This window comes from Canis lupus, chromosome 14 (genome assembly GCF_003254725.2).
Source record: "Canis lupus dingo isolate Sandy chromosome 14, ASM325472v2, whole genome shotgun sequence".
Lineage (NCBI taxonomy): Eukaryota > Metazoa > Chordata > Mammalia > Carnivora > Canidae > Canis > Canis lupus.
In genome coordinates, this window is record NC_064256.1 from 31,091,265 (window position 1) to 31,235,443 (window position 144,179).

General features: G+C 37.7%; 2 protein-coding genes and 1 long non-coding RNA gene across 5 annotated transcripts; 1 reads left to right on the forward strand and 2 right to left on the reverse strand.

Annotated features, from left to right (window-relative positions):
* The first annotated feature begins 711 nt into the window (after positions 1-711).
* Positions 712-32,723, forward strand: TSPAN13 (tetraspanin 13). The gene is made up of 6 exons (XM_025464269.3): positions 712-967; positions 24,174-24,341; positions 25,374-25,454; positions 26,284-26,397; positions 27,652-27,765; positions 31,591-32,723. The coding sequence occupies exons 1-6, from the start codon at positions 905-907 to the stop codon at positions 31,663-31,665; spliced, it is 615 nt and encodes a 204-aa protein (XP_025320054.1). The 5' UTR covers positions 712-904; the 3' UTR covers positions 31,666-32,723.
* Positions 32,724-43,810: 11,087 nt separating this feature from the next.
* Positions 43,811-56,765, reverse strand: AGR2 (anterior gradient 2, protein disulphide isomerase family member). 3 transcript variants are annotated; one of them, XM_025464271.3, is made up of 8 exons: positions 56,661-56,765; positions 53,762-53,907; positions 53,451-53,514; positions 53,280-53,332; positions 51,617-51,690; positions 49,469-49,532; positions 47,086-47,169; positions 43,811-45,878 (listed from the first exon to the last, which is right to left on the reverse strand). In XM_025464271.3, the coding sequence occupies exons 2-8, from the start codon at positions 53,898-53,900 to the stop codon at positions 45,829-45,831; spliced, it is 528 nt and encodes a 175-aa protein (XP_025320056.1). In that variant the 5' UTR covers positions 53,901-53,907; positions 56,661-56,765; the 3' UTR covers positions 43,811-45,828. The 3 variants fall into 3 exon arrangements, with proteins under 3 accessions (XP_025320056.1, XP_025320055.1, XP_025320057.1); XM_025464270.3 differs by having other exon boundaries at positions 56,644-56,755; XM_025464272.3 differs by lacking the exon at positions 56,661-56,765 and adding an exon at positions 56,420-56,577.
* Positions 56,766-99,521: 42,756 nt separating this feature from the next.
* LOC112670860 (uncharacterized) lies at positions 99,522-111,704 on the reverse strand. Its single transcript, XR_003143251.3, has 5 exons — positions 111,578-111,704; positions 109,470-109,500; positions 108,213-108,360; positions 104,099-104,160; positions 99,522-99,579 (listed from the first exon to the last, which is right to left on the reverse strand). It is a non-coding gene; the product is annotated as an uncharacterized LOC112670860 (long non-coding RNA).
* Between the last annotated feature and the right edge of the window lie 32,475 nt (positions 111,705-144,179).

Consider the following 144,179-nt stretch of genomic DNA (forward strand, 5'->3'; position numbering starts at 1 on the left):
CTCTAGCATTTAAAAACGTCTCGCAATCTTTACTTGTGAGAAAAGAAACGCTCATGGCAATTCAAGATTGAAAGACAAAAACGATCCCTCCTGATTTTCTCTTGAATGCACATATTCACCGCTATTGGGCAGTTTGCAAATCCCCTTGGAATTAATGTGACCCGGGCTGGAGTCCCATGCATAGGCCACGTACTTGATGCATTTTCTGAGACAAGCAGAGATTTCATTCTCTCCTTTAATTCTTTGACTTATTTACCTCCTTTCACGCCCTTCCCCCTTCTTTTAAATCCTTCCCCTTCCTTCATTTATTTTCCCACTATTGCAGCCAAACAAGGCCAGGTGCTTAATTTTAAAACCTCATTCAAAATGGTGCCACGTCATCCCCGTGGCCAAGAACGGAGAGGTGCTGTCACAGCTCTCCCTGCCAGCGTGGACCTCCGGCCAGCCCCGCCCTCTCCTCACCTGCTCCCCGGGAGGCCGCAGCGCGGTGGCTGTCACACGGCCCGGCCCGGCCCGGAGCGAGGTCCCCAGGCCTCCGCCCCCCCCCCCCCGCGCCCCGCGCCCCGCGCCCCGCCCCTCCCCGCTGCCGGCCGGCGGAGCGCATTTATTTGCATATTTTACCTTTGTTCCCAGCCGGCGGCCAATCAGCGCGCGGGGCGAGGCGGGGGGCTGGGCGGGGCTCGGGCTCGGGCTCGGGCTCGGGCTCGGGCTCCAGCTGCGGCGGCCGCAGGGTCCAGAGCGGGTTCGAGCCGCGGCGGGCGCGCAGCGCACTGCAGCCCCAGCCCAGGGCCCCCCCACCCCGGCCTCGGCCCGGCCCCAGAGGCGAGGACAAAGAGGCCGCCCCGGAGGCCCCGCCCGGGCCACGTTTACCTGCGGCCGAGGGCAGGCAGCTCGGGCTGCAGAGATGGTTTGCGGGGGCTTCGCGTGTTCCAAGAACTGCCTGTGCGCGCTCAACCTGCTGTACACGGTGAGTACCCTGCGGCCGCCCCTCTGCTCCGGGGGGCTCTGCACCTGCTCGGCGGCCCTGCCCGGCCGCCCACGCTGCGCGCCCCCGCCTCACCAGCCGTCCCCGCGGGGCCCGCGAGCCGCCGCCTGTCGCAGTCCCTTCCTTTGCTCCATTGTGAAGCCGCGTCCCTCTGGCCCACCGGCCGCCTCTCTGCCCCGCCCCCTCACCCACCGCCTTGTTTTTCAGTCCTGCGACCAGACCTTCCCGCTTTCCCATCCCCATCCCTTCTGATAACTAACCCCTCCGGGGGGGGGGGGCGGGGGGCGGGAGAGCCGCCTCGGGGTTTTGGGGACAGTTCTGCAAAAATAGCGTGATCCGAAACCGACAACGCGGCATATGGGCAGTGTGCATCTCGGTGAGCTCTACGTGCTCTTGTGGTTTGAACTGAGGTCACCGAGTAGGTTCACAGGATATCCGCAGCTTCCGAAGTTTGTTTCGTGCTTACATAAAGGGTTGTCTTTATTTATTTAATTTTTGTTTTTTTTTTTTGGGGGGGGGGTGGTCCGTTTGCTCACACTGGATGCTTTTTCCCATGTGGTCTCCCGTCTTATTAATGTCCTAACTCCATTTTAAGCCAAATCCTCCAGTAAATAAGCAAGCCTCCTCCACCCAAGCCATTTCTTTCTCTGCTAACAAGCTTGGGGCTTTTAGATTTAAGGTACAGTCTATCTCTGTGATTTTTGAGGCTCAGCTCTGGGCAAACAGAGGGATGGGGGAGCAGGTTGCTGCTTATTGATTGCCTGTCACATCCCCGGGTTTGCATTCATGATTTCATTCCTCATTCTGACAGCCGTCCGAGGCGAGGGGGTATTGTCTACATTGGATACGTAAGATAACAGACCCAAAAGGGGTTTAATAAGTTTACATGGCTGGTGATTGGCGAGTCGGGAATAGGACCTAGGCTGTGGGGATCCAGATCCTTCCACAGGCTTCTCTCTCAGGTGGAAGAAACTTCCTCTTCTATCATCATCCCTCCATCCTAGTCTTGCTCCCTTCTATAAATACACCTGGAGGTTTGCAGCACCCACCCTGAAAACAAACCCAGCTCCCCCTGCATTAGCAGAGAGCTAGGCCATCTGTGCAAGCTTAGGTTACATCTTTGGAGTGGAGAGGCTGCCTTGTGGTCACCAACAGGAGAGAGAGGCTGGATCGTTTTACCATTACTGTTCTTTTGTATATGAACATGCTGGCAAAGCTTTGAAGGCAAGACAGTGGAATAAAGTATGTTTTTCTGGCTAGTTCTAGGAATCTAATCACATGGTCACCGATAGTAGACATGGGGGAGGGGAATTGTAAAACACCTGGTGATTCAGGGCCTTGTAATTGGAGACTCATGTCAAGTTTCAGATCGGTATCCACATTTGTCTCACCTGAAGCATATATATCATATTGATTATTAAGTGCTGACCAATTATCCAGGTATTTTCTTTTATTAGCACTATTAGCCAGCTTAGAACTTCAAGTTCACCATTTTGTGCCCTGAATTTTGCCCCCACCCCATGATTTAGTCATCTGTTCACCAGACATTTACCCCATAATGTCTGCTTGCATGCTTACTTGACTGAGAGAGGTCTATATAAATTAACGTGCATTAGATATGATACAGATTAATGTGCTATATATATTAAAGGCAGGTTATTTTTAAGTCTAGCTGTTTTCAAGGTATGTCATTTCTAGTTGTATTTACTGTGTATCAGGAAAGCAAGGAGAAAGGAGATTCTTTTTTTTTTTTTTAAGATTTTATTTATTTATTCACAAGAGACAGAGAGAGAGAGGCAGAGACAGAGACAGAGGCAGAGGGAGAAGCAGGCTCCATGCGGGGAGCCCGACGTGGGACTCGATTCCAGGATCACGCCTGGGCCAAAGACAGGCTCTAAACTGCTGAGCCACCCAGGGATCCCGAGAAAGGAGATTCTGAAGGAACATTTTGAATTTTATATCTAATCCAACTTGACCTTCAAAGTGTATTCTATTGATCTTAATAGCTATGCAGTAAACCTTAATTAATTAGAAATTCACAAGGCTGTAAAATGGTTAGCATCCTTCTAAATCCTCGACTTTTTAGATAAGAAAGATATTTTAAGAAATGAATTACTGTCTACTTATACATTGTGAAAAAGCTTAACTAAGGCCGGCAGTTTATTTTGTTTTTTGTTTTTTTAATATTTTATTTATTTATGACAGATACAGAGAGAGAGAGAGGCAGAGACACAGGCAGAGGGAGAAGCAGGCTCCATGCACCGGGAGCCCGATGTGGGACTCGATCCCGGGTCTCCAGGATCACGCCCTGGGCCAAAGGCAGGCGCCAAACCGCTGCGCCACCCAGGGATCCCAAGGCCGGCAGTTTAAATTGGAGCTAAGTGGAAGGTAAAAGTTGGACCAGGTCTTAAACAGATGCTGAAACTGAGCCGCTGTTACTAAGATTCCATATCTTCCCTGGTCTCTCCCTCAACATTTTTAAGATGAGAAATGTGAAATATTTGGGGGTAGGGTTGAAGTTGAAGACCTAGGAGACATTTCTTTCTAAGGTACAAATAGGTGGACCTTTCACAAGTTCCAATCCCACCAGGGTAACTGCCTTTGAAATATGCACAGCATTTCAGGACTGAGTCTGAGGTCATTTCTAAAACTGTTAGTGAAACCACGATTGCATATGGGAGTGGCAGGTGTAAAGGCCATGGCCTGCTCTGGTGTTGAAGAATTTTCTTGAGGAACTTAGGACTCTCCAAACCAGACTGTCCACATGCTCAGGTGGCCTGCTGATGAACCTAAGATGAGAGCAGAATTCATGATCAGGCTAGAAAGCATGTCACTAAGATGGCTTGGAAGGAACATCCCCCAAACTTGTCGTGGACTTCTGGTCACTAACCAAAGAGGCAGCTGATTCTTGTTATTTATGGTTTGGCTTTTTAGTCAATAGGATCCCTAGTACCGAATAACTTTAAATTAGTGTAGTGAATATAAACTATTTATAGATAGGGTAGGAAGAGGAGTAGAATTCTCTTCCTTGCACCTTCACGGTATTATAAGAAAGAGAAAGACTGGCTTCAGAACTTCTGCATATTTAAAGAAACTGAACATTTCTTTACTCAATAAATCTTTATTTACGACAGGCATTGTTCTCAGTTTAGGAAGACAGCAGTGAACCAAACTGGGCTTTGAAATCAATACGGCTTTATGAAGCCTTTAAAAAAAAATTTTTTTTTTTTTTTAATTTACTGTCTTTTCTCCATATGACCTCAGGAGCTTTATTCAGTCAATAAATATTTGCCTAATGGGTATACTCTGCTAAGAACTGTGGGGAGTAATAAACACATACAAAGGCAAATACCTCCCTGCTTGGTGAAAACAGGATCTAGTTTGCATACATGGAGTGGGACAATTAAATGTGATTTGAGGGAATGACTGATTGTAGGTAGCATACAGTTTAGGACTAGGGGGCAGCTTTGTGGCTTAGAGAAGTTGGAGTGAAAAAGGTATAATGAAATTGGGGAAAATGTAGAAATAGCGGGACTCTTTTTCATATTGCTTAGGATATAAACGCAAATGAAAACTACTTTGGGAAAATGGTCTGTTTTATGTTTAATAATTTATCTTAGAATACTTTTTTTTTTTTTTTATCTTAGAATACTTTTAATTGAAAATGTTTTGACAGTGACAAACAACTTTTTAAAAATACTTTTGTGGGGAATCTTAAGAATATGAAATAAATGTTATTTTAAAATGTGTTAACATTTAGAAGATTGATAATTTATGTCCATGTCCTTTCTGAGCAGAGGAGAAGAGACTTTTAGGAGTTGCACTGCTGATTTTTAACATAGGTATTAAATATTATATATAATACTTATTCATATATATGCATAGTTTTAATTGAGAATATAAAGAACATGAATAACTGTGATCTTAAAATAAGGATCATTTCAGAAGTTTGTTTCTTTTTCTGTATTCTAAATCCTTTCCAAGTTTGTTTTAATGATTTTTTTTTTTTTTTTGCAATTTTTTTCCTATACCTTTGCTTTTTTTTTTTTTTTTTTAATTTCTTGCTTTGGGAGAAATCTCCATACAGACTCAAAAGTTATACTAATTTACATCCATTCTAAGACCTAGATTTATAATTTACATTTGAATATCTGAAACTGGATAGTCTTAAAACAGATAAACTATACCATATGTAAAGGTAAAAAAAAAAAAAAATCTCTACAGTGAACAGAGAAATAATTGAGTTCAGAAGAAAACCTAACTTTGAATACCAACTCTACAACTTACTTGGAATTTAACCTTGGGCAAACAGCTTACTTTATTCGAGCTTCAGTTTTTCCATTTATAAGCTGGTGATGATATTTTTCATTCTTGCCTCATGAGTTTTAGGATAAGATGGAAAAATGGATAAATGCTTGGGTACACTACAGAGAAAAAAATAGTTACAACTTCAAGAAGAAAAGTTTATTTTAAATTTCTTAATTACAAACCTGCATATGATAAGGAACACAAGCTATTGGGATTTCTAGCACTTAATGTTAGTTGGTGTTTGTTTACTCAGGCGGGCCCTACGGAGGCAGGAGTTCATGCCCTCAAAGTAGTAATATTAATCTTTTAGTTGTAAGAAAAAATTACTGAGGTATATAGTAAGTATAAATATGGAATGATTAACCTGTACATTTATTTGAGTCCCATTCTGGTCATTAGAGTGTTGGAAAACTTTAATTTTGTTTAGTCTTAACTTGAAAATAAAAAAAACACTAGTACTTCAGCCAAAGAAAAAAAATCTACTTATTGCTGTTACTTTCAAATGATTGCATTGATGTCATTTTTCAAAAATCTGATCATAATTTTTCAAATTACTCTTGTTTAATATTTTCATGTGTGGTTAGGTTTATGTTATTTCTGTGTTCTCGTTCAGAGTCTGAATGAATTTAAAATATTTAACTGGTTGCTAATTATTTTCTTGCATTTTGATTTAAAAATGATTCACTGTTTACAGAACCTGAGAGTTTTCATGTGATGCTGTTGGGCTGATATTTATAGGCTGCCTTCGTGCCAAACATGTTTGTAATATTTCCCAACTTTTGATTTAAAAACAGAAACAAAAATGTGCTATTTAGGCCATTTCTCACTTGAAGTGAGGTTATTGACTTTTCATAAAATTTAACAACATATGAGGCATTGCAAAGAATGAAACAATTCATTTTGGGAAAAATTGTATATCAGCCCATATTTGAGAAGTGAGATTTGTGTATTTCAGTGGCTTGATGTACATACAGTTTAAAGTGGTTTAAAAATGGGCCATTATCACTTCAAACACGTTTGAAGGACTGGTGAAGGTAGGTTAGGTTTAGATCCTCCTTGTTCATGTCACATTTCACCTGAATTTATACTCCAATGTTTTTTTTTTTTTTTTTACCATTGTAAAATGAGTGATCCAAACCCATTTGTGATAACAGATGAAAACTCTTAGAGAATCAACCCAAATTCTTGAGGATGCCTTTCAAGATCTTTCACCATCTGCCCCTCTCATTTGCAGCCCTTTACATATTTTAGCCACAGAGAATTCTCCACACAAAATGCTCTTTGTTGTCTTTCTGTTTTTGCTGATCCCCTGCCCTCAACCTAGAACACCTTGCTCCATCTTTGTGAAGTTCCTCAAATACAGCCCCTTACTTCCTTAGTCAGAAGGCATTGTTTCCTTAAATTTTTACTTGGGAAACTTGATACTTGAGTACCACTCCAGACTAAGTCAGTCAATTCCAGGGAGAAAGGGAAGGCATGTGATTATATTTTTTTAAATCTTTTTCAAACTTCCTACCTAATTGTAAATTACAGCAAGGGCTGAGAGTCCCAACTGTAAGATTTTGTTTTACTTTGTCTTTGCCTTTGACCATACCGATTCTCCATATTGTAGATAGCTTTGTGTTTGCTTTTTACTCTAGCTAAAACATTACCCCCCCCCCTTTTTTTTTTGTTATTGTTGACAGAAGTTATAGCTTTCTCCTTGTTGGATCCTTCAGTGTGTAGCATTTCCTTTTTTTTTTTTTTTAAATGGAGGCTAGGGGCAGCCCAGGTGGCTCAGCGGTTTAGTGCTGCTTTCAGCTCAGGGCCTGATCCTGAAGCTCCGGGATCGAGTCCCGCGTCAGGTTCCCTGCTTGGAGCCTGCTTCTCCCTCTGCCTGTGTTTCTGCCTCTCTCTTTCTCTCTCTCTCGTGAATAAATAAATAAAATCTTTTTTTTTTTTTTAAAGAGGCTATACTTGAAATACTCCTTGAATTTGTAGAATTGGTTGCCCCCTTTTCACCAGGGGCAAAACATACCTAATGAAAACTTCATAAAAATTATAAAATAATTATATTTAATCATAAAAGGATTATGGTGCCTAAGTGGCTCAACCAGCTGAACATCTGACTTTTGATTCCAGCTCAGGTCATGATCTCAGGATTGTGAGACTGGGCCCCGCATCAGGCTCAACACTCAGTGTGGAGTCTGGGATTCTCTCTCCTCCTTTTCCCTCTGCTCATCCCCCTGCCCTCATGCTTGCTCTCTCTAAATAAAAAAAAAATGAAAAAAATATTTAAAAAAAAAAAGATAATTTATTCAAAATTAAATCTAGAAGGCAGCCAAGTATTTTAAAACTTGAAAGTCAGCGTTGGGTTAGAAAATAATAATAAGTAGGCATTACTTTTATATATCCCTGGTAGGATCTGATATGTTTCTTGAAATACACTTTTATCGTCTGTTAGCCAATCTTTCATATACTTCTCAGGTTTTCTTTTTTTTAAATTTTTATTTATTTATGATAGTCACAGAGAGAGAGAGAGAGAGAGAGAGAGAGAGGCAGAGACATAGGCAGAGGGAGAAGCAGGCTCCATGCACCAGGAGCCCGAGGTGGGATTCGATCCCGGGTCTCCAGGATCGCGCCCTGGGCCGAAGGCAGGTGCTAAACTGCTGTGCCACCCAGGGATCCCTACTTCTCAGGTTTTCAAATAATGTTTCCTATAAACAAATCCACTTCCTATAAAATTGTACTCTACATCCTAGTTGGCTAGGGTTTTTTACATTATTAGTCTACTATGTAATTATTAGTCCAAAATAAATATGAGATGAACCTAAATAATTTTATTTCTTGGGGATCCCTGGGTGGCGCAGCGGTTTGGCGCCTGCCTTTGGCCCAGGGCGCGATCCTGGAGACCCGGGATCGAATCCCACGTCGGGCTCCCGGTGCATGGAGCCTGCTTCTCCCTCTGCCTATGTCTCTGCCTCTCTCTCTTTCTCTGTCTGTGACTATCATAAATAAATAAAAATTAAAAAAAAATAATTTTATTTCTTTTCTTCATTCCTATAATAAATATTAATTGAGCATCAAGAGCAGTAAACAAAACCAGAACGTGCTGCCTTCATGGGTCATACATGTATGGAATGAGTAGACGATAAGCGAATAAGTAAATTACACATCAGATGAGAAGGTAAGAAAGTGCTGTGGAGAAAAATAGAGCAAGAAGAATGAAAAATAGGCTGTGGGTGGGTAGGGAGGATAAGTGTGTATTTAGTATATCGTCAGGATTAACCTGCTTGGGACGACAACCCTGGGACAAGGATTTGAAGGCGATGAAAGACCAATATCTAGGAGGAGTGTTCCAGAGAGATGGAGCTGTGAAAAGATCAAGGAAGAGGAGTATTCCTGGTTTATGCAAGGGACAGAAATAAGTCCATTGTGACTGAGACTGGATTAGGGGGTGGAATGGTGTAGGATATGAGTCGGAGAAAGTGTAAGATGCAGATGATGAAGGGCCTTGAGACCACTGGACAGATTAGAATTTCTATACGGAGTGAAATGGGTAGCTATTGGTAGCTTTGGGTCTGATTTTTCACTTAGAGATTGTCTAGCTTCTGAATTGAGAATGGGTTATAATAGACAACAGGGGAAGTAGATCACATATAAGACTACTGCAGTAATTAAGCAAGAGATGTGGAGGATGTGGACCAGTGTGATATCAATGTAAGAGAAATAGTCCGATTTGAGGTGTATTTTGAAAGTAGGGCCAACTTATTTTCTGATGGATTGGAACAGGGCATGAGAAAAAGAGAGGAAGCACGGATTACTCATGATTTATGGCCTAAGCAACTGGCAGGATGGATCTTCTATTAATAGGAAGATTGTGGGTGGAGAAGGCTTTGGGAGGAAGAGGAGGGGTTCAGTATTAGATGTGATGCCAATCACATACTCAAATGGAGATGTCATAAAGCAGTTAGACTAACAACAATGGGGTTCAGGGGAAAGGAGTAGCTGGATGTTTAAATCCTGGGAGCTGTTAACATAGACAGTGGTATTTAGAATTAGTACTGGATGAAATCCACAGGGTAGTGAGGATAGATGGAGAAGTGCAGTCATCTGTGGAATGAACCAAGGGCCCTTTTATAGTAAGAGCTTCAGGAGACAAGAAGGAACCAGGAAAGGAGCCTGAGAAGGTAAGAGGAAAGCCTGTAGAAGCTGGTACCCTAGAAGCCAAGCGCAAGTCATTTTATGGAGACCGATTTGAACATCTGTCTCCAATGCTGCTAAGTAAGATGAGGACTAAGACTTGGTCCTTGAATTGGTCAGTGAAGTCATTGGGAAGAGCAGCTAACCTGCTTTTCATGTGACAAGTGCTCTGCCCCTCAATAATAATATGGGGTCCTAATTACTTTTCCTCTGCTGAGTGCCCAATACAGCCCTGGCATATGGTTGATGTTGAATTAACTGAATGAAAGAATCAGTGCGGGGCTATTGTGCCCATAACTCCACTTCTCATATCCCAGAACTCCACAGCAGGAAGGGGTAGGGTGCCTTTTGAACTTGGTTGGCAGCTGTGAGTGCCACCTCAAACTGGTATCTTTGGAACACGACAAGTCAAGATCCCTTACTTTTAATTCCTGTTATATAATTTCTTCTTAGCAGATGTTATGTAATATGTATATGTATTTCGTGCCCGATGAAATATCAAATCTGCTTGGCACCATGGAAAACATAAGGAAGAAAAATATGTGGCAAAGTCATTTCAGGCTTCCTTGTTTCATTTTCATTCTTCAAATGAAACAAGGAACTGAGGTCCTGGCGTCAACACTAAATGTCTGGACATTTAGCAATATCTAGATTATTTATAGAATTTTCAAATTTCTACCCAGATATTTGGCATCATAGAAACACATGCTTGATCATCACTGAGTTCTGCAGTTTTTCACGTTAGGTAAAAGTTCAGAGGGATAGTTTAGCATTCAAATGTAATTGCTCATGATGAATATTAAAGCATATACAGGGAAGATAGTCTGGGGCCTTTGCTTTCTTTATGTGTCTGTGGATGCTTGTGTACATTTTGGTGGTATAGTCCCTCTAAACCTGATTCCCATTTAAAATTTCTTACCCTCCACTACTATCACAACTTCTCTCTCCTATTTTTGTCCTGACAAAACATTTTTAAATAATTTAATACAAAATTGAATCCAGTTTTTTCAAATGTTCTATATTCCTCTTTTGTCCTCAAAGCAATTCACTTTGGTACAATTCAGATGCTAAAAAAAATGTAGAAGTAATTAGAACTATTTTAGGGATAATTCAAGTTTCTCTTTGCATCTTATTTTGAAATGTGGATTTTCATGAAAGAATGTAAATCTTTTTTATTGGTTATATATAAAGAGATAATCTGAAACGTTAGGCTGAATTTCTTTCCCTCAAATATTAAATCGATTAGGGAATAAGCATTTATCTGTCTTTAAAGAGTAATGAGCAATATCATGAGCTCTTTCATTCAGCAGTGTATTTTGATTACCTCTCCTCTACCAGACACTTTGCCGGATGCTAGGAATATTAGAAAAACATGTGCCTTGCTTATATGGCACCTAAAGTATAGAAGGCTCATTAGAAGACTTTGTAATATGGCTGGAGGTGGGGAATAGTGGTTAATGAATTACCTCCAGCAGTGATCCAGGCTCTTCACATCCTTGGATGTGTTAGCTTGGGATTTGGACTTTATTCTAAGATTAGAAACAACAGATCCCCAGCCTAGGAATGAGCAGATCTTACTGGCTTTAAAAAAAGAAAAAAAAAAGAGAGACCAAAGACCACCATGTTAGGAATAGAGTCCAGCTCTAGGTAATAGAAACCCAGCTACTGCTGCTTAAAATAATCTTTATTATTTGCATGTAGGTAGATGTCCGGAAGTAGGTAGCCCAGAGCAGGGGCATAATTGAAGGATCTTATCAAGGTCTCAGTTGTCATTGTTTACCTGCTCTACTGTATGTAACTTTCTTCCTTTTCACCAAATTGCATTGGCAACTCTAGGCATTTTAATTTGTTCCGTTCCAGAAGAAGGATGATACTGTAAAATGCTTTTCCTTGGAAAGGTGTGTCTTGTTGAAACGGTTTTATTGAGATTGTTTACATACCATAAGCTAAACGTATTTACAGTATAAATTTAGTGAGTTTATATATATATACCTCTGAGCCCCATTACCACATTCAAGACCTTGAACATATCTATTACCCCCCCACAGTTTGCTTATTCTCCTTTGTAATCCCTCTCTTCTGCACAACCCCTGCTCCTACTGCAAGCAACCACTGACCTGCTTTGTGGTACATTTTAGTCTGGAGTTAAATTTGGTAAGTCTAGGAGGATGTTTGCAGACAGAAGATGGTGTAGGGCATTTCCCTGGGTCATTGATTTCCCTTCTTGTTTGTCCTTAGAGATAAGTTTCTGGGAGGTCTTTTCACCTAAAAGGTAGTGCACATATTTTTAAAAGCCTATATTTAAGGTGAAGGACTTAACAGTCTATGGGGAAAAAAAAAGTCTATGTAGGGAAGGTGGTCTCAATTCTACAGGTAGATAAAATCTCTGCAAGTTTGAAGATACTAAAAAAATTATGATAAACACATTGGAAGATGAAGCTTGTATTTATCAGAATTCTTTATGGGTCATAGATGAGCTAAAAAGAACGTGTTGACAAAAGAGCACAAACTTTTGAAAGCATACGTAGAATTGGGACATCCAAATAGTTGGATTGTCAAGTATGGCTGGATCAGGGGTCTCAGAAAAGATCAGAACTCTTGCTTCTTTTATATACTAGCTCAACTTGATGCTGCTTAGATTCTTTTTAAAGATACCTCTTTCCATGTGCCAAGATAGCCACTGATAGACTCAATTTTAATTGTCCTTATAGCTTGCTATGCCAGAGGAACCCATTTACTTTTCTTTCAATATTATTGTATTATGGAATGGAACATACTAATTGACACCATTGGTTTATGGACCTTCCATGGACCAATCACTGTGAATAGGAGGATGAGCAACCATGATTGATAGGCCTGTGTTGTGTGTGTCTGCTGTTAGTAATGGTCTTATGAGGCCTGTGAAACACTGTGATTGAGGTTTACAAGAGATGAGTATTCTGGGTTATCAAGACAACACATGTCAATTACAGAGGCCATTCTTCTTTTGGACAGTAATTTGGTTCTTTTGTTCCTAATTCTAGAATAGTCTAGCAACGTCATCATTTTAAAAGTTTAGTGTAGTCGCCTAATATTCCAACACACTCCTAAGCTAGATTATAAAGATCATTATGCACAGCGTATGTTTTTCTTTGTTCTCTCATGGCGTTGCATGTATCCATAAGTGTACAAACACGTGTTTATTAGTTTTTAAAAAAGGTTATGTGCAAGAGTGATGCTAAACACTTTAAATTCTTGCTCCCTTACTCTGGGCCGTGCACTGTGCCCTTTTGTGTGAATGTAGGTGTATGTGACAACATTTCTAGGTTGGGTAAAAGGAAAATAAAAGGCACAAAATAAATAAGCTAGCGTTTGGTAGTTAACTGATAGAAAAGTCCTATGAGTAGAAGACTTCACTGTTCTTTTCTAAGTGGCTATCCAGCGAGGTTTCCTAGGGAGTAAGTTAAAGAGATGCTATGCAAACCCACAAGAATCTGGCTACAAAGGAAGAGCTACATTTTATGCATTATAATGTTGTTGTTAGTATTATATCTCAGTGTTAACAATTACTTAAATATAATGCTATGCACTATGATAGGGCTCTACAGGGAGAAAAAAAAAATGCACCAGGCAGAAAGTTTGCCACAGTTCTGGCCTCTGTCATTGGGCATGTAATTTTGCTACTCAGATTTATCATCTGTAAAATGGAAGAGAACAGATCACTGGCCAGATAGCTTTGTGTCTTGGTGTTCTATGAGTTTGTGCTGTTATGTGAGCCCTGGTTGGCAATTGCTGTGTCCCTTCTACAAGAATCTTACTCAGAATCCATCCCTGTGTGAACTGTTGCTTCTGCCACCACTTTCTCCTCTCAGGACTTGCTTGGGAAAGTAAAGCCAGTCATAGATACTTTTCTAAGTGTGCTTTTTCCATTAGAGCTCTTAGAATCTCTCATTTTAGAAGTTCTTTCTATATGATACACTTCTCTTTGTTTTAAAGCAAAAACAAGAAAGGTTGGTGCTTCCTGCTCATAAAAACATTGCTATCAACGAGTTAACAGATCCATAATCTGTTTTTATCAGTATTCTGTCTCCCAAAGGAAGGAAACTATTTGTCATAGGTCTAAATTTACTTTCTATTACAATTGGTCTCATAGGAAACTGTTGTTATTATTGAACAAAGGATTCTTGCAGTTCCTTTGTCTACCAAGTCTAGTAACAAACTTAGGCTTTTGAATTATACAGTTAGAATTAATCTAATTGGCATTAATAATTTTCAGATCACTAGTTTGGAAGACTTCATATAGCCCTATTCTCTTCAAAATTACAAACCAACCATAACATATAATTACCACTACTCAGAAATAGTTTCATTACTATCTTTAAAGGGCTTCTTTTCAGTAAAAGTTAAAGAAACTCTGATAAGCAAATTTAATTAAAGATATATCAGAAAACTTTGGGTGCTCTTTCTAATTTTAAAAACTAATTTTGAATACTTGAGGGCTTTGTGTTGCAATGTATTAGAAACATTAGCCACACAGAACATAACATTTATTTTTTTTTTCAATTATTTTGTTAAAAAACTAACAAATTTGGGGATTTTTGGAAAATGGACTAACTCAAATAAGTTTATGTTTGGATAGTTTTATCGTTGTGGTCATAACTGCAAAATTTATTTGGGATTGGACAGTTAACTCTGTGTTCTCTTCCACCTTACAAAGAGAATGTGTATTTGTGTGTTTGTCAACATGCCTGTGCTTGGGAGTTGGGTACAAGAAAGAGAGACAGGGTGGTGTTTTTTTCCCACGTGAGACCATCCAAGTATGATCGATCCAGAGCTTTGCTTTCTGTTATAAGTGAGTAGAGCTATTACAGTTATTGGCTACTGCCTTCAAGTGTATACCACCTTCGTCTGAAAGCCTTCCTTTTTCCTAAATGGGAGCACATCATAGGAGAGAACGTACAGTCTTTGAAAAAGCAGAGATGAAAATTAATATGAAATATTTGAGAGATGAATGAGAATATCTTGATTTATGTGGTTGTGTTTGAGAAATAAGGGAAACAAAGGCTGGATGAGGAAAGTTGGATCAATTTACAGAGGAAAGCAAAGCAGGAGAATTTAGAGTTGGTGCCGTGGTGAGAAAGGAGCTTTTCAAGATTGGCTTTATTTGAGAACTATTTCATGTGCAGGGAAAATATTATGTGGACTCCTGTGAACCCAACAGGCTGATTCCTCAGATGCCAGTGTTTTGCCACATATCCCTTTTTTTTTTTTTTTTTTTTTTTTGGAAGTTAGGTGATCTAACACAGTTCAAGGCCTGTGCCATCCCCTTTCCCATTTTTCCCCTTCTCAAAAGTTGTCACTGTCCTAAAATCAACATCTGTTGTTTCCATGCACATTTATATATTTCGGACAATCTGACCTATTAGTCAACTACAAAGAATATAAGGTGACTTTTCTGGGATGCCTAGGTAACTCTTGATTTCAGCTCAGGTCATAATCTGAGATTCATGAGATGGAGCCTGGTGTCTGGCTCTGCACAGGGTGTGGAGCCTGCTTAAGATGCTTTCTCTCTCTCCTCCCCTCTCTCCCCACCTTAAAAGACCTAAATAAGGTGACTTTTTGTGCGTTTAAAAATTAAGTGGTATGTCTTACCGTATTTATGTAATTTACTTCATTTGTTTGAAATTTATTGATTTAATAGAAAGATCAAAATCATTTGTATTCTGTGTGATCATGTTAGAGTTTACAAATGTCAAAGTTATGGTTTCTGAGGTTGTTGAACATTTTTTGCTGCGACACACAAGGCTGCAGCAAAATCCTGATGTATGATGTCTAGTTGGGGACATGGGTATTTCTTTTGGGTATTATTCTAGAAGCAGAATTGCTGGCTTAGTATGGGATACATATTTTTAATTTTCCTAGCTGCTGCCAGCTTGTTCCATGAAGTGGCTATAAAAATTTATGCTTGTATTTCAATGAGTTCTAAATTCTCCACATCCTTGGTATCATCAGGCTTAATTTTTCCATTCTGGTGCATATGAGATGATTTCCCATTGTTCTGATTTTTGTTTTTCTGTTATATAATGAGATTTAACATCTTTCAGGTATTGATTGTCTTTAGGATGATTCTTTGGTGAATTGTCTCTTATTACCTTTGGCTACTTTATTGTGTGCATTTTGTCCTTTTAAATGGATTTGTCCTTTTAAATGGATATATATATATGTGTGTGTGTGTGTATATATATATATATATATATGCTGGAAATAACCTCTAGTTCTAGGCTTTCCTACATTTGTCTGATGATTTTTATTATATAGAATTTGAAAATTTTAATGTGGTGTATAGTGTGATAGGTAGAACACAGGATCTGCAGCCATACAGCCTGGGATCATATCCCAATTCTAACCCTTCCTTACTATGTACTTTTGGCCAAGTTACTTAACATCTCTGTGCATCATGTTCCCTATCTGGAAAATGGAGGCAGTAGTATTGCCTACCTCTTAGGGTTATTGTGAAGATGATATTGGTTATTGAATGTAAAGCACTTAGAATACCTCCTTGCATGTAGTAAACACTACATTAGTATGATACTTGATTTGGGGGGTTTTGTGTAAGAAGTTTTTCTTTAACTACAAAGTCAAAACATTTTTCTGTTTTGTCCGAAAAGTTTAAGTTTTGCTTTTATATTTGGGGTTTAAATCAATGGTGTGAGGTAGGGACTACTATTCTTTTCAAAATGCTTAGGTTATTGTCACAAGGCTATTTTTTTTTCTTTTAGATTATTTATTTGAGATACAGAGGATGAGAGAGAAAGAGAGAGAGAGAGAGAGAGAGAGAGAGAGAGAGAGAGGCAGAGACACAGGCAGAGGGAGAAGCGGGCTCCATGTAGGGAGCCCGATGTGGGACTCGACCCCGGGTCTCCAGGATCACACCCTGGGCCAAAGGCGGCGCTAAACTGCTAAGCCACTGGGGCTGCCAACAAGGCTATTAATTAAAGCCACCTCTTTCCCTACTGATTTGGAATTCTGTCACCTTCAAAGCCTACACTGTTGGCTTATTTAGATCTGTGTCAACTACTTGATTTTGATTATTGAACATTTGTAATAAATTGTGATATTTGGATTTTTAACTTATTAGTTTTTTAGTTTTATTTCTAGGTTTAATTTTATTAATTAAAAAAAATTAGGGGCACCTGGGTGACTCAGTCAGTTAGGAGGCTGCCTTCTGCTCAGGTCATGATCACAGGGTCCTGAGATCAAACCCCACATCAGGCTCTCTCTTCATGGGGAATCTGTTTTACCCTCTCCCTCTGCCCTTCCTGCTGTTCTCACACTCTCTCAAATAAATAAATACAATCTTAAAATATAAAATGAAATAACCTGTCCAAAAGATGTAGAGCCAGGTAGGCCCAGGTTTTGCAGAGCATGGTGAAAGCAACAACAGAGAGAGCCCAGGATGGTTGCTTGTAAGCACTGACAAAGGTTTATTTGCTACTAAGAGCATTTCTTATGCATGTTGCTGGTGACACTGCAGCTGGGCTAAGAAAGAGTGGAGAAGACACAGTCTTTCTTTCTTTCTTTCTTTCTTTCTTTCTTTCTTTCTTTCTTTCTTTCTTTCTTTCTTTCTCTATTTATTTCAGCCTATTTAGTCTTAAAAATGTTCTTAGCCCTTTGGTGACAGGTAACATTTATTCTTTCATGAAAATTAATAGATTATTGTATCAAGTTCCACCCAAAAATATCTTAGAGACTGACTAGCAATACATTGAATTTGTAGGCTAAATTGGAGGTGAATTGATGCTTTATTATAATGTTTCCACTCATGAACATGTTATATCTCTTTATTTAATGCAGTTTTTTGGAGTGTTTTTAGATTTTATTTATTCATGAGGGACACATAGAGTTAGAGACATAGGCACAGGAAGAAGCAGGCTATCCACTGGGAGCCTGATGCAAGACTCAATCCCAGGATCACAACCTGAGCTGAAGGCAGATGCTCAACCTCTGAGCCACCCTGGTGTCCCTAATGCAGGTTTTGATGTTCTTCAATTAACTTCACAATTTTCCCCATGAAGGTCTTCTAATACTTTTCTTAGATTTACTTATATGTACCTGAGATTTACAGGGCCTATTATGAATCACATTGTTAAAAAAAAAATTAGAAAGTCTTGGGGGGGTGCATTAGCATGTTATTGACATTTGTATAGTGTTCCTATTTATAGTAACTTTTCTCATTCTTACCAGTTTTAATATTTACAGCCTCTTGGATTTCCCATGTGGATACTCCTATTAATATGAATAATGACAGCTGTGTTTCCTCCTCATCTTTAATTTTCACTCTTACTCAGTTGTCTAAGATCTCCACTGCAACACTGAAGAGAAAGCGTGATAGCACCCTGGTCTTACTCCTGAAATTTGAAGGAAATGTTTCTCACGTTTTATCATTGAGTATGATTTTTTGCTTTGGGTTTTTGATAGCTATTCTTCATCAGTTAAGGACATTTTGGGGACTTATGTTCTTTTTCTTAAAAAAGTAATTTTGTGGGATCCCTGGGTGGCACAATGGTTTGGCGCCTGCCTTTGGTCCAGGGCACGATCCTGGAGACCCGGGATCGAATCCCACATCGGGCTCCCGGTGCATGGAGCCTGCTTCTCCCTCTGCCTATGTCTCTGCCTCTCTCTCTCTCTCTCTCTGTGACTATCATAAATAAATAAAAATTAAAAAAAAAAAAGTAATTTTGTCAAAGGCCTATTATATTTTTCTTTTTTTTTTAAAGGAAGCTTGATTTATCTTTCCTATAATATCTTTCTCTTCTTTCTACTTTCTTTGGCTTTGCTCTGTTTGGCTCTTTTTCAAGTGTCTCTCTCTTTTTAAAAAGATTTTTATTTATTTATTTGAGAGAGAGAGCAGAACAGGGCATGAGCAGAGAGGAGAGGGAGAAGCAGGCTCCATGCTGAGTAGGGAGCCTGATGCAGGGCTCGATCCCAGGACCCTGGGATCATGACCTGAGCCGAAGACAGACGCTTAGCTGACTGAGCCACCCAGGTGCCATTCAAGTCTCATTTTTAAATATAGTTTTGTTTTGTCTATATTGTTTATTTTTTGTCTTTTTAGTCAGTTTAAACATAATTTTAGTCTCATTTGGTTAATTCTATTACCTCAACATCTTGAGGGCTCTAACTCTTTTGCTGTGTCTGTTGTATCCCTCTACTGGAAAATTTCTTTTTTCTTACGTGTTTTGTGATTTTTGATAGAAAAATTTTTACTTTTTTCTTTGGGAATGGTGTGAGGGCTAGGATTTGCAAATGTCCCTCCTGAATCATTTTGGATTTGCTTCTGTGAGTTTTCCTTCTCTAAATCCCATCACTGCCTTTGATTAGCTTTTATCTAACTTGCTTGGCTTGAAGCTTCCTGCATGCCTGGCTAGTGACATTAAGACTCCAGACATTTAGACTCCAGACTTTCAAAGCTTAGAGTTACTCTTTGTTGCAAAAAGCTTTTAGAAGGCACTTGGAAATCTTTGTTATCATCCTGGGGGTGGTGGTGTAGTTTTTGTATAATACTGAAAATACAGCTTTCTAGAAAAGCTCGTTATGTAAGGGTCTTAGTTCTCCTTCCCAGTCCTGCCTGGTTTGAAACTCAAGTCCCTCCTCTTCAAGGACTGTTCTGATTGACAGATTCCTTTCTACCCTTGCCATCCAGAACTATTGCTCTCCTGCCCGCCCCTCCCCACCCTACCCCACCTCACCAGTTGTATGCTTACAGTCCTGACTTTGCATTTCCCCTTCCTTTCTGGCCTATAGGACTTTCCTATAGTTTCTTGGTGCTCAGGTATATATTTAAATAAAATATTATAATCTTTTTCAATATTTTAAAGTATTTGCAGCAAGGAAGATTCGATGGTAGCTCAGTTGCCCATGACCCTAGGACCTTCTAAGGTAGGCTGAATAATATCCCTTTGCCCCCAAAGAGGCACATCCTAATCTTTGGATATGGATTGTTATGTTACATAGCAAAAGGAACTTTGAAATGTGATTAGGCATTTGGAGATGGGACTATTAATCTGGACTATCTGGGAAAGCCCTATGTAATCACAAAGGTCCTTATAAGAGGGATGCAGGAGGGCTCTACTCAAAGAAAGAGATGTGCTTAGGGAAACGGGTTGTACACTAGGATTTGAATATACTATGCTGCTGGCTTTGAAGATGGAAGAAGTGGTTGCAGGCAATGGAATGCAAGTGTCTTCCAGAAGGTGGAAAAAGCAAAGAAAGGGATTGGCCCAAGAGCTTCCAGAAGGAATGCAGCCTTATTGACATTGTGATTTAGCTTAGTAAGACCCATGTTGGACTTCTGACCTCTAGAATTGCAGCAGAATAAATTTGTGTTGTTTAAGCCATTGCACTGGTGGTAATTTGCTAAAGTGACAATAGGAAACTGATATACTTTCTTCAGTGTTTTTACAGGAGTGCTTGGTATTAGTGATAAGGATAGACTGACAACAATGGTAGAGTTAGTGGAGTGAACTTGGTGAAAAATACTTCTAACAGAGAGGTCTATTGATGGGAGTATCCTCTTTTTTCTCTTACTTAAAAAAATAATCAGGGACACCTGGATGGCTCAGCAGTTAAGCGTCTGCCTTTGGCTTAGGGCATGAACCTGGGGATCCGGGATCGAGTCCCACATCAGGCTCCCTGCATGGAGCATGCTTCTCCCTCTGCCTGTGCCTCTGCTTCTCTCTCTCTCTGTCTCTCATGAGTAAATAAATAAAATCTTAAAAAAAAAAAAATCAGAGCAGAGAAACTTGTGTATGCTTTAGATAATGTTTTCAATAATAGCATAATGCCTAATCTGAGACCTGGAATTTCTTATTGATATGATAAAGTATCCCTTTCTTTCAGCTGTAGATCTTGTTTTTCAAAAGGGAAAAGATTTTCATTTTTAAGGAGGCTATAAGTTGGTAACAGAGCAGAAGACAATTTTCTCATTTTGCTGAGATGTTGTTGAGATGTAAATAAAGGATTTGGTCTTGTAGGAGGGTGCTGATAGGGATACCTGAATACTTCAGCTGCATGGTAGGATTCTCTTAGTGGTAAAATATAGGACAGCTTTCTGTAACAGAGGTTCCTGATTTGTCCAGTGCTCACTGTGTGAATTGTTCTGTATTAGTTTCCTAGGGTTTCTTTGACAGATTACCACAAACGTGGTGGCTTAAACACAATAGAAATTTATTCCTGCAGTTGAGGAGACCAGAAGTCCAAAATGAAAGTACCATCAGGGTTGCACTCTCTCTGAGAGCCCTGGGGGAGAAGCTGTTCCTTGCCTCTTCTATCTTCCGGCTGCTGTTGGCATTCCTTGGCTTGGAGCCATACCACCCTCTGCCTATGTTGTTACATGGCTGTCTCCTCCCTGAGTGTCTTCCTCTCCTTCTCTCTTACAAGGATACTTGTGATGACGTTTAGAGTCTACCTGATAATTCAGGATAAGCTCCTCCTTTTAAGATTATTAATTTAGTCACCTCTTTCGCTATATAAAATAATATTTACAAAATATATTCTTTCATTATATATATTTATTATAAATAATAGTTATATTCTCTTGTTCTATAAGGTAATATTCACAGTATGGTCATTTTTTTCAGCCTACTACCTGTGCCTTTACTATTCCTACGCAGTCTTTGGCCTATTCTGTTTATCTGGACTTTTTGGATTATTCTGTCCTCCAACCCATCTTGTAAAAATACTGGTAAAGCAGTTTTTTGTCCCATTATAATTTTTTATTCTCTCCTACACTGACTTCTAGAGCAAGGGTCAACAAACTGGCTGATGGGCCACATCCATTCCACTGCCTGTTATTGTATACCTGCCAACTAAGAATGGTTTTATATTTTTAAATGATTAAAAAAATCAAAGGAAGAATAGTATTTTGTGATTAAAATCACATGAATTTAAATTTCAGTATCTGTCAATAAAGTGTTATTGGAACACAGCCCTGCTCATTCGTTTGCTGTTGCTTTTGTGTTACAATAGCAGAGTTGAACAGTTGTGGTAGAGGCCTCTTGTATGATCCACAAGGGTAAATGATAAATATCTGACCTTTTACAGAGGAAAGTTGCCAACCTTTTTTCTAGTAGGGATATTTTGTCTCTGGCTTTTAGTGTGTAGTGGGCACCAGTCATTTGCTGTTGAATATTTGACTTGTAAGAATTTCGTTAATATAGTAAGGATTTGGTATGATTCCTAAAAGGATTTTTTTAAACTATGAGGTTAGAAGAATTGTAACTACTGTATTATTCATCCTTCTGATCTTTTTTGGCTCTAAGACTCAGAGTGATAATCCTGCTTCCAAATTTAATTGAATTAGGAAATAAGCATCAGACTCAGGAATTAAGGTTGGCAAGTGTGCTGGTTAATTTCGTGTGTCTATTTGGCTAGGCTGTGGTGCCCAGATGTTTGGTTGAATGCTAGTGTAGCTATTGATTTGAAGGTATTTTTTAGACTGAACATTTACACTCAATTGACTTTAGTTAAGCAGATTACTCCCATTGTGGTATGCCTCATCCAATCAGTTGAAAACCTTAAGAACAAAAACTGAGGTTTCCTAAGGAAGACAGAATTGTGCTTCAAGACTGGATCATGGAAGACCTGCCTGAATTATCAATCTGCTGTCCTCCTACAAATTTTGGACATGCTGGTCCCGCAATTGCATGACCCGATTCCTTAAAATAAATCTCTATTTCTAAGTACATATCCTGTTCTTTTTCTGTGGAGAACCCTGACTGATACAGCCAGTTACTCTGATGTGTTGAAAATATGGAACACCTTCAGCATTTGGTGCTGTGGTGCAGTGCGGATGCTGAGGTGAAGGCCTGTCCTCGCATCCTCTTACCTTCTTTCACTTGTGGAAGGAAACATGCTATATTTGGATAACACAGAGTCAGGAATAAGCTTGCTGGTGGTGCAGAGGACTTTTTCTCAACCCAGGATAGCTGGAAGTCATGAGAAGATGGAGAGTGAAGCAATAGAAACAAGACAGAAGCAAATGGACCTGCTGATAAAAGGAGCATGTAAGAAAATGAGAGGGACCAAACAATTTCTGGGTGGCAGTTTCTGAGAATTCCTTGCCTTCTCCCACTGAGAACAAAAGTTTCTGGTTATACTAACTGCAGTGGAGAACACCAAGTCCATGTAACTTCCTAACTTGGTTCTGTCATGCTACAGACAGTTTCTTTCCTTCTCAAGATCTGCTTTATAATCAATGGATAAAAATAGAAATAGATGGAGTTGTCTGGTGGCTCAGTTGGTTGAGCATCTGCCTTCGGCTCAGGTCATGATCCCAACGTCCTGGGATTGAGCCCCAGAGCCCTATGTCGGGCTTCCTCCTCAGCGGGGAGCCTCCTTCTCCCTCCCTCTGCCCTTCCCTCTGCTTCTGTTTCTGCTTTCTCCCATGCATGCTTTCTTTCTCTCAAATAAAATCTTAAAAAAAATACCAATAGTTCTATTTGTCAATATTTCAGTTTTACTTGTATCTGTACACATGTAAGAAGTTGGAGATACTAAAATATTTAAAATTTGTGTTCCTACACTATGATTACATATATAAAAACTTAGATATTTGAGTAAAAATCCATTTGAGTGAATGGTGATTTATATTTTGAAACAACGTTTATTGGGTCTTGAAATGGTGCTAGAAACTATATTTTAGGTATTTTGATGCTGTGTATGGTACTGTCATCCACTCACTCCAGGAAATGGTTGACTCTCAGTTGAAGATATTGCTTGGTTCCTGTCCCACAGCCTCACCCCCAGCCCTCCCACATACCTGTTTCAGCTTTATCTTCTATCACTTCATCATAATCTTTACATGGCATGCTCTTTATTTGCTATTCTAAAGAAATAATCATAACTTTGTTTTACAGGTAATGACTGACTTTGAGGCATGCATCCTGCCTCTTGGTTTTATTTTACCAGTATATAAATATATGGAGTATAAAATAGTTTTGTCTTGCTCAGAATACCACTGTACTCAAAATAGCTAAACTGTTTCACATTGTCCTACAAGTTTTAATAATCTCTGAATTCTAAAAGATGCATGGTGACACCGAAAGCAATTGTTTTCAACACTTTGAGAAATTTTTGACTGCAAGGCACGGGTTCCATGATAGGTCCTGGGGATACAGACAGGCGAGAAATGGGGCCTTCCTCCCAAAGTTCTCCCAGTCTCCTAGGAGAGACAGGCTTGGCAACAGAAGGAGAGTGTGATGAGGGGAACAATGGAACTATCTTTGAAGAACCGTTTACAGGGGATGAGGAAGGCATCACAGAGGTTACAGTCTGCCTGCGTTTGAAGGAAACACAAGTGATTTCCATGTGAAGTAATCAGTAAGTTGGACTGAGATATTGGCATCTAGGAGTTTTACATATGCCATGATTTCAAAAGCTTAGGTAGAAATTATTTAGGCTTAGTAAACCAGATGACCTCTGAGGCTTCATAATAATTTCATAGATGATTATTAGTTTTTTTTTTAAAGCGTGACTGAGGATTAATTTGTTAATACAGTACAATACTATCTACTAAGATCTTGTGTGTACTCTAGTATTGAGTATGAGTAGTCATTTGTAAGATACTGAGAAGTATTCTTGATGTTATATAAATTGATATTTTCTTTCCCTCTTTCTCTTCCCCCTGCCCCATCCCTGGCCCATTTGGTTGTTTTTTCAGTTGGTTAGTCTGTTGCTAATTGGAATCGCAGCATGGGGCATTGGTTTTGGGCTGATTTCGAGCCTCCGAGTGGTTGGTGTGGTCATTGCAGTGGGCATCTTCCTGTTCCTGATTGCATTGGTGGGGCTGATTGGAGCGGTAAAACACCATCAAGTGTTGCTTTTTTTTGTATCCTTTTTTAAAAGAGAATTTTTACTCCAATTGAGTTTGTTCTTAACGTTTATTGATTATTCTTTTGATAATTACAACTGATTTGGAATTATCATTAGGAAATTGTCAGGGAGGGGACCTGGGTGGCTCAGTGGTTGAGCGCCTGCCTTCAGCCCAGGGCGTGATCCTGGAGTCCCACATCGGGCTTCCTGTGTGGAGCCTGCTTCTCCCTCTGCCTGTGTCTCTGCTGGTCTCTCTCTGTCTCTCATGAATAAATAATAAAAATCTTAAAAAAAAAAATTGTCAGGGAGTAACTCTTAGCATGCCCTATGTGTATTTGTTTAACATTAGGAATGTTTCTTAGGGTGAAATTATTATTATTATTTTAATTTATTTTTTAAAGATTTTATTTATATATTCATGAGAGACACAGTCAGAGAGAAGCAGAGACATAAGCAGAGGGAGAAGCAGGCTCCATGCAGGGAGCCTGATGTGGGACTCCATCCCAGATCACACCCTGAGCCAAAGGCAGTCGCTCAACCACTGAGCCACCCAGGCATCCCAGGTGAAATTACTGTATATGTTCCCACTTTATCCTTTGCACATCATGAAGAATGTATTCTGCAAATTCAGTATAATCCTATTTATATATTGCAAATTTGGAGTTAAATTGAATTGATTCAGTGACCTCTAGATCCTTTCCAGAAGGTTAATATGTGGTTGAGAATTTCAATGATTTGTTTTTAGATTTTAATATTAAGAAACCTTAAATACATTTATCTATATTTATTTCTTGTTTTATATATGTAAGAATTTTTATCTTAATCTAAATGAAATTCTAACAGATCAGCTTTTAGTTAAATATTAGTATTTTTTATTATGAAATATCTGCAGTGTATTAATGAAAATAATAATTGTGTTCTCAGTGAACTTTCTCCAGGTGCCATTTGTTCTGTTTTCTGGTTGAATTCCTTCTAGTACATTCTGAAGTTGTCAGTACCTCTATTTTATGTTAAGAGTATTGAGAAATGCCTTAACTTGAATTCTCAGTACATGATTATTCTCTTACTTGTATTTATCGTCCAGTTTTCTGTATCATGTGCTTGCTTAGCCCTGAACGAGGAGCAACAGGTAAGCAAATATTTTTTTTTCTTTTACTTTATTATGCCTTATAGTATGTGTAGGAAAAATGGGGGAGAAAAGATTGGGATATAAGATAATTCCTCCTTGCTCAGAATGGCATTTCACTGTTCACACCTAAAATCTGTTGTTACTGGTTGCATTAGTGGGACTGATTGGAGCCCTGAAACATCATCAGGTGTTGCTATTTTTTTTTGCATCCTTGAAGTGAAATTTTCTCTTCACTGGGTAAAAAGTGCTACTAGTAAAAGATGTTCACCCAGTCTTTTCCCACCACTATACAATGAAATGGTTGAGATTCCATTCTAGCAATGACACTTTCCAAACTCTTAATCTGTAAAAGAATATGCATCTCGGTTTATGGCAGTGGAAAATGTGTCTTGTTTCAGTCTGACAATCTTTTGAACTAAGTGCTTCTTCTTTTTTTTTTTTTAAGATTTTATTTATTTATTCATGAGAGAGGCAGAGACACAGGCAGAGGGAGAAGCAGGTTCCATGCAGGGAGCCTGACGTGGGACTCGATCCTGGATCCCCAGGATCACACCCTGGGCTGAAGGCGGCGCTAAACTGCTGAGCCACCCGGGCTGCCCCTAAGTGCTTCTTTTTAAATGCATGTAAAAATTAAGACTTTTCATTCTTGAGATAGAAATGGTGCTTTCCTTTTTGTTACAAATTTAGGTATTACCCTTTGAAAACTTTTAATCATCTTACAAAGAGTATTTATTAAGGTACATTAGTTATTAAAAGTTGCAGGCTCTAGTTTCATACATTTTGTGCAGGGGTAACACATTTTAATGTATATATTAAATACATTTTCTAGGGTCAGCTTCTGGAAGTTGGTTGGAACAATACAGCAAGTGCTCGAAATGACATCCAGAGAAATTTAAACTGCTGTGGGTTTCGAAGTTTTAACCCAAACGACACCTGTCTGGCTGTAAGTACAAAATGTAAAATACTTTTTGGAGATGTATTACATACAACAAATAATGATTAACATGAAAGGAATGGAATTTCTGATGCTGAGTTGTATTTTTACAATGCTTTGCATATACCTATATTATATTCCGTGTATACTATTGTATCATTTGTCTATTCTCAAGTATCTTCTCGTGAGAGTACTAAATATTCCAGAGAGGCCAGACACAGATGCTTGTGGTACTTTACCCCTAATTCCTTTCCCATTCAATTCCTCCAGGAACAAGTTGTGAAAGAAAAATAAGCAGATTAGCTAGCCTTAGAGGTACAGAAGAGCTGTGTAAATAACTTGGTTTTGAAGCAGGGTAGTAGGAGAGTAGTCTATTCAAATCTTTGGGCTCCAGTTAAACATCCCCAGCAGGGAGGATACATGGGACCTAACTCCCTCCCTTCTTCCCCATGACAACTTCCTGCTCTTTCTGTGTGGGAGTTGAGCTAGCGATGGACAAGTTGGAGCCACCCAGGCCAGACCCCTATATGAGACTAGACTCGCAGTGTGACCCTACTAGGAAGTTCACACGTGTTTATATTCCGGGGAAACTCCTATCACTGTCTCTGAGACCGGAGCTGGATTTTTCCCTCGATGAGGCCTCTTTTGTGGGATTATTAGCTTTTTAGTGCTATGTGACACATGTGTTGTCTCAGTTTCTATGAATCAGGAACAGGAGAATGGTTTAGTTGGGTCCTCCACTTAAGGTCTCACCTGGGTGAAATCAAGGTGTTGGCCAGGCCTGCAATCTCATCTGAGGCTTGGGGTACTCTGCCAACCTCAGTGGGTGTTGGCAGAATTCAGTTCCTGGTGGTCGTAGTGCTGAAGTCCCATTTTCTTACTGGGTGTTCCTTAGTTCCTAGAGGCTGCTCTCAGGTTCTAACTATACAGCCATCTTATAATATGGCAGCATCAAAGTCAGTATGATAATCTCTCCATTCTGTTAAGATGATGTCTGTGTAACCACCCTGTGAACATTGCAGTGACTGTATCGTTTTCACAAAACCCATCCACACTCAAGGTGGGGTGATTACTTGGGGAGTGTAAGCTGGGGTTGGGAATCTTTGGAGCCATCTAAGAATTTAGGATAATACTAAACAGCCAAGGTCCCAATCGGGTATAATACTCTACTCACTCATTTTTAGGTGTGTTCAGTGTTTATCTGCTGTCTGTAATTGTACTTTGAAATAAAAGTCCTTTTTTTTTTTCTTTTAATTGATACAGAGCTGTGCCAAAAGCAGCCACCCATGCTCACTGTGTGCTCCAATAATAGGAAAATATGCTGGAGAGGTTTTGAGGTTTGTTGGTGGCATTGGCCTCTTCTTCAGCTTTACAGAGGTGGGTGCAAATAACTCACTATCTTTCCACTTTTGTCATAGGGATTTCTGTTTTTTATTTTTTTTTTAATTTTTATTTATTTATGATAGTCACAGAGAGAGAGAGAGAGAGAGGCAGAGACATAGGCAGAGGGAGAAGCAGGCTCCATGCACCGGGAGCCCGACATGGGATTCGATCCCGGGTCTCCAGGATTGCGCCCTGGGCCAAAGGCAGGCGCTAAACCGCTGCGCCACCCAGGGATCCCAGGGATTTCTGTTTTATATGGCAAGAGGGCATGGCATTTTGCCTTAGCATGGCCCTTAACTTTCGGAATGTATCAATGAATATTCTCATGGAGAACTAGGATTATAATCAGAGGAGCCCTGGCTTGAAAACAGAAGACCTCACGGATCTAGGTTTAATTTTATACAGGGCAAGATGCTTGACTATTAAATTATGTAAAATGTAATGAACAAATGAAATGAGTTTAGACCGAGTTATTTCTAGAGTCTTCTGTTTGTAGAGTTTTATGATAAATTAAAATTTTAGATTTCATTTTGGAATAGGTAAGACATTCAGACTATTAAATATAAATATTATAGAACACACACATACATATAAAGATATGCTTTAAAAATTGCCTTCCAAGCCCATCCCTCATTATTCCTAGCTTTCCAAAACTTAGATAAACAGTATTAATTTCTTATTTATAGTAACTTGATATTTATATAATACTAATATATTATCATATTGATATTTATATAATATGTATATCATATTAATACATTGATATGTAATATATATGTCTGTAAGCAAAACCACACTCATATTGTTGGATAGTTTTGGAGGAATGCTAATTCCTTTTGCAGTGTTTTTATGAGGCTCTTGATATCTTTGGATGTTTTTTGATATAGCTGAGTTGACAATGTGTATCAAAATTAATTTTTGAAAAATTCATACATTCTACTTACAGTGCTTTATTTCTTGGAGATAATCCTATAGCTATGTAAAATGAATAGACAGGAATGTTTATTGCTGTAATAGCAAACCCGTGGACCAGTTTGTGGTCTTCAGTAATGAGCTGGTTAAATTAGAGTGCTGGGGAAGGAACAGTTTCTCTGCCCTTCAAGTTCCTTCTATCTAGGCTAAGACGTGAGAAATGACTGACAGGAGAAAATAAAATTTAGGGGATGCCTGCGTGGCTCAGTATTTCAATGTCTGCCTTCAGTTCAGGGCATGATCCCAAAGTCCTGGGATCAAGTCATGAATTAGGTTCCCCACAGGGAGCCTGCTTCTCCCTCTTTGTATGTCTCTGTGTCTCTCATGAATAAATAAAATCTTAAAAAAAATTAATATTCTATATATAATGCATATACTGCATTTGCATATCTAATTTATATAACATGTATATGATATATGGTCAGTATATAGCACATTATATATACATATATGTGGATATATTATATTCTATTCAGTTTCCTTTTCTTCCCTTGAGAATGAAAAATTCACACTTGGCTGTATTAACAAAGTCGAGATAAAGACCAAAGTTAATATTCATTTTTTAAAAGAAGTCTCCCCTGACATCTCTCTATTCTGAGCAGTTTTTTCATTTCATGTTTTCTCAGAAAAGAGCTGTCTTACTTGTGGGTTGGTTATGACATTGATTCAAGAAAATTGATATACTGTTTAAAAACAATTCTGTGCATTATTCTTTTGTTTCTTGTTAAAAGTAGGATCTTTTTCCATGAAAATTTAAAAATATCGATAGGAGAAAAACTGGGATGAACCATCTCCATATCCCCCATTAGCCAGATCTTGCCATGTGGTTTCCTTTTTATATTTGGAATTTATTTTGTGAATTTAATTCTTTTGAGCAGCTCCATTTTCTCTTCATCAAGTTACACTATCTTCAGTTGTGCTTATTTTTTTTTTAAGGAATTTATTTTTCTTAAGAGCAGTTGTAGGTCCATAGCAAAATTAAGAGAAAAGTACAGTAAATGTATATGTAAACTTCCCACATATTCCTTGTCTTTACACAGGCATAGTCCCTCCTGTTATTGCCATTACTCACCAGAGTGGGACATTTGTTACAGTTGATGAACCTACATTGACGTATCATAATCACTCGAGGTCCATAGTTTACAATTAGTGTTTACTTTTGTACATTTTATGGATTTGGATAATTGTGTAATGACATGTATCTATCATTATAATATCCTAAGGAATATTTTCACTGCCCTGGAAATCTTCGCTGTTCTGTCTATTCACTCTCCCCCTACTGTTTTTTAAAAATATTAATTCTCTTAAGAATATAAACTCATGAAGGGCACCCAGGTGGTGCAGTTGGTTGAGCGTCTGACTCTTGGTTTTGGCTCAAGTCATGATTTCATGGGTCATGGGATCGAGCCCCATGTCAGGCTCGGTGCTCAGCACGAGGAGTCGCTTGAAGGTTCTCTCCCTCTCACACCTCTCCTCACTCACACACTCTGGCTTGCTCTTTCTCTAAAATAAATAAATCTATTTATTTATTTATTTAAAGACTATAAACTCATGAGTCTTCGGTGTCTTAAGAGCTAAGAAGACTTAGTGATCTTTCATGGAATCCTGGTCTATCTTTTATATACCATGTCCTTTGAATCCTGGCTAGGGATTTTAATAATAATTTATCCAACAGTGAATGGTACAGTAACACAGAGATTGTTACTGTGGTGATGGAGAACATTTTGGATCATAATTCTCTAGAAGTAGTTTAAAGGACTAATGAGTAGTTATGAAGTCAAACAAAATTTAGATAAAAAGCTGGCACAGATCTAACATGGAAAATATAATGTGAAATTCATTTTGTTCCATTAAAATTTTGTCATTTTCGGTCTAAAAATTTTTGGTTATTTTAAGTAAATCAACTTTGAGGTAGCAGAAATAGAATGGACACTTCCCTATTTAAAAAAAAAAATATATTAACACTTCAGTGAACCTGGCTTGGCAAATGGCATGTTAACAACTTAGTACTTTCCTAAAAGTATAGATCCCCATGAGGTAGGAATTAAAATATTTTTTAAATATCTGTGTTGGCAAAATTTGTTATTGTGGGGGGTTTTGTTATTGCTGAATTTTCCTCAACCCAGTGTTTCTGAATTATCAAAATAATGTGATATTTTAGTTATCCAGACAATTCAGTGTTTGTATTAAGTTCCTCTTGCTGCACTAACAAATAATCATAAATAGAGTTGCTTAAAGCAACACACATTTATTACCTTATACTGCTAGAGGTCAGAAGCTTAAAATGCAGGTTCCCCTGGGAGGCTTTCTGGGAGAACATGTCACCTTGCCCTTTGCAGCTTCTAGAGGCTTCCTGTGCTCTATGGCTCATGGCCTTGTCCTCCACCTTCTAGGCAGCTATGCAGCACCTTCTCTCTGACTCTGCTTCCTGCTGCTTCTGACATCCTGTGGACTTTCTCTGTCCACAGGATGTGGACATTGTTTTTTTCCTGCCTCTTTTTTTATAAGGACCCTTGTGATTACATCAATGAGCCCACCCGTATAAACTCTCTGTCACAAGATCTTTAACCCAGTCATGCCTGCAAAGTCCCTGTTACCGCATAAGGTAACTTTGTCCCAGGTCCTGGGATTTGAGGATGCAGAAATCTCTGGAGGGCCAGTATTCATGTTAATTGTTTTCAGAGCATCTAAATTAAGACAATTACTACATTTGAAAGGGAAAAAGAAATATCTTCCTCTTTGAACAAATGATGCCAACACTTGAGGGGTTCCAGATATTTATTGGTGCACTGAAGAGGTAGGTAAAACTTTTACTTTCTCTTCTTTTTTTTTTGTCTTCTGTTCCAGATCCTGGGTGTTTGGCTGACCTACAGATACAGGAACCAGAAAGATCCTCGTGCTAATCCTAGTGCATTCCTTTGATGAGAAAACAAGGAATATCTTTCATATTTGGATCTTGTTCACTTTCTCTAACTTAAAGTTCAGCTAATTGCCTGTTTAAGGAAGCAGTATCTGAAAAGTTACATTATTATTGACAGTGGAATTATATATTTTTACTCTTATGTTTCTCTAAATGTTTTTCTTTTCCCATTGCTGAAAAAATTAGAAACTTGTGGTCCCCTCTAAACCTCAGTGGTACCTGGAATCTACTGTCCTCACAGTGTCTGGCACTGTCCACTGTGGCCTTTCTTAGCATTTTTACCTGCAGAAGAACTTTGTATGGCACTATTGTGTTGATCCTATTGTAAATCTAAATATACATCTCACTGGAATAATTAATTGTATGTAGCACTGTGCTGTGTAGATAGTTCCTATTGGAAAAAATGAGTTGAAGTTTATGAAAGCCAGAAGGTATGAGATTCTATTATGTTAAATTCAGTAAGGGAAATCCAAAATCCCTCGTTTTATTCTGTCTTTTTAGGAAAGCTGTATTGTGGTGAAAATTGTTAACATAAAAGTGATTATTTAGTTCTAGTAGTCTTTTATGATTACACTAATGTAGCCTAGAAATAGCTATGTCCTTAGGAAAGTGTGGTTTAGTTTTTGATTTTTTACAGGTAAGTACAGAGGAGAAAGGATCTCACGAATGTTCTGATGTGTAATATTTGCCTTCAGCTTTTGAAATGGAATGGGTCTGAGAAATTCAGAAAGTATAGCTATATATTCTTCATATTCTTTTATAATAATTTGAGGTCCAAAAAGACTGCATTTTTAAACAAGTTACTATTAATGCATTGGCCCACGTAGCAAAAAGATATTTGATTATCTTATAAATTGTTAAGTACCTTTTTCATGACTTTTCTCAGTATTGTAACAGCAACTTGTCAAATCCAAGCATATTTGAATGTGAGCTCCCATAATTTGAAATTGAAATAGTACTGTGGTTCTGTATATTATGTTAAAATATTAAATAATGGAAACCTTTCGTCATGTGTGAATGTTTTGATTAAAAGAAAGTAATGGTAGAATTGCTAAACTAATTAAGTGAAGTGGAATTCTTTATTGCTTTGTTGGGTTTTTTTTTTGTGTGTGTGTATTTTTTATCGGAGTTCAATTTGCCAACATATAGCATATCCCCCAGTGCTCATCCCGTCAAGTGCCCCCCTCAGTGCCCGTCACCCAGTCACCCCAACACCCCCTGCCCACCTCCCCTTCCACTACCCCTCGTTCGTTTCTCAGAGTTAGGAGTCTCTCATGTTCTGTCTCCCTCACTGATATTTCCCACTCATTTTCTCTCCTTTCCCCTATGATCCCTTTCACTATTTTTTATATTCTCCATATGAGTGAAACCATATGTTTGTCCTTCTCCAATTGACTTACTTCACTCAGCATAATACCCTCCAGTTCTATCCACCTCAAAGCACATGATGGGTATTTGTCGTTTCTAATGGCTGAGTAATATTCCATTGTATACATAGACCACATCTTCTTTATCCATTCATCTTTCATTGGACACCGAGGCTCCTTCCACAGTTTGGCTATTGTGGACATTGCTGCTATAAATTTTGGGGTGCAGGTGTCTTGCTGTTTCACTGCATCTCTATCTTTGGGGTAAATCCCCAGCAGTGCAATTGCCCGGTCATAGGGTAGCTCTATTTTTAACTCTTTGAGGAACCTCCACACAGTTTTCCAGAGTGGCTGCACCAGTTCATATTCCCACCAACAGTGTAAGAGGGTTCCCTTTTCTCCGCATCCTCTCCAACATTTGTTGTTTCCTGCCTTGTTAATTTTCCCCATTCTCACTGGTGTGAGGTGGTATCTCATTGTGGTTTTGATTTGTATTTCCCCTGGTGGCAAGTGATGCGGAGCATTTTCTCGTGCTTTTGGCCATGTGTGTGTCTTTGGTGAAATTTCTGTTCATGTCTTCTGCCCATTTCATGATTGGGTTGTTTGTTTCTTGGGTGTTGAGTTTAATAAGTTCTTTATAGATCTTGGATACTAGCCCTTTATCAGATGTGTCATTTGCAAATATCTTCTCCCATTCTGTAGGTTGTCTTAGTTTTGTTGACTGTTTCTTTTGCTGTGCAGAAGCTTTTTGTCTTAAGTCCTAATAGTTTATTTTAGCTTGTTTCCCTTGCCTTCATAGATGTATCTTGTAAGAAGTTACTGTGGCCAAGTTCAAAAAGGGTGTTGCTTGTGTTCTCCTCTAGGATTTTGATGGATTCTTGTCTCACATTTAGATCTTTCATCCATTTTGAGTTTATCTTTGTGTATGGTGCAAGAGAGTGGTCTAGTTTCATTCTTCTGCACGTGGCTGTCCAATTTTCCCAGCACCATTTATTGAAGATACTGTCCTTTTTCCAGTGGATAGTTTTTCCTGCTTTGTCGAATATTTGTTGACCATAGAGTTGAGGGCCCATTTCTGGGTTCTCTCTTCTGTTCCATTGATCTATGTGTCTGTTTCTGTGCCAATATCACACTGTCTTGATGATCACAGCTTTCTAGTACAACTTGAAATCCATCATTGTGATGTCCCCGGCTCTGGTTTTCTTTTTCAATATCCCCCTGGCTATTCGAGGTCTTTTATGATTCCACACAAATCTTAAGATGATTTGTTCCAACTCTCTGAAGAAACTCCATGGTATTTTGATAGGGATTGCTTTAAATGTGTAAATGGCCCTGGGTAGCATTGACATTTTCACAACATTAATTCTTCCAATCCATGAGCATGGAATATTTTTCCATCTCTTTGTGTCTTCCTCAATTTCTTTCAGAAGTGTTCTGTAGTTTTTAGGGAATAGATCCTTTACTTCTTTGGTAGATTTATTCCGAGGTATCTTATACTTTTGGGTGCAATTGTAAATGGGATTGATTCCTTAATCTTTCTTTCTTCAGTTTCATTGTTAGTGTATAGAAATGCCACTGATGTCTGGGCATTGATTTTTGTATCCTGCCACGTTACTGAATTGCTGTATGAGTTCTAGCAATCTTGGGGTGGAGTCTTTTGGGTTTTCTATGTACAGTATCATGTCATCAGCAAAGAGGGAGAATTTGATTTCTTTGCCCATTTGAATGCCTTTTATTTCTTTTTGTTGTCTGATTGCTGAGACTAGGACTTCTAGTACTATGTTGAATAGTAGTAGTGAGAGTGGACATCCCTGTTGTGTTCCTGATCTTAGGGGAAAGGCTCCCAGTGTTTCCCCATTGACAATGATATTGGATGTGGGCTTTTCACAGATGACTTTTAAGATGCTGAGGAATGTTCCCTCTATCTTTACACTCTGAAGGGTTTTGATCAGGAATAGATGCTGTACTTTGTCAAATGCTTTCTCTGCATCTATTGAGAGGATCTTATGGTTCTTGTTTTTTCTCTTGTTGTTATGATCTATCACGTGATTGCTTTACAAGTGTTGAACCAGCCTTGCATCCTGGGGATAAATCCCACATGGTCATAGTGAATAATCTTCTTAATGTACTGTTGGATCCTATTGGCTAGTATCTTATTGATAATTTTTTCTTCTGTGTTCATAAGGGATATTGGTCTGTAATTCTCCTTCTTGGTGGGGTCTTTGGTTTTGGAATTAAGGTGATACTGGCCTCATAAAATGAGTTTGGAAGTATTCCATCCCTTTCTATCTTTCCCAACAGCTTTAGTAGAATGGGGATTGTTTCTTCTTTAAACGTTTGATAGAATTCCCCCTGGGAAGCCATCTGGCCCTGGACTTTTGTGTCTTGGGAGGTTTTTGATGACTGCTTCAATTTCCTCCCTGGTTATTGGCCTGTTCAGGTTTTCTATTTCTTCCTGTTCCAGTTTTGGTGGTTTGTGGTTTTCCAGAAATACATCCATTTCTTCTAGATTGCCTAATTTATTGATGTATAGCTGTTCATAATATGTTTTTAAAATCGTTTGTATTTCCTTGGTGTTTATTGGTTGTGATCTCTCCCTTTTCATTCGTGATTTTATTTTATTTATATTTTATTTATTTTTAAAAGATTTTATTTATTCATAGAGACAGAAAGAGAGAGACAGAGGCAGAGGCACAGTCAGAGGGAGAAGCAGGCTCCATGCGGGGAGCCTGATGTGGGACTCAATCCTGGGTCTCCAGGATCACGCCTTGGCTGCAGGCGGTGCTAAACCACTGTGCCACTGGGGCTGCCCCGTGATTTTATTAATTAGAGTCTTTTCTCTTTTGCTTTTAATAAGGCTGGCTAATGGTTTATCTATCCTAATAATTCTTTCAAAGAACCAACTCCTGGTTTTATTGATCTGTTCTACAGTTCTTCTGGTCTCAATTTCATTGAGTTCTGCTCAAATCTTTATTAACTCCCTTCTTCTGCTTGGTGTAGGTTTTATTTGCTGTTCTTTCTCCAGTTCCTTTAGGTGCAAGGTTAGCATGTGTATTTGAGTTTTTTTTCCAATTTTTTGAGGGAGGCTTGTATTGTGATGTATTTCCCTCTTAGGACTGCTTTTGCTATATCCCAAAGATTTTGAATGATTTTATCTTCATTTTCATTAGTTTCCATGCATCTTTTTAATTCTTCTCTAATTTCCTGGTTGACCCTTTCGTCTTTTAGCAGGATGCTCTTTAACCTCCACGTTTGAGTTTCTTCCAAATTTCTTCTTGTGATTGAGTTCCAGTTTCAAGCATTATGATCTGAAAATATGCAGGGGACAATCCTAATCTTTTGGTATCAGTTGAGACCTGATTTGTGACCTAGTATGTGGTCTATTCTGGAGAAAGTTCCATGTGCACTTGAGAAGAATGTGTATTCAATTGCGTTCAGATGTAAATTTCTGTAAATATCTGTGAAATTCGTCTGGTCCAGTGTATCATTTAAAGCTCTTGTTTCTTTGGAGATGTTGTGCTTAGAATATCTGTCATTTGCAGAAAGTGTCATGTTGAAGTCTCCCAGTATTAGTGTATTATTATCTAAGTATGTCTTTACCTTGTTTATTAATTGATTGGTATACTTGGCAGCTCACACATTAGGGGCGTAAATATTCATGATTGTTAGGTCCTCTTATTGGATAGATCCTTTAAGTATGATATAGTGTCCCTTTTCATCTCTTACTACAGTCTTAGGGATAAACTTTATCTGATATGAGGATTGCTACCCCAGCTTTCTTTTGAGGACCATTTGAATGGTAAATGGTTCTCCCACCTTTCATTTTCAGGCTGTAGCTGTCCTTAGGTCTAAAATGAGTCTCTTGTAGACAGCAAATAGATGGGTCTTGCTTTTTTATCTGGTCTGAAACCCTGTGCCTTTTGATGGGATCATTTAGCCCATTCACATTCAGAGTTACTATTGAAAGATAGGAAATTAGTGTCATCATAATACCTATTCAGTCCTTGTTTTGTGGATTATTTCTTTGGGCTGCTTCTTTCTTTTACAGAGTCCCCCTTAATATTTCTTGCAGAGATGGTTTGGTGGTCACATATTCTTTCAGTTTCTGCCTATCTTGGAAGCTCTTTATCTCTCCTTCTATTCTGAATGAGAGCCTTGCTGGATAAAGTATTCTTGGCTGCATGTTCTTCTCATTTAGGACCCTGAATATATCCTGCCAGCCCTTTCTGGCCTGCCAGGTCTCGGTGGAGAGGTCTGCTGTTAATCTAATATTTCTCCCCATATAAGTTAGGGATCTCTTGTCTTTTGCTTCTTTAAGAATCTTCTCTTTATCTTTGAAATTTGCAAGTTTCACTATTAAATGTTGAGGTGTTGAATGGTCTTTTATTGATTTTAGGGGGAGACTTCTCTATCTCTTGGATCTGAATGCCTGTTTCCCTCCCCAAATTAGGGAAGTTCTCAGCTATGATTTGTTCAAATATGCTTTCTGTCCCTCTGTCCCTCTTGGCATCCTCTGGAACCTCAATTATACATAGATTTTTCCTTCTGAGGCTGTCATTTATTTCCCTTAACCTTTCCTATGGTCTTTTAATTGTTTTTTTTTTTTTTTCTTTTTTCCTCAGCTTTCTTCCTTGCCATCAACTTGTCTTCTATGTCACTCACTCTTCTACCTAATTAACCCTTGTTGTTAGGACCTCCAGTTTGGATTGCATTTAATTGATTTTTAATTTCGGTCTGATTAGATGTAAATTCTGCAGTCATGAAGTCTCTTCAATCCTTTATGCTTTCTTCCAGAGCCACCAGTAGCTTTATAATTGTGCTTCTGAATTGGCTTTCTGACATCGAATTGTAATCCAAATTCTGTAACTCTGGCAGAGAGTACTGTTTCTGATTCTTTTGTGGTGAGTTCTTTCTAGTCATTTTGCTCAGTGCAGAGTGGCTGTATGAGTGGGCTCATACAGAATATCAACCATGACTTAAGTAAATTTCTCCCTAGATGATTCTGCTGAGGTGTCAGAGACCAGAAATTGAAAGCAAAGATCAGAATGAAATAAAACAAAAGACCACTAAAGTAAAAAACAAACTTTAAAACAAAGTAGTAAAAAAGAAAAGGCCAAGAATCCTAAAGAAGAAGAGAAAAAAAGAAAAAAAAGGGGGGGGGACTGGGAGATGGTGGGGTGATGAAGTTGTAGTGGAGGGGGGAATATAGTCTACCTGAGGGATTCTAGAGGGTGATCCTCTTGTTTCTATTAAGTTATGTTAGAAGATGCTCAGTCCCAAATTTAAACCAGTAATACTTGTAGTGGGCCCCAACATTGACAACCAAAACACAAATGAGATAAAAGAGGGGGGCAGAATAGGAATGAGGAATCTCACAGAATGAACCAGCACAGTATACCACTTGGTTCTAGGTGTATACTGGTCATGTTTTAGAAGGTATTAACTTCTGCCATTGTAGAACAAAATGAGGCAGAGAAAACAAAAAACACAAAACAAAACAAACACATATTGTATATATCCCAAAATTAAGTTGAGTATGTTGAAGGGAATCTAGAAGTGGAAAATATATCTAGGACCTGTAATTGTTAGAAATATGAAAGTCAAAAAGGAAGAATCTTAAAAATGAAGAGGTGGTAAAATATTGTAGTTAAGGTGGGAAAAGAGAAAAATACTGGAAATTTTTAGTCTGATATAAAGAAGAGTTGTAATGGGAAAAGGAAAACAAATAAAGGGGGGGGACCCTCTAGTTCTGTATACTATATTCTCTCAATTTTCCCTTGGTCCTGGAGCTTTCCAGCAGCTGTTGGGTCAGGAACTTGCTCTTCCCCTGTCCTTCCAGCTGGTCTTCTGCGGGAGGGGCTGCTGTGCTGATTCTCAGGTGTGTGCACCTGGGGGAGCTGCCCCGTCCCCTACCGGGTGCATGGCTCCATGGGAGCTGCTGACCCCGTGAGGCCCCTGTTTTCCGGAGGCCCCACTCCGTCCCAGGCACAGAATGACACCAGGAGGAACAACACCACTGGCAGCGTCCAGGTCCCCAGCCCTGGAGTCAGCTCCCCCAGTAACCACCACAGTCTCCCAGTCCTCACCGGCCTGGCAGGAGCATCCTGGTTGTCCTGTGCCCTCTCCACCTCTGCCTGTCCCGGGGGCGGGGGTGGGGTGGGAGGTGGAGCGCAGGATCCTGGGCTGTGTCCCCCGGCGCTCTGGGCTCCGGGGCCTGCGCTGCTGGAATCGCCTTCCCCGGAGCCCCCTCCCCGGAGCCGCCACCTGAGCTGCTCCCGGGCCCGCCGCTGCCCCAGCCCTTTACCCGCTCGGCCCGTGGGGTGCGGGGCGCTCTCCCCGGGGCGCACCTCCTCTGTTCGCGACCCCGGGAGCCTGGGCTCCACTGCCCCTCCTGCGATCCTGCCTGGTTTCCCCGTGAGCGCCTTTCCCTCCGGGAAGAATCCAATGCGGATTGTTCAAGTTCCAGCTTCTCCGGGGCTGGGCCTTCCTGTCCTGGAGGCTCCCGCTGCCCCCTTAGCCGGCTCCTCGCGGGGGCCCCTCTCCCACTGGATTCTTATTTATTTTATTTTTCCTCCTTCCTACTTTGTTAGAAGCGAAAACCCTTCTCTCTGTAGTGTTCCAGCTGTTCTCTCTTTAAATCTCAGGTTGAATTCATAGGTGTCCAGGAGGATTTGAAAGTAACCTAGGTAAGTTGGTGGGGCCGGGGGAGGGGAGGACCCTGCTCCTCCACTCATGCCTGCTCTCTCTTTGTTTTCTCTGACCTAGAGCCGAGTGCTGGTGTTTTAGTGTATAATCCAGCCACAGAAATGAACTTCCAGCACTAATGCCTCCTGCCAGCCCACCCCAAATTCTTTCTTGAAATGTTACAGTATTTAATATTTTCTCTATAGTGAGAATTGTTTTTTTTTGTTTTGTTTTGTTTGTTTTTAGAAGAGAAGTCATTCATATTTATTTGGGGGAAAATATGTAAGTTCTTTCATGTTACTAACAATTAAGTTATTGTATCCTATGTAGCATATACTATTTTATTGGTAATTGTCATGCTGATGGGTTTTAGGCCAAGAAAGAGGACAAATGGTTTATCTATAGAATTTTAGAGCATTCTGTGGTTGTGTCACCTCCATGACTGTGGAAGACTGCTTTATCTTTTAAGAAAACCAAATTATGCAATTCCCATCATACCTTAAAGGAGGAAAAATAATTTTCCCTTTTTTGAGTTCTTGTCTTTGACTCAGTCTAATACGACTCAGATTAACAAGAGAAAAACATGTTTATTAACATCCATAATATTTATTAACCTGTATGCATATCTATATATAGCTAAGATATTACCCCAAACTGAGTAATTCTCCAAGATGGCACAAGACACCATCTTAGATACTATCTTAACTAAAGACCAAAGAAAGCAAGGTGTGTGTATATTTGGATGTGGGAATTGGAAGGAAAGACAGCTATGAGGGTTACCAGAAAAAGCACTATAAATAAAGGTAAGGCTTGTCATATAGATTTAAATCAGTGACTTCTGCAGTGCTAAATTTCTTGTGATTTGGAGTTATCCTTCTCTTCCTGGTACAGAGAAGGAAACCCTTTTCCGTATAGAGATTTCCTTTATAAGCATAAATTTCCCTTAAAGAAGGGTTAACTTCTACTCTGTTTACAAAGCTACTCCTGTGTCTGCTTTAATTTTTTCAGAAATAATGAGCTCAAAACAATCTTAATGCCAGGGAGTGGCACATTCTGTTCTTCTTCGATGGCATATTCAGCTCTGGGCAACCCTAACAATGTTCCTACTTAGGCCATAAGATGTGATTATAAGTGACACACGAAGTAAGTGCGATTTTTGAATAATGTCTTTAAGGCCTTTTGTATTTTCTTTGTTTGCTTTGTTACATTTTGAAGTTCCCATGAGATTCTCATGTCTTGTAATACTTTTCTTGGTACAAGGATTATATTGGAAAGAGCTCTTCCACAGCCGGGTTTCTGCTCTAATTGCAGTGGCCTTATTTGGGTCAACCCAATTACAAAGCGGGGCCTGGGAAGCATGAACCTTTAGAGCTTCTAAACTATAGGATTCTAAGAATGGGTGGTAACGAATGGCTAACCACTCAAGAAATAATACATTTTCAAGTACCAAGAGTAGCCTTGTTAGATTAATTCAGGCTTTCTGTTACCTCAGGCAGATCTGAAGGTGAGACATTGCCCTGCCGTGTCTGGGAGGTCTCCTGTGATCTTTGTGTCTGCGTGCAGAGATACAGCTCACATTGCACAGTTTATTATAAACCCACTGGAATGGCCTATTCTGAATCCCAAGTGGCTGCTAATGAGGCTGCAGAAGTCAGTCTGATCCCAGGATTATAAGAGGGCCACTGTCTATGTGCTTAGAACTGTTGCCTGTAAACACACAGGGTCCAAGGAGGGTGTTTCAGATCAGGGTCTGTCTTTGAATTGCAACAAATGTCTGTAATGCATACTCCAGACCCTGGAGCTCCTCTCTCTTCACTTCGCATTGATTTAAAAAAGAAGCTCTACTTATTTTTTAAATGTCTCTTATTCCCTATTTACAAATTCCATTTAGAGGAATATTTCTTAGAACATTTGCCCAATCAGACTTGATGTTAAGGGTGGAACTTCAGTTAATATAATGCTAATGCAAAGGAAAAATGTTAGGCTGCAAATCAGAGTTCATGTGGCATAAATTCATCTCAGATTCTCTGATGGAAACAAGTTTGGTATGAAAACCAGTTCTGCATGTTCGACCTCAGTGATATGCTGCTGAGTACAACCTTGCAGAGAGGGAAAAGAATCCAGAAGTGGGGTTTCAAGTTCTTAGTTTCCTTAAGGCAAAAACCTCCTCCTACAATTTTTTTTTAAATATTTGTTTGACCCTGTTTAAGTTTATTCATCCTTTTGAAAATGCACTAAGTAAATATATGAAACAATTTCATTTTATAGCTTTATAGCTGGTACTGAACAAATTAGAATCACATTTTTATTTCATAGTATTTCATAGGAAAAGTTTTAGACATCATAATTGTACAAATAGGATCATTCACATGTCAATTGTTTTGTTAGAATTGACAAAGTTAAAGACCAAGTTTTTCAGGTTTCTGGAAATGTGAGGGGTTTGTGTAAAGTTGCTATGCACTTCTTATTTGGGGGGTTGGCAAGTTAATTTTTACACCTGGTTATCTATGCCAAATGCAATTATAGTATGTGTTGTTGGTCAGTGTTTTCTAAATAGTTTTAAGGGAACAACCTAATAATGCCCTTTACCCTGTTCCTCCACTCAACCCCAGAGAGAGAGAGAACAAAGGTCTTCTTGTTCGTCACAATCACAACTGAGTAATTGTAGTCATTGACCTACCTCCTGAGAAAGTGGGCAGGGGGGAGAAAATCAGACTCTTCTACCATATGCCAGGCTACTTCTCATCCACTCTCCTCTGGAAAATCAGCTTTTGGCATTCATTTTCCAATGAGGGCGGGAGGGAGTTCTGAGTTAAAATATACGGTAAACAATAGACTGTGGTATCACTTGGAGGGTGAAACCACCATCGCTTACTTTCAGCATCTGGCTTTTTACCGTTTATGAGGTCATAACTTGACAAATGGCTTTTTAAAAAGTCAGGCTCACTTTACTTAGACTTTGAAGCCTGCCTTATTGGTGAGCAAACTGAAGGGGGTTCTGTTCCTGCCTTAGAGCTTTTTTTTTTTTTTAAATCCTACCCCAGCTCCTGTGCTCACCAGTGACTGTTAAATATAAGGACCTTAGAAGCTACTTAGGATTACTGAATGCCTGAAACACACAAAAACCCATAGTAGTAAAAAAACAAAAAACAAAAAACAAAAAACCATAGCAGAGCTAAACAGTTGTAGATGTTCGTTTGAAGACTGCAGTCCTCAAGCAGGTGAAAATGGTATAACCGGGCATGTTGGTCATCCATGTAAATGACTCACAGGTGATTTATATTACCAGCTTTTTTCTAAATTACTTTCTCTTTCCCCCCCTAAGCCTTGGGACCTCTGATAAAACTGATAAAATATTCTTTTTCTTTTTGGTGTGGTAAAATACACAGAGCATAAGATGTGTCATAATATCAAAATATCATTTTAACTATTTTTAAGTGTGTAATTCAGTGTCATTAAGTACATTCACATTGTGGCCCAACCATCATCCCCACTAGGTTTTTCATCTTCCAGAGCTGACAGTGTGTACCTGGTAAAAAGTAACGCTCCCTCTCCTTCCCCCAGCCCTAGCCCCACCCCCTTCCCCTCTACTGTTAGCTCTCACAACTACCACTCTGACTATTCCAGATACCTCCTGTGAGTGGAAAGCAAGTATTTGCCTTATGTGACTGGTTTATTCAATCACTTAGCATAATGTTTTCAAAAGGTTTGTCCATGTTGCAGCATGTGTCAGAATTTCCTTCCTTTTCAAAGCTGAATAATGTTCCATTGGTTGCATATGCTGCATTTTGTTTATCCACTCATCCACTGATGGACATTTAGGTTGCTTCCCCCTCCTGGCTATTGTGAATAATGCTGCTATGAACAGGAGTGCCCCGTAGCCTTTTCCTGCTTTCAAATGCTTGGGGTACATACTCAGAATCGTATGGCAATTCTCTGCTTAATTTGTTGAGGAACAGTCATATATTTTTTTCACAGTGGCTTCACAGAATTATTAGATTTCCACTGTGTTACATTTTTCTTCAATTGTTTGAAATAACTCTTTAGACTTACAGCATTCTTCTAGTTCTCTGTAGCTAGAGAAATAGTCAAGATATGCTTTTATTTCAATTTATTTGAACACAAAGATTGTGAGATGTCAAGAACAGGCTTTGCCAATAATTCCATAAGCTTCCAGCAGTTCTTCCCTTTGCATCTTCACTTCTCATTCTAACTGCTGGGTACACACACTTCCTGGAGTTAAAAGCACAGCAAGGAAATATCTTTCATTTTGTTTCTTCACAATGTTTATGTGTAGAGATGACAACATAGTGTGCTTTGTCTTAATAAACTATGTAATCATTTTATTTGGTGGTTGCCTTTTTTTAAAGTATGTTTAAATAATGTTGCCATGAGCATCTTCACAGAACTCTATATTTTTCTTGAATGATTTTCTGATCTGCATTAGGACAAATTTTCAGAAGTAGAGAAGACCGTGGCTCTGCTTAACACTTTTCTAAGGGAGATTCAACTTCCTTGTAACCTTAACATTTGACTTCCCAGAGATTGATTTATGACTTAAAAATTATATGTGTTGTTAAAATAACACTTTGTTATTCAATAAATTTTAAGAACTTAATCTTAGCCAAATTAAAAAAAACAGATTTTTGATTTTTATTTTAATGTATGCTAGAGGAAACCTGAATATCTTAGAAGTTGTCATTCAAAATATTTGTTTATATAAATGCATACTAGTTTTCCCTTCATTAGCTCTCAGAGAACTTTCTAAATATATTTAACATTTTTAAACATGTGTACCTACTTATAAGAAGAGAGATGAATCTCTCTGCTGATATTTTTACTGAGGATCTGTATATCATTAAATCAACCATATGTACACAGAACCTATTAGTATATAGCTCTTTGGTAGTACTATGAAAGAGAATTTAAAATATATACTCTGCCCTGGAAAAGATAATAATGCCAAAGGATCTATTCAGAATGGTTCTAAAAAAAAGTTTGTCAAGACAAGCAATAGATAATCAATGTATCAATATTCAAAACATTGTACGGACCACCACAGCCATTTACAGGCCAAAGAGGTCAGTGGGGTCTGAGTGATAAAGAAATTCCATGTGACAGTGAAAGTGAGATTAAATAGGTAGTGAAGAAATTAATACACAGTTCTAATTTTTGTCATTCAGAATAAAGAATTGAAAGTAGCTAGAGCTGCTCCCCTATTTGATGCCACTACCTCTCTCAACTTCTCCAGAGGTAAGTAGTGATCTCTGATCTCTGTTGCATAGACATGATGTCTGTGCCCTTTGCTGTTCTCCATCTTTTGGTGAAGATGGGAACAACTCAACTAAATTTACTCCAGGGCAGTACTCTAAAATCTTGAGAGGGCAAATGTATTACAAGACTAATTCTTAGGATTTTTTGAGGGTATGTTCATAGGTACAAATGCTTTTTGAATGACCTTTTCACAAAATCAGTGCACTGATGGAGAAAGCTGTCAGAGATTTTCTCTGAGAGAGTTCAATTGTGCAGAATCTAACTAAAACTGAATTCTTGAAGGTAAGCGTGTATTTAGGAGGCTGGCTAGAGTCAAGGAGGTGGGGGGTGGGGAATTCTTCAGTTAGTTACCTAATTTTTTGGGACACCTTTTTACATATTCTTTTACAGTCACACAAATTCTGTTTTGATACTTCTGTTGAATTAGCTCATGTCTACTTTTAGTCACTGAGTGAGCGAATAGTGAAGTGAGATGAGAACTTTTTCTGGTCTTCACTAATTCTGTTGAGTTTGTCTTGTCTCTTCTTTGAGTACTTCATGTGTCCAAAATAATAGCTTTTCTCTGAAGGACAAAGTTGGGGGGGGGGGAATAACAGTTTGAACACCCCCAAAAGGATTTATTTATTTTAAAAAAGCATGACTTCCTATGGTAGTATGCAGTATTATTTTCATGCATGTACAGTTGAAACAAGATTTTTAAAAAATAGCTGTTGTAACAATAACCATAATCTAATTAGCATGTCCATCACTGTTCCTACATTTTCCAAAGTCTTCTAGGATCTCTTCTGGTTCCAAGTCTCAGGGCTGGACACAGAAAAAACTTTGCAGACTTTTTTTTCTCTACAATTCAGTCTTTAGCAACTTCAGAGCTTTCTTCATGTTGTCGAGCACTAATGGGAAAAAGGTTGCCACAGTTAACAAAGATGTCACCAGAAATTATACTGATAGCTTTAGTAACCCCTAAACGTAGATATTTATTCGTTGTTGAATGGGGTGCTGTTTCATGATAGGGTGAACAATTGGTAAATTTGTTATAAATTTTTTTCTAAAAGTAGGTGAATTAGCTTTTATTACACAAGCCAATTGTCTTCCAATATTTATTACATGTCTTTTCTACAAAGCACTGTAATATCACCTGTGCAGGATACCTGCCTTTAAGGAATTCAAAGTCTTATTAAGAAATATATCTTGAGAATGGCCAGTATGTGAAATGTGCTTCCTTGGTCCTCCCTGCACCCTCTGGAGGCATCGCTAATGGACTAGGATAATCTTGGCTGCTGCCCAGATGCAGCCTCAAGTCTTCCCCGGCATAATGTTCTAGGTCAGTGCCGCTCAATAGATATATTTGTGATAATGAAAAATATTTAGTGCCTGTGCATTGAGTCCTTAAACTGGTTACTATGCCTAAGGAACTGAATTTTAAATTTTAATTAATGTAATATTAAAGAGTTATGTGTAGCTCATGGCTTCCATGTTGGGCAGTACAGTGCTAGGCAGCCTCTAGTCATTGTGCAGAATTGGTTCTTAGGACAAAACCCAATTTTCTTCCCAGAAGGACTAATTAGATGCCACAACTAGGTACAGTCTCCCATTGAGGTGCTTTGTCCTGAGTCTTTCAACATTTTTTTTCTTTCCATTTTATGGCAACTCCAGGGAAAGTGAGTATCTTACCAACTATTGGGAAAAATCTTTACTTCTGATCTTTAAAATTGAACCTAAACTCAACATCAACAAACTGGACTACATTATTTCACTTTCATTATTCGGAGAAAGTGTTTAAGGCATGCAGATTTCTGTTATAATAGTACAGTTACTCTTGTACTTGATTCTATGGTAGAAGGAGTTTGTGTGATCGGGTGCCTAAGGAAAAGCAGGAAATAGGATCATAGAATCCTCCTAGAGGAAAAGATACCCAATCTAAAGAATCTTTCACTGAGATTTAAATAAATGAGACCAAGGTGAATATGATTTGCCAGAGAGCACAAGGCTAGTTAAGGCCAAACATCCTGTGTGTCTGAGCAGAGCTTTCTCCTTCCTCATCATGGACTCCACTCCTAGCACAACAGCAAAGAGCCATGTCAAGGAGAGGACACTTACGTAGAGCTATATCTGAAGGTTCATAAGCGTAGAGACGATTTGAGTATCTTCCAGTGATGTCAGCTCTAACTGTCAGGGATGGGTCTACAAAGAAAAAACAAACAGGAATGGAGTTTCTGTTCCCGAGTAAGCTCTGTTGCATGAGGAAGCCCAGGTACTTATCCACGGCCAATGTAAAGAACACAGCGTGTGATCTGCCTTGTGGAGCTCTAGTCTATCTACTCTGCAACCCGGCCTGGCTGCCAGTACCCAAAGCAAGGCCTGGAGCACTTGACAGCTGTGCAATGCTATTTGTGGGAAAGGTTATGAACCCTGCTGTCTATCTATAGCAACCTGAAAACAGAATTATCCATACTGGCAGGGAGGTGTTGGGTACCTTGGTGAAAACACTGGCTTTCTCTGCTAAAGAATTAATTTAAACTTTTGAAATGATTATGTCGTAATTGCAGCATGTTACCAAGAACAACCTAGATAATTAGAAACCCACATCCAATGCTAGTTTTCAAAACCAAGGGTGGTTTTTAATGAATAGAAGAATGCAAACCCTTAAGAACATCAAAGGTCAAACAAGCCTGTAGGGCCCCTCTCTTTTCATTATATTGTTATCTAGCTGCATTTAAAAAAGATTTAGGAGTCTTTCCCTTTGTAAACATATGTCCCTAGAGGTTTAAATCCTTTTTTCCAGGTTTTATATTTAATTTGAAGCTATCAACTAATGAGAAAAGAAGGCATTTTAAACATAAGGTGTATCAAAAAGGGAGGTACTAGGATCTACACAGGTCTAGAAACCTTGGCTCGTGAGAGAGGATTGAAGGGGCCTAAGGTGCATGTCCTGAAAACTAGATGTAGGCACGGGAGAACCAGCTGCTTGTATGCAAATTCTGCCACTGGTACTTAAGTGGACAATCTGTCATTTCAGAATGTTGGAATGGGCCCAATTGACATTAATTACAAAAAGCAGACAGTTATTTGTTCAACAAAGACTTAAAACCTATTATACTTCTGCTACGTGCAGAGGATATAAACACGGGGTCTAGTCTTTGTAATAAATTAACATAAGAAAAGCTTTTTAACTGCCCAATCTTTGGCTCACAACACCACAGGCAGCACAGTGGAACTACCTAGAAAGCTTTAAGAAAGACATCCAGCCTCCCACCCTGCAAGATTTGAATATAATTGGTTTTAGGTGTGGCCTGGGCTGCTTGATTTTTAAAATCTTCTGGGTGATTCTAACATGTAGCCAGTGTCTACATTCCTGAGCTGAGTTGGTTCTTTTGGAAGGAATTGAATGTGGGTTAAAATGCCCTGAGACAGGAATAATGCTATGAAAAGAACTGCACACAGTGTAACTGGATGACCTATAAAGTCCCAATTTAAGTGTTCTAGATTTTCTAAATCCTAACAAAACTGAATCTATAAAATTAGCTCGAGGTCAGCCTTCCTCATTTTTATCCTTCACTTGTTTCTTTCCTCTGTTATGTGCATTTAGTGTGAACTTGGATGGATTGTATAGGTGAACCAGTTGATGAGTGTGAGCTCCACCATGTGATAGATTTATTTCTACATTGTCCTTGAATCACTATAACTTGGCTCAAAGCCAATCTCAATTCATGTGTCTAATCATTTAACAAGTATTTATTGCCAGCCTACCATAGGGTCATGATGAAACTATGATGGTCAGAAGAAATAGACACAGGCCCAGCCACAAAGAGCTGTAGTCCTATGGGGAAAATAGATACTGAACAATCACCTGATAAATACAAAATTATAACTGAGGAGAGAGTGCCTACTGAGAGGAGCATGGTGCCACAAGAGCACATAGTGCGGATTGTGTCCAGTCAGTGAATGACAGTGATGACTGGGGAGTTAATTAGGCAATGGCAAGGTGTATGAGGTAAGCAGGAAAAGCTTGCCAGTAGAGGGAACAGCATATGAAAAGTACCAGTGGCTGGAAGGAGCATGGCTCTTCTGATTTCTTCCAGCCATATTCCTAATGTGCCCCCCCAAAAAAATTATCAAAAAATGTCAGAAAAAAATCCAACATACAAGTTGAAAGTTTGCCTGATGAAAAATATGAATTTACAGACCTGATGATGTATTCAGGAAAATGAGTAATACATTTAAACAGTTAGTAGAGTGCTTTCTTCTCAGATGTATTTGTGACAGGGCACGGTACATTTACGTTAGCAGATGAGAAACAAACGTGGAAATAGGTATACGTTTGAATTTTCTAATGATGAAATGTTGAGAAATGTAAAGGAATGTTAGACCCCTGGCTAAGGTGTGACAATGGCCATGGCCAAAATGGAGTGGCAGGAGAGAGAGGGGGCGCAGCACTTGGGCAATTATCACTGTGCTTGATCTCATTGCCATCTTTACTTACCTACGAATATGATCCTGGGGACATACTGGCCATCAGGAGAAAGGTGTTTGTCAGTTGTTTCATACTAAAATTAAAAGAAAAGACAGCTTTTAGTTTGTCTATTCTTTAGTTATTTTCAAACTCATTAATACAGAAATGTGGCCATTACTGGGATGGGCTTCTTGAGATGCTGTAAGGCACATCTCTTCCACCGGGAGTTTATGACCCAGATGGGAGGCAAGCTATACACATGAAGTTGCTCTAAAGCTAGAGCAAACTAATGCAGAACTTGAGGTAGAGAGCGAGTGAATGAATATGATGAAGAGCAAAAAAAGTTCAAGAAGGGAGACTATAGAGCGAGTTACAGCATTTGGGAAGTTACATCTTGGATGAGATAGGAGGAAATAGAACAATGAAAACCAGTCATTTTCAGAGAAATTACAGAAACAAACAGGCTTATCTTATGGCACTTATCTTTAAGGAATGCATGTCACTTGAGAGATACAGTAGGAAAATGAATATTGAGGATCCAGTTGGTGCGGTGTTATGAAGGAAGACCAGTAGGTGCAGCGGGCAGGTTAGATGACCAGAGCAGGGCATCTAACCTTGTATGCAAATTTCACTAAGACTCTCTGAAGTGGGTAAGGAGGAATCTTAAAAAATGAATAGGAGTCAGATATGTGAAAAATTAGGTTACTCCAGGCAGTGGTAGAGATGGCACAAAGGTAAAGGAAAGGCATAGCACTTTCTGGTATGACCATGAGTTTGGGAAGGATTGAAATATAGGGGATGTATGATGCAGTGGAGAAAGAAAATGCTGGAGAGCTGCTTCCAGGGCCGGCTCATGAGAGGTCTTGCACACCATGCCAGTGTTTGCTCGTGTTCAGAAATAGATCAAAACCACTGGAGGGATTTAGAAGTACCATAATCCCAGTTTGGTTTTTAGAATCATTACTCTGAAGGCTATGTGGGATTAGCTGGGATTTATTTTGTAGGCAGCGAGCCATTTAGTAATATTGTAGTAAATCAGGCAAAGAGAAATTCTTACACTAAATAGTGGGCCTCACTTTATATGGAAGTGACCGATAGCAAGAATATTGAGACATTAGAACCACATCGTTTTTTGACTACTGGAGGCCTGGAGGAGAACACAGTCTTGAATGAAACTTTCAGTGAAACACGTAATAAAATTGAGCTATTTGCAAATCTTGCACCAAGCTGATAAATTCATTGTTGGACATGTTGAGATTAAGCTAATAATGCAATATCTGGACCACAGTGGCACACACAAGTGGGAAATTGTTGCCTGTTTGAGTTAGATGTGGGAATTAACCATGCATGGGCATTGATTAAAGGCAGCTGTGGATGAAATTGTTCATAGAGAATATAAAATATTAAAAAGAATATAAAATATTAAGGAGTCAAGTAGAGATTCACCAAGTCACTAATATTAAAAGGTAGGAAGAGGAAGAGAAGCCTATGGAAAGAGATACTGATGTGAATGCTCTTTGAAGAAGTCAACCTTTGTCAACTTGTGAAGAGGTAGAGAAAGAGAGAAAGAGGGTGGTGAAGGGGAAGGAAGGGAAGGAGGGAGAAGACATAGGGTTAGGTCATCTTGTGAGTTGTTTACTGTTTGCTTGTTTCCTTTTGGAAGGAAAGTGGAACCTGTTTGTATCTGAGTAGAAAGAACATGCAGGCAGAAATGTCAGCCATCAGGAAGGGTGTTGATGATGAGGTAAGGTGGGAATGCATGAGGCTAAAGCCCACGTGCAGTGATGTGCTTTAGACAGCCGGGAAACTGTCACTCCCAGGGAGAGAGGGGACAAGGCCTAAGAAGGGGTGTAGAACATCAATACTGTAGGGGAAGGGGCCTGGGAAGAGATTTGTAAAGATAAAAACCTTCCCATTAGTATAGCAACAGAGAAAGCCCTGACCACAGGAGCCTATTTTTCAGATAGCCTAAAATGATTAATTACTAAATAAAAGCATAGCTGTGCAAAATAGATTATGAATAAAATATCTTTTTTTTTTCTTTGTAATCTGTGAGATGTGATCCTTGGGATAGACCCCAGTCAGTGCAGTGGGACTAATATGCACAGGAAAAATGAATCATCCATTTCAAATAATGAGCCATGGAGAAAGGTCAGTGATGATGAAAAGTGAACTTACGACTAGATTGAGGAGGACAAACTGCTCTGCCAATTTCTGGATTTCTTTATTTTCAGCAAACACTTTCTTTAAAGCTAGAAAATACAAAAGAATCATGAAGTATCCATCTCATTGCTGGTTGAAACCATTGTTCTCTGTTATATTTTATGCTGAACTGTATATTTAATATACTAACTTTGCCTTTTGAGGAAACAATTAGTGAAGTAGTATCTAGGCCAGTGACTACCTTTGCTGCTTGCCATTCACTCATTCATTCATCCACCCATTTTTTTCCAACCCATATTTATTGAGAGATTCCTATGTGGTGCACCCTGTTCTATGCACTTGGTAATATAGCAGTGAAAAAACAAAAAGAAAGGTAATGTGTTGTCTTCCTAGAGCTCAAATGCTTATGTGTGACAAAGACCATAAACAAGTAAATACATAATCTAATAACTTCAGATGGAGATATGTACTTTGAAAAAAAATGAAGAAAGGCAAGAGGTTTAGGAGCCATAGAATGGTCAGGGTAGACCTATCAGAGAAGGTAACGTTAAAGGAGAAAAGAATCCGTTCTAAGATTTATGGGGTATGCCATACTAGATGAAAGAGGCAGCAAGAGCAATAGCCCTGAGGCAGAATGCATTTAGGTCCTGGAAGAAAAGCACAAAGGCCAGGCTAGATGGAGTGGAGAAAAACCAAAGGAAGAATGGTAAGAAAGCAAAGATAGCCAGGGGCTGGATTATGTCCAGCCTTGTAGACCATGATCCAGAATTTAGATTTAATTTACTTTTTTTTCTCTCTCTTTTTTAAGATTTTTATTTATTTATTCCTCATGAGACACAGAGAAAGAGAGAGAGGCAGAGACACAGGCAGAGGGAGAAGCAGGCTCCATGCTGGGAGCCTGCTGTGGGACTCAATCCCGGGTCTTCAGGATCAGGCCCTGGGCTGAAGCCGGTGCTAAACTGCTGAGCCACTGGGCTGCCCTAGATTTAATTTACTTGTGATAAGAAGCCACATGAGTGGCTTGAGCACATGAGTGAAAGGATCTGATTTATGTTTAACAGCCTCCTTCTGACTTTGGATGGAGAACTCACTGAAGGTGACCAGTTAGGTGGCTTCACAGTATCCTAGACAAGATGCGACCGTGGTTTGGATCAGGGCAGTAGAAATGACAATAGGAAGTGGTTGGATTTGGGCGAGACCTACATAATATATGGAGCCCAGGAAAAACAGAATTATGGAGCCTCTTCTTCAAAAATGATTATGTATTTTAAGACAGCACCAACCAGAGACTTAAATCTAGCAGAGGAACCTTCCAGGCACTGGGCCTTGGATGCCTGCACAGCTTGCAAGTCCATGAAGCTGGGGCTGGCTTTGGATATATTTGGAAGGTAAAGCAGTGGTATTTGCTGATGGAGTAGACATGGGATATAAGAGAAAGCAAGAAGTCAAGGATGAATCTTAAAGTTTGTTTTTGTTTTTTTAAATGTGCACCAGCAGTTAACACAAAGTATGGAAATATTTAAGTTAAACTATGTTTTTACTATATATTCTGTTTTATTTTTAGATATTCTGTTTTATTTAACTGTGCCAGGCACTCAGGCTAAAAAGAGAGAGACCCGAATCTTGGCCCTATAGCTACAAGCCTATAAGGAAAAGTATAGTTAAAAAAATAGATTACCTTGACTGTGTGGGCATTCATCCAGGTGATGGATAATCATTAAGGGTTTGTTGCTGTAAGAGACAAAAGAGAAATTGGGTAATTTTAATGAGTAAGATTTCGTGTATAGCTACTTATCACTAGATGGTGCTCTTGTGAGCTGTGAGAGAACTCTGTAGCCCTCGTCTTTACCTTGTCTTGGATTTGTATAAAGCTTCTTCATAGGTCTGAGTCCAGATGAGCTGATCACCCCAACCTAGGACAAAATGAACCAGTATATTTAAAGCTATTACAATTTCAGGCTAAAGCTGTTGAAAAGCAGTTGTAAAGACTGGGATAAATATATACTGGATACTAATTGAATGCAAAACCCTCTAGAGAAAGTAGAAGCAATTATAAACTTTGATAAATTTAGAAGAAACACATTAAAAAATATTTTTGGCACACAAGTCTCAGCGTCTCAATGAGGCAGTGTTGGAAGCCAACTGGAGGCTGACTCCTACCTCTGGAGAGGGTCTGGGGCAGTTTGGGGGCTGAGTCCTTGGTATCTTTCTTTGCTCCTGATTTAACTGTGATATCTTTGGCCAGAGTGTAAGAGAGGGCGACGAGGAGCAAAAATGCTGACACCGAGATCTTCTCCATGGCAAATCTGATATGGAAAACAAACAGGCAAAATGTCAGTAACACAAAAGGGAATTAGTGGCCATTAGAACCCTCAGACTACATCACAACCCTGACATATAAAGAACTTGAGGCTTAGTATGAAAACCTTCCTTCCACACAATTTTCCTAAGACTGCATAGTATAAGTATCTATCAACTTTTGCATCTATCAGTAAACCCATGTAGATGTAAATATACTGATATAGCTCTCCATAGAAGCCTACAGTATAGAAATAGGTATATAGATAGCGAGAGAGGCAGAGACATAGGCAGAGGGAGAAGCAGGCTCCGTGCAGGGAGCCCGATGTGGGACTTGATCTGGGGACTCTGGGACCACTCCCTGAGCCGAAGGCTGATGCCCAATCGCTGAGCCACACAAGCATCCCAAAATTTTAAATTTCTAACATTTTAGTACTGGAAGGTGCCTTAGGTGTTACCACCTCCATTTCTACTCCCCATGCCTCATTTTATAGATGGAGAATATGAAATTCAGGGAGATGAGGGCTTGAGAGATGGGTACAGAACTGAGTCCTCTGGATCTTGTCATTTTGCAGTGCTGGCTCCCATTTTCCCATCCTGAAACAATTACTCTAAACGTACATATTTCTTTCACCTTCTATTAAAATGGAGATATTGCCCTTAGAGAATTAGATCTAAGTAAAATTAATCCTTATTTAAATTAAAACCTGCCATCTTTGTCACTTAACTGAAAATTTGTATCCATATAACTCTCTCCCTTGTGTGACATTTACTCAAATTCCATTTATTACTTCTGAATTGACTAAAATATGTCTATGCAAGTTCAGTCTCCTGAAACAATTCTTTGACTCTGTCCATGGGCCTGGATAGTTAGGTGACTGTGGGTATATATTTTAGTGCACAAAAACCATTCTGTGGGGCTCATAACACAGAAATCAACTCTGTGTGTGTCTCTTTGTTAATTTTTTTCCCTTCCAGTTAGCTGAGACAGAAAACATGCAGCTGGTATGAAAACCTTCCTTCCACAGAATTTTCCTAAGACTGCATAGTATGACCAGACTGAAGTTAATTCCTTAGGAAAGTTATACTAATACAAAGCAGATGCCTATAAACAGGAAAGTGAACATTATAGGTAAGATCCAGGAGTGAGCAAGGGAGGGAGCTAATTAGTAAACAGAGTTGCACTAGCAAATCACTATGGTTATCCATCACATGTAGAATTGGAGATTCCAGTAAAGACAAAGATTGAAATTGCTTAACACCTCACTGATACTGGTGTAGGTCTCAATAAACTGCAAAGGAAGCAGGATGGACTATTAATACTTAATATTTTTTAAGGGGGGGAAAGTTTCTCATGTTCTGATGGCTTGAGTGGGAATCTTTACTAAGCATTAGCTGTTTTTCTTAAAAAAAGCATTTTAAGTTATAAATCCAGGCGATGCCTTGGCTTAAACTAACCAATTATTATCTATCCAAATCATGGTGTGTAGCCACAAAATGTCTGCTTCAAAAAACACAAACAAAAAGCAAGTATATACTTTCTTCATTTTCTACTCAGATAAGAATATCTACATAGGTCAACAGTTCCCAGCCTTGTTAGTACAAAGACTTTTTTTTAACATAGAAAAGAAAAAAAAAAAGAACTTTGATATGAGAATAATTGTACTTTTAAAATATCAGTTGATTCAGAAACATATCTTGGCAACTACTTGGAATATATCAATAAACATTCGATTTTGTCTTTTATTTATAGCAATAGCCTCTATGTTAGAAAAAAATGTGAATCGGTGGTAGAGCATTTTTATCTATCTGGTTCATTGATGGTTCTTGTTGCATGACCCCTTGTCATAGCTCTGCAGAATACCAGCTGGAACAATTGACATAATGTATGTATTTTATGGCAGGATGACTCACTGAAGCCTAATGTCACTCCTGCTGTATAGATATACTACTGCGGGCTCACGTTCTGAGATTCATTCTATCAACTTTTCATAATAAGTAGCTTCTGCTTTGCAACGGTCCTGCATAAACCACCTCAAAACAGAATGCTAATCATGGGAGATAGTGAGAATTTGGACACACGCACAACCTGTTTGAAACCAGTACTTTTTACTGGTCACTGTATGTCTAATCTTATCTTTAGCAGGGAATGAACTTGCAGGAAGTTTCCCTGCCCCTGTTGAAATGCTTCAGGAAAGCAGCCAGATCTCTCCTCTTACAGCCCAGCCCATGAATTTCAAGACTGAAGATGCAAAAAGAATATCTTTACAAGGGTTGGAGAAAGAGAATTATTTTTCTGATTTGCAGTAATATTGTGAATTGCAGTTCCTAGTGGGCAGTCTGATCTGAGATTTGCCAGTCCTGTGGGTCTGGGCTCTAGCCAGTGGGTGAGAAGCAGAGCTTTAAATGGTGAGCAGTACACAGTAATAGAAGACACTGGGTCCTGTCCTAGGCCTGAGCACCCTTAATTAGAATTCACCCACCCTTAAACCACTTATTTCTAGAGAGAGAACGTATTACCTTGAAACAGCTCAGGAACACAACCCTCTTCCAGGTCTGGCCAAAGAAAGGCCCTAATAAGCTGTTGATGGAAATTCCATTATTCATTCTCCAAATCCCATTTCGTTGTCCTGGGAACTACCTGGCCCTTCTCTCTCTGTTGATTCCTGCAACTTTACACAGTAATCTGAGCCCAAAACTCACTCTAGCAAGTGCCTTGTAAACAGTCTTGTTAGGAGTCTTACCTGCTTTCCCCACCCACCTGTCGGTATGAGCCAGCCGGCCTCAAAGCGGTCCAAGCCTCCTAGTGTGCTAGCTCAACCCAAGCCTCTATTTATGCACGGAGCACACCTCAATCCCACCCACTAATCCCGTATTTACATGTTGCAAACTCAGAAAGGAACTTTCCTTTTCCCCAGGAACGATCTTCCCTGGGCCAAGAGTTCTTTGTTTTTAAAAATGACATTGTACAGGGTATGCTTTTCAGTATGCATGTTTTTGACTGTTTGTGAAAATATATTGTGAAGAGACTTGGAAAAAGATGGGCAGAGTGCCAAATCCAGGTAAGCTTTAAATGAAGATATTTGATTCGTCTGAAGGCTGATTTGTCTTTACATGATTGGATGGAGCGTGTGGTTTATAGATTTTTTTCCCCTCCCCTTTGGGCAGATTGCCTTTATTTAGTTGAGAACACACAAGAGATGATTCACAATTCTAACTTCTCCAGCCATTTGACCTGCCACCCTCCATTGTAGTACAAATTATTTTTTACCATTCACTTCCTCTTCCTGGCAAACAAAATGTACACTCACAATGGCTACGAAGAGATTACAAGTCAGGCATTCACGGAGTATTTCAAAGCTGAGGAAGTTATTGAAAAAAGACACCTAATAATGTGAGTTTCTGTTAAATACACTGTAGTTGAATATATACAGCAACTTCCCTTGAAAAAGTTCATAAGGAATTCACAGATACTCTCATTTAACAGCAAACTTTTCTGCAAGGCATGCAGGAAGCCATTCACCTCATTTTTCAGACTGCGAAACAGGTCTGCAACTTGTTTTTTCACTCAAAATCATGCAATCATTCACTAAAGATTTTAGGACTGAACTCTGATTTTCTGTAAAAAATTTCTATCTTGAGTTTTGTTCATGAAGCTATATGCAATCCTTAAAAGCTTGAATGGATAAATCTTTAGCCACAGAAAATTAACTAATTGTATACAAACCCTACTTTTTAAAATGAGTTAAGGGATCCCTGGGTGGTGCAGCGGTTTAGCGCCTGCCTTTGGCCCAGGGCGCGATCCTGGAGACCCGGGATAGAATCCCACGTCGGGCTCCCAGTGCATGGAGCCTGCTTCTCCCTCTGCCTATGTCTCTGCCTCTCTCTTTCTTTCTCTGTGTGTGTGACTATCAAATATAAATAAAAAAATAAAATGAGTTAAGATTATACTATTTCAAAACATTTTTAAGTATACATATTTTTTGATAAAGCCAAAATTCCAATGGGCAAAGTAGTGGTTCCCAAAATACTGAATTTTCATTCCCTTACTAAAGGAGTTTACAGAGGTAATTTCTTTAGAAGTTCAAATGAAAACTGGTTGGCTCAGTAGATTGATCTTCTGACTCTTGATTTCTACTCAGGTCATGATCTCAGGGTCATGGGATCTCAATAAATAAATCTTAAAAAAAATGTTTGAAGACAATGATTTGAGATAAACATTAAAACTGGAAAGGCTTTTATATAAACCCTTAGTCTATTCACCCCTTAGAATATTCAACTCAATCCTCTCAGCTGTGCAGATGAAGAAACAAATATGTTAAAAAGTTAATGATGCTGAAGGTCTGACAATTCCTTTAGGGCATTGCTGGGACCAAAGCTCAGGTGTCCTCTAGTCCATCACCTGCTCAGAGTGGAAAGTGGGCAGTATTTGGGGTCACAAGATTTCAGTCTGAGTCCTGCATCCTGGTGCATGCTCATTGGACAAGCAGAGATGCCATTTACTTCTTTGAAAACTTTGATTTCCTTTTCTATAAAACAAGGGCGCTATTACCATATATGACTGTTCTGAAGCCTCTCCTTGGCTTCTTGAAGCTGTCTTCTCCCTACATCTTCACATGGCCTTCCTCTGTACCTATGTCCTAATTTCCTCTTATAAGGACACCAGTTATCTTGGATTAGGGCCCATTGTAATGATTTATTTTACCTTAATTTCCTTCCTAAAGACCCTATCTCCAAATATAGTCATATTCTGAAGTACTGGGGATTATGATTTAAACATCTGAAGTTTGAGAGAATACTTCAGTCCATACATTTGGTAATTAAAAATGTCTCAGGTTTGTTATAATTAATTACAATGGTATTGTAATTGTTCAACTTTATTCCTATGCCTGATCTTGTGTCAATAAATAGCCAGTACTTGTGCTAAGGTATGACAGGGAGGAAGTAATTATTAGAATATACCCTATACACATCATGATGATGATGAAAACTATGATTGGCATGCATAGCTTTCTTGGTGTGGAACAATGAGGGTTTTGTAAATGGTACAAGTTTCTTATATGTTATTAAATGTCATTACTTTTAACAGTGATGTCATGTAATCAGTGTTTTAGATTTGGTGAAAATATGTTGTTAGTAAATTGTTTTAGTTTTTTAAATAGGCTCCACACAGCATGGAGTCCAGCTTGGGGCTTGAACTCATAACTCTGAGATTAAGACCTGAGCTGAGATCAAAAGTCAGACTCAACCAACTGAACCACCCAGGAGCCCCAATAAATAACCATTTTGATTCCCCAAGTAAGATTTCATAATGTGTTATATAAGATAATGTTTGTCAACAATGTTTGACAATGTATGTCAAACTACACATAGTACCAATAACCCTAGAGATAGTTTAATTAAGGGTACTCTATACCTTTGTGTTTTATACATTTATGTCATCATACTTTCAGAGGCTTTTATTCATGCAGATTTCAAAGTAGATTATTTTATATTTTTCAGCAGAATTTGGAGACTTATAACAATAACTAGCAATTATTGAATCTCCAGTAGGCACTGGGAACTTGACTATATTATTTCATTTATTTGCACGTTCTTTTATTTCTTCACCAAATAGTCATTGAATGTACTTGTGTAGCAAATAGTATGCCAGGCATTAAAGATAAAAAGGTGAAAAGGAAATGGTCAGTTATTGAGGTTGCCAGACATATACATAGACAATTGTCATTCAGAGCGTTAAGCCATGTCATGGAAAAACTCAAAGAAGTTGAAGACATTGCCCCTGTCCTAAGGTTACTTATGATCTGATTGAAAAATGAAGATAAAAACTCACTAAATATCATGCAGTAAGGGACAAGTAATCAGCTGTTGTTATTTTAAAGAGAAGGTAGAGATTGATATCCACTATAATGTTTACATTGATAGTGGAAAGCAAGATTTCCAGATGGAGGAAAGGTTAAAGAATTTGCAAAATATGTTTGTTGGATATTTTTTGTTTGTTCGTTTATTTGTTGGATGTTTAACGTTAATTTGTTGGATATATTGATCTACTAAAGTGAGATCTATCCCGGTAACTCATGGACAATAGGTTCAGAAAGGTGTTTTGAGGCTAAATACCTGTGTCCTTGGATGTCATTATAAGGAGTTTAGATTTCACCCTTGGAAGGAAATGTCCTGTGGTGGTAAAGAGGGCCAGTTGTAGATTCAGATTGGTTTAAGTTCAAATCCAGCTTTATGATTATTGCATTCTCTACTAACCAACCCCTGCAAATTATTTAAACTTTCTGTGTTTTAGTTGTCTTGCTTGTAAAATGGAGATAGATAGCAAGACTTGCTTTCTACTTTCTGTGGAAGATAATATGAAACAATTGAGGTAGAGTGCTTCGAATGCTACATAGCGTGTAGTAAGGGTTCCGAAATATCAGTTATTATTATAGAATGTATTACTTGCTTCTCTGCATTACAATCAGTTAGGTCTCAGCCCATTAACTCCATTATGTAATGTTAAGTCTGTGAATTCCATGACAGCAGAATCTTTGATTCTTCTTTGATTATAGCCTATCACAGGGCTTAGACTTTCAAGACGTACTATTGGAAAAATGAATTTGTCATCATAACAACCTCGTCAGACATGATTCTTTTAGAAATAATGAAAGTAAATTCAGATGTATGGTTGCAATTGACTCAACGACTCAAAACTGATGAATGGAGGGATGACAGAAAGCCTCCATAATTGCTGATGGTTAATCCAATATTCCTTTCAGTCTACCAAGCTGCCTTCTGATGTCAGAAAGTAAAGAGAGAAAACTGTAAGCAAATGTTAACCTCCCCAAACAGAGTAATAATGAGCTTTATGTGGAGGAAAATGAGAATAGCTTCTTGTCCTCAAGGACTTTGCCTCTAACAGAAGCTTTTCAGAATATTTATCTAACTGCAGATCAGATTGCTGAATGAAGAAGCTTTCCCTAAACTCTAGCTTAGAGAAATAGACACATAGCATTAGTGTTTTGACTTATAGGATGAGTTGATTGCCATTTTAGTTTATCTTGATGTTTGATGGGGGCTTTTGTGTACAAAAATAATTATTTTCTGGGACACCTGGGTGGCTCAGTGATTGAGTTCCTGCCTTCAGCTCAGGGCATGATCCGGGGGTCCTCTGCCCATGTCTCTGCCTCTCTCTCTGTGTTTCTCATGAATAAATAAATAAAGTCTTAAAAAACTTTTTTCCCACTTTTGGGGTTTAATTGCTATTCAGTGTGTTAAAGGTAAAAATTTAAGGCTCACTTTCCCTAAATCAGGTTTAAGAATTAATTTCAGTAGGTTAAATTTACCAGATTAGATTTAACCTATGGACTTCAATAGACTCCATTAAAGATCACAAATTGATTCTTTTGTTTCAACAGATTTAAACTCAGTTGATCAATAACCTCTTTTACAAACTTTGTTAATAGAACTCTCTCAAATACTTTTAACTATGATTTACAAATTTAAAACCAGTACCTCTAATTCTCTTAAACTTTTAAAATGACCAACGGGGCAGATGTGCAGACATAATTAGCAAAACCTTTTTAAGCACTTTACCAATTCTTATAAAATCATGAACAGAAATTATTGAATATTAATTTCATTTCTATTAACCATTTAATGTTACAAATAGTCAAATATATTTTCAATTAAGATTCTAATTCTAGCTTATTTTTAATTGTTCATAGACTAATATTCAGATTCTTTAAAATATTAGCTTTTCTTATATCTTACAAACACCTAAATAGCAAACACATAAAAGTTATCTCAATAACTCAAAACTTATTCTTCAACTTCACACTTAGAAATCTTAATCCTGATCTGAGGAATATTGAGATCTGAGGAACTTCAACAATTTTATTCCTATTTCCATTCTTTCTTGGGGCCAGCAAAGAGGAAGCAGATTAACCTCTTACATGGACAAAGGTTCCTGGGTCTAAAGTTTGGGACTATGATATGCATCAAAAGCTGCAAAGTAGTTATTGACATATTAATTTAAAGTTGTACCGTTAGATGTATTTCTCAAGGGAAAGTCTAGAGCAGAAGGCTCTACGCTGAGCCTTATAGGGAGGTGAGGAAAAAAAGTGCTTGTAGGGCAAAAAAAGAAGCAGACAGAAAAGAGTATGAGGACATCCAAGACAGTGCTATGTCCCGAATCCAAGTGTAGCAGGACCTATGAGCATGAGTCAACAACCTGCATGTAATGCAGGTGAGATAGTTTAGGGCTGGAGAAAGGTACCCACCGCTTTAAAGCATTTGAATGGTTTCCAGAGCTGTCTGACTTGTAGCCAGACACTTGGAGAAGACATCTGATTGGGTCAAATTAGTTGTTTTAAGTCAAAATTCATGAGTAGCATGGGTTGAAATATTGAAAAGCCATATTCTCTGATGTAGAAGTGTGTTATCTTCTTGGGTCATGAATAAGTGATTATATGTCCCACTTTGTCCAGAAACGTCTCATTTTAGGCCTGTTGCTGAGTATAATAATTAAAAATATCCCCTTTTACTCTCTGAAGTAGTATAATTTGGGTAATAATCATATTGTCTAGATGATGAAATCTATCAATGTGCTCTGTAGGAAAAATGCTCACACATGTTTCTCCTTTGAGGAATCCATAAACCCCAGCTTAAACACTCTTGCTCGAGTGTTCATATGTGTATTAGCCATCTCAAGGAGCCCACAGCTTTAGAATTTTTGCATTTAGCTCTCTGTACTTGTTTTATAGCAGAGTCTAACATTTCTTCCTGGTTATCAGGAATTTTATACTTTGTACTAAACTGGAAGGAATCCTTAGTATTCTAGGCATTAAAGTCTCTTGTTTTACCTGAATAAAGATCCACATTCCAAAATCCTTTTAGATCATGGTAGAGATGTGCTTTATAGGGAAGAAGACATAAAAAGTAATTTAAAATGTATACAGCGTGGGTGAATGCTTTCCCTATGAATTCTAATCTTTTTGAAATTGAGTATGTATAAAGGAAACACTAGTATCATCCTATTATGTTGAATTGAAGTTCATTGCCAGTCGATATGAATAATCTCATAAATAGACTCTCCTGTGGAAGTGATATGCTACTGATGAGTTTGAATAGGGTGGAAACAGGAGTAATTTAAAAATATGTATTTGGTTCTAGTAACTTCTTTAGCCATATATGAAAGGAGTTCAACTTCATTAAGGAGACGTGTCCTTAGCAGTTGGAGTCTGACCCTAGAGTCAATATTGTTACATGACAAATACACTTCTGCGGGTGGAGTCCTGAACAAGCAGAGATGCCGTCCGAAGCTGTCATTCCTCCTTATGCAAGTGATTTTTTAAAAGCCTAATCCTGCCTTCTGAGATAGCATTACCCTGACTTCAGTTCTAGGATATTTCTTTTGGTAATTTTTTAAACTTTTCTCCTTCAAAAACTATTTACCATTATTTTTCCTATCCAGAGTGAACAGACACATTGTCTGTGGTCATGACTTGAGTTTTCTATCTTATGATCTGGCTGTCTGTGCATTGATGTGGCATGTGTTTTGTAAGGGACAGTGGCAAATGAATAGAAGTGTAATATGGAAACAACAAAATATTACGTATCAATATTTGCTTGGTATACTCTAGCCTATGATATAATGCTTCAAAGTTAGTGAAGTTTTCTTTAGTGAGTAAAAAACCTGTAAATTTTAGTATTTTCACCTACAGCAGAAAACACTCTACTATTAAACAAGTGGGATCAAAAAGAAAGTCCTATTATGTTTATAATTTTCTCAACTGTCAAATACTAATAAGTAATTTCCCAAAACTTCAACTTTGTGGTGCATATAAATGAATATATAAGTGGGCATAAAATTGAACTTTCTTGGCATCTTTTTGTGATCTATGATTCCAAATTTGCCTTGAGTGTGCTTGTGTGTGTCTTTTATATACCAATTAATTCTGTTATATTGTTTCTCCAAATGGAATAATTGGTTTCAAAATCTGAGTTTGGATAATTTTGAGGTTTTCAAGAAAAAACAACCCTTCACTAATGATGATTTAAAGAAATATAATCACTTACTGCTTTCACAAATTGATCTTTTTGGGACACATCGCGCTGATTTTTTATGTTTTATCCTTAAAGTACCAATGAAAGAGTAACACGTACTTACATTCTCAGTCTTCTGTTTGCCTGTGTTTCCAGGTGACTCATTCTGTAATAACTTTATTCTCCTAGTCCTCAGCAGTAAGTCAGCCCTGAAAGCAAACAGAGAACATTTACTTTCTTCCAGATTTCTTTAAACCTCGTCATCATTTTAAGACTAGATTTTGTGGTGTTTGTCGCGTTGCATTTTTCCTAATCTGTGCTTATAGGAAAATACCACATTTGTTCATTATTTCTATTCTTTTCAACTGGGCACAATGGGAAAAAATGGGTTCTAATTCAGTGAATATTGAAGATGTAATTTTAGAAGTGTGTCTTAATTACAGTTAAACCAGTTTTCTATTATTCTTATTTTATGTTGGTATGCCAAATGAAAATCTCTAAGTATAAGAAATCCTATCAACTAATTACTGTAAATGTTCAGCCATTTGATAAATTTGGTCGATTTCCTGAGGTTGTAAGTATAGTTTAAGGGATTTTGAGTGTCTCCAGGGCACGAAATGCAGATATCCTATAAAGAGGTTTTCATATGGAATCATTCAGGTCTTTTGTTTAAAATACCAGAATTAGTATTATGATAGTTTTTGTTTTATAAGCACCAAACTATGGATAGGGAATTTTTAAAAATGCAGATGACTACATGGACATCTTATTTACGACTTAAAGATGAGTCTTATCGGATTCATTTCACTAGTCCTATTCAGGCTCACCTTATACTGCTCTTAAATGAAAATCTTCATTTCTTCACAGTGATTGCAGAAAGACTTTTATGTAACATGACCAAAATTTGTATCATCTACAGCTCAGATTAGTTTAGGAAACTGGGATTAATGGCCTTCTGAAGACGGGGAAAGGGAATAAAGCAAAAAAAAAAAAAAATCTGTGAAAATAATTACAACTTCTGAAATCATACATTTTAGTGTATGTCTTAAATTATTATTAATAACCATAGCAGTGATTTCTGAAGTTTTAAGGTGCTGACACAAGCACAATTTCCTCAAAATGTAATTGGCCATTCATCCTATGTTGAATATTCTCTTGATTCTTGGTAGTAAATTGGGTGCTGTGGTTAGAACATTTCCCCCTTGTGGCTTCATTTGTCAATGTTTATCATAAGCTTCTCCTGCATAATTTCCCTATTGGAGTCATCTGATAGTTTAGTACTACTGGACTATGGAAAAGTGGATAAAAGGGCGTAAAATGGTTGCTCTGTGACTACTAAACTAACACATGAATTTTAATAAAGAGTTTTTTTTCTGCAAAATTACTCCCATAGGTAGAATTAAATTTTTATTTTTATTGGTTTGGGGTGTTATTTTTGCAACCATTTCAAACAGTATACCTTGCTGAATTTTGGCAAAATTGCCTCTCTTTGTTGATTAACTACATGTTCTGAGCTAGATTAAACCAGAGATCTAGTATGAAGTAATAAAATATTTATTTTGGCATGTGATGCAAGAAAGACTAAACTTGAACCCATAAATGGGCACTCAACTCTGTGGTCAACTAATATTCACAAGCAAGAAAGAATATCTATTCGAAAAAGGATAGTCCAGGGATGCCTGGGTGGCTCAGTGGTTGAGTGCCTGCCTTTGGCCCAGGGTGTGATCCTGGGGTCGCGGGATCTAGTCCCACTTTGGGCTCCCTGCATGGAGCCTGCTTCTCTCTCTGCCTGTCTCTACCTCTCTCTCTCTCTCTGTGTCTCTCATGAATAAATAAATAAAATCTGAAAAAAAAGACAGTTTATTCAATAAATGGTGTTGGGAAAATTGGACAGCCACGTGCAGAAGAATGAAACTAGACCATTCTCTTACACCATACACAAAGATAAGCTCAAAATGGTTGAAAGATCTAAATGTGAGACAAGGGATCCCTGGGTGGCGCAGCGGTTTGGCGCCTGCCTTTGGCCCAGGGCGCGGTCCTGGAGACCCGGGATCGAATCCCACGTCGGGCTCCCGGTGCATGGAGCCTGCTTCTCCCTCTGCCTGTGTCTCTGCCTCTCTCTCTCTCTCACTGTGTGCCTATCATAAATAAATAAAAGTTTAAAAAAAAATAAATGTGAGACAAGAATCTATCAAAATCCTAGAGAAGAACACAGGCAACACCCTTTTTGGACTTGGCCACAGTAACTTCTTGCAAGATACATCTATGAAGGCAAAGGAAACAAAAGCAAAAATGAACTATTGGAACTTAATCAGGATAAAAAGCTTTTGCACAGCAAAAAAAACAGTCAACAAAACTAAAAGACAACCTACAGAATGGGAGAAGATATTTGCAAATGACCTATCAGATAAAGGACTAGTATCCAAGATCTATAAAGAACTTATTAAACTCAACACCCAAGAAACAAACAACCCAATCATGAAATGGGCAAAAGACATGAACAGAAATTTCACCAATGAAGACATACACATGGCCAACAAGCACGTGAGAAAATGCTCCGCATCACTTTTCATGAGGGAAATACAAATCAAAACCACAATGAGATACCACCTCACACCAGTGAGAATGGAGTAAATTAACAAGACAGGAAACAACAAATGTTGGAGAGGATGTGGAGAAAGGGGGAACCCCCTTACACTGTCGGTGGAATGTGAACTGGTACAGCCACTCTGGAAAACTGTGTGAATGTTCCTCAAAGAGTTAAAAATGGAACTACCCTATGACCCAGCAATTGCACTACCCCAAAGATACAGGTGTAGTGAAATGCTGGGACCTGCACCCCAATGTTTATAACAGCAATGTCTACAATAGCCAAACTGTGGAAGGAGCCATGATGTCCTTTGACAGATGAATGGATAAAGAAGATGTGGTCTATGTATACAATGGGATATTACTCAGCCACTAGAAAGGATGAATAACCACCATTTGCTTCAAGGTGGATGGAACTGGAGGGTATTATGCTGAGTGAAGTAAGTCAGTCGGAGAAGGACAATCTTTATATGGTTTCACTCATATAGGGAATATAAGAAAAGTGAAAGGGATTATAAGGGAAAGGAGGGGAACTGAGTGAGAAAAATTAGAGACGGAGACACTGGGTGTTATACTATATGTTGGCAAATCAAACTTCAATAAAAACAAAAACAAATTGAAAAAAAAAAAAGACTAAACTTAAAAAAAAGAATCCCCAAAGCATATCATACTGGAAACAATGGTATATCCTCTGAAATCCTGTCACTAGGAAGCAGAGCTACAGATTGAACTAGCTCATAATCTTTTAAAAAAATGACAGCTTTCACAGGGAGCTTTGCACATCATTCTGAGTTTCTGATTTTGTGACCATTTTCCCTTTTGCAAGCCATTCTGAAGGAACATCTCAGGTTAAAAGATAATGCAATAGAGGTGTTTTATGCTCAGAAGGAGGATGTTCCCAATGCAAAAGTGGTGCCCAGGGGACAACTTTATGCTAGCTATTGCCAGGCGCTGGTTAAATATAAAGAGTTTAATAGTTTCTTTCCAATCACAGGTCAGCATCGAAGATATGGCTACAAATTCCATTGTTTAGGCTGTGTTATTATCTAAAGTCCAAGAAAAAAGTAATTCCAGGGTCATATCTGTACTCAGTGCTTATTGCAAAAGGAGGAGAAATAAGACAATGCTTCTTCCACCCACCAGTAAAACCCAAAAAATCCCTGGGCCTTCTTTGTACCGTCAGCATCTGTCTCAGCAGCTAAACCTGCTGTCCTCAAAACTCCTCTTCCAAGGAGTTCACTAGACAGAGTACTATGTTACAACAAGTAGTTGTGTAAACTCAGAGCTGAGTCAGGATCTCCTATGCCATTCCTGTCAGTATCATGCCACTGGAGCTCTGAAGAGAAGTATCATACTTTCTTATTGCTAGAATTGGGGCAGAGTGCTGCCCTGTGACATCTTGACATTTTTTAAAAATAGAATGCATATGGACTCACATCAGGTTTTCCTGGAGAGCACCAGGATGATATTCCACTTGTACCACCCCAGGTCATGGATATGGTATGGTCTGATTATTTTTAAATGATGTTATCTCTCATTTCTAGAAGTTTAATTGAGTTCTTTATCAATCCATCTGTTTATAGCATTATATCATTACTGTTTCTTTCCTTTTAAATATTTCTTTAACAATTTTAAACTGACTTATTTGAACTGGCAGTGCTAAACAGACCTCTTATTTGTGTTCCTTGTTGACTTTCTCTTGTGGGACCATTCCTTGAAGGAGACTGTATTCTTTACTTGTGAACTCATCTTCCATTGGGATTATCTTTCCACATGAATCCAATGGCTGGGTTGTAGATAAGTTTCTTTCTTTCTTTCTTTCTTTCTTTCTTTCTTTCTTTCTTTCTTTCTCTCTCTCTCTCTCTTTCTTTCTTTCTGATTTTATTTATTTATTCATGAGAGTCACACACACACACACACACACACACACATAGAGAGAAAGAGAGAGAGAGAGGCAGAGACACAGGTAGAGGGGGAAGCAGGCCCATGCAGAGAGCCAGACATGGGACTCGATCCCAGGTCTCCAGGATCACACCTCGGGCTGAAGGTGGAGCTAAACCACTGAGCCACCCGGACTACCCTGTAGATAAGTTTCTATAGAGGAGCTTTGAGTTTATGTGTGGCAGGTGCCTGAGTAGTATCTTTGGTGAAGGTAATTTTTGTGTTATTCTCCTTTAGAAGATTGCACCACAATGGGGATAGTGTAAACTTCATTACCACACCCACACCTCAGACAGGCCAAGAACTTTGCTTTTTTCTCAAGACTACATTTTATTTTGACTTCCTTTACCAGGTCTCTGCAAAGACCATTATTTTCCTGTGTTTCTTGGCCACGGGTGGTCTTTTCTAGTCCTTTTTCCCCAGGGTCCTAGTTTCAGCTGAGCTCTGTTCTAGCTCTCTATCTTGAATCAAAATCACTTTTCCCGAACTACTTGGCACTGTCTGGAACTGTCATTTGGATATGAGCAGGGTGTAAAACCAACCTGGTATCCTGCTATATCCAGGTCTGAATTGATTTATGCTCATGCAAGCTCTTGTGATTACTTTTTACTCAGTATTTGCTTGATGGAAAAGAGGATCCAGTGGGACAGTATGGAGAGTATTGTCTAAGGAGTGATTATTGCCATGGTGATGAGGGAGTGTCTTTATTTAAGGTCCAGCCCTAGGCTTTACTCATTGATTGATGAGAGGGAGACTAAGGAAGGGAAGCAGGTGAGGAGGGCTGCTGGCAGCAAGCCTGGGATGAGCCAGGTGGTAATTACAAATGTACTGCACAGCAGATGGGTACCCAGTTAGAGGCCTTATTTGGGGTGGGTAAAATGACAATACTATCTAATTCTTTCTGGTAGAGTAGAAGAAGGTTTCCTGCTTTTATATATTTATTCTCAGAATGAGAAGTGATAACATCCAGGATATGTGTGCCCCAGTGTAAACATCTAAGAAAGAAAGCTAATGGAACATAGAGTGAGTTAGAACATTTCCTGGGATGTGTATCTTTATTCCAATAACACTCAATGTTTAATACTACCACGTTTTTAATATATCTAATATACTATCCAGGAGTACACATGTAGTGTATATATATCTACATACATACATATATATATACACACATATTCATGTGTGTATGACTCTGTTTATATATGTACATATCAAGTACATAAGTATTTTTGGTGGTAATGAATCATTAATAAAAGTGATGGAAACTTTATTCAATCAAAAAGTAATTGTGATGTGCTACCATTCCCAGGTACTTTTATAAGCATAGGAATTCAGTAGTGATTAGAACAGCAACATTCTTGCTCTCATGAATTTCTAGTGCAGAAAGGCAGGTAATAAATAAAATAAGTTAGCCAAACATATAGTGTGTTAGATGGAGGTAAATAGGAAAGAGAAAAATAAAACAAGGAAAGGGACATGGAGCATTAGTGGGCATCTGCAATTTTAAATCAGGTGTTTAGGGAAGACTTCCCAGAATAAAAAGTAAGGGTATTGGCAGAGGCAAGAGCCAGGACAAAAGTGCTGAGGAAGGAGTGTCCATGGAGTGGAGGAGGCCATCTGGGTGGAGCTGAGTGCGCTAGGAAAGGAGAGTAGGAGACAAAGCCAGAGGTACACCAAGGGGCTGTCGAAATTTCCTGTTGCAGCAGAAGGCACTACATCCTGTCTCCATGGAACTGAGAACACTGGGCAAAAGCACTGTAACGTTTGTGTGAACTAATTCTTTAGATTAAAGGGTGGAGGAGAATTCTGGGTGGCTGTTGGAGAGAGTGTGTTGTGTTGTTCCCAGGGTTAGTCCTAGGAATGGTAGAGCCTGTCAAGTTCTCCCTGAAAGTCACGTCACTCCCCACTTCAGCAGGCCCAGCCTGTCTTGTATCCCTGCAGCACTGCCTCAGGATCCTTGCTCTGCAGTGATCAGAGTCATCTGATAAGCCTGTCCCTGACTAGGCTGATATTAATTTCAGGTTGTCACCCTCTATGCCTCTTTAGGATGCTTGAGAATAAACTTCCGTTAAGACTCAAAGAGCGTTTAATTTGAGCCTTTGCACATAGAAATTGACTTTTGTATTTAATTGCATGTGTGGCATTGTGCTAGGTTGCTCAGGGAGGTACAGAGAAGAAGGAGACACAAGACCTACTCCCAGGGAATTTACTGTATAAGACAGGGATGCGGGAGGAAAGAGACGTGTACAAACAACCACAGATTTTAATGATAGAATTTCAGGGATGCTTACCAACAGTATGCAAGATATACTGTGGGAGTGAAAATTTACTGGTAATTTTTAAAACATAAAAATATAAGTAACTGTAAAAACTTCTCTATTTTGAACTGTGATCGTCAGTGCCCTGCATCAGCCTGGATGGAGTGCAGTCCTACAGGAGAGTGTGATGCCATGTTAAGAGCATGGGACACAGGAGTTTGAATCCTTGTTATTAACTGAAGGACCATGGGTAAGTTACTGATCTTTCCGTAGTTCAGTTTCCTCATGGTAAACTAGGGATAAAATAGCAGCTACTGTACAGAGTGTTTTAGAAGGGAAAAATGAGATTACATCTCTAATGTACAGCCCCTGGAACACAGCAGGGCCTTTGCAAATGTTTCATATTATCCCAAGCAACAGACTCCCTCCTCCTTACCCTTTTAAAACCATTACCTTTCTCTAGTTACACTATCTTTATTGACAACATTTATTGCATAGATAAATAACATTAGGAATAATCTGAAAGCTTTGAGAGAGAAATATATGGAGAGATCCTATAAACTTTGGGGAAAAAAGTTCTCAATTCCCCAACTGTTAAGCATGACAGAAATTCTGGAAAACTTAGCTTCTAGAATTTAACTTTTTTTTTTTAAGTGGACTTTTTTTTTTTTTTAAGTGGACTTCATGCCCAGTATGGAGCCCAACATGGAGTTTAAACTCCTAACTCTGAGATCAATACCTGAGCTGAGATTAAGCGTTGGACACTTAATTGACTGAGCCACCCAGATGTCCCTAGAATTTAATTTTTATGGATGTTACATATAGTGTGTCTGAGGGGTGGTGGGAAATAAAGACTGGAAACAGCCATAGGGAAGCAGTGGAGGTACTTAGTGGAAGGGTTTTCCTTGCCAAGGAGTGGACTTCTTTTGCAGCAGGAAGAAATGTGGGGAAGGAGAGGGTAGCTAATGAAACTTGATGTGATTTATTTTGTCTCCTTTCAAATAAGGGGTGTTTTTTTCTGCCTACTTGAAGTTGGGAACTGGATAAGGAAAAGATTCATTTATCATAAATGACAAAAATCCACTCAGCCCAAATCAAGGTAACTTGCACAATCTCTGTGTTGGGGATGAAGTACAAGTTGTGAATGGGGTAAGACACAATTAGAATGTATAAAACAAGGGCAGAGGGCAGAGCTGGGGGCAGAGCTTGACTTATAAATGCTCCCAGACAGCTAACCAATCTTTCTTCCAAAGAAAAGATTGTTTTTGAATGAGACAAATCACACAGCAGAGGCACTTGCAATTCACTCTTAGTGACTTTGCCTATGTGTTTTTAACATAAGTTTTTTGTTTCCTGGGGTTTTATTTCTCTCTCTCTCTCTTTTTCTCCACAATTTCACACTAGTATGAGATAAGCTGAGAGCATATTTCATGGATAATTTAGCAGATAGCTGGAGCAAGGGGAAAAGGGTATTGAAAATAGGGAAAGAAGAATTTCTTTTATATTAAATAACACAACCATTTTTTTTTAAATTGTATGGCACTAGATTCATATTCTATCTGAGCTTTTTTTTCCCTGGTAGGATTAAATCTTCTTTGCCTAGTCATTAATACTTTGGGGATAAAAATTTTTAAAAAGCTAAAAATGTCCTACTTGATGCTTCCTTCTCACTTGACTGATAGGGTAAGGATAACATTGATGGTTATGCTTGACCAATTGTGTAGGCCATGAGGCCCAGCTTCTTCATTTCTAAGAAGAATATGATAGTAGTGAACTAATTTGGGTTGCTAGGAGGAAGATAAACAGTAAGATTGTAAAGGGTTGGCTAAATATTAAATACTATACAAATACCTTTGGTGCTGCTATTCAGGAAGAACTCCTGACCTTTAGATAAAGTTTATTAAATTTCTGAGGGAAGAAAATGAATGAACAACAAAGCAGGCATTTACAGTTGGAAATCAGTTCCCTGGTACTTTACTGATAACTAGACTGGTTTTCAGTTATACTTTTCCTTTTGAGGAAACACACACACTTTAGTAACATGAGCCTATGAATAGTCCTACTCTCATGAAACAAGAGGCCATTTTTACAAAGAAGGAGGCTGGAGCAAAGAATATAAGTGACTTGATAAGTATCAGCAATATGGTAGGCGAGAGGGAAAATTCACATGACCATCTGTTTCTCTATGTAATGAGTCACTTACTCCATGATTCAACTACAGTTGTACCAAGCATAGCTCCTGGTACCTAGTAGATGTTCAATAAAGTATTTATGGCTTGAGTGAATATTGTTTCCAACATGTCCTATGGTACAACCAGCAGTGTGTTACAGTGTGAAATACACTCATAAAAGGATTTGTTCATGACTATGGGTTTCGTATGTGTTTTAGTATCCTAATCCTGAGGTCATATCCCACAAATGGAATAAACAGTGGCCTAAGTAGAGCAAAAAGCAGTCTCTTCCCTAAGTGTTACATGTTATCATTTCCAGAACACTTCTACATTCATTTTCTCTGTCGACTCTATGAGGTAAGAAGTGTGGGTATTTGTTCCATTTTTCTGGAGAGGAAATTGAAACAAGATACATCCCTGCCTAACGTTTTATGACTAGTACTTTGCGAGAAATTAGTTTTTTTTTTTTAAGATTTTATTTATTTATTCATGAGACACACAGAGAGAGGGAGAAAGAGAGAGAGAGGGAGGCAGAGACACAGGCAGAGGGAGAAGTAGGCTCCGTGCAGGGAGCCTGATGTGGGACTCGATCCCGGGACTCCAGGATCACACCCTGGGCTGAAGGCAGGTGCTAAACCACTGAGCCACCCAGGGATCCCTGCGAGAAATTAGTTTGACTAGAAAAGAAGTCTCCTGATTCATACCCCCATGTTCTTTTTCCTTCTTAAAAAAGATCCTCTGGTAAAAACAAATGAACATATCAATACAATTTGAGGATTGTCCTTTAGTAAAAGGATTAAAGTACCAAGAGCCTCTGTTAAGTAAAAATAAATTGCCTAGAGGAGGTCTATCATTAGTACTCATGGGATTTTTATGTTGTATTGGTTGGGACAACAGAACTAGGAAATACTATGTGTCAGTCTCAAAGTGCTTTACAAATATTCACTATTTCAATCATCACAATGACTCTATGAAGTAGGTACCACAAATACTCCTAGCTATCAAATTTACTTAGCGTTTGAGTAGCAAAGTTGGATAACAAGGGATATCATATCATGGAAATGAATTTGGTTCCTGATTTTCAGACAGCAGTAGTGAGAGTTTGGATAGGAAAGGATTTATTCAAATGTATTCATTTTCTAAATTTGAATAGTAAGGATACCTATTTTATTCTACTTACTTGGAGGAAATTGAGGCCAGGGAAAGTGAAATAACTTGCCTAAGGCCACCAAGTTGTATATTGTGAGTGCTGAACCTAGGACTCAAATCCAGAGTCTTGTGAGTTCATATTTACTGTGACATGCTGTCTTTCACTAGGATGCTCAGTTGTGTCCCAGAAAATTTAGGATCTTAAATGTTGAATAGATAAGCAAAAGAACTAGAACAGGAGATCATAGAATATGGGTTCAGGGTTGGGAGAAAAGGGAGAGCAACTCTGTGATGTGAGTAGATAGATTTTGACTAAAAGACATAAGCTTATCTATGTTTTTACTTTAAAACCTAGGGGGAAAAAAAAGGGCTTGTCTCTAAAATATCTGCTGCCCAGAAGCTGTGTTTAGCTTAATGTTATTAGAAAAGTGATTAACCAGCTGGAATCAGCATTAGCTACTCTGGCTTCTTCCTGTGTGTCTGATGTTTGGAATTCCAGCTGCAAGGCACATGCTGAATCGGTTCTGCTTCACTCAGCAAGTTGCAGCAAACCCCCTAATTTTTATTAGGGCTCTGTTTCCTAATGATACTCAGTGGACATTATTGTCAAGAGATGTTCCCTAGGAAAACGATTTTGTAGTGAAATAAGCTTAGAAGTCACTGCATTATACAGTACCCTAGGCGTGTTGCACATTTGCATATTAAAGGCATTATGAAGTTCCATGGGAAAGAGGTCTTTTAACTTCGCCCAAACCAAACATTTTTCCAAACTATCTGATCAAATAAAATTTGCAAGGGGTTTTATTGTTGTTATTATTTGCATAATATCTATTAAATTCCATGCAACAAGCTTTAGGAAGTCTTGCACTAGTGTAGCAACATGTTTTATCATGTTTTATATATTATATATAAATATTTTATAGAATGGTATTTTATAGAATGAGACTACCACTTAGTTAATAGGATAATATGAAACCTATTCCTAGAAAGGTAGGGCTACTTACACATTTCCAGTATGCTTCTGTGTGCATAAAGTTCTTTTATGTACATCCTACCATGTGACTCTTAAAATCATTGTTTGAGAAAGTAGGACAGCTATCTTTACCTCACTTGACGTCAGGAAAATTATAGCTCAAAAGGGTGGTGTCACTCTATCTCTTCAGATATCCAGAGCTATGTTGATGGCTGTGACTTTGTTTCACAAATGTGTTGAATTACTGCTGGGGGGACTTGTCATTGAGTTATATTTTTCATCATGGTGATTGGTTTGCATTGATCTGTCAACATCCTTTGTGGTGGTTCCCATTAATAGTGGGAGACATTTATGACATCTGATTTGGAAAGAGCAGTTTATGACCATGAAGCTGAAAATAGAAAAATAAATATTCTGTGAGAAAACAGTGGTGTTAATGTATGTTCTATACAGTTGAAATAACTTGACACCACTAACACACTAAAATTTTACAAAAATTGGTCATTATGAAGTGTTACCTTTCAGAAAAAATACTAGACATTGAGTAATAACCCAGAAGCCAACAGGATGGTAGTGGCTATTAGTGGAGCCCACTGATTATAGACCCATGTGTTAGAATCAATAATCACAGTAGAGGGAGGTTGAAGTTGGGGAACAGCTTTGTACTGATGAACAACATAACTAAGCCACTAGCAATTTTTACCCAACTAAACAGAATAAGATTTTTTTCCCTCTGTCTTCCTGTAGGTTACTTAAACATTTAAAAATTTTTATTTCAATTTTTTATTTCAGTTCTAGTTAACATATATGGTAAAATTGGTTTAAGTGTAGAATTTAATGATTCATCACTTTAACATATAATAGCCAATGCTCATCACAAATGTGCCCTCCTTAATGCCCATCACCTACATAGCCCATCCCCCATCCACCTCCATCCATCAACCCTCACTTTGTTCTCTATAATTAAGAGTCTCTTATGGTTGCTTTCATTTCTCTCTCTTTTTTTCACTTTTCCCTATGTTCATCTGTTTTTTCTTAAATTCCACATATGAGTGAAATCATATGGTCTTTCTCTCACTAACTTATTTCTGTTTGTACAATATACTCTAGCTCTATCCACATAGTTGCAAGATGGCAAGATTTCATTCTTTCTGATGGCTAAATAATATTCCATATATACTACATCTTCTTTATCCATTCATCAGTTGATGGACATTTGGTTGCTCTCCATAGTTTGACTATTGCTAATAATGCTGCTTTAAATATGGGGGTGCATGTATCCCTTCAGATCAGTATTTTTGTATCCTTTGGGTAAATACCTAGTAGTACAACTGCTGGATTATAGGGTAGTTCTTTTTTTTTTTTTTTAAGATTTTATTTATTTATTAATGACAGAGAGAGAGAGAGAGAGAGAGAGAGGCAGGGACACAGGCAGAGGGAGAAGCAGGCTCCATGCAGGGAGCCTGATGGGACTTGATCCTGGGTCTCCAGGATCACACCTCGGGCTGAAGGCTGCGCTAAACTGCTGGGCCACCATGGCTGCCCTGGGTAGTTCTATTTTTAGCTACTTAAACATTTTTAGAATTCCATTTTGAGATATCTGTAGTATTTCTGAGTGTATCTGTTTAAATTTTCTAGTTGTAGCTCTAGGCATTAAGTTATCTATGCATAACAGTTTACTACGATTAGTATTTCACCAATTTGAGTAAAGGGTACAAATTTTACATCCCTTTATCTTTTTTTTTAAATATAATAGTCTTAACATATTTCCTCTACATATCTTGAGCACCACATGATATATTATAATTTTTTTCTTTGAGCATTAAACGTAATTGGGAAAGCTCAAGAGAAGAAAGCACATCCCTTGCATTTATCCATATTCTTACTCTTTATATTCTTCCTTCCTTTTGAAGTTCCTAGATTCACTCTTTTAACATTTGCATTGTTTCAATGGTTTTCTTTAGCCATTCTTTTAGAGTAGGTACTGGCAAAAAATTCTCAAGTTTCCTTTACTGGAGAATATCTTGACTTCCGTTTAATTCCTGAAGACTATCTCATGGAATACAGGATTCCTGGTTCATAATTTTTCCTTTCAACATTTAAAAAATGTCCCCTTCCTCTGGCTTCCAGGATTTCTGATAAAATCTGCTGTCATTTCAATTGTTTTACTTCTACATATAGACACAATAATGTGCCATTTCTCTGTTGTCAAGACTTTGTCTTTAGTTTTCACAAGTTTCATTATCATTTGTCTTGGTATGGATATCTTTGGGTTTACCTGTTTGGGTTCTGTAGGTTTATGTCTATTGCCAAATTGAAATTTGTCATCTATTATTTTTTCAAAGACTTTCAGTCCCAAAAGTCTTTTTCCTTGCCTTTCCTTTCAAGATCTTGGTGACATGAATGTTAAATTTTTGCTATGATCCCACAGGTCCCTGAGACTGTGTTCATTTATTTTTTTCAGCATATCAGCATATTTATTCTCTGTTGTTTAGGTTAAGTGATTTTTTTTACCCTTCTTTCTTCAAGTTTACTGATTTTCCTGTTTCTCTCTATTCTGCTATTGAGTCCATCCACTTTTTTTTAGAATTCAATTGCATTTTTCCATTTAAAAATCTCTTCACGTCTGTTTCTTTGCTGAGACTTACCAATTTTTTTCATTTATTTCAAGTATCTTTTCATTTATTGAAGTATCTTTATGATGATTGTTTTAAACTCCTTGTCTGATAATTCCAACATTAGTGTCATTGTACTATTGACATCTATTGATTGTCTTTTTTTTCCCCATTCAAGTTGAGATTTTCTTGGTTCTTGCTATGATGAGTATTTTTATTTTTCTAATGGATCTTGGATATTTTTGACATTATGCTATGAGATTCTGGGTCTTATTTAAATCTGTTTTATTAGTGACACATCTGATACCATATGGATGAGGGAATTGGGGAACCATCTCCTTACTGCTCAGTGGTGATAGAAATCCACATTTTCTGCTTAACCTCTGTTAACACAACCTCTGGGTTTGAGTACCTTGTTATGGCTGCTAGGAGTGGGACTTCTGACTTCCCACTGGGCCTCCAATGACAATATCCTGCATGGGAAAGGAAAGAGTGCCTCATTATTCTTCCCTACATAGCCTTTACTGACAACCCAAGGGTGGAGAGATGGGAAGATGGGTGAAAGTCCTCACTTCCCACTTGGTCTTCTTGACACCATCACATCTGGGAGAGACATCACATTATCACCAAATAGTGGTGGAAGTTTTGGCTTTCTGCTTAGCCTTTGCTGACATTGGTAATAGGGAAGCTACAAATTTTCCCATACTGTTTGGTTAAAGAAGAGTGGTTATTGTCTAAAAGTTTGCTGTCTTGCTAGGTTGTACCTTTCCTGGTCTTTTGACTAGAAGAGCAGGTTTTTCTTGGAGTTTGTTTTGTGTGCATTCATTAGTTGTTTCAGGTTGCCAACTTCTTCAATCCCAAGTTTAGGGTGTTTGAAGCAAAAAGGAAACCCAGGGAGCCCAATTCAGTGCCATTCCTTGGGTCCTGAGGAAAATATCTGTTTTGCTTTCTTCTTTCTGTCTTTAGAGTCTTGGTCTCTGTTTCTCTTGGTCTCTCTCTGTCTCTCTCAGTCTCTTTCTCTTTTTAAAATATAACATCCATAGTTTTTAGCTATACTTAGGAAGAGAAAGAAGAGAAGCACATACACTTTATTCTATCCCAAACTGGGAGTTCAGAATGAGATCTTTATCTTTGCAAAGACTGAAATAGCTCAGCTTAGGATTTAAGCTTAGAATTAGGCAGAAATAACACAAAGAACTGTAACGATATTATTCCATCCATTGAGAGTCAACTCTGTGCCAGGAACATACAATTATTTGTTTCCAATCCTCACAATACTGTTATAAGGCAATTATTATTCCAATTTTATAGATGAGGTGAATAAGTTCTTAGAAGTCAGTAATTTGCCTAAGATTTCATATCTAGTAAATGTTGGAGCAATGGATCAAACCTTTGTCTGATTCTAAAGGCTGAGTTTTTGTTTATATACCAAAATATATAGGGCAGGGGGCAGGGAAGGAGGCTGAACCTGCACATAGAAAATGAGGGCCCCTAGCTTCAAACAATTATTAAATGACACAAATGTGAAAGTGTAAATATTCTATGAATCCCTCATATGTAGACAGTGTGTGCTGGAGTACATGGACAGGCTGGCAGAAAATACACCTACTATTGGTAGGTGAGTACAATATTCCCCCTTTTTACACTGGATTGTTGGAGTAAAGAGCTCTAAATATATAAATATTAGGTTGGGATTCAGTTCCATTTGAATGACTCATGATTCTTTGTAGATTATAAATGGTAGCATTGGTAATATTGGATAAACATTTATTGAATAAATAATCATCCTAATCAAACACTTGTTAGGCTCTGAGCTAGGTGCTTTACTATTACCGTTTCTCTCCCTTGCAGCAATATGTCAGGTGGGTATTATTATTTCTTACATAAAGAAGCAAAAGCCTTGAGACAAATTAGATGACTTATCTAAACTAATCTAGGTTTAAAAAACAACAAAAAACCCTAACATAGGTTAAAAAATCGCTGAACTAGGATTTGAGTCCAGCACCACTCAAAATATGGGTGCTTGACTATAGCACACATTGCCAAGAATTGCTGAAAAAAGCCAAAGGTGTGACCATAAAAAAAGCAGTGAGGGAACATTCCTGTAAATTGTCCTTTATTTAAGCCAAGATTCAGATTTTTAAAAAATATTTTATTTATTTATTTGAGACAGAGAGAGAGAGAGAGAGAGAGAAAAAACACTCGAGCACGGGGAGGGGCAGAGGGAATGGGAGAGTGGGAATCTCAGGCAGATTGCACTGTGTGTGGAGCCCGATGTGGAGCTTGACCCCAGGACCCCAAGATCATGACCTGAAATCAAGAGTTGGACACTTAGCCAATTGAGCCACCCAGGTGCCCCAAGCCAAGAATCAGATTATGTTGTTAATTAACACCTGGCAGTGGAGCCACTTAGGCAGGCACTTCAAATTTGACCTTTTAAGGAGGGTTGTAGTTTGCCTTGATGTTAAGACCCAATGACATTTGTCCCAAGTTTATTTTAGTCTGTGAGTTATTTCTGGAAAGCTCTAGAGTAGCTTCATGACTCCCAAGGTGAGAGCATCATTTTTACATACCATTGTTTGTCTCTGGTCCATTTTTGTTTTTTCAATCCAACTCTTGGCCATTGATGAATCTGAACTTTTACTTACAGTAGAAGGAAAAGAAGGTTAACTTTGAGTTGAACACTTTCTGTAATGCAACTGTATAAATGGTAAATACCACTTTGGAACAGTGCCTTTGTTTTGCTGTGAAGTCACACTGTCAATTATCATTAACTTGGACTTCATCATAATAAATATCTGGCTAGTTTGACATTAAACTTTGATATGTTTTTGGAAAAGTGAGTCTATGCCAAAAAATGGTGTAAATAAGATTTCAAGTGGGAACATTAACCTATTTAAGACAACAAAGTAGGGGTGCCTGAGTGGCTCAGCCAGTTAAACGTCTGCCTTCAGCTCGAGTCATGATCTCAGGACTCTGGATCGAGCCCTGCATCAGGCTCCCTGCTCAGCAGGGGGGTCTGCTTCTCCCTCTCTCTGTCCCTTGCCCCTGCTTGTGCCTTCTCTCACTCTCTGTCTCTCAAATAAATAAATTTTTTTTTTTTTTTAAAGACAACTTGGGCAGCCTGGGTGGCTCAGCAGTTTAGTGCTGCCTTCAGCCCAGGGTGTGATCCTGGAGATCTGAGATCAAGTCCCACATCAGGTTCCCTGCATGAAGCCTGCTTCTGTCTCTGCCTCTCTCTCTCTGTCTCTCATGAATAAATATTAAAAAAAAAAAAAGCTTAAAAAAAAGACAAAATACTAATTAAAAACTTGAGCAGTTTAACATAAAACTTAGTAGGTTGAGATAAATGCTTCTTATATAGTTTATCTCATAAATTAAAAACAGACCATTTTTATCCATTCTCTATCCATTTCATAGCAGGATCCAATTATCTAATCTTGAAAATAAACTACTTTCTTTTTAACTAGTCTATTTCATGTTGTACTGTATGAATGAGGCATTCACTGAGAATCTGAGAAGAGTTCCAGGTCTTTTAACCAATTTAACAGTCTTGATCAGTCTACTAACTATTGAGGCTCTGAGAGCTCTGAAGGCAGAAAACAAAATCAACAAAAAAGTATTTGTAGGTTTTGGATTGGGAAGCCTGGCACTATTTCTAATCCAAGGGGATTTTCCATATCTTTATGTATACATAGTAGTTCCTTGTAAAAAAATTTTTTCTAATAGTTCTTGGGCTTCTCTGAAGCTGTGCTCAGCATATGAGGATAGGCTTCTGCTAACTAACTAGTTAACCTTCCCCTTGAGTCCCAGTTATAGTTCCAAATCAAAGCTTGAAAAAATGGCTCAAAGTATACCCTTCTTAATAATGGATTTGATTTTAAATCCTTGGGTGCAAATGAATAATGACGTTAATTTTCCAAAGAGAACATGTTTCCTATTTTTGAAGGTACGTTGAAAATGGTCAAGTGTGGCCCTTTGACTAGCCATCATTTATAGGAGGGTGAACCTTCATCAAGTATCAAGATCTAAAATTATCTCTCTTTGTAGGCACTAGGTTATAGTAGCCAGAGCACTTACATAAACCAGGAGGCAGTGGATTGGCCTCTGGTGGTTTTTTCCGGTCCATCCATCCTGGGTCAGATGAACCAGAGTGAAATGACAAAGACAGATCTGGTGACCTCTTGCTGGCTGCAGCAATATTTTAAATGCTGTTCCCCGCCCTCTCCAAATGATAGCATTATGGTAAAGTGGTAAAACAAACAAACACATTCTCTTTAAAAAGATTTTATTTATTTATTTATTTGAGAGAGAGAGAGAGAGAGAGAGAGAGAGAGAGAGAGAGAGAATGAGCAGGGGGAGGGGCAGAGGGAGAAGCAGGCTCCTCATTGAAGTGGAACTGGATCCCAGGACTCTGGGATCATGAGGTGAGCCTAAGGCAGACACTTAACCAACTGAGCCACTCATGCGCCCCAAATACATTCTTAATTGGTTATTCTAGAGCTTAAAAAATCATGTAACCAATATAGAAGCTTCTGAATAGGATTTAAATCACCAGTAGCTAACTTTAGGTAATATATAAAGATGCTTGAAAGAGAGAAGAAGAGGGCCTCCTGGGTGGCTCAGTTAAGCAGTCTGCCTTGGGCTGAGGTCATGATCCCAGGGTCCTGGGATGGAGCCCTGAATTGGGTTCCTGCTCAACAGGGAGTCTGCTGCTCCCTCTCCCGCTGCCCCTGCTGCCCCTGCTTCCCCTCATGTGCACCGTGTGCCATGTGCATGTGCTCTCTCAAAATCTAAAAGAGAAAGAGAGCACCCTCTTGTTTCTCTACTTTGTGTGTGTGTGTGTGCGTGCATGCTCGTGCAGCATAAAATTACTTTCATGTAAAGATTTCTAAATCTGTGCAATTAATAGCTTAGGTAAATCTGGCATTTTGTTATACAATGGTATTATGTAAACTGTTACTGAGAGAGGCTTCAACAAATGGCTTTCCTCCCTTAAATACTCAGAACTGGATTATTTGTGGGAAGAATGTAGCTTAATCTCTCAATTTGCTTTTACATTTTCTGCTATGGACCGTCCCTGTGAGTTGTTTGCATTTTGTAACGTAAGAATGAAAAATTTCCCCAAATTTCTTGAGTAAGATGTTAGATAGTAGCCAACACTGTAGGAGAGCTTAATGCACTACTTAGATGGGAGTATCAGGATTAGATTTTTTTTTTTTAACGTTCAGTTCTATCATTTGTTTTGTGCTGTGACACGTGTTTTTAAAAAACACCCAAGATTCCTTCCAGTTTAAGTGGTAAACCACAAAATAATACCTTTATTGCGTTGTCTGGAAAGAGACCTTTCTCCATAAAAGAAGTTTCACTAGCTCAATAAAATAATTTATTATCTGACAGAAATCTGGAAGGACACGTCAATCAGACTGTGAGAAAATGCAAAGCTAGCTATCTCTCTAAGGAGGGTTCAGGTTACAGTTTAAGAAGTTAAAAAATAAAGAAAAAAGTGGGCCTCTTAAAAAGAGTCTGCCATGTTAAAACTTTTGAAATATTTACTGTCACTGTTGATTTTTAAATGGCACTGAGAAACTTCAGAGGCATTCAACATCTTTACTTATTTTTCTAGCTAATTAGCACAGTCAGGTTCAGATTTATATTTCTTTTATTCATTTGTCCCTAATGATTTCTGAAGCTATCTATGAATATTTATGTTTTTTTGTTCAAAAATTAATGTTTTGTCATCTTATGATGTCTCCCTGAAGATGTCTGTTTTCTGTTTGTTTGGAGTTCATCACATTCCTCTCTTGGTTCACACTCCTCACAAAAATCCTTTCAGTCTGGTTAGGCTTTGTGTGATGGGTCCCTTTCAAATCATGTTCCTCCAAAGGCCCATTGAGCTGCTTGTTGACTGGGACATTCGATACCCTCTTTTGAAAGTTTTGGCATGTTAAAAATATAAAGCTTTCTACAATACTTTGAATTCTATTTCCCTGTTTCAAACTCTGCTCAGAAGTGTCTATTTGGTACTTTAAATGTCCTCTACAAGATAAGTCAAGTCAAAAGCATTGTGTAGTAAGGGAAAGTGCATAGAATTAGGGATCAGCCTCTCAAGGCTCAGCTTTCTTACCTATAAAATGCGAACAATTATACAAATCTCATAATGTCTCAAAGATAAGATATGTAAAAGTAAATAGTCTACTAGAGCATCTTGCTTATAAATGCACAAGAAAAGTCACTTTTTAAATCATATAGGTTCTTTTTTTTTTTTAAGATTTTATTTAGGGATCCCTGGGTGGTGCAGCGGTTTGGCGCCTGCCTTTGGCCCAGGGCGCGATCCTGGAGACCCGGGATCGAATCCCACGTCAGGCTCCCGGTGCATGGAGCCTGCTTCTCCCTCTGCCTGTGTCTCTGCCTCTCTCTCTCTCTGTGACTATCATAAGTAAATAAATAAATAAATAAATAAATAAATAAATAAATAAATAAAAAATTTAAGATTTTATTTATTCATGAGAGAGAGAGAGAGGCAGAGACACAGGCAGAGGGAGAAGCAGGCTCCATGCAGGCAGCCCAACGTGGGACTCGATCCTGGGTCTCCAGGATCATGCCCTGGGTTGAACGCGGCACTAAACCGCTGAGCCACCGGGGCCGCCCAATCATATAGATTCTTTAATCTTTAAAACAAAAAAATCAGAACCCTTATGACCAGAGGTGTTTTAGCTTGCTTTTCTAGGCACACATTAGCTCTATTGAATTTCTCTCCTTACCTAGTTTATGATAGGCCCTGAATATCTATAGATCTCAAAACAACTTTACTTCTTAGCTTTGCTAGGCTTAGTTTGAAAAGCAACTTTGAAAATTTTGTTAGCATCTGTTCTCTTTCCAAGTATATGAATGTAATAATCTTTTGACAGTTCTGAGTGAGATTCTGTACCAGGGCAGTGGTTGCTTGACACTTCCAAATGTCATTAGGTGGCTCTCCCAGATGTGCACGGCTGTGCCATAAGAAGTATTTGTCTTTCAGGTTGTCTTAATGTTTGTCTCTGTCTCTCTTACTTTGTTTCACTCTCTCTGGCAGACAGTATTTTCCAAACAGCTTGTGACAACAGCTCCCATTTCACTTGTTCTTCTTTCAATGTGACTTTACATTCCTCCCATTAAAATGTGGGCTCTGTGTTTGTGCTTCGTAAATCTGGTGGTGCTCTGTGACTTTATGTGACTTCCAAAGAAAGATCATGAAAGCAATGCAATTGTTGCCTGATTCTCTTGGGGTGCTTGCTCTGGGAACCCAGCCACTATATGTGAGAATACCCCAACTAGTGCACAGTGGCAGACCACAAGGAGAATATACATACACTTTTCTGGCTGACAGAGCAGCTGAGGTCCCAGGTGGAACTAGCATCAGATGCCAGACATATGAGTAAAGATACCTTAAGATGGTTAAGACGCCTGGGGCACCTGGATAGCTTGAAATGGGAATGCTTTTTACAATTGATCATGTGTTATAGTTGGATTAACAACATTTTTCATTGTTTTCACAGAGAGAGAGAGAAAGAGAGAGCGAGAGAGCGAGAGAGCGCTTTCTTATAATAGATTATATCCTACTTTGGTAAAATGCACATTACATTTTCTTTTATATTTTCAACCTAACAGATGCTAGAATCTGGGAAATGCACTTGTTGCAGCAATGGAATATGTATACAAGAAAATGACAACTCAAGAACCATTTTAAATGGCTGGAGCGATGCAAAGCTGAATAGTCAAAGACTATCAAAGATCTAGTGGGCTCTAAAATAAGGCCAGCTTTAGTGTTCTATTGTTGGCTTTCAAATATATGTATTTTTACTCCAAGAACTGTCATCATTTAGACACTTGGTAATCAATATTAATTGGGGCTCTGCTGGAATGGGGTCTCATAGGTACATACCCAAGACCCAGTGAAATTTACTAGGATAACTGCTCATGTTGCTCATTACTTCCCTCTTCTGCAATTAAAGGCATCTCTTGCATCAAAGGTTTCTGGTATCTCATTTTATCCTGATATTATGCTTGTAAAATTTATTTTCCTCTAAATCAATTATCATAACTTCAGCTTTTTCCAAAATATCACTGCATGTTTGCAAGCTTTTGTACCAATTTATAGTTTTGTAATTATTGTAGTAATAAATGTGCTAAGTATTGCAGATTGTTTTAAATTTTTATTTATTTATTTATTTATTTATTTATTTATTTATTTATTTATTTATTTATGATAGTCACACAGAGAGAGAGAGAGAGAGAGAGAGAGAGAGGCAGAGACATAGGCAGAGGGAGAAGCAGGCTCCATGCACCGGGAGCCCGATGTGGGATTTGATCCCGGGTCTCCAGGATCGCGCCCTGGGCCAAAGGCAGGAGCTAAACCACTGCACCACCCAGGGATCCCTGCAGATTGTTTTCATCCACAGTATCTAATTTTCAAAATTTAATCATCTTCCTAAAAGTTTTAATGATTTTATACACTACAATGGATCAGTCTAAATTCTTGATATTCATAAAAGGAATGTTCATAGTATAGTGAGAGTTAGGATGCATTTAGACAAAACTTCTGATCAGATGGCAACATGTCCACCTGTAAACAGGGTTATTGCATCTGCTCTGGCTGTTGCAAACATGTCTTGGCTCAATAGCTCCAAATGTGTTAGTTTATATGTCTTCTTTTAGTGGGGTTGTTGCTGAAATAAAAGGATTTCTTGTCTGATGAGGAAGCAAGTTTTCAATATTGGTTCTTTTTATGCTCCTCTGAGAGTTTCCTTTCCTTTCACAGGGAAAAATGGCAAATAACTATTTTGAAATTATTTGAAGCCTCTATTTCAATTAATAATATATAAATTGCAGAATTAAAGATAGACTGAACTTTTAAGTCATTACGCTCTGTGTGATGAGATCTCTCAGAAATTTAGTGATTTCTAAGACCCCTAAGGTTAGAGAGGTGATTTGTACAGCTGTCACAGTTTATGAAATACACCATAGCAAAAGAGACAGTGCTCTGAATTAAGATCAGAGGAACAGAAGGAATTGGCTACAGGAAGCACTGCCAGAAGGGTGTTTTCAGCAGGAGCAGTGAGTGCAAATAATCTGAGGTGCCAATGAGCTTCTTGGCATGAGATGGAAACAAAAGGGTCAGTGTACCTGGGGTGAGTGAGAGGAACACTGGTACAAGAGTGGTGGAGAACCTACAGAACGGGAGAAGATATTTGCAAATGACGTATCAGATAAAGGGCTAGTTTCCAAGATCTATAAAGAACTTATGAAACTCAACAGCAAAGAAACAAACAATCCAATCATGAAATGGACAAAAGACATGAACAGAAATCTCACAGAGGAAGACATATTCATGGCCAACAAGCACATGAGAAAATGCTCCGCATCACTTGCCATCAGGGAAATACAAATCAAAACCACAAGGAGATCCCACCTCACACCAGTGAGAATGGGGAAAATTAACAAGGCAGGAAACAACAAATGTTGGAGAGGTTATGGAGAAAGGGGAACCCTCTTGCACTGTTGGTGGGGATGTGAACTGGTGCAGCCACTCTGGAAAACTGCAGAGTTTCCTCAAAGAATTAAAAATAGATCTGCCCTACGGCCCAGCAATTGCACTGCTGGGGATTTACCCCAAAGATACAAATGCAGTGATACGCCGGGACACCTGCACCCCGATGTTTATAGCAGCAATGGCCACGATAGCCAAACTGTGGAAGGAGCCTCGGTGTCCATCGAAAGATGAATGGATAAAGAAGATGTGGTCTATGTATACAATGGAATATTCCTCAGCCATTAGAAACGACAAATACCCACCATTTGCTTCGATGTGGAGAGACCTGGAGGGTATTATGCTGAGTGAAATAAGTCAATCGGAAAAGGACAAACATTATATGTTCTCATTCATTTGGGGAATATAAATAATAGTGAAAGGGAATAAAGGGAAAGGAGAGAAAATGAGTGAAAATATCAGTGAGGGTGACAAAACATGAGAGACACCTAACTCTGGGAAATGAACAAGGGGTAGTGGAAGGGGAATTGGGCGGGGGTTGGGGTGACTGGGTGATGGGCACTGAGGGTGGTATTTGGCAGGATGAGCACTGGGTGTTATGCTATATCTTGGCATATTGAACTCCAATAAAAAAAAATTAAAGAAAAAAAAAAAGAGTGCTCGAGAGAAGGCCAGAAGAAGGGAAAGGGATCATTAGTACCTTATAGGTGATGAATTGTGGACACTGGTGACTGCCTACCTAACTTCCATTTCCCCTTCTTATGGACTAAATGTCCGTGTCCCCTTAAAATCCATATGTCGAAATCTTAACTTCCAAGTATGATGCTATTTGGAGGAGTGGCTTTGGGGAGGTCATGTGGTCATGAGAATGGAACTCTTAAGAGTGGAATTAGTGCCCTTAGAAAAGAGACTCGAGAGTGCCCTCTCCCTCCCCCACATCTTTCTCTCTCTTACTTTCCCTTTCTTTCTCTCCCTCCTTCAATATCTTGTGAAGATACAAGGAGAAGACAGCTGTCTATAAACCTGGAAGAGGCCTTAACCAAGAATCCAACCACATTGTCACTCTGATGTCAGACTTCCAGCCTCCAGGCTGTGAAATATGAATGACTGTTGTTTAAGTCACCCAGTCTGTGGTGTTCTGTTATAGCAGCCTGAACTAAGGCATCCTGAATTTCCGGCTCATATCCATCTTCATGCATTACTCTTGTATGTCAGCAGGAAGCTAACCTCATCTCCAGCTCCAATGAAGGGGCCTTCATTGGCTGAGGCCAATCAGCTTATTCCAATCCTCTGGTCATAGTTAGTGTTTCGAGGGTGGGCTTGTGACCCAAGAGACCACAATAGGGCAAACCACTGGACACTTCTTTCTTCTTTTAAGACCTAAACAAGAAAATCTGCTTTCCTGATTGTGTCTTACAGGCTTCTTATGAGCTATTACTGGGGGACATTGACCACTGGGGACCGCAGAAGAATGCGGAAAGTAGAACTTTGATGAGATTTTTGAGCTGCTTTACTTCTACATTTTAAAAATGTCAATCAACAAATTCCCTTTGTTGTCTAAGCACATTTGATTTGGGTTTTCTTATTTCAGTATGCACAGCCACAGTCCCACTGGGAAGCCATTAAGTGGTTTTATGTCAGGGAGTGGGATACCCTAGTTCCAGTTTTTAAAAAGGTTATTATAGGTTAAATAGTAAAGGGGGTTAATTAACTTACAAAAGGAAAACCTGGATCAAGAAAAATAGTAAGATGCCACTGTAGTAGTTTATGTGAAAGATTATAGCGAATAGGCCTAGGGGGTGACATTGGGATAGAGGAAAGGTCATATAGAAAGAAAGAAATATATCTTAGCAGTGCAATCAATAGAACTTGTTGAAGGGTTGGCTGTGGGAGATGACGAACAATTATGGATGACTTCCCTAAACCCTGGGAAGGTTTTGATGGTAACCATTAAGATGGTGCCATTCAAAGAAATGGAGAAGCAGCTGAGTTGGGGGATGGGGTGGAAAATAAGTTTGAGATGTGTCAACATTTGAGATAAATGTTTTTTTGTTTTGTTTTGTCTTGTCTTTTTTACAGAGGATATGTCAAGCATACAGTTGTGTATATGAGTCTGGCGTTCAGTGGAGAGATCAGGGCTGGAAGTGAAATTTGCAAGTCATCAGCTTACTGGCAGATTTTAAAAAAATAGAATTAGATGAGGTAACTTACAGAGAGATGTGGATAAAAAATAAAGGAGAGCCTGGTATGGACCCCTAGTGCTTTCAAAGCTTGAAAGTTGTTTAGAGCACACGGGAGGATATGAAGAAGGATTGGCCAGAAAGGCAAGTGGAAAATCTGCAGTACGAAGAGTTGAAGTAACAAAAAAGGAAAATATTTTGAGAGAGGTATCCATTCTGCGGAGTTCTCCTGAGAGTCCAAGTTGTAGGGAGAGAACTGCCCATTTATTTAGGCATGATGGAAATCTGAGATACTAAAGGGCTTTCAATAACCAAAGAATATATATATATTTTTTTACTTACTTAAGACAGGTAAGTTCTAATATCTATGCTTTATTTTTTTTAAAGATATATTTATTTTAGCAAGAGAGAGTTGTGTGAGCACATGAGAGGGTCAGGGTAGAGGGAAGTGCAGGGAGGGGCAGAGAGAATTTAAAACAGACTCCGTGCTGACACAACCCCCCCACCCCATCCCACCCCACCCCATTCAGGGCTCCATCCCCAGACCCTGAGATCATGACCTGAACCAAAACCAAGACTCAGATGCTTAACTGAGTCACCAGGTGCCCTAATATCTATGCTTTAAACATAATAGCTCATAGATTATGAATCATAATTAAGCAGAATATTTGATCACAGTAATTATTCTAATAAAATAACTCCCAGGTCTTAAAAGGCTTCATCCCACAAAAGTAATTAAAAATGATTTCCATTCTTACTTGCACTTCTTAAAAAACATTAATGGAGATTCATATAATAACTGATAGCCTCAAATTTTAAATTCTCTTTTCTCCTTAATTCTCTCAAAATTGTAGCAAATAGAGAGAGAGAATGAGAGGAGGGTGGGGGAAATGTGCGTGTTTTTCTCTCCTAGTATTTTCAGAGTCTTTCCCAGATACCCATCCTTGACTTTCTCTTTTCTTCCACCTTCCTCAGCCTCTCACCACATTGCCTTCTCCCAGTGAGTGCAAAGATTTTTGGTTCTAGTAGTAGCCATTTTCAGGCCACATTTGGACGATTGGAAGATCCAATTACTGCATTCCTCTGGAGCTTCTTTTTGAAGGGAAATGCAAGAAGCCACTTGGAAATTGTATCTCACTTGGATTGCTTTTTCCTTGTAGAGAAATTCAGATGAATCAAATTATCTTCCTTCTTAAATCTAATTTTCTAGTCATGTTGGATAGGTTTTATGGGCCAAATTATTTTGCTTTTTGGAGGAGTATACATTTAAATAAACTTTCCCACTGTTACTCATTTTCAAAAGTCAAAATACCACATTTGGACTTGAAATTTACTGCATTTGTGAAATTAATTTTTATTCCAATGGCTGACTCTTGCTTTTCTTGTGTTGTTGCTTTGGAGAAGATTATTTGTTTTCCATAATGTCATCATCCTATTGAAATCCATCTGTCTCATTCCCCCTACAGTGGGACAGCTCTTTCTAGCTCAGCAGGGAAGCCAAATTAAATACCCTTTCAATAAGTAATGAAAAACAAAAGCAAAAAAGCCAGGCCCACATGGAAGTGACAGGTACGCATTCTTGTGTTGTAAAGGCGTAATGTGAGACTAATAATCTGTTAAACTTGTTGAACACTTACTCATTCCTTCATCAGTGCATTCACATTTAAGATAAAATATGACCATGTCATACTGTGGAAAGAAAAAAAACTTTTTTTTTTTTTTTTTTTTTAAGATTTTACTTATTTATTCATGACAGACAGAGAGAGAGAGAGAGAGAGGCAGAGACACAGGCAGAGGGAGAAGCAGGCTCCATGCAGGGAGCCCAATGTGGGACTCTATCCCCGGACTCTAGGATCACGCCCTGGGCCAAAGGCAGACGCTCAGTCGCTGAGCCCACCCAGGCATCTCATGAAACAACATACTCATTAGACAAAGAAAATTAGACTGGTCACACTCTTTGGGAAGTTGACTAATGTCCTTTTATTAGAGCTAAAGTATGCTTTTACTGTATACTTCAAAGAGCTCTCCAAATGGGAGAAATCCAAATGTATCTCAATACCTTTCTGCTTTCTGTTTTCCCTTATTGGTTAGGGCAGGATTTAAACCAAGAGAAAGGAAAGAAAGGACTCATGGCACATTCAGCCACTTCCTACACCAGTTTAAGTGCTGAGGTGTCCTAAAACTTCAGATAGTCTTTGAAACTAAGCTGACGAATGTTTTTCTTATTTATTCTGGTCCAGTGCAAATATTTGTCTATTGAGAAATATGTAATACATTAGAATCATAAACCCACCATCTGCTTACAGTGAGCCAACACCCACCTGGAAGGAGACGGATATGGGCTGGTATCCTGTTCCTCGTGCTCCTAAGTGAAGGCAGCTGACGCTAAAGAGCCCTGCTTTGTTTGAGCTGCCCCATGCTACGATTCCCTGATAAAATTACAAAAGGGTGTGTACATTTTCACAACTCGTAAAGATCACTTTCAGGTTCTTTTAGAGAAATCTTTTTAAAGTAATTGGCTTAAAAGGAGGCTAAAAAAAAAAACCCATCAGCTTTGGGTAGGTGGGTGCATTTGTGAATTCTTGTTAATGGTCTGATGCAAGAAATGAAATAAAATAATAAATCCCCCCAGTTTTGCAATTATGACAACAGATCTGATTGTCCACATTAGCTGGGAGAAATCTTCACTGGTGGAAAGAATGAAAATGCAAAAGGACACTTTACTCACAGTGGTTTGTCATTTTAAATTACCTTAAGTCCTCATTTTAGCTGATAAGACATTTAGCGGATACTTGACCTTAGTGTTCTCCCTGAAATACTTGCTCTTGCTACTTAGCAATAAACTTACAGAATCTGAAAAATGAATTTGTAGTTTGTAGTGGAGCATTGTTCTCGAAGGAGCTGCCATTGCCCCCCCCCTTTTTTTTAAAGATTTTATTTATTTATTTGAGAGAGAAAGAGCATGAGTAGGGAGAGGGAAAAGTAGACTTCCCACTGAACCGAGAGAGCCTTATGCAAGGCTCAGTCCCAGGACATTGAGACCATGACCTGAGCTGAAGGTAAATGCTTAACAAACTGAGTCACCCAGGCACCCCTGCCATTGTTTTTAAAGAAGACTTCCAGACGACAAAAATTTGAGGATTTCAGAATTTCAAGTCACATAAAGCATTCCCCTATAGGGCTTGTCTCTGCAATTGTCCTTTGTGAAGAGGTTACCACAAAACAAACACGAAAAGATGATTAGTTACTATATTTTAGAATTTGAAAGCTTTAAAACAAATTTTCAAGGAATTTTTATGAAGATTTTAGATTGGTATTAACATGCCTGAACCAATAGACATGATTGTCTATGATTATTGGATGACTTATACAGGATATTTGCAAAATACAAATATAAAAGCAGATCAAACTAAACTTGCTCTTTGAGGCACATTGCTTTACTCTGACACTTTTCTTAGGATACTAAAGATACATGATTAATGCAAATAAAATTACTAAGTGTCCCTTAGGATTAATGCAATGGGAAGAAAGTGACATCAATATGATAACAGATGCAGGTTTTTCAGGTAGACAGAACAGGTGATTTTTAAGAAGTAGGTGAAAGCCCACTTGTTAGTACCTGGAACCTTTAGAGCTTTGAAATCTCCAGCCTTCCATTGTTAAACACAGAAGCTCAAGTGGAAATATTAATCACAAATATCTTAAGAAGAGCAAAAGTTGCTGAAGTAAGGCTTTATTACCCAAAGCCTGTCCAGGAAGGAGGGGTTCTGGGTAGTGGGAAATGTCGAGGGCAATGTGTAATGCCAGAAGAGGTCTGCACAAAAGTCAAGAATGCTGCCAAAGTAAACTATCCTCTGTAAAATTTTCCTGTGGGTACAGTGGATGAAGTAAGAATACTAGGTCATTTAGATCAGGGATTTTTCCTGAGGGGGTGTGCTGGGGATTTTGGAATCACACTACCCTGTTCTTCCTCTGTTGGCCTCCAAGATTCTCAGGTTGAGTATTACTGAGTCAGCAAAAGCTGATAGACACTTGTCCTTTGGTTTGTTGAGGGTGGAGCCTCGATGCTGGGAATGGCGAGACTGCCTACAATTTTTCCTATAACATGTTTGTTGAAAATAGTGTGTATTGCCCTCCTTTTTTTTTTTTTTTTTTATAAGGGACATGCTCTGAATACTTTCAGTTGTGGCAGTGTTAGTTTTGAGTAGATACTATGTTTTTCACAACCTACAAATCCCAAGCAGAATAATATGGGAGTTTGGGGTGTTGACCCTGGAGACAAATTTATTGAGTTTGAGTACTGGCTCCACTAATGAGCTGCGTGACTGTGTTTTTAAAACCAAGATATTGAACATCTTCAGGGCCTAGCTAAACCGTAAGTAAAATGAGGGTAATAGTATCTCACATTTGCGGTGAGAAACTGAGGACATTGAACAGACTTGAGCACAGCCCTAGCATAGGAAGGGAGGGGTTTTGTTGATGTCTGCTTTCAGCATAACTGAAGATACCAAAATAATAGCTCTTTCTTGGGGTGTGATTTTCGCTTTTGAATGGAAACCACAGCATGGGTTTTGGGTATTTCCCCTCACTAGCTTAATCAATTTTATAAACTGTCTTGAGTATTGAAATAACATCCAACTGGACAGAAATGTGTTCAGGGTGGGGGGTAGAAATGGAGCCTAAGAAAGTTACTGTAAAAAATGATTTCCTCTGTTCTTTCTAGCTAAGCTTTGTAAGTGCGCAATGAGAAGTTGTGATGTTTTCTTACTGATCCTGGAAATCCTGCAACTTGGGCAGAGGAGAGATCCCACCTGAATTGGTTTGGCAGTGCTGTTGTGACAAAGTACCACACATCGAGTGGCTTAAACCACGGACATGTATTTTCTCACTGGAGGCTAGACGTCAGAGGTCAAGGTGTCGGCAAGGCTGGGTGCTCTTGCAAACTGTGAAGGAGAATCTTCCACACCTCTCTCCTAGCTTTTGGTAGTTCACTGACAACTTTTGGTATCTTTTGGCTTCTGCTGCATGAGCTTCATTTGCACGTGATATTCTCTCTGTGTGCATATCTCTATGTCCAGATACTTACTTTTTGTAAAGACAACAGCCATGCTGATTGAGAGGCCCATCCTATTCCAGCATGACCTCATCTAAATCAGGTCATATCCTGACAAACTGAGGGTTTAGGACATCCACCTATGAGTTTTGGGAGACACAACGTGACATGTAATAGCATCATATTCTGGAAATACTATGGTAGACTTACAGAATTTACAGTAGTCAGTACTCAACAAACATCTAATGACATGATTACAAAGCTGTGGGCAGTGTATTTGTTTCATCTTCTATGAGAAGATGTTCACAAATTGGTATTCATGAAGTTAATCACTGCAAACAGCAGAGGAGTTACACATTTAATGGCATCCTATTGTGGATGCTTGCCCAACATTGAGATCATTTTATTTTGTGAGCGGGTGTTAGTGTGTGTGTGACTGAGAGACAAAGACTTTGACTTTATGCTCCCAAAGGCTTTCCATTAGGAAAAAAAAAAAAGACATTGCATAAGAAACAGTTTTTCAAAACAGCAAAAAAATGCTTATCTGTCTTGACTACGATGTTTATGATGTACACGTTGTGTAGTTTGCATCATTTTAAGTGCAATATGTTCTAAGGAATGGAACTATAAAATCTCAAGCAAATCAGACTGATTTCCATAATGGGAGAATGCATGCTTGTATCATTCATGGTTCATGAGTGTTACATCTTGTGTGAAGACAGACAGCTCTACTTAGAGGGTGGGGCCATTGCTTCTCTGCTCACCCATCATCCCATTGTAACATTTCATGAGGGATTTCCCATCCATTTCTTACCACTAGAATATGAATTCCCCATGAGAACAAAATTGCCTTATTTTTACCTAGACCATCCTCCAAGCCACAATACTGAACACTGATACAAAACAGAAATAAAATGTTCAAATAAGGGATCTCTGGGTGGCACAGCAGTTTCGCGCCTGCCTTTGGCCCAGGGCGTGATCCTGGAGACCCGGGATCGAATCCCACGTCGGGCTCCCGGTGCATGGAGCCTGCTTCTCCCTCTGCCTGTGTCTCTGCCTCTCTCTCTCTCTGTGACTATCATAAATAAAAATTTAAAAAAAGTTTGAATAATTGGAAGAGCTTAAATGTGATAAAATAATTGAGGTTTTTTTTTGAAGTCAGAAATCGTGAAATTGATTTGAAATATAAAATGTCACCATTTTAGGCAAAAATAAGGGATAAACAAGGAGGAGGAGGAGAGCATCTAGTATAGTAGTTCTAAATTACAGTTGCCAGTGTTAGCAAATGAAAGTACAGGTTATCCAATTAAATTTGAATTTCACATATATAATGAATAAATTTTTACGATAATATATCCCATATATTGCACAAGTATTGCATACTTGTACTAAAAATTGTTTATTTCTAATTTAAATTTAACTGAATGTCCTTTACAACCTTATTCTAATCTCTTTTTGAATATGTATTTTTTTTTTTACTGTTTTATCACTGAAATGCAAATCAGAGCTCAGCTTGCTTATAAAAATGCCTATACATATAGAATTGTACACACTATTGCAGGTAGTCAATGTTAGTAATTCTTAACATTTAATGTGTTAAAGAAGGAATAAAGAATATTTTGGAGGTTACAAGGCTAAAAGTAATGGAAAAAAGTTAGACTTACATATATGTATTCTAAGCATAGTCCTACATTTCGAGCTAGGGATAATGTTAGAAATGATGGAATCTAAACCACTAATTTTTAAAAAAAGATTTTATTTATTTATTCATGAGAGACAGAGAGAGAGAGAGAGGCAGAGACACAGGCAGAGGAAGAAGCAGGCTCCATGCCGGGAGCCCGACGTGGGACTTGATCCCTGATCTCCAGGATCACACCCTGGGCCAAAGGCGGCGCTAAACCGCTGAGCCACTGGGGCTGTCCTAAACCACTAATTTTAGAAAGGTGAAGAAATTAGATAGAAATATCAACTAGGATATAGAGTTTAATTGTGAAAGTAGGGTAAAGAAGGAAACTAAATTTGCCCCACTAATAAAACTACTTATCAAGTAATTATATGTATATATATAAAATAGTGTATAAATACACTATTATAGTAATTAGTATTATAGTAATTAAAATGTATATATGTAATTATATATATAATTATATATAATATATTTTATATATATAAAATAGTGTATAAATACACTATTATAGTAATTGATATGTATATATAATTACTTGGTAATTATATATACATATAATTAGTATTATAGTAATTAAAATGTATATATGTAATTATATATATAATTATCAAGTAATTATATGTATATGTAAGTGTATAAATGCACTATAAATACATATACATATAATTATGTATATATATAATAGTGTATTTATACTTTTATGCATAATAGTGTATATATTAAAATACAAAGGAACATTTGCTTTTATGTTAAAGAATAACTGATTTATCATTTAGTAACATTTTTGCACTAATTGAAGAAAAATAACTGAATATTCTGTTTTGCTTTTTATGTATTAAAACAGCAACTGAATTGTCAACTGATCTTTCTTTCTTTACTGCAAATGACCACTCACATTTTCTGCCTCTGTACTCTTTAATCAAATAGTGGAATCAACTATACTACTTTAGCATTCACGTTCCATTTGTAAATTAGAGAATGCCAGTTCACTTTGATATTTTATTTATTTGTTTTTTTCACTTTGATATTTTAACATTTATTTTTTAAAAACTCCAGACTTTAATCACTTTGATCTAAGATTAATAAAGATAAAAGTAGGATGTTTGATACTGTTTCTCAAATAGGATCCATGGATACCTAGTACTGATGGTCTTGCAACTATTTGTATCCAAATAGATTAATAGAAGAAAACCTGCTTAAAATGAATAGAATAGGGATCAGATAAAATCTGAAGAAACTCATGAGACATTGAAATAAATCAGATATCTATATGATGTAAAAGTGTACTTTTATATCAAATTCAAATGAAATGCAGTTAAGTCCTATAGGTTAGGAAAATTTCTGGCTAACAGAAATTGTTTATCTTCTGAGAATTTCTCCCAGCTGATTTTGAGATTTCCATAATTAATTAGAATTGTTCCCAGTTGATAGGGGATTTTTTTCCATAAAATATTAAAAGTTCTTGGTGTTTTTTTTTTTCTTGGTGTTATTTAAAGCAATATAAGACATGGTAGTGATCCTCCAAAACCTGTGAAGAATTGAGTTAGTGTTTGGATATCTGATAATTTGAGAATGAATAGAAATAATCCTCTCCTGTTAGTTAACTGGAGAAATTTTTTAATATTCCAAGGGCAGTTACATTTTTCCTAAAATTATTAAAGGTAGGACATATCCACCCAATAATTAAGTGTGCAGTTTTAAAAATATATTTTAATTAATTGTAATTAGTTCCTAATTGTGTATTTTAGAATAAGAAAAGAAGTAATGGTTAATTCTGCAAAATACTGCTAAAGGTTCAAATATTTAGACAGAGATGTCTTTATTTGCTTTGGCAACATGTGGATCATTTAGGACATATACTAGCAGGTTTGATACAGTGGAGGGGCAGAGGTAAGATGGGATTACTTGGTGGAGTGAATGAGAGATGAGAAAGAAGTAACCAGTGCTGACACCTCTTCTTTGGTCTTCCTTTCTCTACCACAGCCTTCAGCTCATGACAAGCTTTCTTTGCTACCAACCCAGGCAGAAATCAAACTACTACATTGTCCTCTCAGATTTTGACGTTTATTGTCAAACATTTGCCTTCATAAGAATATTGCAAACTTATTAATAATTCAAATGGTAGTATTACATAATCCATATACTTGCACATTTAATATTAGTCAATTAACCAGAAGGTTTTCTTTATGATATTAGACCTCTTAGAGGTAATCCTTTATAACTCTGAGTAAGTTTTAATGCTTTTTTCATGTTTTCTATCACTGAAATAAAAGTAGATAATATTCTATCATTAGAAGAAACTATTAAATGTGATGATCTATTAACCTTGCATCTGAAATTGGCCCCGTGATTTATTTATTTATTTTTTAAAAGATTTTATTTAGGGACACCTGGTGGCTCAGAGGTTGGGCGCCTGCCTTCGGCTCAGGTCGTGATTGGTAAGCTGGGATTGAGTCCTGCATCGGGCTCCCTGCATGGAGCCTGCTTCTCCCTCTGCCTATGTTCCTGCCTCTCTCTCTCTCAGTCTGTGTCTCTCATGAATAAATAAATAAAACCCTTTTTTTTTTAAAGGTTTATTTATTTGAGAGAGAGAGGTAACACAAACAGGCGAGAGGGAGAAGCAGGCTCCTGCTGAGCTGAGCAGGGAGCTTGATGCCAGTCTCAATGAGGGGCTAGATCCCAGGACCCTGGGATCATGACCTGAGCCAAAGGCAGATGTTAACCACTTGAGCCACCCAGGTGTCCTGAAATTGGCCCCTTTAAATTAATACTATGAAAACATCAGGATTTATCCACAACATTAAAGAACGGTCTGCCAATGGTATACACATAAATTTAGGGATTAGACCATTCAGAGCTGATAATGAATTGTCTTTATGTTAAACAATTAAATCAGAGAGATTTTTGAGGGAGTGTCTGTCTAATAGATCATTTTCTATGATTATTGATGCATCTGACAAGTATAGTGATCAGATTGCATATACTCGATACTGAATGTTATAAAAATTCAAGTCCAAAGACAGACTGTATCTTCTTGCGTATAAACATTACAAGAAGATAAAAAGTTTTAATTATTATCAGTTTGAGGAAATTACATGTGATCTTTAATATCACAAGAATGGACTGGCTCCCTTAAAGTTTAATTCTAACATGTAGTCTATTCTTGGTGGTCCCAGATTTAGAGATCATAAAAAGTATTTGACATCTCTGTTAAAAACAACAACAACAACAACAACAACAAAAGATTTTGAGGTGCCCCAGAAATTCTTATTGTGATAGGAGCTGTGTGTTTCATTTTTAAACACTACCTCCACCACTGACTCTGGTGATTCTCATTTGTGAATAGCGCTGTGTGTGGGACTAGGTAGATGTAGGGCATCACTGACCTACTAACAGTCAAACAAAGCTCCTACCACTGTTCAAGACAATTTGTGAATACTTACATGCTGGTGAGTCTATTAGAGTATCTTCCACTTATATCAGCTCTGACTGTTAAGAAGGATCTGCCAAAAAAAAAAGTTACTGATACAATATTTAAAATGTTTATAAAATCATTCTCCCCTCTTATTCTAAGCAAATGTTAGGCCAATATATAAGCAAAATTGGTTTTTATAATGTGAATTCATGATGATGTAACCTACATTCTCATTTTAGTTGCCGTAACTCTGTCAGTACAGTCTGGGGACTGTACCAAAAGTATACCGGAATACTGGGTGATGGACATTAAGGAGGGCAAGTGATGCAATGAGCACTGGGTGTTATATAAGACTGATGAATCACTAAATTCTACCTTGGAAACTAATAATAGACTATACGTTAATTAGTTGAAATTAAATTTTAAAAAACGTAGAAAAATCAACAAAACACCTAGTTTTTTTCAACTAGGTGCCACAAAACGTGTTTGAGTTTCGACCTCAGTTGTTATTTATCTGATCTGATAATGCTGATCAGTTGCATTTTTGTGAGGTAGACAGCCTGTATGTTAGAGACACAGAGAGAGGCAGAGACACAGGCAGAGGGAGAAGCAGGCTCCCTGCTAGGAGCCGGATGTGGGACTTGATCCTGGGTCCCCTGGATCATGCCCCGGGCTGAAGGCAGGTGCTAAACCGCTAAGCCACCCAGCGATCCCCTAAAAGAATTTTTAAAATATAAAACCATTCACTCTCAGACTAGATAAAACCAGGTGGTCACTCATCTAAAATCTCATGGAATAGCCCAGGAGATTATGAGAATCAGTAAAAGATTTTGGTCTGAACTTCTCAGAGTCTCTAAAACTAGAGCCTGACAAGTCTAGCTGCTTGTCAGCATCATTTGGTGAATTATCTTTAAAAGTCTACATTAAAAATAGGTTACAAATTCAGATAGGTTAAAATTCAAAAGTGAAAAAGGTAAAAATTCTTCCCATTCCTGCTTTCCAGAGGTAAGAAGTGTTAACATCTCTTATGTTTCCTCCCAGAGGTTGTCAAGTCACAAAATGGAGTAAGTATATTAATATGAATATAATTGATAGAAATTGTATATGTTTAATGCATATGTATGTATATTCATTTCTTTTTTTTAAATATTTATTTATTTATTTATGATAGAGAGAGAAAGAGAGAGGCAGAGACACAGGAGGAGGGAGAAGCAGGCTCCATGCCAGGAGCCCAACGTGGGACTCGATCCTGGGACTCCAGGATCGCGCCCTGGGCCAAAGGCAGGCGCTAAATAGCTGAGCCACCCAGGGATCCCCTGTATATTCCTTTCTTAAAAATATGAATACTAGCATACTATAGACACGTATTTGCATTTTGCTTTTTTAACATAATGGTATGTGTTGGATATAATTATTTTGTGCTTCTATAATTCTACATTATATCTGTGTTCTTTAGTTCTTTGAAAATAGAAATATTTAAATTGGTTCCAATCTTTTGTGTTTAGATTGTTTCCAAACCTTTACAAATATGGCTTCAAGGAACGTGATGTTATTTATATATATGATTTTGAACATGGGTGAGTATATTTGTAAAAATATATATTTGTAAAAAAAAAATTCAGAAATAGAATTTCTGGGTCAAGGTGCCCCTACATTTATAATTTTGGTATCCATGCTTTCCATAGAGGCTATATCAACTTATGTTCTCTCTGGTAATGTGAGAGATATTTTCTCTGTGCTCCCTAAAACTCATCAAACTGTTAACTCTTGGATCCAATAGGTGAAAAGAAGGAAGTTAATGTAGTCTTACTTACTTATAAAAAACAGTGACTGCATGATTCAGTAATTCTACTTCTGGGAATATATTTGACGGAAATGAAGTCAGGATCTCAAAGAGATATCTGCACTCCCATGTTCAGTGCAGCATTATTTATAATAGCCATGATGTGGAAAAACCTGTTTCTGTTGATGCACTTATGACAAAATGGAAGAACCTTGAATATATTATGCTAAGTGATGTCAGGAAGATAAATACTATATGATGTCACTTATATGTGAAATCTCAAAAAACTCACAAAATATTAACTCATGGAAATAGTTTATTGGTCGTTTCCAGGGGGTAATGGGAATGGCTGAAGGGTGAAGATGAGCACACCTAAAACTGCATAACGTTATTATGTCAGTTTTATCTCAATAAAGCTGTAAAAAACAGTCAATGTTACTCATGTTTAGATTACTTAATTTCTTTTCCTTTTGTATCTTTTTTTTTTTTTTTTTTAAGACAGAGGGTGCATGAGTGGGGGGAAGGACATCAGGGGAGGAAGAAGGTGAGAGAGAAATAGAGAGAGAATCTCAAGCACACTCCAGCACTGAGCACAGAGCCTGACACATGGGGCTTTATCTCACCACCCTGAGTTCATGATCTCAGCTGAAACCAAGAAAGTAGATGCTCAACTGACAGAGTCACCCAAGCACCCCTCCTTTTGTATCTTTTGGTCACCTTTTTTCCTATTGACTTGTTAACCTTTTTTTATTAATTTTTATGAGTACGTTTTCTAGAGAAATTCATGATTATGATATGTGCTGTAGTCTTGTTTAGGTTTTTGTCTTTTTTTCTTTAGTTTATAATTCTGATTATGCAGAAATTAATGTAATCAAAATGTATTATTCCTTTCCTTAGGCTTTTCTTTCTTCTTTTGACCATACTCAAATCCAAAGTAGGGGTAAGGCAAGGCAAGTGTACTTGCATCAAAGGTTCATCAAAGGTGCCCCTCATGTCTTACCCTAATATCAATCCTTCTCTACTTCAAGCATTAAAAAAATTTTTTTTGCAATAATATCTTCTAATACCTTATTGGTTTAACATTTATAATTAATCTTTGTAACTTGTTTTCATATAAAATGATCTGAATATATCTATTTTCCCCCGAAGGCTACCACCTTCTAACAATAATTATTTTACATACTAACTCTCTCCTATTCCTAACTTTGGATGCTACTTTATTGTGTAAAAAATTTCTTTAGTATTAGTTTTGTTTCTATATGTACCATTTTGTTCAATTCATTTATCAGTAACATATTATTATTTTTTTTAATTTTTTTTTAACTTTTATTTATTTATGATAGTCACAGAGAGAGAGAGAGAGAGATTGGCAGAGACATAGGCAGAGGGAGAAGCAGGCTCCATGCACCGGGAGCCCGATGTGGGATTCGATCCTCGGTCTCCAGGATCGCGCCCTGGGCCAAAGGCAGGCGCCAAACCGCTGCGCCACCCAGGGATCCCAGTAACATATTATTTTGATAGAATTGTAAAAAATGTTTCATCTTGATTAAGGGACAGTCCCCACTGAATTCTTTACGAAGTTCCTAACTATGACTGTTTTTCCATTTCAATTTTGAGATTATTATTTTTCTTAATTCTTGTACCAATTTATTGTGGTTGTCTTAAAATTTTTCAAGTGTACAGAGAATTGGCATTTTTACAATGTTGAGTCCTCCCATTCAAGAACATGGTATATCTTATCTTAGGTTTAAATTTTTTTCCTCAGTAGTACATTTAGGTTCATATAGATTTTGTGATTTCCTGTCAGATTAATCTTGGATATTTTATCTTTTTATTGCTACTTTATTTTTTATTTATTTATTTTTTTATTGCTACTTTAAATGGAATATTGTATAAGTTTTTTTCAACTTTTTTCTCCATATAAATACTATTGTTTTATTTTTTCAAATGCTTTTGATTTCTATGTATTAATTTGGTCTTATCTAATTTAACTGAATCTTTATTCTTCTGAATACTTGGAGCTGATTTTGAATTTTTACATATATTGTATAGTCATCATCTGTAAGTGAAGATATTTTCACTTTCTCCTTTCCAAGTTTTGTACTTCTAAATTTTCTCATCTAATTGCATTGGTCAGTGTCTCCAGAACAATGTTAGTGGTTGTGGTGATTGTAGACATCCTTGTCTTATCCAGACTTTGCTAGGGTATTTTAATTCGTTTTCAGTAAGCATGATGTTGGCATTTTTGCTGAGGCAGATATTTCTTTGTTAGGATAAATTAAAAATTAATATAAAAGTGTTTATTTTTAAATTTAAAAATGGAGTTTGCATTCTGTTAAATGCCTTTTCAACCTTTCAGGAGATAGGAGATACTTCTATGATTTGTCTCCATATAAATAATATTTTAATTACTAGATTTGTTATTCTTAAATCTTACTACATTCAGTTTAAGCTTGCATAATACCTAATAAAGTGATACTGTTTTGTTATGCAACTTATATTCAGATGCTTGCTTGGCTGATGTTAACTAAACTTGCTGTAGTGATCTGCTATTGCATGCTGTTTGGCCTAACAGTTGTCATTATAATTTTTTTGTGAACAACACCTCTATATACATATTGATTTCTTAATTACCAAGCAAGCTTTTACTGAGATGTAGTTGACATATTACTTTAAGATGTACAATGTAATGATTGATATTTGTATAGAAGGCAATAGCAGAACAAATACTCATACCCTTTTAAAAGTTTACAGGCTAGTTTTTAGCTGGTAGTATGAGAAGCTATCTATATCATCTACCAAAAATAACTGAGAGGTGTTTTACCTGTTTAGAATATGAAAGATCTTCTTCACAAGTCTTTACCCAAGTGATGTCATCTCCCCATCCTAAAAAAGAATAGAGAAATGAATGCATTAACCCAGCACCACAAAAAAGCTCTGGAATGGACATTGTGATAAGCAGGTATCTATCTACACATAGTTAATTAAGCTACCAAGCAGTTGTCTGACATATGGTATAGAGGGTGCATAACTACTAGATATGAAGAGGTGGTGTTCTTCAAATGATAGTGCTGAGGTTTTGTGACTAGTTCAAATCTCAAGGCCCATGTAGGTGTTCAATCAGTGCTGTTATGATTAGTGGTGATGAAAAGAGCATCTTTAGACAGTGCAGAGGTCTGACTTTCAAAATGTACAGAGGAAATAACAGTTAATCTTTGCATATTTTGTAAATATATCATGGATAATTTATACTGTACTGTACAGTGCCCTTGTAACTTGAGTGCCAGGAGATGCCAACCCTTTCAAATCAGAATACATAACGAAAAGAATTCCTAATTTTGCTTTGAGTTCTGACATGGAAAAAAAATCTAGTGCGATGATTTCATGGTTGAGAGACACAGTAAAACAAAAGTGTTTCAGAAGCATTCAAAAGCATGGAGGAGAGGGAAAAAGAACATAATGAGTTGAATATCGTACTAGCCTTTATAAAAGTAAAACAAGTTGTTGAGAGTATGTATTAGAGATCGAAGAATAAAAATCATTGAGAAGAATGCACAAAACATTCAGAAATACTGCAGAGTATTTTCAGGAAATGTTTGAGTGTATAGATGAAAAATACTGAATTAATTTGAAAATAGAAATAGTTGCAGACTAGTTTGGACCCAAACTGTATATTTCAATTTTTGTCAGACTATGGTTTCTGGTTTTGATATGCTGGTTTAAAGATGGCCAGGAATTATGAAGCAGAATTATGAAGCAAGGCATACATGATTGCATGATTTTTGCTTATTTGTTTGCTTTTGTTTCCTTGTTTTTTTGGCAACGATTTTATTAAAATAGTCACACATCAATACAGTTCATCCACTGAAAGTGTGTGTGTGCTTTTGGTGTATATTCACAGAGCTGTGCAAGCAGCATTACCATCAATTTTAGAACATTTGCATCACCTCAAACTCTTTAGCTGCCACTTCCTGATCTCCCCATCTCCCCCAACCCTAAGAAACACTTAATCAACTTTCTGTCTCTATTAATTTTCTTTTTCTGGGTATTTCATATAAATGGCATCTCATCAGATGTGGTCTTCTTTGATAGGACAGTTTCAGTTAATAGAATATTTTCAAGGTTCATCTGTATTGTGGCTTATATTAAGACTTCATTCCTTCATATGGTCAAATACTGTACCATTATGTGGGTATATCACATTTTATTTATCCATTCATCAGTCGATGGGCGTTTGGTATTTTTGCTTTTTTGGAGCTTATGAATAATGCTGCTATGAAAATTTGTGTGCAAGTTTTGTGTGAACCTATGTTTTCATTTCCCTTGCATATACCTAGAAGGGAATTGCTGAGTCAAATGGCAACTCCATACTGACTTTTTGGAGAAACTACCAGACCATTTTTCTAAGTGGCTGCACTATTTTACACTCTTAGCAGCCATACAGCTGGTTTGTTATTACCTGATTTTAAAATCTTAACGTTGGAAGTTGTTTTAGTTTAGTACCCTACCTCAGCAGAAATCCTTCATATCTGTAATAATCCCAGAAGATTTTTTTTACAACTTTGTTTGAGCATATGTAGTAACTTCATATCATATTTTGCCTTAGGGACGCCTGGGTGGCTCAGGGGTTGAGCATCTGCTTTTGGCTAAGGGACTGAACCTGGGATCCAGAATTGAGTCCCACGTCGGGGTCCCTGCAGGGAGCCTGTTTCTCCCTCTGCCTGTGTCTCTGCCTCTCTCTATCTCTCTGTGTCTCTCATGAATAAATAAATAATGTTAAAAACAGAATATTCTAGAAACAGCCACTGAGACTGTGCTTCTACTTAACTTTCCTTCTTCTGTTGCAAATATTACTCATTGCTGGAACTTCAGCAGTGGGAAGAATTTTTATTCTCTACTCCTATTCAACTTACTTCCACAAACATTAAAGGAACATCTGCCACGTGCCTTATTCATTTAGCACTGGGTATACCAATGTAAAACAATATAATCCCTGCTCTTCATTCTAGCCTTCATGCAGCAAAGCCATGCCATATTATTTTTTATACACTTTATCTCATAATAACTGAAAGTGTTGCAGAGTCTCTGTTCTTTACTATAATTCTGTCTCCAGCTCTGGTTATGCTTATCTGTCTTCTGAGATTTTATTCATTCTCCAATATGTATTTTTTGAGTACCTACTTTATGCTGGGCATTGCGCTGGGTGCTGGGTAGTTCTTCTGATTTTCTGAAGTTAGGATGGGGAGGGTATCATTATTTTTTCTTAAACTATTATCTTTTTCCAATTAATTTTCCCTTTCCTTCCTAACATACTTACCTGTTTGGTGCTGTCCTCTGCAGATCTCCATTTGCTATTCTGTACACCACACTCAGACTTCCTTTTCACCCTTACTTTTAATCCTCATTGATTCTGGGCTTCATTTTCTTAATTGTTTCCAATGTGCTGCTAGATGACAAAAGTCTTAACCAAATGTAAAGCAATTCCTAGTGGAGTTTCCATCTGACGTCAGTCATTTTCTCCATTAAAGTCTTAGTTTCTTGGGGCACCTGGGTTGCTCAATGGTTGAGCACCTGCCTAAGGCTCAGGTCATGATCCCAGATTCCTGGGATGAAGTCCCACATTGGTCTCCCTGCAGGGAGCCTGTTTGTCCCTCTGCCTAAGTCTCTGCCTCTCTCATGAAAAAATAAATAAAATCTTTTTTAAAATCCTAATTTCTTAACTGAAATAACAGACTCATTAAGTTGTTTAAAATTTATAGCAAAATTTGTATACATTTTTCATAAAGATCACCAAAAAGTGTTGATGGACGTTTGAAAGTGAATACACAGAATGTTGGTGCCTTGTGTTATAGCATGCTGTTTAACTCAGTGCTGGAGAGTCTTTAAGGGTAGCAAATCATTTAGTCTTTGGTTTTTTTAAGGTTACTGAACTCATTGTTTTATGACTCTTGTGTTTATAAAGAAAGATGCCTGATAAATTATACTTAGGAAAGTATTTCTCTCTTTGAATTTATTTTGCAAAAGTGTATTGCTTTTTTGAATAGACAGTTTCTGTGATTGTTAAATGGAAGTAGAATTAACTTGGCTGAACATTGATGGATAATTGACAGGTGCTTAATACATCTGGTAAGGAATGAATGAACTTGGAAAGTCAGTATTTTAGAATTTGAAATTATGCTCTTGTCCATTGATGTTACCACTCCAACTAGTGGTCAAGTGTTTGTGGTCATACTGCTAGTTTTTAATTGGTTCTGTAGAAAGAAAGGATTCTATTACCATTTCTGTTTAACGGAGATATAGAAATCAATTTTGATAATTCTCTTTTGTAAAATATATCTTTACAGAAGAAGATAATGTATTTGTTTCTTAGGTCAATGTAAAACAGTAAGTACAAAATAGAAATGTTTTCTAAACATGTAGCCAATGACAAAATTAGATTAGGAGGTCTAAAATCACTGCTTCTGTTTACTGGAGTCAATAAAACAAATACTTGAGTAGCTGAAATTCTTAGAAGGTTGGATAAAGTATAGTTTTCTGCAGATCCTTTTATAAAGTCATCTTACAGTATTTTGTGGCCTTAATAAATACAGATCAGGGGATCAGAGCAGATTTTCACAGATTTTAGTTGTTTTTAGAATATCATTATGATCTATCAATCATTTTCCGTGATTCTGGTTAACAAATTTATAGGCAACCAAATCAATTCTTTACTATTTCTATAAAAGATCATACAAATTGTTACTGTTTTTCAATTGTTTTGGTTCATATTTTAAAAACATCTGATCTTTTCTGACCTTTTTTTCTCCCATTTGAAGGTGGTACATAGTAAATTATTCCAGTTAACTGAGTTTTCTTTTTAACCAGACTGTGGATAAGAGACTAGATATTTTAAAACAATCTAGATGACATAATTTAGAAATAAAATGAAATTTTAGTACCTCTAGTACCTCTTGAGAGTGTCTGGGGAATTCTCTGTTTTCGTTGATCACAATGGCAAAGTTGGAAAGAACTCTGATAAAGGAGAGACAGAGGACCAAAACTGACTGTATGTAACATCGTGGCTTCTTGGAAATTCCTCACAGGAAGCTAGATAGTAGAAAATATTTTTCAGAATCCAATAGATGATTTCAGACTGTTATTGAAAGATACTGACAAAAAGTCAGACCAAATCTATGCTGACAGATTGCTCTGCTTATGTTCATTGACCTGGTACAACAACTTAGAGCTTTAATTCACATTTTATTTCAAAAATATTTAAAAGATACAATCAATGCAATTAAAGTCAACTTGGTGAAAAGCCACATTCTGGGCTTCCTGGGAGTAGTACAATGAACTTGAAAAAGAAGTGGACCAGGGCACCAAAAAGTTTACTTGTGGCTGGATGTTAGTGCTCATGGCAAGACAGTGGAACTCAAATAAGGCCATGCTTATAAAAGGCCTTGCAACTGTTAAGTGCAATGCAAAGGTGACTTTTGGCATGCAAAAGTACTCTTTCCCTTTTGATTGCTTTTGATCTAATAAATTAAGACCACATTTTAAACCTATACCAAGATAATCAGATTAGGCATGAACAAACATTGCTTAAAATAAAATTCAGAGGGAAAATAATGGGGAGGATTCTTGTTCTTGAGTTGCTTTGTAGTCACTTACCTTTCTCATCCTTCCATCAGTTACTCAGCCTTTTGCTATTCAATTTAGAACCCTGCCCTTCTTTAAAATCATCCCTTTCGCACTGAGGAGGGCACTTGATGGGATGAACACTGGGTGTTATACTATATGTTGGCAAATTGAATTTAAATTACAAAAAAGTCATCCCTTTCACTCTGGTATCTTCCCCTTGCCAACAGTGTATTCCTTTAGAACCAATCCAGATTAAATATGCTTGCCACTCTGGGTGACTCTAATTAAATTACTTCCTTCCCTAATCTGCAGTGGAACCTTTTTTTTTTTTAGTTTTATTTATTTAAGTAATCTATATACCCAACATGGGGCTTGAACTCAAGCCTGAGATCAAGAGTCACACACTCCTCTGACTGAGCTAGCTGGGTGCCCCTGCAGTGGACCCATTTTTAAATTTGTCACCCAACATTGGAAGACTCAGGTAAACATTAACCATGGTGCCTGATAAGGATCTTAATTTCTATAACCAGTTTCTATAACCAGTATCATAAAATATTTCAGAATGTTATCTTTACCTTATGGACTGGTCATCTTGTACCTTAAAGACTGAAACAAAGAAAAGGTAGATTTTAGTAAATAGTAAGGACCGATGAATATGGAGCACAAAGTCCAATGTGGGGAGGGGGCAGGCTCTTTGTCAGTTTAAAGTTGCAGTGAAGAAAGGGAAGCAACCATCTAAGGCAGAATCTTTCCTGCATCCAGTGAGCTTATAGATGGTCTATGATAGAGCTACAGGAAGCTCAAAAAGCCCTAAAATTATATGTAAAATTTTATGTGCTCCTTTTCATCCTCTTGGGGAAAAAAGGTCCAAATGGTCTTAAGATTCTTCTAGAAGTTTTGTATGCAAAGAAGAGTTAAAAAAAAGTTAGTTTTCCTCTTACACTGCGGTGGCAATGCAAGCTGGTACAGCCACTCTGATAAACAGTATGGAGGTTCCTCAAAAAGTTGGAAATAGAAGAAAAAAATTGAAAATAAAGCTATCCTATGATCCAGCAATTGCACTATAGGTATTTACCCATAGGTTACAAACACAGCAATCCAAAGGAGCACCTGCACCCCAATGTTGATAGCTACAATGTCCACAATAGCCAAACTATGGGAAGAGCCCAGATGTCCATCAACAGATGAATGGATAAAGAAGATGTGGTATACACACACACACACACACACACACACACACACAATGGAATATTACTCAGCCATCAAAGTGAAGTGTCACCATTTGCAATGATGTGGATGGAGCCAGAGGGTACTATGCTAAGCAAAAAAAGTCATTCAGAGAAAGATTATCATATGATTTCACTCACATGTGGAATTTAAGAAATGAAACACGATCATAGGTAAAGGGAGGGGAAAATAAGATGAAATCAGACAGGGAGACAAACCATAAGACTTTCTTAACTATAGGAAACAAACTGAAGTTTGTTGGAGGGGAGGTGGGTCAGGGAATGAGGTAATTGAGTATTAATGAGGGTCCTTGATGGAATGAGCACTGGGTGTTATATGCAACTGATGAATCACTAAACTCTACCTCTGAAACTAATAATACACTGTATGTTAATTAATTGAATTTAAATTAAAAAAAAGTTTGGGGCAGCCCGGGTGGCTCAGCGATTTAGCTCTGCCTTCAGCCCAGGGTGTGATCCTGGAGACCAGGGATCGAGTCCCACGTCCGGCTCCTTGCAGTGGAGCCTGCTTCTCCCTCTGCCTCTGTCTCTGCCTCTCTCTGTCTCTCCTGACGAAATAAATAAAAATCTAAAAGAAAAAAAAAATTTGGAGGAAGCATTAGAAAAGGTTCTCTCTGGTAGTATCAGAGCTAAGTAGGTGAAATATGTATCAAAAGAGAGAAAATAAAACTTCACCATTTTCATATCTTAAAACTGCCAAATTTAGAGTTGAGTGGGAACCAATCATTTTTCAAATTCGAAGTTAGGTTATAGTATTGTGAAACACTGTTCTACTTAAAATCACAGTATTGGTTTTCCATTTTACTGATGCATTTTTAAAAAGATATCAAATATACTCTATGGCTAAGCAAATCAACTTATGTTAATATTTTTGAATGAACAATATTTTGTTGGTAAAATAGAATGGTAACTGCTAAGAGTCCTTAAATACAAATGTATGAGTTAAGCTACTTGGAGGACACAGATGAATATAACAGGGTTATAGCCCTGGATGAGCTTACCGCATATTCAGGAGGCAAATAAACCAATGTCTACAACTAGGTGTTACAGACATTAGCTAGTTAGCATTTTCTGCCATCAGTATTTTACTTTTCAGAAGTATTTTAACATAACTCATTTACTTAGATTTTTTTTAAAAATCTCTATTTTAAAATAAGACAATTAAAAAACAGGAACAGCTGTTACTTGTACCATAACTTTTAAAGAGATCACTTTTAGTGAATGTCAGTTTATTTTACTATTTTTAATATAAGTAGAGAATAAAAGTATGAAGCTAGCAGAGGAAATCCAGTTCATTAAAAGAAGAATAATATAATTTCACTTAATTTCACCCACTCCTTACTGAAGACGGCTCTTGGGAATAGTGACAAATTGATCATTGAAATGCAGCTGAAATTGACTGAAGATTAAATGATCTGGAAATTTTGCTTGCTTACCTGAACTAGCAAATGTTCTTGCTGGAAGTATAGTCTGGATATTTCTGGTTAAAAATGGGTGTGGATTTATAGACACACACATACACATACTCACTTGATCAACAGCCCCACCTGCATCGAAACAGGAGTACAGTCACCTGCAAACTTACAAAGACAGACTTGTCTGAAAAACACACTTCTTTCCAGTTCTCAGGATTCTCACGCTAAAAAACTTTTTTTCTCTTTGTCTAAATTAAGATTGAATATGCTTATAAAATTGAGGCCAAATGCCATCTTTGGGCTTTTTTTCTCTTCTACCTTACTTCCCAAAGTAATTTAGTGTTTGGCTAGAGTTCAACACACACACAAAAGGGGGGGGGGGGTGGTAGAAACTGGTATGAATGTAGGAACTGTGTGTACACCATTGTTCTTGTTCTTGTTGGAAGTTCAGTGAGGACTGCAGATTAGATAGAAAGCACGTAGAAATTCCTCAGAGTTACTCTGTTTACAGGAATAGAATTAACAGCTAAAGAGAGCAGGTCTTTTTTTTTTTTTTTTTTTCCTGAGAGAAAGAAAAAGAGAAATAAAAATGCTGTTTTAAAATTTAATACTTTTACAAGTTGATTACTGTTGACAGTCTTGGTAGAACCCTTTATTATGCAAAAGTAGAAAAACAGGCAGTTGGATAAGTTTGTTGATATTTATCTAACAGATTTTTAAAACTTTTACGATTCATGATTATGGCAAAACATTTTTAAAGTATAGTATTGTGTCAAAATAAAAATTCTCTTCCTCATTCACCAGTTCACCAGTAGTGCCTTTGTCTCTCCTTCCCACCCCCAAAACACACCCTTAACCAAGTTCTACTTTCTTGAGTTTATTACTGTTAAAGTGCAGGACAAGTTCATCACATCTGACCCACCCCTTTTTTGTACGGCCCAGGAACGAGAAAAATTTTCACATTTTTAAATGGTTAGGAAAAAATATATTTTGTAACATGTAAAACTTACATGAAATTCAAATATCAGTGTCCACAAATAGAGATCACTGGATGGAGTGCGGTGATGTCCATTTCCTTACATATTGTCTATGGCTACTTCTGCATTCCAACAGCAAAGCTGGATACTGACAGGGACTGGACAACTTGCAAAACATGAAATATTTTCTCTATGGCCTTTTACAGAAAAAGCTGGATGATGCCTCATCTAGGATGTTATTCCATGAGTTTTTCTCCTTCCCTTCATCCCTCCCTTCTTGTTTCTCTCTGTCCAATTGTTCAATATAGTAACAAAGACACTGCTAAAGAGTTGGTGGTGGTGGGGGGGGATGTTTATCTTGCTTTTAACTTTAAAGACAGTGTGCTTCCAGTATTTTAACTTTAGACATAGGGCTGATTTGATTTACAATGGTAAGGTAAACATTTTTCTGATACTGCATCTCTTAAAGAATGTTGGTTTTCTCCTTAGAAGGATGAATGTAAAATATATACCTTCAAAAAAAAGGATGAATGTGAGTTTTCTCATTTTACATGATAAATTTATTATTTTCCTAATTGAGCCTTCTTTGTGGTCCTAAGAGAAACCTCCTTGTAGCCAGGTTGCATTATTATTATTATTATTTTTTACTAATCCACTAGTTAATGTATTTCTTCAATAGTGCTTTCTACCTTTATGGGATTCTCAAAGGGAATCTTTCTTGGAACATGCTATTCTAATCGAATCCTTCATGTTGAAGATGAAGAAATTTGACTTACAATTTTAATTTTAAATCCAATGTTTACAAAGCAAACAACTGGGTAGGGATCCCTAAATTTTCTTCTTACAGAGAGTGGGCAATGTTTCATCTGTTCTTGACAGTTGGTGGTTTATGAGAAACCTCAAAATATTCTGACATCCCTGTTAAACTCCTCACATATTCTCTATCTTAAGAGATACTGAAGTGACAATAAAAAAGAGGAAGTTAAGTATCCATCCTAAGGGGTAGTGAAGTCAGGTCCCATGTTATCTGAGCTAATTAAGCTCAGAGAACTAGTGGTTCTCATCTACTAGTGGGACCATATAATATGTTCTCTAAACAAGGACAACTTGGAGAGTAAAAGGAGGTGATAAAGCCATTGGAATTGTATGATTTAAAATAATAACTTAAAATATGTTTGTCAGCCCAAATTGTATTATATAACATATCAGAAATCGTTCAATTAATGATTATTCCCAAAAGTAAAATTCTCTCAAAAATATTCATGTACATTATACCACAATTTAAAAATTATCCTTTGTATATACTAACATTAATTTTTTAATTATTATTAGACTCCACACTCAATGTGGGGCTTGAACTCACAACCCTGAGATGGAACTGCATACTCCATTGACTGATGCAGTCAAGTGCCTCAATGTTCATGTTTCTTAACTATACTTGTCTTTTCTCCCAGGTGTCTGGTATTTTTCTGAAATTTTTTTCTGGTATTATCAGAATTTATTTTTCAATGTGATATTTTTTTTTCTTATAAAAATGCCTGCAATTATCTTCAAAGTTTTCCTTGTGGTTAATATATTTGGAATTTTCATCAGCTTTAATTGGCATTTCTCTACAGACTCTACTATTTTTAATTAAGAAAATACCCCTACTGTAGGTGCCTGGTTATCTGGTAAATTCAAGAAATTTTGTTTCAGCGAAGGGTAATCTTTTTAATCTTAAAGTCATTTTTAATCTTATTGAGAAGTTATCTCAAATATTTTAGTCTTTGTTTAGAGTCACTTCTTCTACAGAAAATTTTATACGATGAAACATGCAAAATAACTTGTTTCTTTTTATAATCATTTAAAATGTTTCATTAAATTTTCAAGCTACAAAATTATAGATTCTTTCTATTTCATTCTATTTGGAAACAAAATATAATCCAGTTAAATAAAGATTTTTAGTAAATCAAGACAATCTCATTTAGGGTTGATGCCTTCAAGGGCGGTGACCATATTTTTATATGATTAATTGGTCACATAAATCATAAATTGAATTTAGGGTTAGGATTACTTATCCATTTAGGGTGTGTATATGTATTTGTATGCATGCATCTATCTGACTGTTTCAATTTGTCAGTCTCGCACTGAGAAAAAATAAATAGTATGAAAGGTCAGCAGTGGAGTATAGGTCTGCCTCCTACCTATCTTCCAGTGTATGGGTCTCTTTTGTAGAGGCAATAGTTATTACTAACTTCTTGGTCCTTCTTCCAGAAATATTTTCTCTATATTCAAGCATGTCCCTATCCATCTATCATCCATCCATCCATCATCCATCCATCCATCCATCCATCCATCCAGCCATCTCTGTATACATCTACCCATTACATTTGTTTGTTTTTAGTTTTTAAGTTTTAATTCCAATAGAGTTAACATACACTGTTAAATTAGTATCGATGTACAATATAGTTATTATAATTCTATATGTCACTCAGTGCTCATCATAATAAATGTGCTCTTTAATCCCTATCACCAATTTCACCCATCACCTTACCCACCTCCCCTCTGGTAACCATCAGTCTGTTCTCTGCAGTCTATTATTTAGTCTCTTTTTTTTTCCTCATTCATTTGTTTTGTTTCTTAAATTCTACATGTAAGTGAAATCATATAGTATGTTTTTCTCTGACTTATCTCACGTAGCACATATACCCTTTAAATTAATCCATGTTGTTGCAAAAGACAAGATTTCTTTCTTATGGCTGAGTAACATTCCATTGTGTGTATATGTATCTTTATACACAAACACACACACATGCACACATATACACACAACCAAGATCTTTATCCATTCGTCTGTCATTATCTCATTGTGGTGTTGATTTGCATTTCCCTGTGATGAATGGCATTGTGCTTCTTTTCATGTGTCTGTTGGCCATGTGAATGTCTTCTTTGGACAAATGTCTGTTCATGTCTTCTGCCCATTTTTAATTGGATTATTTGGGGGTTTTGGTGTTGAATTGAATAAATTCTTCATATACATCAGATACTAACCCTTTGTCAGATATGTCATTGCAAATATTTTCTTCCATTCCGTAGGTTGCTTTCTAGTTCTGTTGATTGTTTCCTTTGCTGTGCAGAAGTTTTTTTATTTTGATGTAGTCCCAATACTTGTTGCTTTTGTTTCTCTTGTCTCAGTAGACATATCTAGAAATAAGTTGCCATGATTGATGTCAGAGAATTTACTGCTGTGCTTTCTTCTAGGATTTTGATAGCTTCAGCTCTCACATTTAGGTCCTTAATCCATTTTGAGTTTATTTTGTGTATGGTGTAAGAATATGGTCTAGTTTTATTCTTTTGTATGTTGCAACACTATTTATTGAAGAGACTTTTTTTTTTCTTATTGCATATTCTTTCCTTCTTTGTCGAAGATTAATTGACCACATAATTGTAGGTTTATTTCTGGACTCTATTTTCTTCCATTGATCTATTTGTCTATTTTTGTGCCAGTAAAATACCATTTAGGTTACTATAGCTTTGAAATATGAGATTGTGATGGCTCCAGTTTAGTTCTTCTCCAAGATTTTTTTGGCTATTTGGTGTCTTTTGTGGTTCCACACAAATTTTAGGATGGTTCTAGTTCTGTGAGAAGTGCTGTTGGTATTTTGGTAGGGATTGCATTAAATCTGCAGATTTCTTTGGGAAGTATGGACATTTTAATAATATTTGTTCATCTAATCCATGAGCATGGAATACCCTTCCATTTGCTTGTGTCATCCTCAATTTCTTTCATCACCGTTTTATGGCATTTTATAATACAGGTCATTCACCTCCTTAGTTAAACTTATTCCAAATATTTTATTTTATTTATTTTAAAAATATTTTATTTATTAATTCATGAGAGATACACACAGACAGAGGCAGAGACATAGGCAGAGGGAGAAGTAGGCTCCATGCAGGGAGCTTGATATGGGACTCGATCCCAGGACTCCAGGATCATGCCCTGAGCTGAAAGAAGATGCTCAACTGCTGAGCCACCCAGGCATCCTTCCAGGTATTTTATTATTTTTGTTATAATTATAAAAGGGATTGTTCTTAATTTATCTTTATGTTGCTTTATTATTAGTGTATAGAACTGCAGTGGATTTCTGTATATTGATTTTGTATTCTGCAACATTACTGAATTCACTTATAAGCTCTAGTAGTTTTTTTTTTTAATATTTTTTATTTATTTATGGTAGTCACAGAGAGAGAGAGAGAGAGAGAGAGGCAGAGACATAGGCAGAGGGAGAAGCTCTAGTAGTTTTTTTGTGCAGACTTTAAGATTTTCTATATAAACCTATTAAATTTTTTAAATTAACACAAATTATGCCATTCTATCAATACTTCTGAACTTAAAAAATACTTCTGAACTTCCCCTTTTCATTTAATAATATTGAATATTGTACTATATCAGGAATGTATTTATGCAGCTATACACTAAATGAAAGAGAAAGAGTACCCTACATAAAACGTTTATCCATCTTTATTTTCTAAATCCTGTAGAGGTAAACACTTACTTTAAAAATAGTGTTTTCTGGAACAAAAAAGATTCTTCGGTTTCAAGGAATAGATATCTCCAGCATTTGTTACTGAACAGTGTTATTTTATACCAAACATTTTAAAAGCATCGTGTTTTTCTAAGCTGTTCATGTTCAGCATCTGCAACCTACAGATTCTTGTCACATTAAGAATGATTACATTTCCCAATGCAAAATAATATCCCTTTTTTTTCCTTAAGCATCTCAAGTTTCTAAACCTTTAGGACACTACAGCTAAACATTTGATAAACAACTAGTTTTTTCCCAGTTTGGATATCAATGAGATTTATTCCTTGGTACTTGCCCTGTGGGCTACTTAAGATTATATAGAATTGTGAATATAGCTGTTGTACTTTACTTTTATCCATAAAAATGGTCCTATGCCTTGAAAAGGTAGAGCATTTTCTCTCTTATAGAGAACAGGGACTGACATTGGTCACTCTGTTTCTTCAGATCCATTTGGGGAGGTAGCCCTGGGCTGGTCTGCAGATGGGTCCAAAATGAGTTTTCAAATGGATTAAGAGCAGATCAAGTGGGAAGAAGAAATCAGAACCAAATAGTCAGAGAACCAGGAGGAGGAGGGAATTAAGCAGTGAGTCTGGAGACTAAACAGGAACAGTACTTGTGTTATATTCCTCAATCTGTATAAATCTAAATTGTCTTTATGTTTCTCTCATGGAAATGAGAGATTGCTTGGATGTTGAATTATTCTTGGTTCAGTAAAATCCACTTGTACTTGTTAGCATGCAGTATCATCTAACTGTTTAGTGTAGAAGAAAGATGAGATAAATCTGACTCTTTTGATAAAAACATACTTAGTCAAGATGTTATCAAGCATAAATTTCTACTTTTTAATTTTGCCTAAAAGGCTAAGAATTTGTTTAATGTAAATACCCAAGGTTGTATTCATTTCCTAGAAAGTTGTGTGTGTGTGTGTGTGTATGTGTGTGTGTACTATGTAGTTGGTTATTGATTTTCTTCCTCTTAAACTCTTTCTTTTTTGAAAACTTGTTTTATATTTATTGGATTTCTGACACTATTATCTATTTGTCCTTTAAAATTTTTTATCTCTTTAGCTTTTTACTAGGAGAATTTCTCATTTGTCTTCTGATGTGATTTTGTAGTATTGAATTTATCATTCAGTGTTTCCTACAGTAAAAAAAAATATGTTAGCTGTATTACCTTTCAATTATAAATCTCTTTACTGTTTTGAAATTGTTCTCTCTTTAGGACTATAGATCTTGCTTTCATATACATGAGGTAAGATGCTTCTGTAGAGGTATATCGAGCCAGATATTAAACCTTCAGATTGACCTAAGTTTCTTAAGCCAGCATCTTTTCCAGATTCATACTGTGGCTGTTTTTGTGGCTCCTCACTCTATGAAGACTTCAAGTTTTATAGTACTTCCTGGAAACTCCAACAGAATTTAGATATACTCCCACCAACCATACCATAACTAAGCCTTATTATCAGGACCCAGTGCAAACCTGCTGGATAAGGGTTCCTTTCATTTTCGCTCCTGAAGGCACACCGTGATATTTATTAGATTATGGGCATATCAGTCCTTCTCTCATTCTGATCTTGCCTATACTTGAATTTTTGGTTTTGCTAACTACACCTATCTGTAGTTGCCAAAAGGTATAATTTCCTTCCCCCTGTAATACTCAGAGGAGAGTTTGGAAGAATGTGGACTCCACTTGCTATCTTGGCTTGAAACTTGTCATTGACCGTGCTTTAAATGGAGCCTAAGTGGGTTCAGTGACCTGGCCAACCTCAAAGTAAGTGGCTCAACCTTAGATTTTCGAACCCAGGTTTTGTGTTTTCTCCCCTATGGGAGATATCATACACAGTGCTTAAGAGTAGAGGCCCTAGGGAAAAGGAATAGGCAGGTTCTAACATCTGAAGAGTGGGCCCATAATGGGTCAGTTTGGAGACCTGAGTCTCCAGTGCTGATTGTAAGGGAAAGGAAAAACATGAACAAGGAGTTTTCTTTCTTTTTTTTTTTTACCATTATTCTTCACAATGGGATTCTTTACAGTGCTTTTAGTCATGTGTTCATCATACTTCATCTAAACATTTTCATCATTGCCTTAACAATTGTCATGACAACTTACTACCTATAGGAGTCACTTGAGAAACAATGATCATGGGCCCATTTGCCCTCTGCACTCACCCTCCCATTGTCCTGCTCTAAGCGCTGGATGTCAGGGTTCAAATATCTCATTAATAGCCCCTTTGACCAAGGCAAGTCATTAATATAAATAGAAATGGTGATAATGTCCATCTTACAAACCTGTTGTGAATATTAAATAAGCAAGGACCTGGAAAATGACAAAAAGTGAACTTTACCTTCCCAGGCATGTTCTACTCTGAACCAGGCTCTCTTACAGTTAATGGAGGTGAGATAGAGAGTGTGAAGTTCAAGTTCCTCTCTCTCTCTCTCTCTCTCTTTTTTTTTTTTTTTTTTTGGAAGAGAGATAAATGCATATAAAAACAATGTTTGAGGGATGCCTGGGTGGCTCAGTAGTTTAGTGTCTGCCCTTGATTCAGGTTGTGATCCTGGGGTCTTGGGATCCAGGCCCACATAAGGCTCCCCACAGACAGCCCGCTTTCCCCTGCTTATGTCTCTGTCCCTTTCTCTGTGTTTCTTATGAATAAATAAATAAAATCTTTAAAAGATAATAATGTTTGATGAATTCCTGATACTAGTTCCTATTTATTACTCTATTATTCAAATGAGCTCACTAAATACCAAAACTAAGTAAGAAAATTCTTTATCAAAAGGATGGATGGATGTGGTGTATTAGGTATTTTCTAAAAATGTGTAATTTTTAAAGGGGAGACTTCTCTCAAGAAACAGCCAGTTTGGAAAAATTATGATTCAGAGGGTTTCAAGTACTAATTTCATTTCTATTTTAAACAAATTTAACTGTTTTACTCCTGTTTTTCATGGTCCAAGAAATTATTTTAGTGAACTCTGCTGCGCAGGTGAGGCTATAATCAGAACGGCCCCATTAGTTGGGAAACTCCACGGGGCTGAGCCGAAGAAATTCTCTGGTTCTGACATTAGGTGTCACTGCAATCAAGGGAAAGCAGAGCAAGCAACTGAGCAAGGCAGAGGAACTTGCGCATGGAGGCAGAAAGATACACAGTGAAATTGTGGCATGAAGTATCTGGAGAAGAACCTGTGATGTTAAGATTTTCATATTCACATTGCCATTGCAAAAAAGAACATCTTAATATATGTATCAACAACCTTTTTTTCCTCAAATTGATTAGAAACACTTATTAACTGCCTAGCTTGCTATTTCTTTCCCTAATAAATGATAAAACTAATTGACTCCCAAGGATTTTCAAAGCAGCATGATTCTAATAGGATATGAATGAGAATTTCACAGATCAGCTTTGAGTCTAGTCCTTAAAATTGAGCTTATAGCTTACACTTTAAATCTTACTTTAAATATATTTTAGTTATGTACCTTACCAGATGTTTCAAAAGTTTTTTAGCTTGATAAAGATATTATGAGCCAAGAGATTCAATGACCTTAAATTAAAAATTTATTTCCTACTTGGAAGGCAGTTTTTGTTTTCTCTTCCACATCATTGACATTTGTATGTTACATGTACAGTTTTCAGGTACATTCACATTTGTTTATTTAAGTAAAATATTTACAAACAGTTGGAGAGAACAGAGTCCATCTGATGTTTCCCTTTATTGTTAAGCAGCACAGTAAATAGAAAAGTCCAGGGAATCCCTGGGTGGCTCAGTGATTTAGCGCCTGCCTTCGGCCCAGGGTGTGATCCTGGAGTCCTAAGATCGAGTCCCACATCAGGCTCCTTGCATGGAGCCTGCTTCTCCCTCTGTCTATGTCTCTGCCTCTCTCTCTCTCTCTCTCTCTCTCTCTCTCTCTGTGTCTTTCATGAATAAATAAATAAAGTCTTTAAAAAATTTTTTTTAAAAAGAGTAAAGTCCATACTCATGAGAGCTGTATTAAATTCATTTTCCCACGTGTATGTATTGGTAAACACTGTTGGAATGGATTCAGAGTATTAATGATTGATATGCCATAGGTACTGAGGAATCAAATGGATGCTGACTCTAGTGGTGTCTGGGAGATCTAGGGGAAAAAAGAGTAGGCTGGGACTGATGGTAAATAGTTCCTGTAGCACCTGTTTATCAAACTCATGATGTCATTGAACATATTAATAACTGGAATGGCAGTATCTGGTTGAATATCAGCTTCATGTGTATATGACTTGACTTACCAAGGGCCACAAGATCTTTGGTTTAGAGTCTAAAAACAAGTACAAAAGTTCAGTCTTGTTTACTTTCTTCTTGATTATGGTCCCTACTGTCAATTCATGCATAGGAGTGGTTTTAATGATGAAAAGTTCACACTTGAGGAAAAGCTATGAGAGATACAGAGGGACACTTGGTCTATGCATTTCTATAGCCTCTTTCTTCCTCAGACTATGATGGAGGCCTTGGTTCCCCTCCTGTCATGATTCTTTGGGGTACGGAGAGGTTAATCCATTGCTAAAGATCAAGAAAGTCATATTAGTATTTGGCATAACTTCATTACTTTGGTGATCTTGGAATATATGATATTGGGAATATGAGTGGGGTTCTCAGTGCTATAGACAATTTATTTTAAGGTGACTTGAACACTGATTTCTTTGTTTTACTTGATAACTAATAAACCAACTTACATTATATGCATTATATGCGACTGTTGGCATTTATATTTGTCAGAGAGGGAAGACTAGAAGGTCAAGATCAGGCAGTTGCCATGTTGCAGTGCTGAGATTTTGAACCCGTGGTAGTTGTCCAAGTCTTATTTGTTATTTTATTGATAGTTTGTTTTCTGTCGGTTGTTCTCAATGAAAAGAAATGGATGTATGGCTTAACTCAGACCAGTGATTCTAGTACTATTTTGGATCTGCTATGATTACTGAAGCTGTTCTTCTGAATATCTATATTATTACCTTGGTGATTCACAACTAAACTTATAACTAAGTTATCCAGGTTACATTAATCTGTATATTAGCATCCCTTAGAATTGCTAATTTTTTATAACAGGAAAGAGTGAAATATCTATATATGTCTCAATCTGCCTCTGCCAAGTTGTTTCAACAATTATGTTCACTGCCAAAAGTATGGATGTGTCATAAAATTTTAAAAGTATGAATATAGTCTTGAATACTATGACTCCAAGAACTAATGATTATCTTCATGATTAGGGATCTTGTCTACCAACATCAGGAACCTATTGATGTCATAATTCACTGTTTCTCACTGTATGAAAAATTATTTTTATTCCACCATTTAGCATTCTTTACCCACTTTCACTTAGTTTATTTCTCTAAATTTCATTGATATTGGTATAATTTTTGTTCCAAAGTGCTGGCAATTTTAATTCTTAAGGTTGATCTCATCATACATTTATGGATTTCACAGTGTAAGTTGGTTGAATCATGGTTTCATGATATGAAATTACCTTGATGCTATGATAGCTCTAAGCATGCTACCAGCAAACTAGTTTAGATGTCAGAATCTGCAGAGTCTCACAGACCAAACTAAGGTTCTCAGATTACATGGCTTATTGGATCAACACACAGGGAGAAGCAAAGGGAGAGATGGTGTAGACTATGACTTGGATGGGATGCAAATGGGGAAGAATACTACAATGCCTAAATCTTGGCTATATCTGTACCTCTTGCTCCTTTCTACCATATCACTCTTTTTTTTTTTTTTAAAGATTTTATTTATTGATATGACACAGAGAGAGAGAGACAGAGGGAGAGGGAGAGAGAGAGGGAGGGAGCTGAATACAACAGAGGGAGCAGCAGTGGGAGAGGGAAAAGCAGACTCCAAGCTAAGCAGGGAGCTAGATACAAGACTGGATCCCAGGACCCAGGAATCATGACCTGAGCCAAAGGCAGACGCTTAACCAACTGAGCCATTCAGGTGCCCCAATCACTCTTCTTTGTTAATGGTAGGTTTATGATAATGGAAGTTGACAATGGGCAAGGGGCTCAGAAGAAGAAAAGTACCAGAGTCAACTTGTTTTTATCAAAGAGACACAGGACAAAGCATCCAACCAGTAGCTATCAACAAATAGTAATTGCTTATATCTGAATGGGGTGGAAAATGTGAGGGGCTAGTATGAGTGTCATCAATAGGTGACTGATTTAAGGATGACATTAATGAAGATGGCATGAGTTGAACCTGAGAAATGTACATTATTTTTACACCTTTATTGAAAATTTATTTGCATGCAATTAAATGACTTCATTTTAACACTTCAATGACTTTTTTTGAGAGGGTCAAATAGAGAAGGAGGAGAAAACTTAAGCAGGCTCCATGCCTAATAAGGCGCCCCACTCAGGGTTCAATCTCACAACCCTGAGATCATGACCTGAGCTGAAATCAAGAGTCAGATATTTAACTGACTGAGCCACCCAGGTGCCTGACACTTCAATGACTTTTGAGGAAAATATACAGCTGACTCTTGAACAACATGGATTTGAACTGTATGAGCTCACTTATACACAGGTTTTTTGAATAAATACACTATAGTACTGTAAATATTTTTTCTGAAATTTTCTTAATAGCATTTTATTTTCTCGAGCTTAATTTATTGTAAGAATTTGATATATAATACAAATAACATACAAAATATGTATTAACCTACTATGTTATTATTATGGCTTCTGGTCAATAGTAACCTATTAGTAATCAACTTTTGGGACATCAAACGTTAAAAACAGATTTCCAACTGTGCAGGCGGTTGGTGATTTTAACCCCCACATTGTTCAAGGGTCAACTTTACACTCCTATAACCACCTGCACAATTAAGATACAGAATATTTTCATCAGCCTCCATAATTCCCTCATGCTATTTTGCAATTAATCTCTCACACCTGTCCCAGGCAACCACTAGTCAACTTTCTGTTACCATAGATGACTTTTGTCTTTTCTAAATAAAATTCTATATGATGTAGTTTTTTGCATATAGCTTCTTTTGCTAACTACAGTGTTTTTGAGATTCGTCTATTTTGTTGCATCTATCAGTGAATCATTCCCTGTTATTGCTGAATATTATTGCATTGTTTGGATATGCTTCCGTATATTTACCTACTCAGCTATTGTTGAACATTAGAGTTGTTGATAGCTTTGTGTTATTATGAATAAGCTGCTTATTAGTATCTAAGTACTAGGCTTTGTGTGGATATGTTTTCATGTCTCTTGGACAATACCTTTTTCAGGGTCATATGGTAAGTGTATCTTTAATAAGACACTACCAGCCTGTTTTCCAAAATTGTACTAACTTACATTGCCATCAGTTATTTCACGTACTTGTCAACACTTACTATTGTGAATCTTTAACTTTAGACATTCCATGGATGTTTAATGATACTTCATTACAGCTTTACTTTCTATTTTTCTAATGATGAAAGATACAGAGCACTTTTCATGTACTTCCTGGTCATTCATGTATCTTCTTTGGTAAAAAGTCTATTAATGTATTTTCCTTTCTAAAAATGAGGTTGTTATTGAGTTGTTAAGAGTAGTTGTATATACTGAACAATTTATTTTCACCAGAATATTGTCTTCCAATGTATAACTTGCTTCCTAATTTTCCTATGTCTTACTAAGAAGTTTTACTTTTTATGAATTCCCATTAATTTCTTTTTTGTTTTCTAAGAAATCCTTGCTTACATCAGTATTGCAAAAATTCTCTAATTATCCTAAAAATTATATAATTTCAGCTGTTAGGTTTAGGCCTGTGATCCACTTTACTTTGGTAATATTCCATGTGCATTTGAGAAGATGTATGTTTTGTTATTCTTGGATGGAGTGTTCTGTTACTATTAATTAGATCAAGGTTGTTGATAATGTTATCCATATTTTCTATATTCTTATTAATTTTCTTCCTATTTGCCTATCAGTCATTATAAGAGAAATGTTGAAATAACGCCTCTAATCATAAATATATCTCTATGCCTTTTGAATCTGTCAGTTTCTCTTTCATGGATACAAAACTCCATTATTACATATACCCAATTTAGGATAGCTACAACTTAACGACAAATCCACCCTTTATCTTTACGAATTGTTTCTCTTTATTTATGTTAAGCTCCTTATCCTGTAGTCTGCTATTTCTGATATTAATACAACACCTTTTTTATTAGGATTTTTGTTTGTTTGATATATATTATTTCTATCTTTATACTATAAACCTCTGGTACTTAAAGTTGGTTTCTTAGAGAGAAGAAATACTTGTGTTTGCCCTTTTAATCTATACCGATAACCTCCATTTTAATTGGATTGTTTAGATAACTTACATTTAATGTGTTTATTGATATGACAGGGTTTAAATCTACCAATTTATTGTGTTATCCGTTTGACCCATGTGTTATGGTATATTTTCTGTTTTTGCTTTTTCAATTGAGAATTTATCTTTACTGTTGGTTTATTAATTATTTTTATAGTTAATTATAATTATATATAATCATATATTAATATGTATTAATCATATATAATCATATAAAACTATAATTTATATTTATATAAAAATATATAATATATAATATAATTACATATAATATATACAAATATATAATGTATAAAAATAATATAATTTATATATAAATAAATATATAATATATAATTATAATAAATAAATATTTATTAACTATTTTTTAGATTAGCTTTTAATATTTGATCTAATGTTTACAATGTTTATCTAATGTTACCACTATGTACCTTCATATATCGCTCCTGTGGAACATAAGAGCATTACTACCATTGCCTCTTCTAACTTTTGTTTTTCATGGGCATATGGTTTATTTTTTACATATGTTTTCAACACAGTGCATCGCTATAATTTTTATTTTTTTTTTAAGATTTTATTTATTCATGAGAGAGAACAGAGAGGGAGAGAAGCAGAGACATAGGCAGAGGGAGAAGCAGGCTCCATGCAGGATGCCCGATGTGGGACTCGATTCCAGGTCTCCAGGATCAGGCCCTGTGCCGAAGGCAGGCACTAAACCACTGAGCCACCCGGGCTGCCCTATTTGTTTTGTTATTGAATCTTGTAACAGTTAGTCCTTTATGGAAAGAAGTGGAATCTCTGTGTCTGATGAAGATTTAATGTTTACTTTGTTCTCCTAGTCCTCCTTATCCACAAATAATGCTCTTGTTTTTTTCCTATTCTTATAAATCTTGGTCAACAAACACACATTATGTGTTACTTGCTTATTTCATTTGTTCTATGTCTAGCATGCTTCACAGGGTTCTTTATATATATTGGATACATCTTCCATGTTTTTCCGTCACATTTGTTTTTCTTTTCTTCAACAAGCTATATGTTTTGCACATATATTTTTCTAGTGTGTATTAAGAATTGTTATGACAGCTATTATACAGTGATAAGTTTCTACACAGATGTAAGCACATGGCTTTGTTCTTACATACAAGGATAGATCTTTAAAATATTTTAGTTGATTACAACCATGATACATTATGCTGGTATGCTTATAGTACACTCATTTTTGGCTAACCATTACTGACATGATGTTTTCCTATGAGGGTTATTCAGATTGTTACAAAGGTTACTTTATAAATTTGTTCTGAGTTTATGACTTCTTTTTCCTGCTAGAATTGATTTTCTAATGCTGGCTGACAAGAAAAAAACAACAACCTATTGTAGGTGCTTTATTATGCATTTGCTAAATCTCTTTGGTCTGGTTGGATGTAATTGTGAGAACAGAATTTAGTTTGAATTACTCTGTTGCTAGGATATTCTATCCTTCTTGCCAGTATTGTACCTAGCAAATTCCAATCTCCTTAGCCTCCCTAAACTCTGATCCTTTTCTTTTAGATGTTAAAATTTTTTTTGACTCATTCTATTCCTGTCAAGGTAGATTTTTGATATGGATCAAGGTCAAAGTTATTATTGGGTTATTGCACTAAAGGTGTGGGGATTTCTTTGTGAAGCTTAAAGGAGTTATAAGTTTTTGTTTCCTCATGGTACACTTTGTTTGGTTACCACTCTCCTGCTATTCACATGAAGCAGACAAGGTAAAACAGACCAAGGTGGTTCTTTCTTGGGAGAGCTTTATCAAGGAAGGTCATGATAATTGGCTTAGCTTTTCTCCCCCTTATTGTATTTTAATTGGGTTTATATTATTATTATTATTATTATTATTATTATTATTATTACTGATACAACAGCAAAATGCTTGGGGCCAAGATAGGAATGCGAGTCTGAAGGTCAAGAGACTATTGGTTAAGACTTATCTAGGCTCACTGCCAAGGTACCAATGCATTTGTGTACTTCACCAAAGCTGGCTTTTTTATAGACTTTGACTTCAATGCCTTGCAGTTATAAAAATGTACATTGGCAGGTCTGTCTCCTTTGTGAATCTTCTTCATAAACCAGTGCAGATGATGACAGGTTGGTCAAAGTTTTAGAATTACAGAAATCTCTTTATCTTAGCTTTTTCCAGCACGGAGTCCTGGGTACATTTTGACATAGTTTAACAGATTGCCATTAGTATGGGCAAGATCCACACTTTAGAACTCCACTTTAGAACTCCAACATCAGAAGTAGCTTTTGCTGTTAATATCATAACCTACAAGTGTTGTAGTTGCTGGGTACAGTTCGTGAAATCCGGATTTATGAAAATATTAATTCTGAACTCTTAGGTCAAAGTTCCATGGGGAAAATCAAGCTTGGCATGGGAAAACATTTTGATTCCTGATTCTTGTTAGTGGAAAAGTGGTGCTAGTTAAATATTTGGGGGAAGGGTATAGAAAAGGCTCATCTCAAAAGTGGGTATCATTGAAATTATATAAATTTTGGACTTTGAATTGATGGGCCCATGATTAGTGGGTTGAGGAGGATTTACTAAGAGAACCTAGAGCGTACTGTTTCATGTTTAGCTTCAGTTTCCTTTATATCAATGCAACTGATAACCACCTGCCAATATCTAGGACCAAAGAAGCAGTCAAAGAAAGAATAATTTTCGATTTCTCCCCTTCCTCCATGGGCTATCAAATTAACTCTGATTTCTTTTCTTTCTTTCTTTCTTTCTTTCTTTCTTTCTTTCTTTCTTTCTTTCTTTCTTTCTTTCTTCTTTCTTTCTTTCTTTCTTCCTTCTTCTCTTTCTTTCTTCTTTTTTCCTTCTTCTTTCTTTCTTTTTAAAGATTTTTATTTATTTTTGAGAGAGAGCAAGAGAACAGAAGGAGAATGACAAGTAGAGTCCCCATTGAACAGAGAGCCCACCGTGGGGCTCAATCCCAGGACCCTGAGATCATGACCTGAGCCAAAGGCAGACACCTAACCAAAGGAGCCACCCAGGTGCCCCAGCTCTGATTTATTCCTTAGATAATTCTGATTTCTGTAATTGTGTGTGAGTAGAGAAAAAGAGAAGAAATATAACCAAGTTATGGTGATCTGAATGGTTTGACTATGTGATACCCAAGGATTCCAGTTCTGATCAGGGGACTTTAAGTGGACATTTCTGAAGACTTGCTCATTGTTATCGTTTCAGGACTCAGAATGTAGGCCAGCTACTTAGGCATAATGAGGTTGATCAGAAAACAGATAAAGACCGAGGGCATTTATACCAGGTGTGTTTACATTACTTTGAGTAGCGGTAGAGGAAAAACTTGATAGATTGTAAAAATCTAAAGTTAAAAATTAAAAGAGGTTCTGTGGGAAAAAGAGAAGGAAGGAGGAGGATAATATTCAGACTGAACACACAGTATTTGTACTGTACAAGAAGCAAGTTACAATATTTTTTAAAATCAGCTAAAAACATGAGGGAAACATTGGACTATCAGAAGAAAAGTTCAACCTTGATGTTGTAGAAACAGAAGGCTCGTTGAAGTTGTTATGACCCTGAATGACCCTGAATGAAGTGGCGAGTCCTCACAACCAGAATTGAATCATTGAGGTAAGGTGAATCTTTGAGAAAGAGCATATTATAAAGGACAATCTGGTTTTCATGGCCCATAACAAAAGAGACTTGAGAGGGACAGTGTGGAGCCTACTGGGCTATTAACTCTCCTTTTTGGAATGCTATTAAAAACAGAGGTAATCTACTCATAAGAGCTTGACACTAGTTTCCTGAATAGAATCCACTGTTAGCTGAATATGAAAGTAGTTGAAATGCAATAATAGTAAAAGTGTAACTGGAAAAAGAGGAAAAATGTCAAAATATCTGGAGTGGTTCTTAAATACTGAGAAGGAAATTTGGGAAATGAATAAGGATCAGTGGTATAACCATTGCAAATTCTTACTTGAAGAGAAAGCTAATATGATTCAGATGCCAGCTTCTGAAAGATGGCAATGAAATTGTTTTCTCAGATAGGAAAATGTAAAATCAGAGTGGCCATCTACCTCTTGATAGATTTATCTTAAGTCCAGATTCATCTGAGTTTATGGATGGAAGACAAACGGAAAATTAAGACTTACTGCTAAACTGGCAAAAAAAAAAACCAAAACCAACCAAACAAACAAACAAAAAAAAAAACAGGGACACCTGGGGGCTCAGAGGTTGAATGTCTGCCTTTGGATCAGGGTGTGATCCTGGTCTGGGGATGGATTCCTGCATTGGGCTCCCTGAAAGGAGTCTGCTTCTCTCTCTGTCTGTCTCTGCTTCTCTCTCTCTGTATTTCTCATGAATAAATAAATAAAATATTTAAAAATAATAATAAAATAAAATGGCAAAAAACAAAACCATTGTCTTTCTTTTGTCCTATTTTCTCTGGAATCATTTCTCTCTGATAACAGAGCCTCTCTGATATTGTGTATAGTTGACTTGATATTCTGCTTCAACATCAGTTTTGGTAATTACACTGAACAAGTGCTACCACTTCTTCATTCCCTACCGGAGGAGACGCTTCTCCATATCTACAGCCTCTGCTGATGTTGGGAGCAGCCATCTAGGTTTGAGCAGGGTCTTAATCAAGGGAACTGGGGTACCTAGTTCTGCTCAGCTACTTCCAAATGTTCATTGGCGCTTGCTATTTACATTAGCATCTCAAGGGCTCCATGATCACCAGAAGATATTCCTGACATAAAACAATTTTCAAAGTCCCTATTTTAAAATTTTGATTATTTACTGTCTAAATTATTTGAGGAAGGAGATGTGTGAACAGTACTATAAGCTGCAGCAGAGTTTTAACTATGTTAACTTGGGTGAATATTATTATTTGAGCTGAAATTAAGATATTCGCTTTACTACTCCCATGATGTCATGAAGCAAGTAAAAACCAGGAGTCCAAAAGCCGGAATAGTTTCAGTCTTCGCTATATTACTCTGGGGAGTCATGGCTATTGACTGTGAGGAATTATAGAACCGGTTAAAGCATTTCCAGAAGCATCAGAAAGTGTTATAATGTGTGTTGTAACATGCATTATATGCTATGGGTACACAGTGGTCCCAAAATTGGTCTGCAACTTTGTTTGAGGTCTCTATGCTGGTGATACCAAGAAAGTTGCTGCTGCAGTAGGCTCAGCCTCCCCCTCAGGGTTTACTGGAAAGGACATGAGATGCATAGGTATTTGCTGTAGTCTGGGTGTGGACTCTACTGTCAGGGACAACTTAAATCCAGTAAAGTTGACTGGAAGGAAACAGAAACATCCTGGGAAAAACATTTGGGTGCTTAAGTGTCAAGGAAGGAATTGTAAATGACTACCCATCATGAGGAGCATCTGCCTTAGGAAGAAATCTCCAGTGATGAGCTTCTTTGAGGAGCCTATAAAAGTGTCACTCCAGGAAGAGAGCCCTAAATTTCTGCCAGATACACAGTGTGGGAAGTCAACTTAAAATAGTACCATTTCAGGTAAGCTGTTTCCCATCCATTTTCCATTCTTTGCACTTAATCATCTTATACCTAGTCCTCCGTGCCCCCCCCACCCCCCATGCTCATCCCTCCTCACCCTCAGAAGGGAGAATAAAGTAGCTAGGAAATAGGGAAGAAGACAAAAGGAAGAGATGGGCAAGTGGGCAAGAATTCAGTTGTGCTTCTACACGCACTGCCCCCACACCTCCCCCCACTCCCTAAGGCCTTGCCAGAATCTAGACTAAACCAGGGGAAGGGAGAGGTTTTGATTGTTAATCAAAGGAATTGTGATTAATTTTTTCTACCGAAAGTTTTATTTTTGAAATTAGCTGGCAGTTTCCAGTGTATATTGAACTGTGTATTACCTAAGGGTGAACAGAATAGGCCTTAGACCTGCTGTTGATCAGGAGCAAGGATTATCTCCACTAAATAAATTTTCAATGTGACAGGAAGCCAAAATAAAGTTGTGTTTTAAATACAACAGGAGTTCTGCTTGGTCAGCATACCAGGAATAGTATGGAGAAGAAAGCTGAAGGACTCTGGTGCTGGGGTGGAGAGGGCAGTGTGAAGAATGAATAAATTAGAAGCTGTGCTTTTGTTTGATGGGGCCTCTTGGGGTTGCTTTTGTCCTCATGTCCCTCCCATTCGATTTGTGTGATCTGTCAGGCATAGAAGAGCCTGGCTGTCCTGGGAAAGCCTGAGAAAGGTTTCTCTCATCCTGAGTTCTGATTTGCTCCTGAGAAGGTAAATGTTCAGGTGAAGTTTCTGGTAAAGAGAGTCATTTGGTTTTTGTGTCATGCCAGAGAAGCAAGAGAAATGACAAGATCCATTCTAGCTCACTAGGATACATCCTTAGGGCCTGGAAGGAAAACTTTTCAAATTTATTAAAAAACTGCTTATGACCCTGGAATGTCCGTTGTCCCCAAAGATGTGGCATTAAATGACTGAATGGAAATGGGGAGTGCTGAGTACTGTAAGGTTCCCAATTTATCTTTACTTCAGAGATGACTGACAATGTTTTTAGACTGATTTGTGTATTAGAAAAATCTGGAACGCTTACTCTTGGCTTATTTGCTGCTGCTTCTTCTTTTTTCATCATGTGTTTAACTTTTTACTCAGAATAGTGTCACAACTATCAGACAAACCACTGATTCTTCCCCCTTAGCAATTATGGAAAGTATCTGATCTTGAAAAGGTCAAATTTGAAGTGTGCCAACAACACACTTCTTTTTCCTTTCTTTGCTTCTGGACACATGGACTCATTAATTTAGCTGCTTTTCACTCACACACTAAGTGAAGTTTGTGTCATTTCTATGTTTTAGATTGCTTTCTATTTTAAGTGTAGTTCATGGTCTTTGTCCTAGAAATTTGATCAGTGAGATATCACATTTCATTCTTAATTTTCTTAAAACAGAAATAAGGTCAAACTTGTTTTGAGGTTTGAATGAATTCTGGAAACAAGCAGCATTTAGGAGTGAAATCCAATTAGCTTTTTTAATGATGTGAATTAGGGTCATCTGCATGTTCAGTGGTTTAAGATGACCTATCTCTGCATTCTTCTGGCCTATCTTTGAAATGTCTTTTCCGAAATGCTGGGAATGCTGTAGCACAATGTGTACCACTGGGGGAATGTGGATAACACCTGAACTTAGCCAAAAGGCCGAGAAGCATGGTAATGTGGATAACAACGTGGGCTTTGGTGGCTAGATGTCATTTTGAAACCAGATTCTATCTTACAGCGGTATGCCTTGTAATTTTGGGGCAGCCTGTCTTTGGCCCCTACATTAGGATTAAGTAAGAAGTTTATGTGAGGCTCCAGTAAAGTGCCTACTTCAGAGGTAATATCCAGTCCATGTTAGTTAATATTAATTAATGACAAAGGATATAATCTACTTGTGCTTCAGTTTTCTCCTTTTAAAATGGAAATAATGCCCTTTCAGTTAATTAGTGTAGGGAAGGAAAAATTCTTCCTCTACATTTCAAGGTCTTCTAGCTGGACTAAGAATTAAATTTATGTGAAATGGATGAACAGGAGAAAAAACCCCAAAGTTTTATGTGGGCATAAAGGCCCAGTAATGAAATTGTGACCTAAAGAAATGACCATGGGGTGCCTGGATGGCATAGTTGGTTAAGCTTCCCACTCTTGATTTCAACTCAGGTCCTGAGCTCAGGGTCATGAGATCAGGCCCATGTTGGGCTCCATGCTTGGCGTGGAGCCTCCGTGGTATTCTCTCTGCCTTTCCTGCTCTTGGCTGCTCTCTCTCAAGTAAATCTTTTTTTTTTTTTTTTTAATGACCAAGGTAGGCAGCTTTTATGCTTTTTAGACAAAGAGACAATAAATCTTTGAGAAATTGACAAGACAAAACAACTTTGGGAGCTTCCATCAGTAAGGCATGGTAAACAGAATTTGGACTGGGATAGTAAATTAGTAAAAAGCCACAAGGGTTGACTATATAGCCTTCCTGGCCTTGAATTTCCTTTGTCTGTTGAAAGATTATCTCTGCCTCCTGATCCGGGGAAGGTACATTTTACATGGGAGATTTATTTCCTGCTCTTAGGGGGATAGGAGAGTCTGAGTGTCCTTGCACAGGCTGTCTCTTCACTAACTTTTAGTTAAAATAATCAATATGCCAAAAAATAAATAAAATAAAATAAAATAAAATAAAATAAAATAAAATAAAATAAATCAATATGCCAAAGTGGTGAATTTGGGGGCAGCCTGTTGGCCCCTACATTTGGATTAAGTAAGAAGTTTATGTGAAGCCCCAGTAAAATGCCTACTCCAGAGGTAATATCCAGTCCATGTTAGTTAGTATTAATTAATGACAATGCTCTATCTTTTCTGTGTTAATTGAATTAAATTTCTTAGGATTTCAGAAACTTGGAGGTGGCCAACTAATTCCAAGAGTAGTGAGCTTCATTCTAAGCAAAACATTAATATAAAAATTAATAAATTATTGCAAATTTTCTGTATAAGAAAGAGATTAAAGAACGTGGCCATTGTTAACTTTTTGATTTCGGCGATATGTTGGCAGCGCCATCTGCTGATTGGAGAAACGCTTAGGGAATATGTTGAGAGGCAAGAAATGCAATTTAGTCTTCTTTCTGTATTTTTTTTTTTTTTTTCCAGGAAGGAAAGCCAATCTGTCATTTTCTTCACTGGGGAAAGTTTAATTTTATTGAAAAGCTTGGTGACATACAACATTCTTTTCAAGTATCTGTCACTGTCTTTAAGGAAATGATTCCCTAATGATGTTACCTTCACCTTCTTAATCCATTTAGCAACTGACTCTTATTATCAAAGGATTAAGCAGAAGCAGAATTTGCCACCCAGAAATAAGCTTTTTTGGCATAAGGATTCTTTAAGGCTGTTTATTTTTAAGAAAGAGCTGACAGGGGAGAAGCTATGAAAACTAGATGTTAGCCTTTTGTAAGAAACATTTACATATATGAGAGAAATCTTCTTTGTAAGGGTGTCTGCCTTTCTGTACCAGGAAGAGAAGGTTGATTCTAAATCTCTAGGAACTCTGATCAGTGGAAAAGGCAAGAACTTAAATCTGCATAACAGTCTTACTCTGGTTACTGTGCTTTTCCTTGGTAACCTTCTAAAACTGGCCTGCCCACCCCTAGTATCTTTGTCTTTAACTGAAGAAAGGAGGTGTACATGTTATTAAACTTCTGTTTTTCTCCTATTCATCTGTCTTCAGTTGCAAGGGTTGGTTCTCAGCCAAAAACCTAGAAGGGTACAGGGAAAATTATCTTTCCTTCCCTTATTGGATCAATTTCTTTTTTATTTATTTTATTTTTTTATTTTATTTATTTTTATTTTTATTTATTTATGAGAGTCACACACAGAGAGAGAGAGAGAGAGGCAGAGACATAGGCAGAGGGAGAAGCAGGCTCCATGCACCAGGAGCCCGACGTGGGATTCGATCCCGGGTCTCCAGGATTGCGCCCTGGGCCAAAGGCAGGCTCCAAACCGCTGCACCACCCAGGATCCCAATTTCTTTTTTATTTTAACGTGTCCTGATCTCATACTAAAATTGTGAAATAAAAGGTCTGCATGAACCTAAGCTTCATATAACTTTTCTTGCTCACTCAGAGGCTTGTTCAGGATCTGATTGATGTGTGGACATGCCACTGATTAGTGTTCTACTCCTTTTAATAAAACCAAGTAAGCTGGCTATGGAGGCCAATGTGAAAGGAGCTCTGGATCTGACTCTGAGATATGGTGCAGAGACATCTATGTTATAAAATCCTGGACTGGACCCTTGAGAGCAAAGGAATGAACTGAGTCTCAGGATCACTTGGGGCAACAGCAGGATTGGGAGTGTCTTCTAGTATAACCATAAATTGAAGTGAATATTCGCAGAATGTGGCAAAGAAATAAACATGCCACACGAAACACCTTTCTAATCTTGTTTATTGGGGTAAAATTTATAGGTGGGGCCCAGGGTGCAAGACCACCTGGCTCTGGGGGTCCAGAGCAGACCAAGTTCAGATACTTACCATAGGTAGAGGGAGCAGTGGTGGTGAAACCAGAAAGGACTTTATTTCAGTGAGGCCAGTACCAGGAAGACAGTGGACTAGCATCTCGAAGATTGTCTTCAAGGTGCCGAAAATACTTCCAGATTTATATTAGGGAAATGGGAAGCAAAGGTCAGTGGGTATGGGCAGGTGGTAAGGGAAGGTTCAATTGATCACTGTTTGGGGTCAGTCATGATGGGGTCCTGCTGGCTCAGGGGGTCCTTATTGTTAATAGGAGTATTTTCAATTCCCATCAGGGGATGCTTCCCCGAAAGGGTCTTTTGCCTGAGTTAAGAGATAAACTATAAAGAAGAACTTAGTCAATTAGAAAGCTTGAGGTCAAATGGAGGTAGTTCAAGTCCTCTTTCAAATTCACATAATATGAAATTTATCACTTTAACTATTTTAAAACATACAATTCTGTAGTGTTCAGTACATTCACAATGCTGTGTAATCATCCCTACTGTTTAGCTCCAGAACATTGTCATCATATCCATCCATCCATCGAACAGTTACTCTCATCCCTCCACAATCCCTGGCAGTCACTAATGCCTATGTCTCCATGGATGTGCCCACTATGGATATTTCATACAAATAGAATCATGTAATATCTGGCTTTCCGTGTCTGGCATGTTTCACTTAGCATAATGTTTTCTAGGTTCATCCTTGGTATGATGTATGTCATTTCTTTTTATGGATGAATAATGTATGTATCTCTCAAAATTTGTTTATCATTCCATCAGCATTTTTTTATTGTTTCTTTGACTTTTTCACTATTGTGACTAATGCCACCTATTTTCCAGAATATTTTATGTACACACCTAGGAGTAGAATTGCTGAGCCCTAAAATAACACTTTTTAATCCACTGAGGAACCACTGCGCTATTTTCTGCAGTGATTGTATCATTTTATATTCTACTAGCAATGGACAAGGATTCCAATTCCACATTTTCACAAAAACATTTTTGAATACAGCTGTCCTATTGGGAGTGAGGTGGTATCTCATTGTAGTTTTGGTTTGCATTTCACGATTAACGACATTGAAGTTCTTTTCAAGTGCTTGTTAGCTTTTTGTGTATCTTTCTCAGAGAAACGTTAAGACCTTTGCCCTTCATGGTCTTTTAAAAGGATGAGATTCAGGCAGAGAGAATCATGATTAGACTCCTGAAAATTTTAAAGTATTGAATCTCCTCTAGTCATCTTGGTAGATTGTGGTTATTGTGAGGCTACAGGAGGAAATAAGGACGAGAACCAAGCTCAGCAGTAATCCAGAGCATTGTGAAGAACTGGAACTCAGGTTACCACTGGTTCTCTGTTCAATCTTATTGACATTCGACACTGGTTGGGGCCATTGTGGAAATGTGACAACCTGGTCTCCAGAATTTGGTATCTACTGCTCCCTCTTTACTCAGTCTGTCCTCTTCATCCCTGGCTGTTCTATCTTCTTTTTCTGTTTTCACACTCCTGTGGTTTTTCTTGTACTATTACAACTTTCATGATGTCTTGCACTCAAAGCTTCCTGGGACAGGATCTAATGCCTTTGGTTGGTTGCATTCCATAATGGAGCATTTGCCAGACAAACTATTCACACTAGGCTTCCCTGTAGCCTTGGCCTCCATTAGTGTAATTATAGGTGGTCCCATCAGAGGTAGCCAGGCCATTGGACAGCTTATACCCAAGGAACTCACTGAACATTGTTCAGAAAGTAGCTGAGGGTGAGGCAAACATAGAGAGGGTTGTTTCATGGTCTATTACTTGTAGTATTTCAGGCTATTCATATATTTACAGGTGGATCTGTTGTAGTTTTCTTGATGCTGTGTAGCAGATTACCACATGCTTAATGGCTTAAATGGTTTGAAAACAGCACAGATTTCTTGTCTAACTATTCTGGAGGCCAGAAGTCTACAATGAGGTTTAACAGTAAAAATCAAGGTTTTGGAAACACCAATTTCTTCTGGAGGCTGTAGAGCAGAATTTGTTCTTTGGCTCCTTCAGCTTCTAGAGGTTTCATATTCACTGGCTTGTGGCTACATCACTTCAATCTCTGCTTCCATTGTCACCTTGCTTTTTCTTTACCTCACCTTTCTGTGTTCATCTTATTAGCTCCCTTGTGATAGTAACATCCTCACCTGGATAGCTCCAGACAAATTCTTTTTGAAATATCCTTGACTTAATCATACCTGCAGAGTCTAAATTGGCACATAAGGTAACATACATAGGTCCTGGGGACATCTTAGGTAATGGACTTTTGAGGGAGTTATGTTCAGTATGTTACAGAGTCATAGCGAAGACAAAGGAGACAGTTCAAACCAAGGGGATTTGGTCTTTAAACCATAAGGTGGAACAATTCAGGAAAAGTAAATGTAATTCAAAGTTTCTAATGTTTCTCTTAGTGTTTTATTTGCCAGACCATGATTTGCAAACAATGTCATTGCCATGATGTTAACATTGTGGAAATGAGCCATGAAAGGTTGAACAGAGTATTGCTTGGCACAATTAATGAGGTGGATTACTTACAGGAATTAAGTAGTTCTAAAAGTAATTAGGTCCCCCCCCCCCCCCGGGGTTCTTTATAGCTTGCGGATTCATTCATATTTAACAAATGATCCTGCAGGAGACAGAGTCTTCTCTAGATCAGCATACAAATGGAAGACCCCCTTATGTTTCTGAAAGAGCTAAGCAGTCCTAGGTCTCAAAAGTTACCATCCTACTAAGGGATAGTTTCTCAAGCAAATAATTTCCCACATAACTGGGTCTTTTTCAGATAGAGGAAGCCACAAGCCATGAAGAGAGGCAGTCAAATTATACAAGTAGTAAAGAGATCTCTAAGTGTTCAACTAGTTAGATCTTTTCTAGAGCCAGCCTATCTTGGTGAAATGAACTGCAGTGTTATCCATACAAGGGAGATTAAGTCACCTCCTTTTCCGGTTTGTTTAAAACATTTGCCAAGGGAGTAGGCAGGATATGTGTTTTATCTGAACTATCTTATAAGTTCAAAATGTTTTTCTGGTGAAGAATTAATTTTTGTTTGTGCTTATATATCGCCCCACCTCCACTCACGAGAACTATAGGGCTTCTAGTCCATTGCAGATGTTTTTTAGTACACACACACCCATTTCTTTGAGATTGCTCACATTTGTCCTCTCTACACATTCACCTGCCTAACCCCAAACCCGTGTGTGTAAACCTTTGCTCTCTGCTCCAGGAGGTGACACAGCTGGGGCCTTGGTTTGGTCTCTAAATCCCTATCTATTGCAAGCAAATGGGAGTTGGTGTCCTCAGCCTGCCAGTTATCTGAGATGACTTGTGCAATCAGCAATTTTTTTTTCCTACTTCTTCAGCTAAGATCTATTTCTCCAACACAACTCACCCTCTGAGATATCATCAACCCATCCTTCATTTGACCCCTAACCCTGTCTTGGCTAGTTTTTCACAAAATACAAGAGTAGTACAGATCTTTCCCAAAGCTGAGTTCAAATTTCTATTTCTGATAAATAAATCTTTTAGTATCTATCCTTCCTGTTAGCCCTTCTGATGTCTCATAGATCCTTAGAATCTAAGTTCGAGGTGCTGGATTTCTTTATTCCTGAAGATTTTGTGTGGTAAACGTGGATTTTGATATACCCAACCTAGGCATGGGAGATCAGCTTAAAAATCACACTGCTTTTCCGCATCCCAGTATAGTCTTATAAGAGGTGATGGCAGTATGAGGGACATTGCCAAAATTTCTACTGAAAATAGGTCTAGAAGAATGCCTCCACTCCCTGGCTTTCTGGACAAATATACAAAATTCACTGTTGCCATAGTTTGGGACCCAATCTTTGGTTCTAATGTGTCAAAAATTTGACATCATTCTTGGAGCTGACCTTGAGGAGACTGACCCATTTACAAAGCTCATGAAAGACTAATAGGTAAAACCAGAATGCCTGTGTATCACTTTGCCATAGAAAAAAAACATTAGTTTTCCACTAAGGCAGGTTAAGAGAATGGCCTTGGGAATCAGATCAGTGGTGCCTCTGAGCACATTAACAACTGGGCTAAGCCTTAGTTTAGTGAAGTGGGAATAGGTGTCGTACCTACATAACGAGGTCATGCACGGAAGGATTGCAAGAATGCATGCCAGGTGTTTGGTTGGTGCAAATGGGGTCACCGTTATCATGCTCATTACTCACACCATTTTACAACCGAGGATATTGAAGTTAAGCATATTTGTTAACTCTCTAGTGGCAGAATCAAGCTGGAACCAGATTTGCTGACCCTGTTTCTGAAAGAGCTCCTCAGTCCTGGGTCTCAGCATTGGGGCTCAGACAGAGAGTCTTTTCTCTGTGCAGAGCTGCCTGTCATTATCTCACTCTGTCTCACACAAAGTGCAACACTCATTTCCAACCTGCCTATTCACCAGACTGGAAGATGTGGTTCTGAAATTTCCATCTCTTTTGAATCCTTTTGCTACTAAATATAAAAGGTTCAAGTGAGTTGCCTTTTTATAGACCAAATATTTTTCTCAGGCTAGTCTTTGTGAGGGGGAAAAAAACCCCAAACGGTATGCAGCGATTGAAGTCTAAAGTCACAGATGTGGTTTCAGACCTTCCTACTTCCCTCTGCTTTATTTCCTCCTAACTCACTGCCCCTTACAGACCTTTTTATTTTTTCTTGAAAGTGTGACTTTTGTGCATTTTAAAACCTTTTTTGTGCTTTCTGATGATTACATATAAATAAAAGGTGTCATGTAGATCATCTCCTTTTCTGGACCCATTTTTTTTTTTTCTAGGGAAAAATTTCATCAAATTACGTTCATGTGTATCTTCGGGGTCTTCCAGCCAATTTAGCTCTGCCTCTCACTGGAGATGACTGCTGGAGTATAAAAGATGGCAGTAGGGAAGCGTAGGAAGGAAATCGTGTTCACATTCACAAGATTGGGTTCCACCCTCCGCTGCTCCAGCTCTGCTCGACCTTGAGCAAATCACTCCCCTACCTTCCATGCCAGTTTTTTGACTAGTTAATGATGAATGCTGTCTGCTTTACCCATCTTGCAGCATTCCTGGGAGAAATAAATGAAACACTACAGTGTTTGGAAAAGTCTAAAGTCACTGAAAATTGTTGCAGAGTGTAGTACACTTGGCACAGTTCTAGGCTGCAGCTTTCAGCCACTAACAAATCGTTTTTCTCTGAGAGAATCACAGGCTCCTGAACTCTAAATGGGGTGATACTTCACTCTTTTTGTGAGGCTCAAAGGAAGGGGACAAAGAGACCTGAAAGCGTTTTGTAAACTGCAAAATAACCACATGAATGCCCGGGTGGCATCAGAAGAGTCTGCAACTTCCTTGCTCTGTTTGCTTGGCACACTGTCCACCTTCAGGCCTCTACTTTCTAATGGTGTTTGATGGAACCTTTATTTTTTTAAAAAAGATTTTATTTATTTATATTGGAGACAGAGAGCAGGGGGGAGAGGCAGAGAGAAGCAGGCTCCCCACTGAGCAGGGAGCCAGGCGTAGGGCTCAATCCCTGGACCCCAGGATCAGGACATGAGCCAAGGCAGATGCTTAACCATTGGAGTCACCCAGCAGCCCCTTGATGGGACTTTTAGTTATTGTTTGTATAGAGATGGTTAATATTCCTCTGTGTGTGTGTGTTTCTTAACAGCAATATTCCAGGCTGTTAAAATACTATGCAGGTGTGTTATGACATGTTTTTTTTTTTAACCATAATTACATTTGTCTTTAATTGCTTCATGAAATCTTAACCTTCTGTTTATTACTTACAGAAACCATTTCCTGACAACTTTCTTTGACCTTAAGATGTAAAATGCCTAAAATATTGAATAAATCAAAATTTGTTTTAATTTTGTTTGTCAAAATGGAAGTGAGGCATGAATTGAATGGGCAGGGCTAAGGGTGAGGCTCCAGGAGGCATCCTCTGAGGCACTGCTTTCACTCAACTGTCTTTTCCTGACACCACCTGGCTTGTCCCCCCTCCGCTCCACAGGACACACTTTATATCCCTTACCAGAAAAGGGATGAGGGATATTGTATCCTTCAGGACAGAGGTCATACTTTCTAGTGTTTCCAAACCTAGGTTGTTTTATAGTTTTTTTTTTTTTTAAATCAGACAAGGCATCAACATGAAAAATCATGAAATTTTACATTCTTACAATGAGATTGGAATGTTATAATGTGAAACCGGGAGTGTGACAATTCATCTCTTTCTTGTTCCTAGGTTAAAGTCATTCAATGAACGTGGGTCATGCCCCAGGAACAGACAGGCATACGTTTCTACAGTTGTGTGTAAGGGGGCCAGCCCATATTGGTAGGGAAAGAGATGTCCCAAAATTCCGGGCGCACTTCTGTTCTCCTTTTGTCATTGTAACTATTAGATAATGCAGTGAGCGCATCACATACCTCTCTTTAGTGCCATGTTTGAAATCTCCAGTTGCATCCACAATTTTTATTCTCAGGTTAAATTTTGGGGAAGTGTAACATGGATGGTCTCAGCAACTTACTTCATTTCTCAAAAAGTATGCTTACAAATCAACACTCTCCATGTAAACAGCAGTTAGGTCTTTGCATGGAACTTTGCAATCAAGTGACCTCTTAGGGACTTGTAGGATCTGCACAGACCACTGGGTGGTGCTCATGACAGGGCAACTCTTTCTTAAGAAAAAAAAAAAAAAAAAGAAGAAGAAGAAAGAAAAAGGAAAAAAAAAAGACACATCTTCACAGCTGTGACATTTTAGTTCTGCTTTGGTGAACAGAAAGTGGTTCAATTCCAAATTTGATCCTGAATTCAAAACCACAGTGTAGTATAAAACATTGAACATTCCTGTGAAAACAGATTGAGGTGGAGTGCATTTGTAGTTCTAGAACAGTCTTTTGTCAACAGCCTCTTCTCACAGAATTGTAAATTTAATGTGTGGCCGAAAGGCATTGCAGCATGTCATGTCCCAGTAATCCATAACTAGCATTCTACTGACCTTTTTTAGTTAGAGAAATGGTCAGGAAATTAAAGAATGAAGCTCATTAGGAACAAGAAACATATTTCCTTCCTCACTGAGTAGATGTGGTGATGGCAAGGACACAGAATATCCCTCTTGCGTGATGTCTGCTCAAAAAAAAATGAGCACAACCAGGACAGTTTTTTCTAAAAAGAGTTTTGATTTATTTATAAGTAAATCCTGGACACCAGGATTCATATATTATGCATGCATCTGTACATTCCCATCGAGGCTGTTTGCCTCTGCTTTACCTGCACTTATGTTGTATAAAGAAAATGTGTGCCTTAACACACCCTGCAACCTATTTTTTGTCAAATATCTATGAATTCTGAATTTTCTTCCACAGAAGCAAAGAGATACTCCTTAAAAGCAAAACTAGCTAATATCCTGCATAAATGGCTTCCCGATGACACATAATAAGAATCAATCTCCTTATTAGGCCAACATGACATGGTTTCTGCCTGTTTCTCCCATGTCATTTCTCTGGATGCTTCTCTTCATTCTTTGGGCTTCAAGTTCACTGATTTCCCTCTAATGTCCCCAGTTTGTGCAGCTGCTTCTGGGTGCAGGACATAGGTGCCTGTTTTTCTCTGTCTCTGGAGTGCCTAGTGCCTCTTCTGTCTTCAGGTGGCTCATCTGAATCCTTCAGTTTTCAGCTGAAATGTTCCTTGGAGACCTTCCCTTTTGATTTTATCTTAGGCAGTTTCCCTGTCATTTTCAGACTTTTATTATTACTACTATTTTTTTCCATTTTTAAACATCTTTACTTAAAAAGGAAAAAAAATCAGCTTTGCATTCTGTTTTAAATAGAAATTATATACTTCCAATTCTAAAATAACACTTTAAAAAATGTTAGAAAATTCAGAAAAATCACCATTCAGAAATAACCTCTATTGACTTTTTGTTATGTTTTTGTAGCCTTCCCCACCCCTTGTGCCCATGCACGTAGGTTTTCACAAACTTAGTATTTTGTATGTACATAATTATACACATTGAAAACTTTTCATGCCATTAAATAATCTGCTAATACGTGGCTATACACATGTGGGAAATGCGGTAATTTACTTATTCCTCTATATTGGTCACATAGGTTGTTCCTATTTTGGCTGCTAAAAATTCACTTTGGTGGTCATCTTTGTACAAGCATTTTGTGGTCTTGATCATTCCCTTAAGTTAGAATAGAAATTATACCAAAAGGGTTGGCTCTTTTGTATCATCTTGATAAATATTGCTAAATTATAAAAATCTTCCAATTATTTCAGTGTGTTTCTTTTTTTTAAAAAATAAATTTATTTTTTTATTGGTGTTCAATTTGCCAATATATAGAATAACAGCCAGTGCTCATCCCATCAAGTGCCCACCTCAGTGCCTGTCACCCAGTCACCCCCTCCCCCCCCGCCCTCCTCCCCTTCCACCACCCCTAGTTCGTTTCCCACAGTTAGGAGTCTTTCATGTTCTGTCTCCCTTTCTGATATTTCCCACATATTTTTTCTCCTTTCCCCTTTATTCCCTTTCACTATTTTTAATATTCCCCACATGAATGAGACCATATAATGTTTGTCCTTCTCCGACTGACTTACTTCACTCAGCATAATACCCTCCAGTTCCATCCATGTTGAAGCAAATGGTGGGTATTTGTCATTTCTAATGGCTGAGTTATTATTACTACTATTATTTTAACATTTATCCACTTACCAAAGCTTGTAATTAT

Bases quoted from the DNA above. Each gene is read 5' to 3' on its own strand.
- TSPAN13 (XM_025464269.3), top strand. From the start codon at position 905: ATGGTTTGCGGGGGCTTCGCGTGTTCCAAGAACTGCCTGTGCGCGCTC. The intron at 25,455-26,283 runs GTAAGCAAATAT...TACATTTTCTAG, and splicing joins CCCTGAACGAGGAGCAACAG to GGTCAGCTTCTGGAAGTTGG. The intron at 26,398-27,651 runs GTAAGTACAAAA...TAATTGATACAG, and splicing joins CAAACGACACCTGTCTGGCT to AGCTGTGCCAAAAGCAGCCA.
- AGR2 (XM_025464271.3), bottom strand. From the start codon at position 53,900: ATGGAGAAGATCTCGGTGTCAGCATTTTTGCTCCTCGTCGCCCTCTCT. The intron at 49,533-51,616 runs GTAAGTTCACTT...TTTTAATTTTAG, and splicing joins TTGTCCTCCTCAATCTAGTC to TATGAAACAACTGACAAACA. The intron at 47,170-49,468 runs GTAAGTAAAGAT...TTTTCTTTGTAG, and splicing joins CCCCAGGATCATATTCGTAG to ACCCATCCCTGACAGTTAGA.